The sequence below is a fragment of the Falco punctatus genome (genome assembly GCF_963210335.1).
Source record: "Falco punctatus genome assembly, chromosome: 3".
Lineage (NCBI taxonomy): Eukaryota > Metazoa > Chordata > Aves > Falconiformes > Falconidae > Falco > Falco punctatus.
Window position 1 is genome coordinate 21,282,204 of NC_137582.1, and position 144,179 is coordinate 21,426,382.

General features: G+C 39.9%; 2 protein-coding genes across 2 annotated transcripts; one reads left to right on the forward strand and one right to left on the reverse strand.

Moving 5' to 3' along the window:
- Nucleotides 1–5,159: 5,159 nt before the first annotated feature.
- Nucleotides 5,160–8,759, reverse strand: UTP23 (UTP23 small subunit processome component). Its single transcript, XM_080378910.1, has 3 exons — nucleotides 8,474–8,759; nucleotides 6,489–6,663; nucleotides 5,160–5,616 (listed from the first exon to the last, which is right to left on the reverse strand). Exons 1-3 carry the CDS (start codon nucleotides 8,659–8,661, stop codon nucleotides 5,233–5,235), a joined length of 747 nt encoding a protein of 248 aa, XP_080235036.1. The 5' UTR covers nucleotides 8,662–8,759; the 3' UTR covers nucleotides 5,160–5,232.
- Nucleotides 8,760–21,109: 12,350 nt separating this feature from the next.
- Nucleotides 21,110–109,870, forward strand: EIF3H (eukaryotic translation initiation factor 3 subunit H). The gene is made up of 8 exons (XM_080378909.1): nucleotides 21,110–21,270; nucleotides 44,086–44,242; nucleotides 92,614–92,781; nucleotides 94,308–94,407; nucleotides 95,840–95,989; nucleotides 104,321–104,441; nucleotides 107,021–107,153; nucleotides 109,607–109,870. The coding sequence occupies exons 1-8, from the start codon at nucleotides 21,151–21,153 to the stop codon at nucleotides 109,702–109,704; spliced, it is 1,047 nt and encodes a 348-aa protein (XP_080235035.1). The 5' UTR covers nucleotides 21,110–21,150; the 3' UTR covers nucleotides 109,705–109,870.
- Nucleotides 109,871–144,179: the final 34,309 nt, after the last annotated feature.

The following is a 144,179-nucleotide window of genomic DNA, read 5'->3' on the forward strand; positions in this document are numbered from 1 at the left end:
TGGGTCATAATTTCCACAGCCAGAAGAGCCTCTGTCTATCCCAGGCTATTGCTGCGAGTACCTTCAGGAGCAATTAACTACATGGATTCACCCTACCAGTAATGGCATGAGTTAAGGTTGCTCCCGGATGTAATATCTGCGTGCTGGGCGGTGAGCCACGCGCAGTGTCAGGCAAGCTCTACAGAAGAGGGATTTGGCTGCAAACCTGTCAGTGCTGCACAGCGTGTAATATTGAAAAACCATAAAGACAAGAAGTGTTTGGCATCATGAGACCTACATTCTGTGGGAACTCTTGGGTTATCAATGCAGTCTAATGTCAGGCCAGCTCCTGATCTTGAAAAGGCAGAAACTGAGTTAGAAAAGGCAATGAAGTTTTGTTAAGGGAACTAGAAGGTTTTTAAAAAATCTGTTTATGATTCACTGATTTATTATTCTGTTCCCTAATTGACCGCTAAGCCATTTCTGGTTCACCTTTGCTACTGACCAATTCTTTCCTCCAGTTAACATCCAGAAACCCTCATGTATATTTTTTCTCTCTTCCTTGTTTTTTTTTTAAAATCCCAGTGACTAATCTACTGTCTCTTTTCTTCCTCCCAGCTCTTGGCTCTGGGTTGTTTTTAATTGGACCCTTGTTAACAGCTCTGTTGTTTCCCCGTATCCATACACAAAGCACAGCTGCATGCTCTCCCTCTCAGCCACAGGAGAAGAAATCAGAAAGTAAAGTCCCCCCCGAGAGAGCCCAGTCTGTCTCTTCTCTAACAAGCCATAGCAACTTTTGCAAAATGACTGCCTCCGTGGGCAGACAGCTGAGTTCTCCGAGACAAATTTTGGGCTTGGAGTGCACAGACATAATAATTACCAGAAATACATCACAAGCCCCTCTCCTGGCATTAGACAGGCCATTCCTAAATCACAAGGTGCACTCTCCCTCTAACTCCTGGCTCTCTGGGTACAAAAACTTTTGCTTTCTGTCATTCTCTCTTGGAACACTGCAATCTTTCTCTGTGAAATTGTAAATCACAGATGATAACACCTGCTGGGGCTCTTATTTGTTCATTCCCCGTATCTCCGGCTGTTCCCTGTGTGAGATATTACGCCCACACAGAGGTATGAAATATACAGTAGCTGCTTGTGAAACTTCTATATGAAGGATGCAATGAGTATAAATAATGGTATTGTTCTGATGTTCTTCATCTTGTATCTGACAGAACATGTTCAAGAAACTCCAGGAACACTCTAAAGCTGATGGAGAAGTCATTCACACCGCATCAGTGTAGCTGAAAACAAATGAGCAGAACTGCTCTGGACATCCTATTTTCCTTTCACCACCAGAATGTATTTATTCTTCAAGTCATACCATATTCATATTTACTTTAATGATTCATAAACATCCCAGGTTCCAGAAGCTTCTAATTAACTCATCTATTTAGTGTTGTTAACAGATGCTCATGGAGTGATTTATTGTACGATACCGGATCACACCAACGTATAAATCCAGCCAATTGAATTGGCAGGCAGTCCAGGTAAACGTCTTCTGCTGCTGGTAGATGAGACTCTGTCCTAAATTCAGCATTAATGCACTGCAGACTGTGGCTGAAGCATTAATGTTTTCCTCTTCTATTACTCTGCACACGTAGCATACATCATCCTGTATGACACCGGTTATTTCCCTCTTTTTAAAAAAGATTTAGTGAGGCACTGCCAAGGATTGAGGACATAGATATTTACCCTGAGAAAAGCGGAAATCAAATGCCCTAAAGAAGTTTTTGCTCAAGCTCCTTTTAATTTACCTCTGCTTTCTGTAGTTTCAAAACCAAAACCAGTTCCTCTGACATGTTACAGCAAAACAATCTTTACCATAAACTTTATTAGAAAAATCACATCGGGAACCCTGTCTATACTACAGAAGTGGCCAGCTCTCCAGACCATTTAATGATAAATAAGGGTATGGGACTGGCCACCACGGCTTTGGGCAGAACACGGAGCTGAACACCTACAACAGCCAGGTTAGTTCTACAGGCAATTCCACAGCGGTGTGCTACACAACGCCTACGGATGCTCCCAGGGACTTACGCTGCTGAATTATTAGAGGGACTCCGGCACGGCTTCTAGCCTGGGCCAGCTAAACCTCCACCAAATCCTGGCAGGCAGAGGCAGCCCTGCCAGAGAGCATCTGCACGGGGCCATTCACAGGCAGCCATGCCAGCGCACACCACGAGAGCCAGGCCTGGACAGAGCCAGCGCACGCCAGCTGGGCTTGGCGCTACAGGCTGCTCTTAGCGTTACTGATCTCGTGATACAAATGCAGCCTGTCAGCTTTGGTCTGGTGGATTTGTTTTACTTGGAAACTAGGGTGGTGGGGTTTTTTTCCGGATTTCAAAATGGTACCACCACCTGGCCTGATAGCCTCTGCTTGCTGCCTGGGCAGGAGCTCTCCTCCAAAACTGAAAGGCAAGTTATTTTACCTTGCTGGAGGAGATCTGCAGCTATGCTGCAGACTAATTTTACAGCTTTTCTCTGAAGAGTTCACTCCCCTTTCATTCCAGTTCTTCCCAATGGCAACACCATGACCCTGTGTTAACAAAATACTAAAGAAACATAGATATTGTTTTAAATTCCTTAAGGTGGGAGTCATTAGAGGACTGTTAAAATATTCCTCTTTTTGCAGTAATTATGTTTTTGTCTGTCTATAAGCTTCAAAAAAGGTGTATTTAAGGTCTAACAGCACTGAAAGGGACTATTGTAAACAACTAGGGGGTGTTTTGTGCTCAGTTTTTACAAACAGTATTTTTAGTAAAGTTACTGGATTTTAATATACTTTTGACTCAGAATGAGATTTTGAAGATTAACCATCTCTGCTGTCTGCTCCAAGCTTTACTTATAGTAGTGGTTTCTGTGGGTGGGTTTGGGAAGGGAGAAGAAATACAAGCAATATTTAAGGGAGAATGGGAAGCAAAGCTACATTAACATGGCACTGTGCCCAAGTAGGTAAGGGAGAAGGAAATATGACAGTTTGAGAAAAGTGATATACATTAAACAAATACGCTGCATTAAAGAATTTCTAGGAGTTACTGTATTTCTCCTCAGAACGATTAGCTCTCAGTGTAGGAACAATACCACGATGAGTGTGACCATTTAAAATTTTAATTAAACCTTGAGCACAGCATCCTTCCTTGCTGCTTCCATCTCTTGCAGCCAGTTCCCAAGGTGCATGTGGTCTCTCATATGGAACAATAAAGGCACAGCCCACTCCCCACAGCTGCGCTGTGAGGAATGGCTTCAACCTGGGGCTATGTCAGCACGTGCAGTGCTGCAAGCACAGAACACGCTGATGTACCTCTCCGGCACTGGCTGGAGAGAAGTATCTGCAGGATCTAGGGAACAACCCTGCAGTTTCCATTAAGACTGGCCAACTCCCGTCACTCAAGCCGGTTTCTCAAACTCCATGAAACAACTGTGTAATTCCAAAAGCCAACAAAAAGCATCACACATTATAGCTGTGTGCTCCCGACGTGCAAGAACCTGTGCAGATAATGCACATATGAGAACTACCTTGCAAGAGTATGAAACATAGATTGAAGGATTATTGAAAAAATGTGACTTGAACTCATGTTGGTGAAGAAACAAAGTTTTCCTTTTAAGGATTATATTTCAGTGAAGTAGAAATGCACCAAGACAAGTTAAAAATACGGGAAAATGTGACTGGGAACACTGTTACAGCATACCTACACCACGGCATGTACTATACTGCATACCCCTCTATCAGGTTGTCTCAGTCACACACTTCTGCCTCCTAATGCCACCAAACATGCAAGGTACAGGAAATAGCTGCTAAAGAAAATCATGTACTTTAAATGGTTTTGGCAGCTCCCTCTTTGTGTTCGTTTTAGCTGGGACAGAGTTAGTCTTCTTCATAGTAGCTGGTATGGGGCTGTGTTTTGGATTTGTGCTGAAAACAGTGTTGATAATTCAGGGATGTTTTTGTTACTGCTGAGCTGCGCTTACGCAGAGCCAAGGCCTTTTCTGCTTCTCCCACCACCGCACCGGTGGGAGGGGACACAGCTGGGACAGCTGACCCTGACTGACCAAAGGGACATTCCATACCATAGGATGGCATGCTCAGCATATCAAGCTGGGGGAAGAAAAAGGGGGGATGTTTGGAGTGATGGCATTCATCTTCCACAGTAACTGTTATGCATGATGGAGCCCCGCTTTCCTGGCAATGGCTGAACACCTGCCTGCCCACAGGAAGTGGTGAATGAATTCCTTGTTTTGCTTTGCTTGTGTGCATGGCTTTTGCTTTACCCATTAAACTGTATTTATCTCAACCCACAAGTTTTCTCACTTTTACACTTCTGATTCTCTTCCCCCATCCCACCAGCAGGCAGTGTGTGAGTGGCTGTATGATATGGCTTAGTTGCCAGCTGGGGTTAAACCACAACACTCCTTCAACCCAGTTCTGTTCTGTTGGTAACCTTACAGAACAGTGAAACATGTATCAGGGTCCAAGTCCCATCACATCACCAGCAGCTGGCTTTACTTCAGGGCCCCTCCACAGCTGCTGCACTGTGATGGCATCAGATGTTAGCCAGTGCTTTGATTCAGCATTTTCAAGCTTCATTCTTCCTATTTAAAAATGAAGAATAAACTAGATGCACTAGAGGTGCTGTTATAATGTCACAAATATCAACACAATCACATACCCTCCAGGATCTTCTTAATAAAGACAATGAACAACAGACATATCAGTTCACATGGAGTTTAGAGTAATTTAGGCTGGAATGGATGTCTTGAGGGCATGTCGTCACTTTGCAAGAGTTAACTTTTATACTCAAACAATAAACAAGAAACTATGTTCTTTTAGGTCAATTCAACATTCTGTAACAGAACAACCATCAAAACTAGTTTTAGTAAGAACAGCAACCTAGATTTTGAAAGAAATCCAGCATCTCACCAAAACCCATATGAAATCTAAGCAGTGTTTCTAAAAAGCTGCCACCCATCATGCGAACTTTCTGGCAGGGATTAAGATTCTGGGGAAAATAATAAAACCTGAGGGTTCCTAAATATTTTGTTACAAATCCAATTCCTAAACAACAGAATAAATTATTAGGACAACAATGTGCAAATGTTGAAATGTACTAATAAGCAGTACCACCTCATAAAAATAAGTTTTAATATTAACAACTTGATTTCACGTGTTCAAGTCCTGCATTGCTTACAAAGATGGGTTTATTCTTTTTCATTCTTCTGCACTGACTGCACACCCTCTGTTTTTACCCTATTTCGCTTTCTTTTTCTTCTTTTCTTCTTTTCAGCAGAAGGCTCCTGACCCTCCTGTGTTTTCTTTTTCTTCTTCAGACAGCTGAGAGGATTGGGACCACCTGCCCTTTTACGTTTTCTTCTCTTTTCACCTTCTTGCTTTGCTAGTCCTTCTTTTTCTTTAAGCTGCACAATAGTTTGTTTTTGGTGCTCTGGAACAAGCTGATTTGTCTGCAACTTTTGAACAAATACCACAGATTTAGGAGAAGGTTTGTCTAGCACCATAGTGTTCTGAATAATAAAGAGGAGAGGAACACCAGCCTTCTTTTTCACTTTGTTTGCTAAATCCTGGTCCTGTAAAGTTAAATACTTCAGTCAACATTTTGGGATTAAATGATCTTTGCAATTCAAATGTACCTACTTTTAATACAAAACTATGCAGATAAATTACATTATGAAAAAGATAAGAAACTTAATCTAGCAGATACACGTGACAGGGCCTTTCACAGCAATTTCAATTTCTCTCCTGATGAGCTGATGGAAAAATTACTAATATTTCCTTTTTTCATGCATGTATGAGCATACATGCATTTTTTGAGGAAAAAGCCCCAGTTCATTGGTATGTAGTCCACCACAAGTAATAACATAATTTCTTTTACAACAACTCATTTTAAACATCTTGTATCTTATGCAGGTATAGAGAATTCTACTGTAAACCATGTTATATGTAGTATATTATTTATACATACAGCCCCAATAACAGCCCTAAGAAAAAATTTGCCTTTCTTATGTGTATCCAAGTTTATTCTTTAGTTAAAACCTCCAAAAATTCTTAAAATTGAAGTGATATGGTGGTTGTAACACTTGATTTCATTTTTCAGACTACTGTGCAAAACAGCTTGGGGCAGGGGATGCATACGCAGGGAATATGTAAATTAACATTCATCAGTTGTTTTCTTATATGTCAATAGGTAGTCAGTACGTTTTCTACACTTTCTGCTAAACTAAACAATATCCTTCTAGGGTAAAAAGATCTAGTTGTTCAAGTAAGACAAAAGTTTCCCTGCTTCACACAAATACATTTAAGGGCAAGTAAGGCTTTACAAGATGAACTCCCACAAGCTGTTTAAAAATCTGGTAATTGAGGTTTCTGTAGGTTTCCTTGTCCTTAGGTGTCAAAGAATCACTTCAAATGAAACTGAGTTACGTTTCCCATTAGCATTTACCTGTGTAGCGATAAAGAAGTGATGAGGGTTGCCTTCTTCAATCATAGAGAGTAAACAGGCCAAACCACTCACAGGATCCTTCTGGTGAGAACACTTTCGAACTTGAAATCTTTGGGCGATTAATTTTGCTCCATACAGCGCTTTCCCCAATGATTCCAGCTCTTTTAGAACACATCTGAAAACCAAAAGCAATGATGATTTCTAAGTGAGAAGATACCTACACATTTTCTACAACAGCAAAAGGTTGATGTGAGTTAATTAGGAATGAGCAATGCCCAGTTATTCAGGCTCTATGATTTGTAAATGGCACCCAGTAATATTAAAGGAGTAGCCCATCTGAAGACATCAGCAAGATGTCCCTGGTTTTGAACAAGAATAACCAGCAACAACATTAAGTTTATTAAATGATTTAAAAATATTTCATATCAGTGACAATGCTAAGTCCTCATATTTATGTTCGGATACCATCTAGCATATGAACTACTACTTAACAAATAAAATCACTTGAATTAGCACAAACTGATTCATCACTGCATGCAAGTTAAACTCTGTATTAGTGTCCACCACCTTGCTATCAGAACCCAACTGACTCAAGCAGCAGCAGAAAAAAAGACTGTTCCATATGATTAAAAATCTGGAAGTTTATGGCTCCACAACATTCCAACTAGACAATACAATGCAAACCTGAAACCCTCCTCTTAGCAGGACTCAGAGCAGACATACACACAGGACAATCTCGCAGTCTTATGAGGATGCTAGCTTGGATACTCAGAAATGAACATGAGATGAATGAAGCCTTACTTCAGCCACTGAGTCTTACTATTAAATGTGGCCAGTGGTAGGAATGTAGAGCCTTGAAATACAGCTTCAAAGATATGACAGCAACTATTTCTCTTTCCAGAGATGAAAGTTTAGCCTTTGAGGACAGGCTTTGTGGAGACCTGAGCCTGTTCCTTTTGCAAAGTCTCTCACAAGCCAGCTCATTTCCTCAGGGAAGATCTGGTTATGTCACAGAGTTGCTGTTTCACCAACTTCACACTCTGAAAGCAGAGAAAATGAGTCCACTTGGCTGTCCTAAGTGGAAACAGGTAAAAAAAAGACCAACAGACATTGCTGAAAGAAGGAAGCCAGAAGTGACATTTAGATATGACTGGAATACAGTTTGGATCAAAGTGATTCCTGAACCTTTCACAGTTAAGGTCATGACTCGATACTTTCTACTGTTTAAATTCTGTGTGCTTTGCAAAAGGGCTCAGTGTTTCATTTTTGTCACCCAGAGGATACATCTTCCTGGTATTTTCAGTATTAGTCTCCGTGATGTGCAGTTGGCTATTTCATTATTGTAGTGATGGGAATTTTATCATCCACAATATATGAAGTCAAGTAAAAACGAAGGCAGTTTCAAGGCAATTCTGATTATTTAGTGTGCATGCTTCACTTCCACGCCTTTGCCTAGCACATCCTTGTTCTCCCTTGAGAACAACGGCTTTGGCAACAATCCCTTACTGGCAGGCCACAACTCCAGGCAAGCGGCAATCCCCTCCCTGCCCAAGAGACGTGAGCTTCTCCCGGGTGTTCTCACTTCGTGGGACTGGGAGGAGGCCCACGCGGGCCTCCCTCACACCCCGGGGTCACCCCTCGCCCCAGCTCATCCCTCAACAGCTTCCGCCATCTTGGAAAAACCAGCCGCCACCGAAAGCGGCTCCCATCCTTCTGCAAGCCCGCTACAGCCCACGGCGCCACCTCCTCGCCGCAGCTACCGCCCCCGGCCCCACAAACACGGGAGCCCAGAGCCGCACGGCGCCCACCTCCGCCGCCGGGGTGGCTGAAGCGAGCCGGAGGAGCCACGGCCACCACGCGCACCCCCCCGCCTTCAACACCCCCCGCGCATGCGCACTGCGGCTCCCGCCCCGCCGCGGCCTCCAGCCCCCCGCCCCGGGCATGCGCACCGGGGCCGCCCGGCGGGACCACCGCCCCGGCCCTACCGGGTGGTGCACAGCTGCGTGGCGCCGTCCAGGTAGCCGGGCAGCTGCTCCCGGATCTGGATCTTGTTGCGGAGCGCGGCCTGGCAAAAGGTGCCGTCCAGCAGCACCTGGAAGGGCTCGCGAAAGTGGAAGTTGTGCTTGTAGAAGCCCATTATCTTCTTGGCGTGCTTCTGCCGCGTCAGCTTCATGGCGCCCGCCCGCCCGCCGCTGCCGCCCGCTCCCCCGGAAGCTGCGCCGGGCCCGGCCGCCGCCGCGGAGCGCAGGGGGCGGGGCCTCCCGCGCCTGCCCCGGGGCCTGGGGCGCTGCAACCGCCGGGTGTCGGGGCCGCCTGCGCGGCGCGGAGGGCTCTGGGGTTACGCGCCCGCTGGGGAAGGCGCCAGGCTCAGCCTGCGCCCGGCCCAGTGCGCCTGGCCCAGTGCGCCTAGTCGGCCGGGCGGGGGCTGGGGCCCTGCGGGCGGAGTGGGCCGCTGCCTGCCCGCCCTGCTTGGGGCCTGCGGGGGCCTCCATCACCAGCTAGTACCTCATACTGATTACCTGAAGACTATCATGGAATGGTCTGGGTTGGAAGGGACCTAAAAGATGACCTAGTTCCAACCCCCCTGCCATGGGCAGGGACACCTTCCACTAGGCCAGGTTGCCTAAAGCCCCATCGAGCCTGGCCTTGAACACTTGCAGGGACGGGGCACCCACAGCTTCTCTGGGCAACCTGTGCCAGTGCCTCACCAGCCTTAGCATAAAAAACATCTTGTATCTACTCTAATCCTGCCCTCTCTAGTTTAAATCCATCACGCCTTGTCCTGTTGCTATAGGCCCTGCTAAAAAGTCTGCCTCTATTCTTGTAAGTCCCCTTCAAGTATCGAAAGGCCTCTACAAGATCTCCCCAGAGCTTCTCTCCCCCAGGCTGAACAATCCCAAATCTCCCAGCCTGTCACAGGAGAGGTGCTCCAGCCCCTGATCACCTTGGTGGCCCTTCCGTGGACTTGCTTCAACAGGTCCATGTCCTTCTTACGCTGGGGGCCCTGGAGCTGGATGCAGTACAGACTGCTGGACTGTTGGTTGTGCTTCTTTTGATGCAGCCCAGGATATGGTTGGCTTTCTGGGCTGCAAGAGCACATTGCTGGGTCATGTTGAGCTTCTTGTCAGCCAACACCCCCAAGTCCTTGTCCTCAGGGCTGCTCTCAATCTGTTCTTTGCCCAGCCTGCATTGATGCTGTTGTTGCCCTGACCCAGCTTCAGGAACTTGCTCTTGGCCTTGTTGAACTTCATAAAGTTTTGCATGGGCCCACTTGTCAAGCCTGCCAAAGTCCTTCTGGATGGCATCCCTTCCCTCCAGCATGCTCACTGCACCACACAGCTTGGTGTTGTCAGCAAAACTGCTGAAGGTGCATTCCATCCCAGTGTCCATGTCACCGACAAAGGCGTTGAACAGTACTGGTCCCAGCATGTACCCCTATGGAACAGCATTTGTCACTCTTCTCCACTGGGACATTGAGCTGTTGACTAAAACTCTTTTGAGTGCAACCATCCAGCCAAATCCTTATCCACCGAGTGGTCCACCTGTCAAATCCACGTGTCTCCAGTTTAGAGATGAGGACGTTGTGTGGGACAGTGTCAAAAGCTTTGCACATATCCAGGTAGATGATGTCAGTTGCTCTTCCCTCATCCATCAGCGCTGTAACCCTGTTGTAGAAGGCCATCAGATTTGTCAGGCACAATTTACCCTTGGTGAAACCATGTTGGCTGTCACAACCACTTATTTTCCATGTGCCTTAGTATAGTTTCCAGGAGGATCTGCTCCATGACCTTGCTGGGCACTGAGGTGAGACTGACCAGCCTGCTCAGTTAACTAGTTCATTACCCTGTGTTTTGTGGTGCTATGCGAGCTCCTGCTGTTTGCTAAGATCAGAAATGCACATGATTTTCTTTTTTCTAATTCATATAATGATTAAATCACAACTGCTGTCCCAGAGACTGTAGTTTAATCGTGCATCGGCATACTTTCCTTAGGAAGGCTTATTCAATGCCTGCTTATATTGTTTGCCTGTATTGGCTACATCAATGCAAGCTCTGTGTGCACAAAATTGAAGTTGAAAAGCGTATATTCTACATTTTAATACTACTACATTTTTCCATGATAAATAGAAAATTTAATTTCAGTATAGTCTGGGGAAATGGCTGTCATTCAGAAAGCTAGATTGCACAAACTCCCTTTCCAACAAAACATGAGCACACAAGACATTTGGCAGTTAAGAAACGGAAGTTAATGCCTGTATTTTAGGCAAGCAAAGGGATACAATAGCTTAATACCATCAAAATGATAATTGGAGACATCTGTCTTGCTATACAGGTAAAACGGGGGACATTTTCTGCCAAGGACAACTGTATTGCAAGCAAAAAATTGCAGGTACCTGCCAGTTAGCTGTAATCAGTCAGACTGCTCTTAAGGTCATTTAAGCAAATACCCACCTGCTATACTGGTCTTTCTGCTAGCAAATAAACACAGAAAACATCTGTTTCCAGGCAGGTTAGTTAGTGCTAAGAGAAATTGAAAAATAATACATTTGATTACTATTTTAGAAATTCAAACGTTTAAATGGGAAGATATTTTAAGTACTTACAGGATGAAAAGTATGAAGAGCAGGTGATTGAGAGTGTTTTCCATGGGATCTGATTGTGCTGTTGGCAGTATTTTTCTGTCATTAAATCCTTCTTTCCAGCTGTCTTCAGGAGACAGTTGCATGTTCACGAGTATCATGGACATATGTGGATACATGCCTTACTCTATGAGTGATAATGTTGAATTCATTGGTCTTTATTAAACTTCAGTCCTGTGGCCGATGTATTCCCACACTGGCATGGTGTCCCAGTTCTTCTAACTGCATAGTTTCATTATTTACAAAATTAGACAAAAGCATTCAGCAAGACTCCAAAGAAAACCTTACTAGATGAATTATTTTTTCTTTAAGCAGTTTTTTCTTTTTCTTTTTTTGGGGGGTGTGGGGGATGATGATGATGGCTAATTAACTGCTCAAAGACAGGCAGTTGTTCCTTATTAAGAACACTTTCCACATCTCAGAGCTAGATAGCAATGATAATAGCTGCTATTGCAGAATGGAGATAAAAAAGAGAAACAAGTAATTGACAACGTGAACTAGTCATCATTTTGAACTGAATGCAAAGTAAGATATATCCCAGAATAGGGCGTTAAATACCATTGTGATGAGATACTCTTTGCCTGTTCAGTTGGTAAATAACATCATCACAGACAAGTTGTAATGCAATTGGTATGGTAAAATATGTTCTGAAGACTGTCTAGCAGGCAAAACAACACAGATTTCTCCTTCATTGTGCAGAAGATAGCATTAATTGTATGATAAACTGCTTGCAGTACCATTCTGTGAACTGCATTTCACTTTTATGCAATTCTTCTAAAGCTTCTTGTTAATAAATTTTAAATGTTAAAAGTAATGTCTTTGACAATACTCTAACAGTGCAGAGAAGTACATTTTTTTCAGCATTTTCTTTGATTATTTTGGTAGTATGGGTAATCTTTTGTGTATAACAAAATTCACCATATTTCTTTCAAGTTAAATTCTTTTACTATTCCTGTGATCCATCTGTACAGTGGACTTTTTAAAAATAAGCCAAAGGATTTTACAGGAGCTGCTGAATCCAGTGGTCGCTGGGACCTGGGGATTGCTGCTTCTGGCCGCTAAAGTCCACCTATGTACAGTTTTTGGACCCAGAAGGGTTCTTAGGCTCACACATCCTGGACAAGTGTATGCATGCACGCACACACAGAGAAAACACTAATACAGCCAGCCATGCCATGCAGGCTCAGACAGCACATATAACTCTATCAGAAATCATATATAACATAAGTACAGATAGTGAAGTCCTGCTCCCTCTCTCCAGCTGATCAGGACTGAAATTCCAAAGTGACCACTCACACCCTCAATCCCTGTACTCACCAGCACACCCACATTCACAGGTCTGTCAAATTTTATCGTGGCCCCTTGGTCCATCTAATATCCATGTCTGAACCTTGGGTTCCCTAACCTGTCTGCATGTATGCACATCTCCTACTCACTGGCTAGTCTGCCTGGAACCTGCTAGCACATTACACATCCATGGGATGAGATTAACTGATTAACTGGGGAAAGGTAACTAGTTAAGAAAGGGGCATAATAAGAAGATAGGATAGGCAGCTGTCATCAGGCAGAGCTCAAAGCGTACTGAGCACTGCTGGCACATATTTGAGCCACCCTCCACCCCATTTGCCTGCAAATCCTCCTAGATCCACCCTAATCCTTCCTTTCCCTGCTTTTGGCAAGTTCTGTAAACATCCCATAGGAAGTTGTGCCTAATCCCACAAGCCTCTGCTGATATCCCAGAAAAAGCTTTGCACAGTCCCATACACCCTATCAAATATTTTGTGATCCTCACAATAATCATATTTCTCTCTTCTTAGCAGAGACAAAACACAGACTAACCTCCCTCATAGTGGCTGCCTGGGCAGATCCTTTAATAGCCTGAAGAGTTCTGCTGTTCATTAACATCTTTGTTACCACCTGCTTCTTTGGCAATTTTTGTGCATCTGTGTGTGTTTAATCTATCACTTTCCTTTTGTTTCTTATTGTCATACTGAATAGGTCTTAACCAGATGACTTAACCAAATGCTTTCCCATTCCACATGCCCTTACAGAAACTGTCTATAGAACTGTAAAGCTTGTCATGAAGCTCAGAGGAAGACACCTTCTTGAAATTATTTGCTATTATACTTTTACTTGAGGAGTTTCATCAATTATCTGGCTGTACCACTAAAAGACTTTGAGGTTTGGATTGTTTGGGGTTTTTTTCTTTTTCTTTTTATGTGAGCATTTTTTTGAAGAGCTAAGAAACCGCTTGCATTATCAGCAGACTGCCTACCAGCAGTATTATTGTAGAAGTGAGCATAAGGAGGAGAGTGGAAGGTGTTGAAGCACTACCTTTGTTAATGTGACTTGTTTTTTCCAAAGACAGGAAACAGAATTTGAAATATGGAACTTCTTTTTCTGAAACACAAGTCCTTGATCACTGCTGGACAGGATACAGATCTAGGGTACAGTTCTGATCTAACAAAACCGTCCCTGTGACTTTATCAATAATACTAATTCCTTGTGGGTGAATATACAGTATTATGAAAGGAAGGTATCACTGAAGAAGGAGACCTTCTATATATCCAAAGTGGGAGGAGACCTTCATTCTGAACTTCCCAACCTGTGCAATGATGAGCCAGGCATTGTAGGAAACCAGGCTTCCCCAGTCGCACCACACACAAAATTTGCTCCAGCGGAGTATTAGCTCTTTGCAGAGAAGACTATCTCTTGGCATATATGGGTTGAGCTCTGGTTTTGAGGCACTAAGTAATCCAGTAGTAGAATTAAATAACATAAAATTGTTATGACATGGATTACTCGAAGTGAAAACTGTTCTTTATCAAAAGAGCTTTGATGTAGGCCTAGTAACAAAGGTTCCCCTTAATAGCTGGCACTTGGCAAATGCTTGGAGCTTGGCGAGAAAAACATCTCAGATCCTGATTCTCCCAAACTTGTCCTGTGTCAGACTTCTTTAATTGGAATGTTGCTTTTGGGCAAGTGTTACGCTTTTTGGTTATCTGCAGTGAGTCTTAGCACCAGACATGCTTACATACGAAAAATGAACTGATTTACAAAAAAGAAAAGGGCAGGGTTTTCAACGACAACATTTGGAAACAAAACTGTAGTAAACACAGGACAGTAAAACATTGTTGCAGTGTGGCTGAAAATACTTTCCTAGGTGTATTTTTGAGTTTTTCCTGAGGTATATGTAGGCCACAGAAAAAGATTCAGCAGCACTTAGCGTGCTAAATTATATTTGCCAGAATATTTATTATTCATTGTTGGCCCCTCCTTTCATTGCCTTGGGGCTGGTTTTGAGCTTTTGAACTTTAGCCTTCATCATGTACATTCATCTTTTACAGTACTTATTTTTCTGTTATCTCATGGGAATGCAGCATCTGGATTTATAATAAACATGGCTGTGACAAGCTCTGTTTTTTCTTCACAGATTGGTACAAACTCAGCAGATGAAAGTTTTGCATGTGATAAAGCTTTCTGCACCTTTCTGGCTTTACTGTTACCATACTCCTTAGTTAGAAAATTACTTCTGGTTTAAATACTGTAACTGCCCATCACAGTATGTCCCACATTAACTGTCTTTTCAATTGTTTATAATAAGATGCACATAATTAATGTAGAGGTTAGGGTGTTTAGTTTCACTACACACTGGTGGCTTCCATGGGTAAGAAATAGAATAGCAGATATCTATACAGGCTTTTAAGTGACTGCTTATAGTAGCAAGTACTTTGAGAATTCTCTGGAAAGTAAGGATTTTGCAGGCAACTTTAACTTTCTTACTACAGCTGAAAGAAATTATAGGCCTGAAAATAATCTGTGGGATTCTTGACAGCTTCTCAAATGTTACACCTCTCTTTTTTGACCTTGAGCTAAGTTTGCATGAATGATGAACAAAATCAGATCTTATCTAATTTCACTAAATCTTTTGTTGTTCTGAATAGATACACATCACTGATAGGCATAATTTAGTTTATGCAGAATTTTTGGTTGATGCAGCTCTTTAAGATGTACATGTTAGACAACTGGTTTCATGCTGCTGTAGGACACCCAAGGGCATCCTTTTGGAGCAGCTCTTCCTCCCTGCACTCTTCACTGAGATCTGCAGTAGTTAGGTGCCATTCTGCACCACGTGTTACATGCTGCAGTACTGCTCTCTCTATAGTCACAGAGCTTGTAGAAGCACTTGAGTGATGTAAAAGTGCCATAACCTAGACAAATAGGAAGTTTTTGTGGAGTACCCAGGACTGGAACTGTAACTTCAATTTGGGGAGCAGGAAGAACGCAGAAGACAGGAAGATATCTTGCTAAACACTGATTATGTGATAGCTGATGTGCTAGGTAGACAGAGGGAAAGAACGGAGTGATGCTTTACATCTTGTCTCCTATTGTGCCTATGAAAGTATCCATTGCTGCATTTTGAGCAGAGCATCCCTCTCTCTTTGTTAATATTTGATAAAAAGTAAATATATCAGGTACATTTTAGTTCTTTTAAACACCTACGTGGTTTTACTTTGGAGATTACAGGAAGCTGGAAGACCTAAAACATTTCTAATTTTTGGCATGCTTGCTGCCATTTGTTTTCTCATTTTTTGTTCTCCTTAGAGAAGGTTGTTATATTCAGCATGTAATGGCTTGTGTGTCATCAAGAATCAGAAGGTGCATTAGTTGATTATGAAGATAAGGCTGAACAAATTGACATCAAAAGAGAAATTATGTGGGAAGCCTATTTCCAACAAGGAATTAACTTTATGGCCCAAATTCTGATTTGTGCAAGAGAATTCAGTTCAATTGCCTGAGATATTATATGTGTCTTTTCACCTTTTAATTGATTTCAGGGAGAAATCAGTTAACTGGGAATAAAGAAATAGAATCTTTACATTGTGGTGGTAAATGATATATACCCTCTATGTTTACATAATTTTCTAAGTTGATACTTTAGGAAGAGTCTGGCTTTTCTTAGAAACATAAAATAACTTTGTGCAAATAACTTTTGGTTTAAAGGTGAAAATTAGCACTTAAAATGTCTCAGTCTTTTTTATTGAGTTCATTTTCAATTAGATGGTTTTATTGTTAATTCCTATGTAATTCCTGCTAGTTGTATGCTAAAAGTTTTGAGGTGCTATAGTAAATGATCCATTAATAATAAAAAATAGCTATAAACACTTGGAATGTAAAAAAAGTGATAAGAATAGAAGGTAACTAAAACCACTTATTAGAAAACAGTTAGTGAAAAAAGCAGAGAAAAAGTTGAGTGAAAAAAACTCACCAACTTTCCCAAGAAAAGAGCTTTCGTTTTTAAATATTTCCTTCATGTGTAGAAATACTTTATTATGCTACTGTACAGGATAGTTGCTCCATTCTTTTTTAATATAATGCTTTTACATTTAGTCAAGCAAATGCTGAAACGTTGCCTGTCTAAGAGCATGGCTGAAATCACACAAGGCCTCTGAAACCTCCATTCTTACAGAAAACAAACTGGATTTTCAAAGCTCATATTTTGGTCCTGTAGTCCCTTTGCTGTATTTGTTGTTTGTCCCTGGGGGTTTCTATGCTGTTGCAGCTCCCACCCGTATCATTTTTCTATCACTCTTGCACCCTGTTACTTTCCATTTCCTATTTAAAATAGAAAATCCAATAAACCTATTTCTTCACTTTGATTCTGTTGAAGAAAATTAGGAAAAAAATGTGGAATGGACTTCAGTATTGGTACCAATAACTTCTAAAATCACAATTAGCCTTATGAGAAATACTAGTGCTTAAAAATTCTTTGGCACAAAATGCCATACAGTTATGTAGGCTAATGTTAAATTTTCACATTGAGCTCCTCTGTGGAAAGTAGTAGTAAGCACTGGATGAACATCTGACACTTCAGAAGATTATTATTTGTAAGTGAAACAGTATGTTGTTGATGCTGTAGAAATGAGTACGCAAAGGGCCTGACTTCAGTAACTTGCATTTGGTGAAGTGATCAGTGATATTTGAATAAAGTGGGTGTAGAATGCTACCTTATTTATGAAGTACAACCTTTGTTAGCATGGATTGATAGGCCAGGGGATATTTAATTTGCTTTAGACTTAAAATGCTATGGTCAGCAGAACACAAATGGCTGAAAGCCCTGAATTACACAAGGCTTATTTGCAACGTTGCTTCCTGAAGCTTGTAGTTGGTATTTGGAATTGCCTGCACATGGCACACAGCGCTACTGACTATAACTGCAGTTATACAGTTATATATAGTTATACAAGCATGCACTTGACAAAAGTGTATCTACTGGAGACCTGAGGGTCCCTGTTACATTTTCTTCTGGTCCCCCCCCGCCCCCCCCCCCCCTTTTTTTTAAACAAAGGAAAGACAACAATGAGCATTTAAGACATCTTGTCTCTCCCATGGCATGGCTTCTAAAATATGATTCACAAGTCGTCTTGGCATCCTTCTGCTCTCTCTCAATCCTGTGGGAGGAGGGTGAGTGAGAGGCTGAGTGGGTGTTTGCCTGTTGGCCAGGGTCAACCCACCGCAGATGCCTTCACAGATACATGGAGGGACCTTCTTGTCATCAGGATGTTCACTCTCCCTATGGGATATGAGAACGGTAGATAAGCAAGAGGCTACTGTCAAAAGGCATCCTGTGAATAAGAAGGGGATTTCAAAAGGAGAAAAGAGGCCATGCCATGTGTAGAATTATGTAGAACAAGTTTTTTACTTGAATGTGGGGATTAAGTACAACTTTATATTCACTATTGTTCTCCCAAATACAAGCCTTACTTTACACAGAAAAGATTCTTACTTAATTTTTAAGCAATACATCTGCCTGCTGAGGCACAGTAGAATGGAACTAGTTACATAGAATGGCACACTGGAAAAGGTCAGCAAAATATTCATATGGAGATAGGCCACTTGCCTGTGTTTCTTGACGTTTGAAAGTTTAAGCCTGAATACCTCATCTCTTTGAGAAAACTGAGCTTTTTTGAACTTGAAACTTCTTTAAGGGTGCAAGTTACTACAAGGCAATTATAAGTTTGTGTTAGGATAATCTGTAGCCACTGAGTTTTGAAGATTATTTTACTGGAAACAATTTCTTTTTGTAGATAATTAACATTGTTTTAGGCACTTGTAGTTACTAGCGCAACTTTGTATTTGGGGTGGTGGTGTGTCTCAGTGCAAGTACAGACTGCTATATGTGTATCATGATTCTTCCCTATTCCTCTACACTTTGTGATAATGAAATTAAGGTATTCGTTATGCTTAGAAATATTTGGAATTGCTGAGAGGGTAGGGAACAAAAACACAGAATTCAAACACGACCCATTCACCAAGTGGTAACAAGTCATTGCAGGTTGGCCCTTCTCTGTTAACTATTCATGTGCATGGTCTTAGCCTGCAGCAGACACAAATGAAATTCGGGTTGGTTTAGCCCTTAAGGTAAAGTTAGTCTGGAAGTTTGGAAGGGATTACAGCTCTGAACCCTTAATCAGGTAATTTCCATTTAGCAACACTAGCTCTGCTCATAGCACTGATACGGTGCAGTGATGCTGTGGAGGGAAATGACAAGTCTCAGTTACACTAAAGTTTTTACTTAAGCAGGACTGGGGAATAAAAGGGTTTTGTTTGGTTCCAGCTGTGTTTTGATTTAAGAGTATCATTTAAAATTATTAATGGAGTTTGTGCACTACTTGAATTTTCTGAAGTATTTTGTGATGGAAGTCTTATGTTTTGTGGTTTTCCCAAGCAGCTTAGGCAATGTTACTAAAATTCTTCAGTCTGACATCCTTTATATGGACTCCTTTTCAAGAATTCAGGATTTTCAGTGGTGGAATTTTCTATTGCCTCTTGCCTCCAGTAATTTGGTGAGTTCTGAAAAGTGGAAAGTTGATATTTCTGTTTCACTTTTCATGTTAATCTTAATTAGCCAAACTGACTGAATTATCCTGGCAGTGCATCAAGTAATGTGAGCCCTATGCCAGTCCCTCAAATAGGGCTATTTTGGGTGCTCACAGCAACCTCTTTGAACATGCTGATGTTCTGTGCTGTAGTTACTTGTTGGTTTGGGGTTTTTAGTTTGTTGAGTTTCTTTCTTGTTTTTTTTTTCTCCTTTATAAATTACATGGAGTTTCTTTCAAAAACTGATAGGCAGGAATAATGTACCACATTTGTTTTATCCCAGGAGTTTTCCTTCCTTTTCAGATCCCTAAGAATTTGCCAGTGGTAAAACACTGTGCATTTACTGACAGAAGGTATGTTTATCCTATTTAAATACCTTTCAACAACATATTTAAAGTAGCCCACAGATCTCCAGCAGTCCATGTACTGGAGTTGAAAACCACTATATTGCCATAATACTGTTTCCTAATTCTAGTTTTCTTTAATTAAACCTATTTGATCATATTTGCAAATTAAAACTGGATATGCATATGTATATCACAGCAAATCAAATCATTAATATTGAATCAAGCAACTTCTCTAGAAAAAAAAAGTTCTCTAGAAAAACTTCAAAAGGCAATGCTAGTGGGAGTGCAACATTTGGTCATGGAGCCTGCTAAGTGTAGGAGTCAAATTTGCAACACCTACATAATGGTTGAGCTCATTGGCCACAGCATACTGCCTTGAAACTCGGTGTTGTTATTGCATCAGCCTCTCTACAAACCTATGTTTTAGTCCCACTGCACATGCACACTTCAGCCTTTTTGGGGAACAAGGCACATTTGACCTCAGTGGTGCTGCAATTCTAAACTTCCCCTTCAATCTCCCTTGAACAGTTTTTTTCCTAATGGAAAATGAAAAATGGAATTTGTCTCACCCAATATTAGACATCTATTGCAAAGTGTTCTTAGCTAAGCTGGGTATCCAGGTTTCTTGTTGAGAGTCAAGGCAGGTCTAGTCAGTAATATCAGTGGCATTTAGGATATGATTTGCCAGGTGGGGTTGATTATTATACTAGGTTATTTGCTAGAATTTGTTCCAGCTCCAATGCAGGCAGCTGGCAGGGAATATTCTAAGTGATGTTAAAGTCATTTTATAGCAACAGGCAAATGCTGGGTCTGTGTCTGCTGGAAAATGCAGATACATCTTGGTATTGGTGTTGGTAGATAAGTTCCCCTCCCTTAGGTAGAAATTAGTATCAACTGTTTTAAAAAGGCAAGTTTTTATGAGATCATATACCTGGCATAGTGTCTGGACAGCTTTGGAGTGTTTGGTATGTCTACCTTTCACAGCCTGTTTCATTTTTCAGAAGAATGTGTAGGGCTTGAAAGACTTAAAAAAAAAAAAACCAAAACACTAAAACCGAAAGAAAAAAAGAGCAGCAAAGCAAACCCTAATATACAACACTTAAACCTTGTCCTGACAATAACACCAGTGGTTAATAGTTCAGGGTTTTCTTTGTATCTAATGTTAAGATTTTGTATCCCCTCTCAGTGCACTGATGCCTTGTTACTCATGCTCAACAGATATTCACGTAACTCCATACCAGCTGGCATTTTTAAAGAGTAAAATCTAAAGCCTTCAAGCCTGTTATCTCTTGGAAGCACTTCCCCCTCAACATCAAACTGGCTTATCAAGTGTCCCCACGGGAAGAGCCTCCCTCAGTCCCGCTGGGGAGCCCTCACCGCAGCCCGCTGGCCAACATGACCATAAGCACCAGACTGGCCCAAGGAAGCCACGGAAATGCACAGCGGGAGGTTCTCCGGTTGCCATAAACGGTTTGCAAGGGGCCAACAGGCATGTGGAGAGGAGGAAGGCCTTAGAAGGCCTCCTTGGCCCCTCTTCCGTCCCAGGCGGGGCGAGTTGGGATGGCCCCAGGCTTCCTGCACTGAGGCACAGGGTTTCTCCTTCTCCAGGCGCACCTGAGACTACCGTGTTGGCTGGCGAGGCCAGGCGAGGGCCGCCCCTCGCGGAGAGCGCCGGGGCCCTGAGGGAAGGCTCTGCGCGTGTTTCCGCCCGGAGCCGTTTCCCTGCGCGCCGCCGCGGCCTCGCTGTCGCTTCCGGTGTTTCACTTTTCTCTTTCCGGCCGGTGCGAGGGGAAAGATGGCGTCGCGCAAGGAAGGCTCCGGGGGTGCCGGCAGCAGCTTCGGCGCCTCGAAAGGCAAAGGCAAGGCCGCCGCCACGGGCGACTCGGCCGTCAAGCAAGTGCAGATCGACGGGCTGGTGAGCAGAGGGGTCGGGGCCGCCGCTGGCGGAGGGATGGGCGGGACGGCGCGGCCGCGTGGAGCCGCCGGCGGGGCCGGTCCCGTCCGTGGGGCGGTGCTGCGGCTGGGGGACAGGCCGTCCCGGGGCCGCCGCGGCGACCCGAGGGGCGCGGGTGGTTTAGCCTTCCCGCCGAGCTTCCTCACCCGTGGCCAGCCCCCGCCTCTGCTCACCCGTGGGGAGCGGAGCGGCGCCCTCCCTTGGGTAAGCGAGGACGGGGACAGGGCAGAAATTAATGTTTTTTAAATACGCCCTTTCATCCTTCAGCTCCTCTGCCCCGGTGCCCGGGTTTTGTGTTTCCACCTTTCATACCTCAGACAGTTGAAAGCTTCGCAGGTGTAAGAGGTGGCAAGCACGGTGGGTTTTCCTCTTCTCTGTTAGGGCTGCCAGCACCTACTGCGTTTTCTTCATAAGAAATCCCATGAAGTGACAGACTGAAGGGACTTAGCACAGTATGGAGCCATCCTAATAGAGGCAATCCGTGAGACCTGAAGTGGAAGAGCGTCCACTGAAGTTGGTTCTTGGCTTTGCTGCTGGCTATTTTTGTGTCAGTTCATGTCTCATATGGTTGATAATAACTCTTAATGATACAGTTTGGGGAAAAAATACTCACTTAAACTTTTTAAGGGTAGAAGCATTGTTTGTTACTTCCTATATTTGCCAAGTGTCACCAGAACACTTTACAGCTGAAGCGTGAAGGAGAATGGATATACCAGTAATGAGAAGGAAGACATAATTTTGAGGCAAGCTTTGGAGCCTACTTGGCATTTATTAGCGATAGTCCCCAGCCATTATCCTGGAGTTATATGGTGTAATAAATACCTGGGAAGAGGAAGAATAACTTATTTGTGTATAGTGATTCTTATGAAATAGAAAATTTTAACAGAAGTATTTCTGCAATATTCAGTTCATCTGTCTGATTATCTGGTGGTTTGGTACATATAGCATTTTCAAGGAGTGGTGAAAAATGGCCAGTTGTGAAACATAACCCTGAAAATATAGCAGCTGACAGCAGACTGCTGCGGTTGCAAGTAGGCTACTGCCAGACGGACAGTGTGCTGTGTGGGTATTTTTATTAGGAAGTTTGGGGGAACAATGAAAAGGAATAGTGAAGAGCAGGGTACAGGTTGGCACCTTTAATTGAGTTTCTGTGGGTGTAAAAGCTGTTTGGTCAGTTTTGGACTTAGTAACAACTGTTACATTTGATTTCTTTTGTTCCTGCTTTAATGAAATATAGAGATCAGATGTTTCAAAACTGTTCTCTATCAGATGTGTAATCTGCTTTGTGAACTACTGCTCATTCAAATCAATTGTGAGTGGCCCTCATGGTCTGCTTCTGAAACTCCAACAAATGCCTGTGATTACTTTTTGTTTTATGCTTTTCCCCCTTCTTGTGTATTATTCCGGTACAGCACAGTGGTGCCTTTTGCATGGAGTCTGTACAGAGGGAGCTGACTTACTGAAAACAGTTGAAGGCTTGCACCTTTTCACCTGCTGAAGATGTCTCCCAGTGGGCCTTACATAAAGTGTTCTTGGGACACTAAGTGTGGTTCACAAACTTCCGTGACACCTGTGGTGAACAGAGGCAGAGGCATTGGCATAAATTTGCTTGCTTTGTAAGGTGACTCCTATTGCAAGTCCTTTGAAGTCTTACTCAAATTCTGCTAAAATGTTTCTCATATCTTATTTGAAAGTGTCACCTGTGCTGTCACAAAGTAATGAGACTTTGTCAGTCTTCTTGGTGATGACTGGGGTGATTACATGCCAAAACTAGGGATGAATTTTAGTGGGCATCATGGAAGTTGGCGATCTCTTTCTCTCTGCTGGTGCCTCATCTCTTGGCAGTGTCATAAGTAATCCTTTCAAATGGGACTGCTTTGAAAGGAAAGGTATGGTATGTAGGTTGCTTTTGGGTCTGTGTATCCAAAATAGAAGATGCATGAGACTGTGAGAATGTGAAGGTATTTTTAGAAAGCTTGTTATTTCAGAGGAAAAGTAAAGTAAAAGAAAATATTGTTAGTAATGCAGAGAAGTTCTAAGCGTCATTATGTTACCTTAAAACATAATACATAATGATGCACCAATACCTGCTTTGCTGGCTGCCTCCTTAAATCTAGTGCAAGTAGAGCATCCTATAGTTAAACCCTTTCTTATGTTAACCTGAATAATTCCTTATTTTATTATGTAATGGTATAATTTGGATTTAGATCAAGTGCAATTTTGTTTCAGGTAACAGCAATAAATTAAAAAGCACTGCCATGGCAGAAGTAAAAGCTAACAATGAAACCCTAGCTAATAAGAGAGGCTAAATTCACATAACTTTTAAAAGTGTTCATACTATTGGAGTATTTTGCATGTATAATAGCACCAAAATTTAGGAGGACAGAGAGAACTGTCACATTGTAGACACTTCATAACTTGAAGTACCTGAATGCTTGTTTATAAAATGCTCCTGAAATTAAATGTGAATGTAGATTTCCAGTCTTCATATTTTGAGAAAAAGGACAGGAAAAATACAAGTTTGTACCCTTTTTTTGTTAGCTTTTCTGCTAGATAGTTAAGGTCTCAGTCATCAAATGGTACATATGGCTAGTTACTGTATCATTTTTGTGTGTAATGCATTCTATTTTTGATAGCTTGAACATGGTTTTATTTTCTGATTCATTTTTGAGACATTTGTAGCAGACAAAACTATATGTGTACAGTGATACTGACAGTTTTGAATGGGGAATGCCTTTTGTAAGGTGTGATAAGCAGAAGTGGATGGTATTCTTCATCTAGCTCAGGAATGTGAGGAATGACTGCAGTATCAAAAAAAAATTGACTTTATACAGTTGTTTTTACAATATAGAAAAAGACGCTGATTGCATGTGGGTTCAGAGCCATTGATGCTGAGGAGGTTTGTTAAATAAGGCATCTTTGAGGTGTTTGGAACTGGTCATCTTCTGAATTACTGAGCTGTATGGGTATTGCAGCTTAAGCAAAGTGGTGAATAGAAATACAAGATTTCTGTTACCCCTTTTAAGACAATATTGTGACTACTTTGTGTTTATTGAGTAATAAAGATCAGTAGTGGCAGCCTGTGCTTGTTGTACAGATCACTGTGCTTAACTCATTCCTAGTGAGGAGGGACGTTTAAGCTATATAAGTATGTGTGTAATTGTAAAGAATAATGTGTGTTTAGTTGCATATTATGGGAAGTCCTAATATGTCACTGGTTGATGCCATCATGAAGTGCTTGGGTGGATTCAGCTTGTATTGGTTCAACAAACAAAGTATCCAATGTGTTTCAGGTTTTATATTGAGCTTTTGTTGATGTAGCAGCATGTCAGAAAACTTGTTTGCTTAAGGAATAAACCTATAGTGAAAGCAGTTTCCAGTGCAAGTGGTCAGTCTTTCTAAGAAATTAGGAATTGCAGGGTAAAAAATAACTCCAGAAACTTACAGTTATAATGTGCTTTTTCTTTCAGATGAGATGTAAGATTTTGTATATTTGTTTTTGGCCATCCTGAAAAAAAGATCAGAAGGAGTGCAATACATCACATTTTGTTGTCTTTGCTTGCTGTTGTAGAAATTTGGATAGAGATTCCATTATGTTCATTCCACTCAAGTAGCCCAAAGAAAACTTGCTTTCACAGTACTGGTGATCACATGTATAGGATATTTCTGTCTGCAACCTTCTCATGTTTCTGCTTTTTTGAGAGGGTAGCACTTGCCCAGTAACTCAAATTTGTGATGATTATGACTGCAAGGAGCTTTATGAAGACTCTTCAAAGCCTTCTGGACTTCTTAGAAACAGTAATTGTAAATTTTATAGCAAGTGTCCATCTGCAATAATCATAGGGGAGCAAATGATGATTTTAATACAAGAACGGGGGGGGGTGGTGGTGGAGCAAAAGCATGACTGGGTTTTTACAGTAGGCTTTTGGACGTATTTAGTTCACACCTTCTTAAAGTTTTGTCCATTTGGAGTACACAATTTTTTTTACCTTCTGTGGATAGCTTTCTAAAGGCATTTTTAGAAGGTGAGTGAGCTTATTCTTCAGATAGTCTCTTTACGCAGCTGTCTGTTTGCATGGAGTCCATAGGAAGGAGAGCACTCTTGAAGAAGTAAATTTAGTTTCCTAATAATGAAATCAGTAGCAGCTTTGGAAGTATAGGATGAACATGACATCATGTAGTGGATTGACCTTGGCTGGATGCCAGGTGCCGCCAAGCTGCTTTATCGCTCCTCAGCAGAATGGGGGTGAGAAAATAAGATGGAAAAAAACCCTTGTGGGTCATGATAAGGGCAGTTTAAAGAAGCAATAGCAAAAGTCACGCACCTGGAAGTGGAGGAAGACAAAAGATGTTATTCTCTACTTCCCATCAGCAGGCGGATTGGCCACTTCTCAGGAAGCAGGGCTTCAGTATGCATAGTGATTGCCCTGGAAGATAAATGTCATAATGAATGCCCCGCCTTCCTCCTCGTTTCTCTTAGCTTTTATATTTCAGCAGATGTCATATGGTATGGAATGTCCCATTGGTCACTTCAGCCGGAGAGCTGACCCATGTCCCCTGCCAAGATCTTGCCGACCCCCAGCCTGCTGGTGGTGATGGGGCAGGTTGGAGAAGCAGCCTTGGTGCTGTGTGAGCACTGCTTAGCACCGGTCAAAACACTGGTGTGTTGTCACCCTGTTTCTAGCTACCAATACAAGCACAGCACTATGTGGGCTGCAGTGGGGCTCAGCCAGGCCCAATTCACATTATATAAGTTTCCCTTCCATAGGGAACTAGACTAATAAGTCTACTGACTCAGTGTCTTGGTATTATTGGAACGTGTGTAGCTGATGTGGTCACCTCAAAGTGTTTTGTAGTTGTGCTTTAAAAGAAGTACAGAGTTAAGATCACCTTATGATCATCTCTTGCCATTTGAGAACATTAATTTAAACAGAATTCAGACACAAGAAGACTAAAAATTACTTTGGTTTAGTATTAGTGCTGAGGCTTCTGAGTACTCTGACCTGCCTGGTAGTAGATCAGGGCAGCTAGTTCCAGATGTACCAGCTGCATTCACAGTTGATTGCAGCTGTATTTAATTGCAGGCATGCCACTCAGAGATTGGAGATGTTGTGGCTGTGACCAGACATCCAGGAGTCTCTTGCAGATAATTAAATTTTGTCTCTGTTCACTTTTTCATTGAAAGAAAGGATATATAACATATGCTTTTTCTAAGCTTCACGTATCGAAGAGAAAGAATAGCACAGCCGTGGGGGGAGTGCGTGTGTGAGGAGTGCAAGGAAGGACAGAACATAGGTTTTCTTCCCAGTTACTGGTGTGCAGTGGATTGTCTGATCCCTTTTTCCTGTTGAATGGAGAAGTAGCAAAAGATAGAACAAATGTTGTAATTTGTGGCTTTTACTACACTTGCTGGAGGCCATTCTGATTTTTTCTGTAGCTAGTGTGGTCCAGGTATAAGAACTGTATTATAGCTTGAACACTTATATATTTCTGACAGAATTCATGGATGTAGTTTGGACTAGATTATGCATGACTTTGTGAGCCATTCCTTCAATGCTTACAAGCTTGCTAGATTTTCAGTATCAGTTTTGTGACCCTTCAAAGCAAAGGACTCAAAAACCAGTCTCAGGATCTTCCTTAAAGGGTTAATGATTATCACATGCTATCTGAAATAAATGTAAAACAATGCCATAATTTTCTTACCTTTTTTTTTGGCAAGAGGTGTTGATGGACTCTTTGTTGTATTTCTAGAAATTCTTTAGTAGGGGCTGATTTTTTTGGAATTCAGCTGCTGAAGTTAATCAGATTTGGTTCACTGACCTTATTCTTTTCCTTTAGTAAGGTGCAATAAATTTCAAACTCTAAGCTGATGGATTTTAGAACATAAGCAGTAGCTATTCCTTTGCATGGAAAGAAATTTTCAGGTTTGCTGAATAGGCCTAGCAGTTTTCTTCTGTGAGTACCTACCTGTGCAGTCAAGTGACCTTCAGTGTTAATCTACGAAAAGGAAATATATTTGTGCATTCCTGTTTCTTGCAAGAAAGCAAGGGAGGAGGTTAGGTTACCAAATGATTGCTTTTAGTGATGTCAAAATGCAGAATAAAGTCCATAAATTTGTTGGAACTTTTACAAGACTCTTGTACTTAAAATTAGTCTGAGTGATCTGAATTTGTAAATTTGGGTGTAAATTTTAGTTTTTCTTATTTCTACAAAACTGGTCTTAAATCTGAAGTTAAACTTCAATTGCATACTTAAAACTTTTGTAGCTGTCCCTAAATATCCCATATTTTCTGGGAGTGCGGGCAGTGGGACTGTATTGTTGATTTATACAGAGAGCTGTATTGAAAATATCCTTTTCATGGAATCACATGAACATCTGCTTCAGGGTTTGTTTGTTTGTGGGTTTTTTTTTTTGTTTTTTTTTTTTTTTTTGTGACTTGGTGTTTGTTTCCTTAAAGGTAACAAACATCATCTTTCCCCTTTTTCATTCTTCTCCCTATACCTATTTGGGATCTGCATTATACCACAGAGATAATGTAACAAAAAAATGTCTGTTTTTGTTTGATGTTATGGCTGTGTCATTAAACACTACTCTGTTGTACAGGGTTTCAGATGTAAACCCACTTGTGGAAAATTGCTGCTGTTTCCAGAATGCTGCTGTTTACTTGTTTTCCAGTGGAAAATTTGAAATGAGAGAGGGTAAAAGGGAAATACAGTGTTAATTTTGTGCTTCCTGGATGAGTGGTAAAGGTACTTGGATTTCTTGCACCTGCAGTTTTAAAGAAGAACCATTATAATTGTAGAAGAGAGTGTAATGAACAAGTCTGATCAGCTGCATATCATATTTATTATCTCTTAATTCCCCCCCCCCCCCCCCCCCTTACTGTTCTGCTGGTGCAATTTTTATTTGGCCTCTTAAATATGCATTGGATTATAGCCTTTAACTGTATAGGTGCCAGCTGTTTGCTCTGTAGTATCTTTGCATCCTTTTTCTCATGCAGCAAAGTGAGTAAATGAGGCAAAGAGGACAGAGAAACTCAGGTACTAAAGCAACTATGCTGTGACCATGAGAGCAAGTGGAGCGAGCTGGGTTTGTCATTAAGAAGTCTTGTCTTCCCATTTGCTGCCTAATTACATTGGAAGTTTGCAGGGTAACCTTGTTTCATGTTTGTAGTGATTCTTCAGCATTTGCTTTTGCAAGATTAGTGTCCTTTTCAACAAAGTAATCACAGGTATGATAACATTATTTAGGGTCAGTATTACATTGCTTTACTGGAAGTAGTAGGTTGATAGCTGTAGGGTGTTGTGAGGCTTTGGTGGGTTTTCTTAATTTGCAGGCTTGTTTCCTGTAGCCTAATCTTGCAAACTTGTACTCTTAGATAAGCTTATTCCTGGGATACCAGAAAGCTGAGCTTTGTATAAGGGAGCAGCATGCAGACTCTCCAGTTTTTATGTAGTCTACTGTTGGAAGTACTGGGAAATGGTGTAGTCCTAATAAGAGATTCTGAATTTCCATCAAAGCTTGGAGACTTTTCTGGAATGCTTTTTTAGTAAAACTTCTAACCCTACTCAGCTGTCTAAAATTGCATTTACCAAGGGCTTCCTTGACATATTTCTGCAGTTCTCACAATTTTAGAAGTTGTATCAGGCAAGATATAAAACTGTGAAAGCGGAGATGAACTGGTATATCACACTCGGAGATGTAAGATCAGGCAAGATATTTTTACTAGATGAGCACGAAAGCTTTTGTAATACAGAAACTGAACTGATATTCAAAACCAGAATTACTCCATGTGGTGGGTTGTGGGTCATGGCTGACCAGTAGTATGTAGGTAATGGATATATGGAAACTTTCCTCTAGCAAGATAACAGCTCTGCGTTGGGAGATGGGGATCTTTTAGCAAGGCAAAGCTGGCTGCTAGGCCAAATAAGTGTTTTTTATTGATCAAGCTTGCCTTCAGAGTAGTCACAAGGAAGTATGTTGTTACTGGGAAGCGTTTGCACTGCACAACTTGTGCATGAGGTTATTCTAGGAAGGCAGAGTAAAAGTAAAGTAATTCCTCATATGACTAAATTCTTAAGCACCAATGTATGACTTTTTTTCTTTTTTAAATCCTAACCTCTTGAATTTATGCATGCATTCAGAAAACTATATCCAGTAATGCTTTTGGAGAACAGTGTGACTGACTAAGGTTTTCTTATATATTGCTCTTGCATAACAACATGCTAAAGCATATGTGCATTGCTCTTATTTCATTAATGGGGATGATGTTTCCTTTTTTATTAAACCACTATGTATGAATTATTTTTACACTTATGCCCATTGCACACATTTTACATATTGTAGAAAATAGCAAAAGTTATGTAGGCTTCTCAAAATGGCTATAGGTTTCTATTCCTTTGTCTTCATAGCTGCTGATGTGGAAAGCCTTAATATTAGTAACAAATTGCCATTCTGTAGTTAATTAAATATTGCTAGAGCTTTTAACAGAAGCCTTCATGGATAGCAGTGAGTGAGGGATACCTGAATCTTTAAATCATCAGACTCTGAAATAAGGATTGGAGGCCATGTTAATACTCAAGATTACCTTCTAATGCCAAGTAATACTTGTTCCAGCTACTTAATTCTGAGTCTTTGAATATATATATATTTAGGTGTACTTCTTGAAGTTTGTATAGAACTTAAGCTAAACCTTAAGATATACTTGTCAGTTCATTTATATTGAATAAAAATATACATTGGCTAATGCACAAATATGTCAAGAAGATGGTGAGAAGCTGTAGGCCTTGTCTGCACTTGTATTTGCACCAGTGTGGCTGTAGTGTAGATATTACTCTTGTGTCAGATACGACTGATTTAATCAAAGATTGTTACTTTAAGCATCGTTACATCATCCCTGATTTGGTGATGGTGTCATGTGCCTAATGGTTTGCATTCTCATCTATGGTATGTAGAGTTCTTGTGTGTTGGTTTTTTTTTTTTTTTTTTAACATACTTACATGTTTTTACCTATCTTTTTAAAAACGCCCTAACATTATTGAATTGTTTTTCAGTGATTACTCTGCTCTTAGCTGTGGTATTTAAGTTGCTTGTGCCTTGTTTTCTATTACCAGCCCTTTTTGTCCTCAAGGTGTATGATAGATAGGATTTGTATCCCCAGCTGTTAATAGGGAAAGCCTATTTAGCTTATTGAGTGAGGAGCTCTTTAGGATGACATGTTTGATCATAGTAAATGAAATAATGTACAATGTTTACTGAAAATCAGTTTTTGAGACCCATCTTGCAAATGTTTATTTAAGGACTTTTTAAAATGACAACTTTTGACACTCCTGGAAAGAAAGTGATCAATTTCCATAGTAATGGAGTAATTGGTAATAACAGTGAAGTCTGTATTGAACTGGCTAAAAACCTTTGACATTTCTTCAGTTGTGAAGATAGTGCATTTCCTAGCTTTTCTTGTGGTTTCTTCTCTTATACTTTACCCTTTTTGAAGACTTGGAAAGAATGCCCAGACTCTTGGTGTTCTGCCTGCTGTTCTCTGTAAGGTTCTTGACATTGCAGAGCTATAGAATGGGATTTTAGAATATAATGTCCTTCAGGCTGTATCGTTTTGTGTGTCCTCCAAAGGACTTCAGATAAAATTTCAAGTTGACGTTTAATCTCTTTGACTTTTTCTTGACCTGTTTTCTTAAAAATTTAGATTGGATTATGCTGGCACTGAGAGTTCGTGTGTGAATTGAATACTAACTTGATGTGTTCATGGATACTTTGAACCATGAAGGCAAGCGTTTTGTATGAGTTGGGTAATATGTATATACTTTCTATTAATCTTCAGGTTCAATGAGTTGCTTGAATCTAACCCAGAGGGGAACTTCTGGCATACAGTCTGTGTTTACATTCAGAAGACAAAGCATTGATGTGTACTGGCAAGTTGAAGGGTCAAGGGCCTCCTTAGAATATAACACTTTTCAGGCTTAGTGAAGATTTCTTAACCTGAAATGTGTTAAGTACCCTGATCATGGTGGTCCGAGGATTTAAAATTTCAGTGTATTTTGTCAATGGATAGGAGGTATACTTGCTAACAGAGCAAAACTTTAAATGATTTGTAAGAGTGCATTGGTGCACTCAGCATCTACTGAGTGTCATGTAAGTATACTCTAGTGAGGCATTTAAAACTAGAACATCTGGTATCACTTCATACCATGAAACTAGTATGCTGACAAAAGGAGTTAATCTAAATGTGGAGGTGGCTTAAATGTGTTGAGGAGTTTTACACTTCAAAATTTGAAGGGGAAATACTATTTCAAAACAACCTTTTTTTTTTCTTTTTTCCCGCTGCGTTGCTGCATGCAAGGAGAATTAATGTGTTGCCTTCTACACTACTGTCATTAACAGTTAAACTTCTCATTATGTCTTGTTCCTGTTATGTGCATATTAAACTGGTCTTTTGCCTGGTAATTATGTATGTGTAGCTGTTGAAAACAGTAAATCTTGTGATACTTATTTGGCTGTGTTAAAAGTACCAAGCAAAAGAGTATTTCCACCAAATATCTTTCAAATAAACAACATTTTAATGATTAAAATGTTGCATCAGAAACAAATGAGATGATAAGCACTACCTTTGTGTCTTACTTAGGTGTTAAATTTGACTGGGGTGTTCATTAGTGGGGAAGTGACAATTCCTGGCTTTGCTGAGACAATGTATTATGTCTTCCTGCACACTGAAACATTGTTTAATATTCTGTTTTGGTTTACAGTTTATTGTAACAAAAGTAGACCTTTGCAGCTGACCTGCAGCATGGTATAGTTGAAGGAAGGTTACAAGATAGAGCAGGCACAGATTCTGAAAGGCCCTTTGTGGTATGTAGAAAATATGCATCATTTATGCCCTATTACATCTTAGGACTTTTTCTTCCATCTTTTAAATAAATCTTAGACCTTATGAGAGGCCTTGTAAAAAGAGGATCAAGTCTCTCTTTTTTTTTTTTTCTCCTAGTCTTTGACGAAAGATAATGGATTTTCAACTTACTGTTGCTATAGTCTTTTTTTATTAATCATTTTTTGTCAGAGACATTTTATGGGTATGATTACTTTGTGTGTTATTTTTCCATATTTACCCCAGCAACTCACTGGTGGGATGGTGGGAGAAGCAGGGAGGGCCTTGGCTCTGTGTAAGTGCTGCTCAGCAGTAACAAAAACATCCCTGAATTATCAACACTGTTTTCAGCACAAATGCAAAATGCAGCCCCATACCAGCTACTATGAAGATTAACTCTGTCCCTGTCAAAACCAGCACATTCTCTACCCATTTTTCCATACCATTTATGTCATGCGCAGGTCCCACACTATCCAGTACATCCTCATTTAACCCCCACTCTCTTCCCTTCCTTTGATATAATACGCAGATAGCATTCTCTTAGTCTGTAGACCACCCCTATATAATGTCTGTAAAATGTCCACAGAATGTCCATTGAGTTTATTTAGTTCATGACTTTGGGGTCCATCTGTTATAGTGGTCACTCAGGACAGGAGAGATGGTGTGTTGGGTGGAATTATTGGGCACCGAAGCCAACTCGGGTATGGTCACTGTTGCACTTGTACTGCTACTATAGGGATTGTCCTCCCACTGGTTCAGGTGGTTCCTGCTATAGTAATTCCTATAACATGCAGCTCAAAGCATAGGTTACAACAATTTAAAGGTATTTCCATTACAATCTCCACTCCTGGTCCCTTTAGGTCAAGTTACAGGGTTTAACATTGCAGTGAACCATTCCCCTTGCTCCTAGCCTGGCTAGCAACAAGGAGTTCCTGCTGTAAGTTATTCCTATAACATGCAACTCAAATCCCAGGTTACAACAGTTTAAAGGTATTTCCATTACGGTCTCCACCCCTGGTTCCTTTGGACCAAACCATAGGGTTTAACATTACAATTAACTTCCTCCTCTTGCCCCTGCTCCTGCTTGGATTTATCCACAGACTGCAGTCCCTTAGGGGTGTACCTGCTCCAAGTGGAGCCTTATCATGGCCACATGCTTTGAGGTGCCCCAGCATGACCTTAGGCACAGCCACTGCTGCTTCAAGGTGTACCTGCTGCAGCATGGAGGTATTTAGAGACGCAGATGGTTTGAGGTGTTCCTTCTCCACTGTGGACTTACCCTGGGGAACAATCCTTTCAGAGGTATACCTGCTGCAGCACAGATGTAACCATGGCCATAGATGCTTTGAGATGTACTTGGTCTGGCATGGGCTTATCCATAGCCACAGATGCTTCAAGATGTCCTGCTCCCACGTGGACTCATCCACAGGTCGCAGTCCCTTTGACTCAAGTTCACACAGGAGTCCATTTTCTTATATAAATATTTGGTGTTTTATTGGAAAAGGAGGGTTAGGATGCTGCTTTGAGCGTGTAAGGCTTGTCAGTCTCTGCCTTTGTTTTACTTAAACGTTGTATCCTGCTTTGCAGTCTGTTTGCTGTGCATCCCTGCTATGGAGCCCCTTACCTGTGCAATATGCAGTATACATGCATATTGATTTTAAGCAAGTGTTGTGCCCCTTTGATGTTTAGGATTTTAGTTGGAGATGTAAGTCACTCTTGTCAATATTTGGGTTTTTTTATCCATATCTGAGGAAAATAAGCAATCTCATTGACAAAATTCTTCATTAACATAGGGCTGGGTTTTGAGGACTTAGGAGCACTCAATTATTTTTTTACTATTACATTATTATGAATGCAAAAAACCCACCTAGTTTAAAGCTTTTTAAACTTTAGATGACATGTAGGGTATTTACTGCAGCTATAGTATCACTTTTTGGGAACAATCTGAAAGCTATCCTGCCTTAGCCATTGGCACTCCCAATGATAATATTAGAATGGTTGTTTTTAATCTCACTGTCACAGTAGCTGTTACTGGAAATGGAGTTGTTCTGGAAGTGGTTTTCACATGGCCATGTTCAGATGGTGATACAAAGGCAAGTCTTACTTCTATTGGAAAGGCTGGGAAGCTGAATCTTACCAGCAAGAATTGATTTTCATGTTTCTTCATTAGGTTTATGCTTTAAGTCAGCAGGAAAACTGAGACTCAGTCCAGGCTTGGTTTTCTGGATTGCACTACCTGTTACTACGAGGGTCTGTCACTGTCACAGCTCCTTAGCACAATAACCAAGCATTTGCCAGGAAGGATAAGTGCTTGAATGTGGAAAAAATTGTTGCACAAAAAAGTTATAAATTGTTACAATGATATGGAAGTCGTGTCCAGTAGGGATTTTACTGTTACTTGGAAGCATCTGTTGAATGCATATGGAAGTAATGATTTTAAAATACATTCTAAAATAGCATCCATATTTCAGTTCTGTTGTGCAGGGTGTGGTCTTTGAAAAATATCAGTAGTCTCAGATCAGCCCCCACTCCTTCCTCCCCATCTAGCTCTGCCTTATTTTACTAATTTTTGAAAGCCAAATAGATAAGGGTAACTGTCTTGCAGTTTTTCTTCAGCTTCAAAATGATAACAGTTTGGCACAATCTGATGAAAAAATAGGCTGCTAAATAAAATCTGCTATTGCGACTTTTGGCTGTCATCTCTAAATCTTTCTATAGGAAGCTGCTAGAAGTTGATACTGAAGAGAAAACCTTTTACCTGCAAATACACTAGTAGCTCAGTGAGCACTATAAATATTTGAACAATGGTGATTCACTAATACACAGAACATACGTACTGACTGTATGTTGAAGTGTAAGTGTAAGGCTCTTGTGTATCAAGCGGAAAATATTGAAACTGCTTGCCTTTACTGCTTCTATATAATTTCCATATGTTGTGCTCTAAAGGAGTATATTAATCTACTTTCATTCTTGAAATGATGGTTAGGTATTGAATTCATTAAACATAATAAATATAAATTGTATTGGCAATTTACAAAAATTGCCTAAAGTACTGAATATTTTCAGAAGATTTGAGTTCAGTGAGATTTATGAAATAGGAGGAATGATACACTAAGTAGTCCTGGGGAAATGCTCTATCCCACTTGTAACTAGCAGAATTTCGGATGTTAATCTTATTATAGTCATATCACTGCCTCCTAACAGTGTGCTGATAACATCTAATGCCCTGCTGCTTGCACAATTGAAATCCTGGGGCTGCTTTATGGTTTCTACAAGGAAGTTACTCTGCAGTGCCCGTGGCCCTGATGGTTTCCATGGGAATGAGCATGAATCCATGTACTGTGAAATGTGTTACGAAACTTTGTATTGCAGAGAAATACATTATACTAGTGTGTGAACAGGGCAATGCAGAATTTAAATACACAAATGTAAGGGTGCATTTTTATTTATGTTGAGGCAATACTGAAAGTGTACAGCCACTTGTGAACAACCATGGAGATTGTTGTTAACCAGGACTGTTACACAGTCTTAAAAAAAAAAAAAAGTAAAAAATGTAGTGAGACAAAAATCAGGAAGAGATTTGTCTGTTTAGTAAAACACATCTTGATTAAGATTTGATATTTTCCTGTGTTTCTATGTTTTAATAAACTGCTTTTCTCCACTCTTTAGTGACTTTTTCCTTTGGTGCACTGCAGTTTAACTTTCTCCTTTTGCAAGAACAAGGAGCTTGCTTGGACATAAGTAAATAAATTACTTAAACAGATGTTTCATGGTACCTACAGGATGCTAGCTGTTTAACGTAAGTTCCTGACAGAGTCAAGGAAACCATAGCCTATGAAAACCCAACAGGCCTCTAACCAAAACTCAGTAATCTCCCCTTCTAATGTATTTGTACAGAAACAGGCTTAGTGTCTGTACTATTTCAGTTCTTCAGGCTGAATTCCATGTACCTATTTATGTTGGTATCTAAAATATAAAATGAAAGATTTTGCTATTTACCAGTTTTAGCTCTAGGTATTAAGTAATGGTTTGTTTCATGTTCTGTGTCTGGCTTTATATAAAATCAGTGATTTTTATAATTTGGAGTAACTTTTTTTTTTATGTTTTAAGTTTGGATTTTTTTTTTTTTAAATCCCTACAGCTTTTGAAGTATTCCAGTAACAGAAGAGTGAGAAGCTCAAGTTTACAGCAGCTGGGTGTTCTTCCAGTAAATACAATATATGTGTCAATCACTTGGCAGTGTCCCGTAATGAGCTGGGACTTGCGCTGTGTGAACGACCACCTTTGCTGGAAGACTGACTGTTGGAAGGTGCAGGCGGGCTGTATCGCTGTAGAGGAAGACCCTTCTTGTTATGCTGGGTTTCCCTCTTGCTTGAAGGGAAATTCTAGAGCTCTTGCATTGCAGTGGTTTGGAAGTAGTTCTTAAAAAGCCAAATAACAGAACAACTAAAAGAGCAGATAATTGGGAAGTATTTTGTATGGGGCATTTCCTGGTGGTGGTTTAAGCTTTGCATTCAGTTTGCATTGAATGTGTTGCTGAGATATGGGTAATCTGTGTAACTTGAGTTACATAAAGTGAAAAATGAACTGAATGTCTACTTTTCTAGACTGAGCTTCAGTGTAAGCAAGGTACAGCTTTTCCAGCCATGCCCTGAAGAGTGCACATAACCACTTAATGTTCAGGAAGGAGCAATAAAATGCTTCTTGGCCTGTCGCTGACTTTGAATTGTGCTTTGAGTCACCCACTTACTGAGATAAAATGGCAAAGTTATATCTAGCTTAATGATATGTATGGATGTTATCCCCTTCTTCATCCTGTTGGGGAAAAAAAGATCTACAAGAAAGTGTTGAGTTAGGACTATAAGCACTATATAGGCATGGTATGCATGAGGCAGGAGGTAATATGGAAAACCATCTAGATACCTATAATTACAGGGTAATATAATTCCTAAACCAAGTAGAAGTGACAGAAAATAGTGGGTTTAAATCAATAACCTGTTACCTGCTATGATTTGGGTAGTTTTCTCAGCATAATGTACATGTTTAGAGCTGCACTCCTTTTTGAAGGTTACTGATGTTTCCTTTTGTAGTGAAATCATCTGAAATCTTGGTGTTTACAAACTAAGCAGGTGGTAGGGTACCAACTGATGTAGTAAGTCACCCAGGGAATAATAAGCTTTGGTGCTTCCAAATACTCAGAAGTATTCAAATAGTACAGAAGCATGTAACATCCTGTCCCCACCCCAAGCCCTACAGTTCAAGATGGAATTTTTTCCATTCAATATAATACGGATTTCCAAAATTATTTGGTACTGACAACCTACATGAGACAAAAAGAACAGAATCCTATGATTTATAATTTCTGTGTGAAAATATATGTAGTTTGAGGACCACCTCAGATCGATATGCATCATTCATAATAGTTGAATTCAGGCTCAGCTCCAGGAAACTTCCACTCTCATGTCAGAAGGAGATTTGATAATTTGCACCTGATTGAGATGGTATGAAGCGGCATGCATCATTCTGTTATGCATCCTGTATTATTATTGATTTTATACCCTCAGATTTCTGTCAAGTTCAGAAATAAGACTTTAACATCTGGTGTTTATTAGCTGTTGAATGACATAAAATGTAAGGTTACTATTCCAAGAACTGTATTTTCAAAGGCTTTGTAACTGTTGGTGTTAAGGCTCTAGCCAGTCAAGATAAAGGTAAAATATTGTTGGATGTTTGAGGCCTTCTGTCCAAAGGACAGCTGTTATTCTTGCTAGACAGAACAGTGAGGGCCAAGACTCCTTATTTCTGCACTTGCTGTTCAGAAACAGCATTTTTCTAAATTTACCTTGGTTTTCAGGTCTACTCAGTCTTGTCCTTTTGGCCTTAGATTTTGGACAGTATGTTCAGATTAAGTATCTTTTTGATTACTTGTCAGGGAACTAAATTACTTTTTTTTTGGCCACCAATCATAGTTAGGATTGAAGATACCTGTCAAAGCAATTAGTTTAAGATGTTGTAGGTCTTAATGGAAAACTCTTTATTTATTTATTTATTTTAAATTTCTGAGATAAAATTGGTCTAACAGTGTTAAGAGCTTTAATTCCAGATTGAAGCACGAGGAAGAAAAGAGTAAATGTTTAGACATTGATCATGTCAGAATGGTAAAAAAATCAGCACTGTTGAGTAAGAGAATCTAGAAAAATTCAGAAATCTCTGCAGATGAGCTAGACTGCGCATTTAAGTGAATTCAGTGTTTGATTGTCAGTAGAGTTTGTAATTTCTCGAGATTAGTGTAATGTGGAAAATTCAGTTTCACTTCTCATCCTCAGTTCACTTCATGCCACAGCTTTGTGTGGTGGCAGTCTTATGCCATGAAGCTTCATATCCAACACCTAAAAGACTAGGGTATAAACCTGTTAATTTTGTGCTTTTGATACCTTACTGTCAGACTGTTTTCTAGAACATGTTTTTGTGGACTGCACTGGTTAAGTTGGAATTTTTTGTGTGTGCCTGTAAACATCTATCTCCTTAGTCATCCAGAGCAGATTGTTACATGTATTAGACACATTTTCTTACCCTTAACCATTGCAGTGGTGTCTGTACTTCACTTCAGAGTTCCTTTTCTCCGGGCAGGAAAGTTGAGAGACTTTGCTACTGTCTTAGCAAGTGGTGCTATAGCCAGGAGACAGATCAGTTCAAGGCAAGGTTTTGCCTCGTCAGCTTCTAGAACTTGTCCTTTTAAAGTGTAGGATAAGCACTTACCGGTAGCTTATGGGGGGAAAAACCCTCAAAAACCACCAACACTGCCCTCCCAGCCCGCGTGTCACCGCTTCCCCCCCCCCCCAGAACAACAGACAAACAAACAAAAACAAAACAAAAAAAACAAACCCAAAACACATATCCCACCCCACCCCCATCTGGAACTCTTCAAGTTGGACATGTTTTGTTATATTTTGCTCTAGTTTTCTGGGTTTTTTTTCCCCCTTCCCAAGTCTTTGTTTAAAAACAAAGGCATTCAGTGCTTACCTGAGTATTTCAGAGCTGTTTAATTAAATTTCATTTTTGCATACCTAATTGGATAAGTTTCAGCACAACGCAGGTTGTAGATTTGCTTTTGGTGTAATGTGAGCTGGGGAAGCAGGCAAGACAACTAAATTAGTATAAAATTTGATATGTAAAATTTGGTATGTCATCATCTGGATATTACTAAACAGCTTAAGTAATGCTTTTTCCAGAGGTGATATATATGCATTTTATATGTATCAGGTAGATGTCTTGATTCTAGGCATCCTTGAGTTTAGCTCAATTCAAACTCAATTGCATGAGTCATTGTTTGTAGTGATAGTTGAGATCTATCCGTTTACAAAACTACATCAACAGTTATCGCTTGGTCTTTGTCTACGCTAGGAGTTTAAGTAAAATTACTCATGCTGGAATGCTTAGATATAAAAGTTCTCTGTTTGCATTTTACAAATTCCTGTAGAGTCCATATGTGATACGGATGTATTCAAAGTATTTCAGATGCTATTAGCAGTAAGAGCTTTCAAGACTCTTTTGCCAAACTAAATATTGATCACTGTTTCACTAGTGTTAGGTATTGAGAGGACGTGGGAGTTGTGGCACCTTCCACATTTGATGCCCATGTCTCACTTAGGGTGGGTTTGAAAACAGCTACATAACACAGCCTTATTTATACTGTCTCCCCATCCTCTCCCCAGATGCTGGCAACTGGTGCTGGCTGTGCCGACAGAGCTTTCTTGGGTGGGAAAAATTGCTGAGCATTGAAAAAGATTTAAATGCTTGATTTAAGACTGTAAATTGGCTCATTACATCATGTATCCAGTGGGTTACCAGAACCTCTCTTGTTTGATATTGCATCTGTAAGACACAACACAGGTACTGGAAATCTGGTTTCAACGTCGTGACTTTCAGCCCTCTGGAACACAATCGTAAATGAATCTTAAGTGCTTTGATTTGCTGTTGTCTCTCTTTGGAGAAATACAGAAATGTGTGTCTTGGCATATTCATGACCCCAGGAATCTTCTCAGGACCTCCCAAAGGCTTATGATACTTCAGCTGGTGATTCATGTTATAGGTGTTTCTGTAATGAGATACAAACTTTTGAATTTAACAACTGTGATGTCAGGATGTAGCCAAAATTAAAAACTGGCATTATACTCTTACAGCTGAAATATATATCTTTGAAGATTTTTAATAGTTTCAGAATGGTTCTTTTGTGTAGTATGACTTCATTCTTAATGTTAGAGCAGTGCTTTGAAGATCTGAAGATTAGAAGCATGTTGAACTGCAAACTTTTTTTTTGTTAATTGAGGATTAACAGCCGTTAAAATCTGTCAAGTGGCTACTCCAAGTGATTGAATTGCTTTGGTATTTTGAACACAAAATTTACAAGGCTGGGGGACCTGAGTTTTAGGAGTTATTTGTGTATCCTTTTCTAGAGTTTTTGTATACCTGAATATTTCTTATATCCTAATTCTATTTAATAAAACAAGCTGCATACCATTATTGGTTTGTGTGTTCAGACATGTCAGAATTTAGAAATCTTAAGTTTGTTTGTTTGTTCGTGGTGTGTGTTTTTGGTTTTGTTTTGGTTTTTTTTTTTATTAAAAAAAAAATATTCCTCAAATTACTTGACCCGTTTTCTACTTGAGTACATAGCCTTTCCTGGCTGGCCAACTGCATTACTTAAATAAGTGAGTTGAAATGTGGTTTAGTTATTGTTAATTCCATGTAGCAATTGTACAGCAGTTAAGGGTCTAAGGGTATTTAAAAACAACTACAGTTTGTACAAAGAGGCACTATCTCTTATTAGATGAATAGGAGGATGGGAATTGTAAATAGTGTGTGGAAAGTGAATAATCATTGGATGAAAGATGGGTTATACTGGTGTTCACTTAGCTTTCTTTGGGATATTTTTTTTCTGTGATTTGGAAAAAAATTATTTGTATTTCTCAGTGGGTTGTGTTACTTTTAATATTTATATTAACACTTTATTACATTTATTATCAGACCAGTAAAACTATTCTGATTCTGTTCTGATGCTTCATAAACATTATGTCTTTTTTGGGAAATGTCTAGTACAAGTTAGTGTTTTTCTTTTTTGTTTTGGGTGTCTATGTCGTTTACTCAATATGAAGTATTGGTTTGTGCAGTCAAACAGGGAAATGTCATGGTATTGTCGTTTGTATAGTGATCAGCTCTCCCTGCTGTACCTAGACTAGCAAACAAATGGAAATGTGATTTTTAATGTTTGAAACTGATCTTGTTATCAGTAGAGAAACAGTTCTACTTTATGCTTGAAGGTCTGTTTTTAGTACTGAAACAAAAGCACCAGTGCACGTTTCCTTGTTGGTCATATGGTAGTATTTTGGTGGCAGGTTTTTCAATCCAAGATTAAGAGCCTGCTGTACTAAAGACTTGTGTCTTATGTGCTAAATAAAACTCTCCAGAACAAAGAACAAAAAGAAAACAAGAATCATGTGTCTTTGGATGCATTTCTCAGACTTGTCCATTTATCTTTTTAAAAATTATTTCGGTAGCTAATGTATTTTCCAGTGCAGTCATAAACCTGAACTTCTGCAGCTTGCTAACGGGTGTGAAATTGAGAATAGTGAGTTCATGACCTTCTCTGCTACCTTTCTCAGACTCTGTTAGAAAACAAACTTGCAGGTAGGCCTGAATTGGAGTCTGTATCTCCCTGGATAATATCTGCTGTAGTCTTCAGGCTGGAGGTTGAAATCTGCAGACTTGTATAATAACTTTGTTGTGTATTGGGGTATTTGGTTAGCATTTAAAAGTTTTGAACTCCTAGTTTTATCTCCCTGGAAAATCACCGATACTACATGGCAGCCCATGTTTATTTCATTTGCAGCTGCTTTCTGTAAGCAATTGTAATCAGAAATGCTGCAATAAAATTGTCATCGTATCGCAAATGCTCCTGGAATGGAATCAAACAGGTGAACAGGAATTGCAGTGACAGGGAGAGCTGGTGGGTATAGAAAACTCAGGAGCAAATGAGGAGAAAAATACTGGAAAAGGTGAAGCTTACAAGATTGTAGAGATGTTGAGAATAGCTGCATAGTAGGCAGAGAGCATGCTGTGCTGTAATCTGTCTGGTTAGTTATGGATTCCTTGACCGTGGAGCTTATGGCAAATACATGATAAAGCTTAACTTTATGCTAAATGCAAGTTGAATGCTATTTATGTGCTGGCTCTCTGGTGGTAGACAGCTGTCTTCTGCATCCAGGTGATCTCAAACTGGTATTTGCTGTACTGTTTTCAGCACTGTTAAATTCTCCTTCAGTGCTTCCTGATCTTAATTTCCTTACTGTTTTCCCATGAAATGAGATTTATATAACCGAAGTATCTATTTGTCAGTCTGCTCTGTAGACCTGTTCTAACAAATTGGATAAAAAGGTATGGCTTCAAAGGACTCGAGGGACAGATGTGAATGTATATTGGGGTGAAACAGTATCTACCTGTGATTGAGAAGCTTCAATGCAAGTGTGTCTAGATGCAAGAGAAAGCACAAGTGAGTGATACTGTGAATAAACAAGGCAGCAGTGAGTGTTAGCCCTGTTTGGTACTTAGATCCAACTTGGATGAAAAATGTATTCGTTCTTCATTCCCTGCTCCATCCTTACCTTTCCACCAGGCTGTATATGAGGCTTTTGTTTTCCCATTTAGCCCAAGAAGGCAATGTATTTGTAAAAAATTTATTTTCTACTCTTCCCCACCCCCCCCTTCCATTTAACCTCTACTGTGCTGCTGTAATTCATTAATAGTGTGTTTACAACTGTGACATAAAGATCTGCTGAACAACCAAGGAGAAAGCTAGGGACAAATATATGTTCCTGATGTATAAATATGACCTTAACTTTTTTTTCCTCCCCTGCAGAATGTTCACCAAAAACCAGTATTTGTACAGAATCTGTTCTTGGGGTGGTTGAACTGTAATCTATTGGATGAATCTGTTTGCCAGCAGGCACTGAAGTAGTATTTCTTTAATGACAACACAGCCATTGGACATTTTCTAGTGCGTTTTTGCTGGGTGGATTAGGGTTTAGTGAAATAAACCCCACTTATGCTGGACGAAACATAAGTTCTTTCAAGTCTGTGTTTGTAGGTAATGTCTTGTTCTGGTTCGTGTTGTTAAGTGTAAAGTGTTATGTAGGTTTAAAGTGTTTCTTGCAAATGATTGACTATTTTTGAGGATTTTTTTCATACTGTTCCAATTTACAGTATCATCTCATGAGAATTATTCATTGTAGAGTTCAGATTTAGGGAAGGAAGTGAAAATTATTAAAAACATGATGAGTAATTTTTGCTCCTCTTCCCTTTCTGTTATCATTCATTATTCTTAAGTAGCCTGTGACACACAGTTTACAAAATATAAATTAGACTATCATCTGAAGTAAAACTGCAATGAGATGTAATTTTGAAGGTTAATGCAACTGAAATTTTGTACCTTTCAAAAATTTTCTACCAGTTTCTGCTTAGTTACTTTCAAGGAATTTTGTTAGTTTCTTGTGCAGTGTTTCCCTCAGGAGAGAGCTTATTGCCCCTGTAAGATAGCTTTTAACAGTTATAGTAACAAGGTAAAGTAAAAAAGATCAATATTTCATTTTAGAAGGGTGTTTTAGAAAATTGGTTTAGAACTGCATTTTGACCATACATTTAGTGGTCTTTTTTATTCTCTGGTAATGTTAGGATGGCTGCCTACTTTTCAACCCGTATTAAAACTGCTGTTGTTAAAGCCAGTAGCTCACTTGGTTTGCAGCTCTAATTTATGCAGCACTTCAACCAATTTGAAATTCCAAATGTGTAATTTGAGGACAAAAAAATCCATTGCATATTATGATTTTCTTGTTTTGTGTTCTAGGTTGTGTTAAAGATCATTAAACATTACCAAGAAGAAGGACAGGGGAATGAAGTGGTCCAAGGAGTGCTGCTGGGTCTTGTGGTGGATGACAGACTTGAAATCACAAATTGCTTCCCTTTCCCACAGCATACAGAAGATGACGCTGACTTTGATGAAGGTAATGTTTACTGTTTTGCAAAACTTTAGGTAAAAAAGAAAATCCATATGTGCAAAAAAAGAAGATTTTTTTTTCCCAGTGACCAGAAGCTTGAATGTGATCAGAGAGTGTTTTCATTTGACTTGAGCTATCAGTGGATTACTTGCAATGGCATCCTGAATATCCAACTGAATGCCTGTCTGTATAAGGAAAGTTGTAGGGATAAATACTGTATTACATGGACACAGTTTAGAGTAAGACTGTCTACACAGGAAGTTACATTAGTTTCCAGTCTGTAATTCATGTAGACTTTAAAGCTTTTTATTAAAATGGCTCTGTGTATAGTGTATGTGTGCATAATATATGTGTGTACGTAGTCAGGCATATAGATTGCCTCTGTCTGGGTTTATTTGTATGTGTTAAGTGCTCATTGAAAGCCTGGTGAGCTGAGCTTTGTAACCTTAAGAGGATCTGGTTAACTTGAAATCTGGGTGATCTTTTTGCTTCTCCAGGTGACCTAGTAGTAGCATCAGTGGTTTCTGTCTTGGTGTTTCCTTGCTGGTCCTAGTGATTTTTTGTTATTGCCACTGTAAATCACCATAATTGGCTTGACACAGAATGATATAAAATCTTTAAAATAAACTTGAAGGGCTCACAGTTCTAGTCTTGGTAATACATATGTGTGTGTATTTAATGGTATTAGGGGAAACACTTCTTTATTAGGGCTTAAAGAGAGACCGTTTAACTTCAAGAGTAACTAAAGAGGCAATGTAGTCAAAGTAGTTGGGGTCGGAACCTTGATTCTATCTAATTTTGGTAGTTTGGTTTGAGCAAGATTACTTAATCTTTAAATATAAACTGCTTTTTCTTGCCTATAATGAGATTAGGTATTATTAAATTTATCTTATTACAAAAGAATCATGGACCCTGCCTTTAAAAGAGAGATCATTTCAAGAATCCTTTGCAACTTGGTAATATTTTTTAGTTGTTTATTGCTTCTGTTGTGGGGTTATACACTTTGCTGTATGGAAAAAAAAAGAAAGTGCAAAACACGAGGGACTCTAAATTGTGTTACATTAATATGGTGCTTGAGTCAGAACTATATTTTATTAAAGCCTAAAAGATGCTTTAAAGATTCCTTGTCTTCTAGAGCTCTTCAAAGCACGGGAGTAATCTAAATTTTTAATTGGAGCCCATGCTTCAGTTTTTCCTGTAGAAAATGGCTGAACTATTTCCATGTAGCTGATAGGCAAACAAGGAGTGAAATACATTTCTTAGTTTCAGAGATTAATTAATCTCACTATATGATGATTAGCATGCTGATGCTGTAAGCCTGTGATCTGGTATGCAAGATTAAACTGTTCCTGCTTGGGAGAAACTCCATTCCAAGAAAGTGGTTTTTGTTACCGGTCTGTCTTTTTCCTGTTTTAGAAAGTAGGCAGTAATCCTGGCAATAATTAAGGTGCAAAAGGCGATGCTTGTGGAGCTTCCCTCACCTGGATGCCTTAGCTTGTCAACCTTCTGTTCCCATGCTGCAGGCACAGACAGAAGAGCAAACTCTAGCTGGAGTGGAAAGTGAACCTGTTGCAGTGACGCTGATCCATGCCTCTAGCAGTGCCAGCGAATTTGCAGCCGGGTCAGGGGAGCTTGCCTGTGCTGAATCCTATAAACCAACCTCAAGAGCCATTTTGTGTTGGTTTTCATCTTTCCTAGCCTCTACGATGTGGGTCACAGAGAGGTTCTCCCTGTATTCTTCTCAGTGAAATACATTTAAATAGACTGAACCATTCAGGAAGCGCACAGCGCTCACGTTCATTATGTGTCCCCTTTCCTTAGGGCCTGTTCAGCCCTCTGACCTATGTGGTAGAGGCTAGGGAAGATGAAACCCCAAATGAAATGGCTCTTGACGTTGCCAGCTTGAGCGTTGCCTACCTTTTTAGCCTCTATATAGGGTTGTCTTCTGTCTTGCCAACGTGAAAAACAAAGTTTTATGAATACTCTTTGTTTGTTTTCCCTGGAGCTATGTTTCCCTATGCAAACGTCCTGCCAGATTTTCAAAAGATTTTTTTCTTCTAGATACAGATATTCCAGCAGAGAAATCTTTTGTTGTATGCCAGAACTTTAAAATGCAGGATGCTGAAACCCAAACCAAACAAGGCAACTCCCTTCCCCCAAGACTTCTATGTTACATCAGTATCGTGACTGGCTTTATATATTTGAACAATTCAGGCCCAGAGATGCAGAAGTATGAGGGTCTTGGCACTTCAGTGCCTCCATCACCCAGAATGATACTTAACATTGTTCTCTTTAGTCAGAATAACATTGTAATGTCTTTTCTTCTTCCTTAATTTGTATTTTATTTTGTAAAAATTCCCTGCCCCCCCCCCCCCCCCCCCTTCCCCCCAAATTCTGGAATAGGAACAAGCCTATCGAGATACCAAGTTTCTGGGCCTGCAGAAATTATTTTTTTGTGGACTGTGGTCACACTTGATCTTATGTTAAGGCAGGGATTGTTGACCAGGCTGAGGGGCCACCCTACCCCAGCTGCCCTTCTTCTGAGGGGAGGAAACAAGGAGCAACCATGGTGTGATTATGTGTTGGGAAACTCCTAACCTGCTATGCTGAGAATTGAATGAGTACACCTGTATCATTTTGCAGAAGTTCTAGGAACAGGTCACCTGAAAAATACTCATTTGCCTTGTGGTCTTGAGGTGATCATTGTTAAGAGACTTGAGCTAATGTACAGGAGGGTGATATTTGAGCAAACAAACTGTTGGATAATTGGCAAGACACATTTAAGCTAATATTTTCCTTTTTGAAACTGAACAAATTAATATAAAACATGTTTTTGAGGGTGCTGAGAAAATATCCTTTATTTGAACTTGAAATAGATATGCATGTCATTTAAGAATTGGTTTTATAAAGATTTATTTCTAACTTGTAGCAACAACCATTTCTTCAGATATGCTTAGACATGCTTTTGTTACGGTGCCATTTTGTCTCTTGCTGCTAATTCCTGAGATAATTTTAACTTTTGACTGTTTGCTGCAACAGAATTCCTACAAAAATGAAATTTTTGATTTAAAAAACAACATACCCAAACTTGTTCTTTTAATGCAAGAACATTTTCCAGTGCCGTTTCAATTGGACTATTTCTAGAAACTATTTCTAGAAAAATATAGAAAACATGAGAGGATATTTTGTTAGCTTCAAGTAATTCTTACTACAAATCTGGGAGGATTGTCTACCATTTATGAGTCCACAGGTGTTTTTCATCTTAGTTTCTCCTGCAGTGTTGTCTTCCTACGATTCTTTTTACAAAGTGTAATTTTTTGCTAAGATTTTCCTGTCAGGGAAGTCTTAAACACTTAGGTTGGCCTGCTGCAGCACAAGATCTTTGGAGGGGGTGGGAAGGTTCAGCTCAGCTCTCTGTTAGAAATCTGTAGCTGAAGTTTAGTTGATGATGTGTGAGCTAATGGAGGAAAAGTGCAGAACAGGGGTACGTTGTTGAGTCTTCAGCAAAAGAAGCTTCAACATGAATGTTTGATATTTTGGGGCTGCACTCTGGAGTTCTGGTCAGGCGTTTACTTTTCAGGTAACTGTGTTTCCTTATTACTGGTGCACTTAAATCCTCATAGGTGTTGAAATTATTTCTCAAAACACAGATATTTAAGAAGATACTTCCTGTTGTCTACACATACAACCCCTATTCCTGTGGCCCCCATCCTCCACCTGATGGATTCAACTCATTTATGGAAAATCACATTTCTGCTGTAAGGATTTTTGGCTTAGGCACCTCTGTGAAATGATGCCATACCCCAGCTTGCCTTTGTGAGGGTAGTTTTTTGAGAATTACTTTCACTTTAGGGCACTTGCAAGCTTTTGTCTGAACATAGTTTTGCTTTCTTTCAGTTAAGGTTCAAAAAAAAGGCGTCATGCATGACGTGTATTTTCTTGCTAAGAAATACATGTATTATTCTTGACTATAAATTTTATGTCTAAGTGACATGTTAGGTTCAATGCTTTGCACTTCATTGTTTTTATCTTCAGTGCTATTTATTGAGTAGCTATTCCCCCTGTTTAAAGGAAATTTATATTCCCTTCATGGAAAGCAACAGTTAAAAATGTAGTATACATCTTGTAATTCATTATAGCTCCTGTGAGACATTATTTTGAAATTTATATGCCTTTCATGGAAAGCAACAGTTAAAAATGTAGTATACATCTTGTCATTCGGTATAGATCTTGTGAGACATTATTTTGATAAGGTATTTTGAAACAGATTTTATTTCAACCTGATAGATTTTAGTACCTTACTTGCAAAGCTGAGATAATAAATTAAGTTCTGTGATAATTATGCCAATAGAAACTTCGAGGCAGTTATGTAATACATAACTGTATGTATACATGAAAATAAGTTCTAGAAGGTTTTAGCTTTTTCTTCTTTTATAGCTATGCAGAGTTTCCATTAGATTCCTTCTGAAATGCTACAGATGAAAAGTGATGCTGCCTTCTCCTCTTGCCCTGCCCCTGATGATTTTTACTTTCTTACCTGATGATTAAAGATTCTAATACCTGTATTTTTTTGTGCTGCAGGTTGTGTTTAGTTGTATCATCAGTCAGTAACAACTGGAAATAACATAGTACAGGATTTTCACAAAGACACAGTTTCCTTTAGTCTCAAATGAATGCAGCTGCATATGGAGAAATGTAGCTCCTATATAGTACTTTTTCAGGGTTCTAATTGGCCAGGGGTAGCAGCAATTCTTACTGCTGAGCCTTACCTCCAGTGTTGCATGTACAGCCACCTGTGATATGTGTTCCATGCAGAAGCAGAGTGCTTCAGGTAGCTGAAAAGAACATGCTGACAAAAGTTAATTTAAGATAAAGCAATGAACTAAACGTGTGCTTTTGAACTTTTGCCTGCTGCAGTGAGAATGCTGAATGTGTTGCTGTGTTGAGGCCCCTCCTGTTTTATTGGAGAACTTGTTCTTGAGGTTGCATTTCTTGAAGTAAAGCTTGTGGTCTGCTACACTGGTTTGACGTTACAGGGGCTTCAAGACCAAAATCACAGGAGTTCTTATGCTTTCCAGCATACTGGGTCTCAGTGCATAGGTATGGTGGTGTTTAGTGGACCATTTTGGCTTTTCAAAAAGCATCTTTATAAAGAAAGGCTACTGTCGTTTTTCTTCTTTTACCAAGTTAATAGTGTAGCACCATGAACAGCCTCGTTGAGTACAACTGGAGAGGTAGTATGAACCCCCGAGGTGCCTGAAACCCCTGTATGGTCAAACCATAATCTCCCAGACAGTATGTAGATAGCTATAAGGACCAAATGGACTCTGTGAAGGTTGATTTCTTGTGCTGGTATTGCTGTAGAAGTCCTCATATCATTAAATCACAACCCCCTAGGTGTGTTGATTGGCCTTTCTGTGAAGGCATCTGTCAAGGCTAAGTTTTGTCAGTTTCTCCTGTGAAAGCAACTTCCAGTTATTCCCATTTTAAATCTGCTAGTATTATAACTCAAAGGTTTATCATTGTAGTCTCTTTTATTTCTTTTATGTTGTTGCAGGACAGAACTTGAGCATGCTGTAACTGTTCTGAATAGGCAGATGCAGTTTTAGATGACAGATTTTTTTCCCTTTTTTTTTTTTTTTTTTTTTGTTTAGGTGTATTCTCCTTAGGTAGAAGGTGGCAAAAATAGAGAAGGTCATCTGTGTTGTCTTCTATTGTAAGAGAATGAAGTGCTTATGAAATGCACAAATCTAGTTACATGAAATTTTAGGTTTCATTTCACTAAGGACAGGAACAGATGACCCAAAAGCTCCTAAATCACAGCCCTGGTTCTGGCTCCAGTTGTAGTCCATTTATCTGAATTCCTCAACCGTGTTTTTCTTAAGTTCCAATAGTAATTTAGGAAGAAAGCTATACTATGTAAATGTTGACTTTTCAATTACTAAGTGCTGGCAAAAGTCCATCAGGTTTGTGCATGCATTTATGAAGTTTCACTGTGTGCTCTGTGTAAAAAAGCATATTGAATTTTAAGTTGGATTTTTTTCATTATCATTTGGGTGTAAAGAACTCATGAACTAGTCTGTTGGCTTGGCAAGGATTAATTTATATAAGCAATTCAGATGGTTATGACAAAGGGTGGATGGTCAGTTGTTAAATACTCCAAATGGTCTAATCTAGTCTTCCATATTTCAGTTTTTTTGGTGGGTTGTCAAAGCTGATACTGGAATATAGTGGTTGACAGAGAGATTGGATATTAGGTGTGCTTAATTGCAATGTGATAAGATGTATCACCTAATCAAGGTACTTTAATAAATCTTCTAATCACAACTGAGTTATTTTGTGCTTTACCTGTCACTAGTGCGAGTTCTTGATTTGTTTCCTAAAAGGAGACTAATATTGACACAGCTTGCGTAATTGTAATGGTTCAGTGGAGTGGCAGGCATGCAGCATGTTAAATGCTTTGCGTAAGTTTTCGTACTTTGCAGACTTATCTCTTCTGAAGGTGGTTGTCTTTATTGGGCAAAGAAGAAGAAATTCAGATAAAAGGCTGCTTTTTCAGTGCATAGCCTAAAATGCCGTGTAGGTGCGGATATGTGGACTTACCTGTATCAGATACAGCAATTTACCGCAAAGTATGTTCTTGTAATAAAAATTCCTAAGAAAAAGTGCTTTTAATTACCTTAAATACTCTTCCCCTTTCTCTGCTGTATGTGCGTGTATCTTCATCTCCATTTTAAAGCGCTCTCGGCTCAGACTAGGGGCGGGCAGCAGCGTGAGAGCCGGCGGTCCCGGCGCAGCCCCCGTTAGAGGGCACTCGTGCCCAGCACACTGCCTCCAGGCTGCGCTGCTCTGAGCCAGGGAACCTGGGGCGCGCAGACAAAAGAGGGATAAAAATTATTTTCATCTGATAAGGTTCATACGGTCTTTTATACAAAAAGTGTTAAAAAGTGCATGGAATTAAATACAGCCTCTACTGACTCAAATGTCTCTGCGTTTCTTAAATCAGCCTAAATGTGCTGCATGTTCTAAGGAAGTACATAGATTGGTAGCATTTGATTCAGAGACTTGTGTGTGTGTATATGTATTCTAAGAGCAGAACAGGAGCTTTCTAGTTTTGCAGGTTCCCTTCTTCGCTTCCCAGTTCTACCACACGTAACTAAGAAAGAAGAGATAGCGCTTGTGGTGGAGCTTCCTAGGTTGTTTAAGTGGGTTTATACTACTGGACTGTGCAGACTTAAATGCATATAAACGATTGCTTCTCTGATAGTATTGCACAAAATGCCTGAAATGCTTTGTTTATTGCATTTCTGGATTTTCAAGTTGGTTTTTACTGTAAAGTCAATGCTTTAAAGTGGTAGGTAAACCCTTTTGTTCAATGTCTAATTTTGAGTCAAAGGAGAGAAAACATTTTGCTCTTTAGAGCACCAGGCGTATTAAAGTTTTATTTAAATCCATTTCCATTAAAATTTTGTTGCAAAAAAGTTACTGTCATTTGCTTTTAAAAGGAGGGAAGTTATGCTATATTTTTTCTCTCTTTTAAAAAAAACACTTTTATTTTAAGAAAACCTATTTCATGGCATTTTTCCTTGAATACTTTTTAAACATAAAAACTTTATGGCTGCTTAGATTCTGATAAATCCAGTCATGGTTTGTTTGATATTTTTTTTAATGTAATCCACTATTGCAATGGATATTGTTGTCATATCTAATAAACTCTCACACTTTACTGAAAATTATGCTTAAGAATAATAATTTAGTAATCCTGAAAATGAAGTTAGAGAAACATCTATTTTAAGTGATACTTTGCTGTATGTAACTCTTAGCAGCGTTAGAATGAGCTGGAAGATTGTATCCAGCTCAGTTTTGCATTTAACCATTTCACTATATGGAAGTTTTGAACTTGAAACCAGGAGATTTTTACTTCATAGTTTGTGTTCTATCTTAGCTGTATTTTTTATTAATAATCATTGTATGATCATTTGGTTTGCTATATGGATATTTCATATAGTTTTGTAACTTTCAGAAACTCATTAACTTTTATGTAATCAGTAATATGAAAGCCCAATTTATTTTACCTGCAATTTGGGTAAAATATTACAAGTGAACTATTCTGAATTTGATCTTTCTTGCTAAATGTCAGAGCTATGTCAGCTCAACGGCATAAAAGTGCACAGATGATGATAACCAATTAAATAATAGAAATATATTCAGATGTTTAATATCTGTTCTTTGATTTCAGGCATTAGTCTGAATTTTATGCCTATATTGTAGTTCTGTGATAGTGATTTGGAAACATTAAACTTTACACTTGCTGTTTATTGGGGGATAGAAAATTTACAGGTTATTTACTCCGAGTAATCAAAAGTTCTTAAAATAATTTTTGATTAATTACAAAGAATCTGAAGGTTATTTGATTTTTACAAATCCATTTAGTGTAGTATTTGTTCATTTTTGGGAATAGGAAAGGGCTCTGAAATAAGGAAATATTTTATATTCCCTCACACTTTAGATTGCACAGATGCAGATGACCTCATGTTTGTATTTTATAATTGATTTGTGGAAATATTATGGTAAACAGTATCTAATGTGCTAGTTGCTATTAAAAGCAGAGACTCCTAAGTAATTCTTTTAGCTGTTCTGCTACAGATTAGTGTATGAAAAGGTATTGCTGTGAACATATGGCAAAGATGAAACTTGCTGGCTCCCCCCCCCCCAAGATACGCTCTATCTTTTACTAAACATTTGAATTTTGCTGTACCAAAATTCAGGAAAAAAAAGCGTGGATATAACCATTTGTATTTTAAGGAAACAGTTTTTCAGACAATTGCTAGAATATATAATAGACATCTTGGTAGATCCTGTGTTCATCTTGCCCAGCTGAGGTAGGTGCTGCCTTGGGTGCCTAAAAGTCAGAAAAGCAGTAGCTTTAGGGTACCTCTGTGTTTGGAGCAAGTAAAGCTTCATCCAGAAGGAAATCTAGACCATATAAAGATGATGATGTCAATTCTGCTAAACACTTTCTACTTCTTCATCTTTTATTATGGTTCTTCAGTCTTGGACAACGTGCTACAGGAGTGGACGTTTCCGTTGGACTGCCTGGATCACACTGTGCTTTTTGCGTGTCTTGTTTTGGTCTGTAGCATGTCCTTTCTTAAGAGACCAATTGCTTGTGGTCCCTGTGTTCCCCTGTAGCTTTGGCCAGATATTTTGACTATGCTCATTTGTTCCTTTGGTAACACTTCTCCCAGTGTGACTGGACCAAGAGAAAAGAGTGTTCTTTTAACACCTTCTTATTACCTCTTTCCATTCCCCCTCCTTTCCTTTTTTGCTAATGCAAGTATTTAGCCATTTCCTTCCCTGAAGAATGCTGCAATAAACTTGAGGGAGCTAAAGAAAAGCTCAGCAAAATGAACAAATCCCACGTGCTAATATTTCTTTTTTGGGAGCCAAAATGAAGGAAATGCCAATAGTTCTATTGAACAGCCGTTCAAATCAATACATCTGTGTGAAAAATAATAAAAACTGATTAAAATAAGTAGTAGTAGTAAATTAAGAAGAATATTTTTGGTTCTTGTTTCTCACTGCATAACGTCTTGCGGATTTCTCAACTCCATAATTGGAAAAACTATGTAGCATTATTCTCTTCTAGAAGAAAATGATACATGCTGAAAGTATAGAACACGTTAGACCCAAGTAATCCTTTTTTTGTTTGTTTGTTTGTTTATTTTATTGATGGAAAGACAGAGGCACGTTACCAGCCCAAGGTTCAGTACTGAATATTGAATTGCATACTTCAGTAACAGACTTGAAATCCATTTTGCTAACAGGAAACCTGCTGCAGCAGTGGAGTTGAAGGAATAAGAAATTGATTCACAAAGATTAACAAACAAAAGATTTTCTAGACAAACACTCGTCTTTGGTAGAAAAGAGAAAAAGTCCTTGGTAGAGGTGAAGTTTAGATCTATATTTTAGCATTATTTATTTGTGATTAATATATATTGTTAAATCCAGTGGTGCCATCAAAAATATATGTAGAAACTGAGAAAGCACAAACAGAGCAAATCTTGCATGTCACTGTAGTCTGGTAAGCCAGTGTATAGAAGCTTAATAACAGTAATATTTAAGAAAATAAAAACTTTAAAGCTTTGCTGAAGATGAGCAGGGTATGCATAGCTGCACATGTGATAGTGTATAGTAGCTTAAATTTATACAATTCTTTATCAGCTGTATCTACAAAATGTATTTATTGCAGATAAAGTTGTTCTCACCCATCTAACTTCAAGACTGTATTTTGGTTTGTGGTGTGTTGGTTGAGAAGTTGCTGTAGTACGCAGCTTGTCTTTTGTTTTACTGTTTGCTGAATACACAGTTTGATTTCTTTTATTGGATTACATGCTTCAGTTCAGTGTAAATTCATGCAGTAGAAAAATACACATTAAAATAGATTGTTTACTCTTCAGTAAAATACTCATACGTTTTTGTACATTTAGTGTGATAAAGCCTCGATGCACATATTTATAGCCAACACGCAGCACTGCGGAGTTTTAGTCAATAATAGAAATGGAAAGATTTCTTAAAACTTTTTTAGAAGGCATGTTCTTTGTGTGATATATTTAGGTCGTAAGGGACATCTGCTAAGGATAATTTTTTAACACTTGCTAACAATCCTAATATAATATGGCCTATTCATCAGTCATATTGTTCCTGACTTGGCTAGTGTAGATTTTAGTGATTCCCGATGTGCATCTCCTAATTGCTAGTTTCTTGCTGTTCTATCTTATTGTTTTGTAGGACAATGCATAAGCGGGCACAGAATAATCAAAATGGTTTCCCTGGCCATATTAGGCACCTAACAGAGATATATTTGCTGTGCAATATGTGCATGGTTTTGCAAGTGGAAGTCTCATTGAAATAAAATAAATCTTAGTGGGGAAGTAATTCAAAATTTGAAGATGCTATTCAATATGTATCTGTGTGAAAATATATATTGATATATGTGCATATACATATATATTTATATATGAAAAACTAATCTGTATGATGTATCTTGGAACTTTTATAGCATGCATTTATGCAGCAGAGAAATTAGAGGGTTGAGTTAGGGAGGCACTACAGTGAACATCAGGATTTTAGAGTTCTCGATAAAGTGCTAAATTGTGCTAGTTTTGTGCCTTTGGTTGGGAAAGAAAAGCTGGTTCAGAGATATTTGCAGTGTAACTGAGATCTAATCTTTCACATTCCCATGAACTCGGAATTTCACTCAGCTGTAAGGCGCTTGACTCCTGAAGAGGTGCACGGAATGTTCCTTGAACTAGCACATGTGAGGCAGGTAGTGAGATGGGCAATGCAAAGCTTCATTATTTGAGAGGAGAGAGGTTATGGTGGGTGTTAGGTTTTGATTTTGATAGTAGTGAAACAGGAAAACTGACCAGCTGAAGTCTGGCAAAATACTGAAAGGGGTGTTAGTGATTTGACTCCCACGTGTATATGGAAATAGACAACCCCCTCCCTGCCCCAGCATGTTCTTTTTTGTTTTTTCTTTTTAGCAGTTTGTATTGCTCCATACTGTGTTCTTGCTTACGTATAGAGTAATAGCTGTTTAATGTTTTAGGATAATCATTCTAATCATTGAGTGTTTTATCTTAATCCAGTTTGTGCAACTCTGAACTGTTTGTGATAGTGAAAGAAAAAAAAAAAGAGAAGTTGTAGCTTTTGCAGAAGGTTGGGGGAAGCTTTTTTATAGCTTACTCCAGGTGTTAAATCTTGTTCAAATCTAAGTCTTATCCCTCTGACCAATTTTGGGAGGAAACTTTTATTTGCTAGATTTGCTTGTCTCATTTTTACTCGGTTGTCTTAGCCAAGCACAATAGATGATCTTTAAAGTCCTGTGTAACTGCAAAACGTGAAATAGATTCTAACACACACACACCCCCACCCACCCACCATTTTTTAAGTTGATTTTTAGATCTGCCCTAACAAAGTATGTTTAGAGAAACTGGTTTGGGCTATTAAAGCAATACCAGTGATCAGGAATAAATCAGCTTATAGCTGTGAAGTCTGTTGTTGAGTACAGTTGAAAGACCATAGTCTGCACAAATGTTGATTCCATTCAGAGTTTAAATCTGTAGCAGTATAGCTTAATTGAAGTATTTTATTGGACCTGGTAGTTGTTCTCTACATTAAATAATGGAAAATATGATTCATCTGTGCACTGTTGATTAAAAGTTTGGCAAAATTTTTATGTAAACTGCTTTACTTAAAGTGTACTTTATGAAATGTACAGTTTAAACATAGAGCTGCTGATTTTCTGTGGCTGCAGCCTGGGAGAAAGGAATGAGGGAAGACCGTTTGAGAAGGAAACTGAAGACGCTGTTGTAAGGATGCAGTTTGGACACTGGGTGCCACTCCTGGTACACACTGAGGCTCGAAAGCTGTTTTCACACAGTAGAACAAGAAGTATTCTTAAAAATGGAGGTCTTTGTTTCTGGGGAAATTCTGAAGATCTTCATCCCCTGAGCCTAATGGTTCTTCTAGTTGAAAAACATAATCCTGAGTCCTACAAAAAGTAACTACAGATACAAGGGCAGTTTTTTGGTTTGTTTTTTGTTTTTTTTTTTTTTTTAAGATTATTTTACTTCTATTGAGGATGATTTTCTAGACTTGATGTGTTGCTCTCTAGTTACATAGCTCCCATCATTTGCAAGAAAGACAAGGTTGCAGCACCAGGTATTCAGGAACTAGACCAAACGTGGCAATTCTCCTCTGGAATAGGAAGAAGTAATTTCAAAACAAAAAAAAGGAGTGAAAGGTCTCCCTGGAAATACATCTTTTTTTTTCTTTTCTTTTTCTATCATGTGCTTGTTGTTTCTTAGAATGGTACAGTGTCAAAATCATTGTGTGGTGTGTTCCTGATGGAAGATTAGAGGAAAGGACAGTTGAGGACTGCTTTGGGGTTGATCAATTTACACACAGTAGAACTGGAGGCATATAGTAGTTGTTTCCAATAGGCACCAAGTGCTGAAGATAAGAGGAATGCTGAGGAGATGGAGTGAGGAGTGGGAATAAGAAATGTTTAGATGTAAATTGGAGCAAGGTTAGTGCTCCATCCTGCCTCTCAAAGTAGGAAGCGCAACCTGATTTATGCTTTACTGTGCTCATGCCCAGAGGCGTCAGCTAGCTCTGGGTGTCCTAAACATTCTACAAACACATACTTGCTCAAACATTTTAGAAACAGCACAGGATTTTAGGTGTCCAGGTCTTAATGGCTTTCAGTGGAATATTGGCATCTCTACCTGGCTAATTTGGAAACAAATTTCAGTTATAACTGAAAGGCAAATGGGGATTTAGAAGGCTAAATGCCACAGCATTTAAAAAATGTTAGACTTCTAAACCTGATTTCTATGCAAACTTTTTTTTCTCTTTTGCTTGAAAATGAATTGAAATAGTAGGTCAGAAATTAAAATGTGCTTGGGGGGGTTGGTTTGCAGAGGGGAGGGGAGCAAGACGCTACTTGAAATAATGAGTAGCAGGGTGAGGCATGAGGGGGTTCCTTGTAAAATTTTACTTTGATATAATGATGTAGAATTAAAAACAAAAAGTCCCTTCGTCCTCAAATATAGAAATTTGAGCCCTTGGTTTTACTTTTTAAAAATGATATTTGAAAGCGGGTTCCTCTTATTCACTGTGCTCCATTCTGTGTCATTTGACTGAATCTTCCAAGACACTTTTCTTACAATTAATTTTTCACTTGAAACATCATTATATTTGACAAATAAATGTCAAATAATCTTTTTTTTTGTGTCTGCTTGCTGTCAGAGCTTATACTCCTTTTAAAGGTAAAGACTTTCAAAAGTAGTTAAAAATATTGACTGTGTTTTTAGTTGAAACTTGCAAGTTAAGTCTCTTAAAGCTGCCATTAAATTTTTTGGACTTTCAAGGACAAACACACAGAAAACTATGGCAAACATGAGTCATTCGGTGTCTCCTTTGTAATTATTTTAGCTTTATGTAGATAGCAAATAATACAAAGCCACACTGGTTTCTGTGGTTTTGCCAACTGTGGCAGAAAACATGACTCTTAAGTTTTAACTTTTCTTTTTTAATTAGACTTTCTTATCAAAAGGCACCAGATACATAAGCAGAGCCAGAAATGAAATAACTGGCAACAAACCTTTTTTTGACACCTGGAAATCTATTAAATGGGCCACTTGGAATAATGAGTATGGCATACGATAAGCTAGAGCCACCTGGGTTTTATTAGGCTACTTAATGCTTTGATCACAACTTTATTTAAAGAGGTGTCTGTTTATAGTGTCAATGTTCCTTGTCATCGCTGTGCTTTAGATTTTAATCTACCACAATACCAAGAGGGACTGCAAAAACCAAGACAGTACTCAAATCAGAAATTGGTATGGGAGCGATGCTAGTTCAATGTGTCAACCTTGGAACAAAAGCACCTGTTAAATGGCATCTGTAATCTGGAAGAGCATTAGGTGATTTTCAGCAGATCTGGGACACATCTGCATCGTGCCGTGGAGAGCAATGGTAATAACTTGTGCTTGCTGGGGTCAGACAGAGAAGTTCACATGGAGCGGTGCACTGCCATCTTGGGTGGAGGGAGGAAGGTGGTTATCGATAAGGATGTGTGTGTGTTAGCTTGCTGCAGCCATGTCCCTTAGGAGCCGGTGTCATGAGTAAGCATGGCTGTAGGCCATCTGCACAGTTCTACATTGCATTGTGAAACAGCTGGGTTCTGGTCTAGTTTCAGGTTCCCAGCACTGCCCTCTGTATGATGCAGAAATGCTCCTTACGATTTTCCTTTGATTTCCCTTCATGCATTTGAGTGGTACTTTAACATGAAAGAGGGAACATTTAGGTCCATCCTCTGATCCTACTTATTCTTGCTAATAAATTAATAAAATCTGACCCGTCTTACCTTGAATATGGGAAATACCTGTCTTTGTTCTTTCTCTTAATAAATTTTTGATGCAGTTTCGCAGTCGTGAAATAAAACCATCACAATGCCTAGGTTGTAACTTTTTGAGGCTTTGCTGATTGACAGAGCTAGGAGAACTGCTTGTTTGATAGCATCAGTATATTTGGTTTGGTTGTGGATACTTAAGCGTATTATTCAACCTCTAAAAATACTACTTTTCTTGCTGAGTTTATCTGCTACTGAAAATTCCCTCCCCTTACTTTTTTTTTTCCTTTGTATATAAAACAGTAAAAGCTAGTGTTTAATAATAAGGATGGCAATAGCTCTTAATTAGGATTGACTTTGTTTCTATTAGCGTTTTTTGCCTCTTCAGAGTCGATAGGGTGAAGGGACATTTGATAAAGTCTCCATTAAGAAAGAAGTTTCTTGAAGAGTAAAATTTTTTTCCTGTGTACAAGATGCAGTGGGTTTACCTTTTATCACGGGTGAGTCACGAGGAGAAGCACTGTAAGGGTATTGCTACACTACCACAGGTTGAGGGGAAGTCTGGGAAGGTCTCAAAGGATACATTAGTGTGCCACAAACAGTATAGAATAGGAGGAAAGGGCTATCAAATGACTTTTAACTTTGTCCCTATGATTTTGATATCCTATTTATCCTGAATTTGAAAGAGACTTCTAAATTACTAAAATCTATGCATTTCAACTTCTGTAATTTGATCAACTTGTTTGGTAATATTTTCCATATATACCTCTACATGTGGAAGTCTTCATTTGTGCAGGGGTTGATGTGAAAGTGGTTTGATTTCACTGAAACTATTTAGGGTTCTGAAATTGAAAACTGGGGTTTGTATGAAAACATCTCAAACATTGTAGTTCAACTATCTCTCAATAGGATAAAAAGATAGTTTTACTTTTCATTATTTAACATTTTACTCAATTGTATATTTGGCAGTATTTTCCCTTTAACAGAGAAAGGTAGTTGATATGAACATGGTAAACACAGCGTAGTGTTCGTATGATTTTGAGATGTACTAGGTTATAAAATGAGAACACATCATTTGGAGAAGTTTCTTGGGGATTGAGGGGGAAGTAGGGTGAATACTCCCCACTTTGAAATGTTTGATTTTGTTGGTTGGTTTTTTTCTGTTTCCAGGTTACAAACAAAAGGTAGTTTCCTTATATATATATATATATATATATATATATACATATTACTGAAAATCTAACTTTTCTTGATATTTTTTAGCAATTTTGAGTGTAAAATCTAATGTTCATTAAATATATGCAAACAACTGTTTCATTAATCCACCTTTTCTCTTTCAGAACAAATAAAGTTTAATAATCCAGCTAAATTTTTAATTAATTTTACTGTTCACTTTTTTTGCATTGAAGGAAATTTTATAATCTTAGTTTAAGTACCAGTAAGTCTGTATTTTCAGGTCGTGCGCATGCACTGTATATATAACCTTCTTGCGTATTTCACTTTCTCCTTTCTTCAGAAGTTCTCTTTGTGTCACTGTACTTTTAACTTGGTTCAAAGCTTAAATGAACCTCTTTAAACACGTGTCCACAGGAGCTGCTGGACTGACTTGTATGGACCTAAGTCCTGTAGTTCCTTGTAGTTGTGCTTCTGCAATTAGCAAGGGCTCTGGCTGGTTTGCAGTTAGTGCTGCTGCGTGGTCCTGGGTGGGCAGGGGCCCTGATTGCATGGTTTGCTGAGCAGTTATTCCAGCAAGACCTGTAGCCGAGCCCTCGCTTGTACAGCCATGAACTGGAAAATGCCATGTAAATGGGAATAGATCTGTGACTGTCTGTGGTTATCTGGACCTAGCCCGTGTATTTTAAGAGACTTCCAAATATCTTTCACAATGAGTCTATTTCTGTTGGGATCAGCTCTCAAATACGGTACCCTGCTTAACATTAAAAAGGTGTTGGCCAAACGAAGTAAATGTTAGCGGTCAATTTTTATGTTCAAGTGTCAAAGCGTAATATTTATGTGCACTCCCAATCCCCATTAACTCTTTTTAAAGTTAGCTGAAACACTGACTCAGCTTCCACTATGCTTACTCTTTCTGTCAAATGTGTTTGTGTAGGTATGGAAACTAGTTGATCAAATGCTTTGTTTATCATAAACTAGGACAAAAGTAGTGGTAGTTACTTTTCACAACAGGCTTTTGTATAAGCTGTTGTTAGGAAAATGTGCTGCTAAATTCCAGGTCTTCAGCTCAGGCAGGCTTTCTTGTTTTCATTTCCTGGTAGGGTCTTGCAGGTCTTTGGCTCCTCCCTAATTTTTAAAAAAATTACAGGAAACTCTTAGGGGAATAAGTTCTTCCACTCTCATGAAAGATCACGATCATATCTTGATAAGAACAAGATCACCATTCCAGTTTTATCAAGAAATGGCTAGAAGTGTTGAGAATTGTAGATGTGGTTGAATAAGTAAAGCTTTAATTAAATTTATTTAATAATACTAAATGTATTTCGCCTATAAATCCATTCAAACTCTTAGAAGTTAACACCACCCCCACCCCCACCCCCCATTTTTTAATGTAGGAATTGAGCTAATATATCATGACATGGACAATGTAATTGATCAGGTGTTTTTAAACACTTCAGTGGTCTTTTAAATTAAAAATTATTAAATATTTAGAAGTGCCATTGGTATTTTTCTTCCTAGAATACTTTTCTTCTCCAGTCAGAACCTCTGTAAATGTATATGCATGCTTCTTTTTGTCTCTGTATAGCAGAAAGGTGTATAGCGCACTGTATATCTATAAAACGCTGTTGCTGTTGGCTCTGTGGAAAGGGAAAAGTACTCAAAAGAGACTTGGAAGAAAAGAATGGAAAGGGACCTTGGTTTCAGGCCTGGGGAACTGCAAAGCACTTTTGAGCTGCTGGAAAGAAAAAAAAAAAAAAAAAAGGCTTTGTTTATACTAGTAAATCATAACTATAAACTACAGTGAACCTACAACTAAAGTGGATTTAGCCAGTGTTGTGTAACTTTGATCATCATTATGGTTTGTTTTGCATTTCCTTCATACTGTCCCACCAGGCTGTCTTTGAATCAGCTTTGTTGTCATCATGTCATCCACACGCGCAGGCTCCAAAACCGCTGTTCTTCCATCCTATCTGGGACCTCGCAAATGCTCTATTTTCTTTAACTTTCTAAAGTGTTTCACTTTTTGTTTCATCTTTTTGTATGGAATATCACTATATGGTAAATTAATTTTTACTGTCACCTCTTTTCTAAAGTCTCTCCCATCTCCCATCCAGATTATGGCATTAAGGGCAACAGTTGATTTACAACTATTTTCATTTCCCTCCTTGATCTTTCTCTTTCCTTCCCCCAGCTTGTCCTGTTAACATAGAGCAGATCTGCCCTTGCTTGCACTGCTGCTCTTTCCCCTGCACTTCCTGCTTTGAAATTTTTTCTCTACTTGATCTTGTGACCTGCAGACCAGGCTGATAAAAGCACTATCTCTTTGTCACACCGTCCTTTCTGCTGCCTCTGCTGGATCTGTATCACGGGTGAATCATGACTCCGAATTTTCCAGTGTTTATGTTAATGCCTGCTCCAAGCTTAAGATTGTTTTATTTATTTAGAAGGAAGTCTTTAGCTAATATTTAAATAACATTATGATGAATGAAGTGGAAGCGTTCTGACTGGTTATAGAACTATTGCACATTTTGAAAAGTATACAATTAAAAGTTAAACTTGAAAAGATGGCCGGTGGTCTTTTTGCTCCTTCTACGCTACAGTTTTTATGCAACTTAGATGGTATCTGGCAACGTATGTTACATGCAGTGACAGAAGTCTCATGGATCTTGTAGTATGGCAGCCAAAACCTCGGTGCCTGCGTGCAGCTCACAGGCTGTGTGTTCGGGCAGTCTACCTGAAGCTGCAGATGTCTTGAACCAAATGCCCTGCTTTATGCAGGAAAGTGTAGGTAGCTGAACCACAAAAGTGCACTGTGTCTAAGATGTCTGCTGTGGGGAGCCCAGCCAATGTTATGTAGTAGAGAGTTTAAATGGTTGTAAAGCTGCCAACACTAGGTAGAAGGTGGGATAAGAGAATGATTTGTACCTAGAGTGTGAGATTAATACCCTGCACTTGCATAGCACCTTTCATTTGAGGATCTTGGCACGCTTTATGATCAGTTAATTGCCTCATAACCTCTCTGTGAGGTAAACTATCACTGGTTTACAGTTAAAGAAACTGATGCATAGAAGAATTTCAGTAACTTCTTTGGGATGCCTGGGTAGTTGTGGGAGAAACGTGTGAGGTTTGTCCTGAGCTAATTTTGGAATGTCTAACATCGCAATGCTTAATTTCCTTAAACAAAAGGCGATAATGGATTCTTGTTCTTCCTTGCTTCTCCAGCTCTTCGGTTGTGTGCGTTCCTTTCCTGTGGTTTTTTTCCCCTGTGGTTGTTTGAACTGTGGTCTTACAGGTGGGAGCTGTAGGGAACTGTCGGAAAGGGAAACGAAGTGCTCTTGTAACTGAGTTATAAGCACTGCAACTTGTCCATCTTTTTTAAATGCTGAAGATCAGAGTTTTATCATTAAAAGAATTGAAGTCTTTTGACTTGCTCTCTTAAAGCTTCTCTCTGTGTTCCCTATTGTTCTTGTCACTTAGAGGAATCATAAACCAGTAATCCTGTAGTGCCTGAAGTTTTACTGTGCTTGTTCGCTAAATGTGTGTGCTGCTGGTGACAGTCTAGCAATGCTAGGTGAGCTAGACACTACTAGCTGGTAATTGCTTATGTTAAGGCACGGCTTTGTTGCTGTTAGAAACATTAAATAAAATTGCATTTCTGTTTTAGTGTATGAGTGCACCTCTCTGTGGCCCAAAGAAAACTTTCACAGTTAGTTTATTCCTAATTGGCCTTTTTTTCATGTTAGGAATAACAAAATCAGAGCTATCTTTTTAATTGTTTTAACGATGCGTGTATAAAATTCCTGCTTGTCTATACTAATTATACATAAAGGCAGGAGTTAGCAGGAGTTAATATGTGCCGGGAAAAGGATACATTGGGTGTTCAGCTGAAGAGGTGTTAGAATATGAAAACTAAATTTATCTTTTAGGGAAACAGTGTCACAGGCTATATCCTTCATAGTATCTTTAGAAAGGCAACAGAGTATTCTTAAGATAGAAAAGTGCTTCAAAAATTTTTTGGAACTATGACAATTCATATTCTGGTTCAAAGTATGCAAGGATAAAAATGGACACTGCATGCACACCCACAACTTCATGAAATGTGATTTCCTCATTACATGCACCAGTTCTTGTGTAGTAGTGACTTTCTTCTGGTTTTAAGACACTGGACAGTGAGAGGTGGTGGAAGAAGGCTGGCATTAGCCATGTGCTCAATAAGCAAAACATGTTTTTTGACCTTGGCCTTGGAGAAAAAAAAAACAAAAAAAACCCCACAGGATTTTCCCTTAAGATACTGCAGACTTGACAAGACTGATAATTGGTTTTAATCTTTCATTTCAGCTGCTGTTGCCTCACAAGAAAAAGTATTTTTTCTTCTGCTTCTTAGTAGGCAATAATGCATCTCATGCTGCAAGGCAAAATCATAAGGTCAAGTATTCAGGATAGACAAAATTGTTATTTGCATATTTCTTTATCTCAAACCTGCTGTTTAATTGTTCTGCTTTTGTGATATGCATCTCATTTAGCAAAGCTATATGCTACCTCTTCCTTAAAATAAGAGCAACTAGAGCTGAACATAATTTAAGTAATTCCTTAAAGAGAGATCTTTTGAAACATTTGTACAGAGCTTGTCTTTCTTACAGGAGACAATTTTAGAAACTTTAGATAGCACAAGAATGACTTGTGATGGGAAAGGTAATGGATTGTCTCCAGCAAGAAAACTTACCAGCTTTAAGTTCAGAAAACAAGTTTGAATGGTTTTGAGCTGAATGCATCTGCTGATGCTGTTTTTAAAATTGATGCTTTTACTCCTGTAATGTATTGTGTATGTGTAATGTTAACCAGCTCACTCTAGCTTATCTTCTGATCTCCAAGAAAGTTAATTAGGGTCGTATTAGTTATGTTAGAAATTTCAGAGGTTCATACTGGTAAGTGTTCAAACTTGCATGATAGATAGCTGTGGGGAATTAATCCCTTGTCTTGTAAGTATACCTGCTGCAAACCTTCTGACCATGGCTATTTTCTTTTTGTGTTTAATGGTACCTGTTGGGATGTAATTAAAGAGCAGGCATTATTGGAGTACCTGTTGCTGTAGCCTCAATAAAGTTATGGTTGTCTTGAAGAAAACCAAATACTTCTGGTTGGTTTTCTCTTCTGTGTAGTACAAAATGTATGATGTTGTGGGGGTTTCTTTCATTTATGTGCTCCTTCTGTGTGGGGTTCCTCTCCCGGCTAACTTGCATGTGTTTTTCATTGTTGAAATGGTACTGATGCATCACCCATTTTCAGTGCTCAGTTAATTTGTCACACAGAAGATAACTGACTCCACTGGCCATAAAATTTGTTTTATTGCCAATACATTTAAACACTTCTGATTAACTTTTATTGAGGTCATTTTATTAAATTTGATGCCTGCAAGTATCATGCTGAGGTAAAGATTGCTACTTCAGATGCCACAAATTTTATTAAATTGTTATCTGAGAGCATGGTGGTTCTTTGTTCCTGGCCTGGCCATCAAGTTGATTTGGAATCTGGCAAAAGAGCATGTTGTTTTCTTTTAAGTTGGTATCATGCCAAGTAGTAGGGCCTCTCAAATGTTTTACACAATTATTTTTAAAAGATGCAGAAAACCCCAGAAATATGAAGTGACTTCTTTTAAAAGCTTGGATTGCTCATTTGAAGGACAGATTTGTTTGCTTTGCCTCTTCTACAGAAAACTTCACAGAATAATAATGCTCAAGAAAACGTACCTCTTTGCAGGTAATTTTATCGTCTTTACAGAAAATAATCCAGCTGACCTATTTGAAACACATACTTGCTGTTTCCCTTCACAGTGGGCTGGAAATGAAGTTTTTAGTATTTAATGATTCAGCCCTGGAGGAGATTTTTTTTTTTTTTTTTTTTAACTGAACTGGCTACTTTTAGTGCAAGTTAATTAGATTTCACTCAAGAAGAGTAACATGGTAGTAGTCTCACTGCAGCTCAATATTGATTTGAAGATTACATTTTATTAATTTATACTTAATAAATAAATATGTTTTTTAAGAAACATTGCTGTTAAAGTAGATGTTCTCATTTTTATTGACAATAAATAATTTTAATGTAACATAATGGAAGTTACATGGTTCTGTATCATGAAGACTTTACATAGTAATTAATTGATATCATAGCAGTCAAATAGTGCTACAAGTCCATTTTTCTGAGGAATAGATACGTGCCAAACAGTTTCATACTGGGACTGGAACAAACCAAATAGGCTATTAATTTTAAGTAGGAAATGCTTACCTACAATTTGTACTGGGGAAAAAGAATGTCCTTAATAGGCTTTTGGAGAAAATTTTAGATGGATAAGCCCCAGGCCCCAGCAGCAAATTGAAAGACAAAGAAAGATTGGCAAAACATATCAGAGTTATGCTTAAGAGAAATGCAGATGATGATAGGATACCACTTTTATGTTTACAGGGTGATGGTCTACTACTTTTGTCTTTACTTGGTGAGAGTTGCATAAAAGTAAACAGGCAAAATTTAAGCAGCAGGGACAATGGAAAGAAATATGGGCGTTAAATTGACTAAGAAAGAGACCACAGAAAAAGTGGAGAGAAAAGAGGGGAATTTATACATCAAGAAATAATGTATTTGCTGTGGTGTGAATTGTAATTTGGTGTTATTGGGCATGAAATGGTGATGGGAAGTAGAAGTTATAAGCAATGTATTAAACCAAAAAATTATTTTTGACCATAGTCTCTCTTTTCATAAAGATAAGGCTGAAATGGGTAAGTTTATTTCCTACATTGTAAAAATGGAAGGATTTGATTCAGTGCATATAAAACTAGCATTTGAGAAATTTGATGAACTGTGTGTTAAGTGATTATTTTACCTCCATGAGAGACCCTGAGGACCTGTGAGTTTTTGACACTGAGGGAAATGTGTAATTCTTTAAAATAACTCCTGCTGCTAACCTAAGTAAAGAGAGAACTTTTGTATGGAAACCTAATATGTGTGTTCCCTTAGCCATGCCAGAAATGCAGTTATGGTGTTTCATGTAGGCTTTTCTGTGGCTCTCAGTAACACAATTGCTGAACATCTGACAGCAGTGAATGTATTTCACCATAAATTGGTAATAATCTGTATTTTGGATGAGATGAGGATAGCAGTCTTTTGCCTTGTGTCATCTAATCTGATTTTCAGTTCTTCAGTTACATAAACACTACAAAATCAAGATGTGGGCATCTGTTCTAGAACATTTGGTGATTTCTTTTTTAATAGTGTTTTCTATTTTCAGTTTGTGTCTTCTGTTAAAAAAGATTTTAATTTCCCCCCACCCCCCTCAGGCTTTCATGGACTAATCCTTTCTCTTCATATTAAACTATGGCTTTTCTTTTCTGAAAATGAAGGAAATAGCTGTGAGATGTCAAATTTCTTGAGCATTAAGTAGTTCTTCATGTGAAGAGCTAAAGCATACCAGCTCCCTCCCTTTTTTCAGAGGAACATCCTTTTTGTGCTTTTAAAAAATTACTAGATATACTTCATCCTTGTGTGCTTCATCATGGTAGACAGTATATCATGATAAACACATGTAAGGTACGGATTGCAAAATCTTAGTGTACTGCATAGATGTTATGGAAAGTGATCTGTCTACATACTCGGAAAGGTGTTTGCTTCTAGTCAACAAAACCATATTATTTTCTTAAGCAAGAGAGCTGTTCATGCAAAATATTGTCACTTCAGAATACATATGAAAGTAATAATTAAATTAATCTGTTTGAGGTGCCATCAGGTGGTGGTATGCATTTTTGGCACACTATACTTACTAGTATTCCAGTGTTTCAGGCCAGAATTTATTTTAAACATAATTTATCTGAAAACTGGGCATATAAATGGTGCGCTCTACTCCTCCTTTAGTTGAAACATGCTTTTTAAAAATATTGTCTGAGATGTTTAACTATGTTGTTGTAAAACCAACTGGAGAACAAGACCCAAACAGGTATGAGAGTCACAGTATTTGAAGTTTGCTCCATCTGCTGTTTTTTGTAGGAATTTTTTCTCTTTACAAGTAAGAAGAAAATAAATTGCCATAAATTACTATAGCTGGATGGCCTTCATGGAAGTTGAAAAAGAAGGAAAAACAGCTGACTTGCTAATAGATTGTATAATTTGTACTGAAAAAGAGTATACTTCACAGCTATTGGAAGACAGTGGACAATATTATAACAAGCTAGAGGAAAATGGGTTGTAAGTCATTCCAAAATAAATAAAGCTTGTGGTTCTTACTGTGATACTGAAGGGGGGTGGGGGAAGTAAGAGCTTTAGAAATATTTTAACATGTTGTTTTTCTAAGTATAATTAATTAATGACTCCTTAGTTTTTTTCCATGTAATTTGTATAAGTCAATTACAACTAATGGGGAAAAAAAACCCCAAGTCTTCCAGTTATTTTGTATAAAATTCCACAAAAGATGATTAATGGTCTGGTAACTGCACTGTTCCTTGCAGTGGGCAGATTGAAACAGGATTTTAAAGTATTTCTTTAGAATAAGACGGCTACCTACCCAGTTCTGAAAATTTTACTAGTGTCAGATAACGGAGGGAAAGGACACTGACAAATTGAGTTGACCCTAATCTAGTCACACTCAACACTGTGGACAGAAGAAATCCTGCTGTTTTTCAGACTCCTTTTTCGACTTTCTTAAATTACATGAAACGTGAAAGTCTTTATGGTACTGAGAGTCTTTTGAGGGTCTTGGAAGTGGTGGGCAACTGCGAAGGGAGCAGTTTACAGAGGTGGGAGAAAGATTGGGTGGTAGCTTGTGAATGTTTCTTGACAATATCTCGGAGGCCAAATTTGTTCTATCTAGACAGATCTTCTTAGACTTGCTTTTCATTTATGAGAGGGGGAAGCCCACAGAGAGTAGCTAATTTGGTGGCGGGGAAGATCTCAACTGACATTTCACCCCAGGATGGGAAAGTTATCTGTGATCTAGGCATAATAAAGGCATATCACTGAATGGAGTTAACCACAAATGATAAAAATAAAAGCTTAAAGCAGTGCATAACTAACCTGTTAAATACTGAAAGTATGTACTGAAGGAGATGATAATTTTTTCATTCCAGGTTTAAAAGGCAGTACTATGTTACACCCTCACAGAAATATGCAAGTGAAGAGAGAATAAGGGGAGATACTTTGTATTGTACTAGAGACAGGAATTGCTTTTCAATTTATGAGAAACTTTCTGTGTAACACCATGTATTTTAAAATAAGGTACTAGCTTTTAATCAAGTCTTTCTTGTGCTTTAGCGGATACATTTTGATTTTTTGCAAAACTCCTCATGAGTTCATTAAGCACTGTAATTGCACTTAACAGCCCCCTCCATCTCACCAGAATGTGTCTGTGAGTGTTTTTTGTTTATTTATATACTGAAACAGTTTTTTACGAATATTCTACTGTTTGTGTCCTTATGGTACCTCAGCCTTCCTAGTATCAAGTTTAATGAACTGTCTCTGTTCAAATACAAGCATGTTTTCTCTGCTGTTTCTTACTTGCCTAAAAGCTCTGTCTCTCAGAGGATTTTTTAGAGTCATTCATAAACTGCTGACTGAGTTTTCATGGAATTCAGTCTTTTTCCCATAAATTACATTTCAGTGACTCAGAAGTTGTAAATGGGTCCTTCAGTTCCTAAGTGCATAGGAAAGTGTCTTCCTCCCTGCAACATCCGTTGGGTGGTGTAGCGGTTAAAACCTGTATTAGAAAGGTGGGCCCGAAGGGGTTGCTATACATTTGTTTATTCACGTTAAGATATTTGTCAAACCAAAATGCGATCATGTTGCATTTGTGCAATGCACCAACTGCCATATTTCCCTGCTTGTAAGTGTAAGCAACTTGAGCATGGGTATTAAAATAGACCTGATAGATTAATAGACTTCTATCAAGCTTTCTTAAGCATCCTGACAGAGGAGTGGCTTCTCAAAAGAATGCAAAGGATTTGCAGCAGGTTTTGGACAGCTCTTCATGAGCATAAAGGGCAGGTTTTGCGCTTTTCTTAGTAAGTTTAGTTGAAATACTGCAAAAAGGTAATGGGGATGGGATGTAGTAATAGCAAAAAGTAAATAAGCTTTCTTTCAGTAATGAGAATTTACACGCAGAAAATGGAAAGGCAGACAAAAGCCTTAAAATTGGAGAGATAAGTTAATTTGTTCTAACTATAACACCTCTTCCCTTCTGCTCCAGTCATCTTTATACTGTAGTACAGTGCATTGAAGTGGTTGTGTTGGAGAACTATCTGTATTAGCTTTGTGAATTGATATGAAGAAATTATCAGTATACTGGTCAAAGTCAAAGGAAAGCAGGTGTCAGATTTAGAAGCAAGAAAATATCAAGAGACTGGGTCATTTGATTGCCCATTTGTTGTTCCTGTACATAGGAATGGCTGTGTTTTAAGTTGTGATTGGGTTCTCTTAAGGATGGGTCTAGCATAGAACTTGAGAGAATCCCCAGGTGCCGCTTGCAAGCAGTATATTTAGTGAGCTTTACTTATCAATAAAAGCAGATGTATTTCAAGGTGGTATTTTTCATGTAAAGTAAAGTTTGCTTGGATTGACAAGAAAATGAGCCGTAGATAATGTCAAACTAAGGAAGGAGGCCAACGGGGAAGAATAAGAAAATATGCTGGCTAGTTTTCATCAGCTGTCCAATTTAGTGAGGAAATTGAGAAGTTTTGAAAAATGGGGAAAAGGTGCTTCAGACTATTGAAATAAAGCCTGAGCTGGTGAATTAGTGTTCATTCAGTAGGAGGACGCTCAAAGATGCCACTTCTCCAGAAAGGGCATGGAAGCGTTAGCTGGTGCTGTGGGAAGATTCATACTTTTGTGATCTGATCTGAAGGATCAAACTCAGTCTGGGGACTTGATCCTGCATTTGCTGCAAAATTAAACATATGGTTCAATCCTTTTAATAGTTCTGCTATTTTCCCAGTCTCCCAGGCACAGAAATCTCTTTCTTTCTCACAAGAAATGCAATTCATGGTTGGAGTTTGAATAACAGTCTTTGTGATTAGTCTTGTCCGTACAGAGTTCTGCAGAGGGGAAGGCATTTTCTTTGATGGTTCCTGTCTTGACTTATTTCATGCAGTTGTTAGTTGGTCACAGAGTGCAATATAATGTGTACCATTATTTCCTCTGCATAATTCGACCTGCCGACAGCACCACAAAGCTATGTATGTGGGGGGACTGGTTTTCATGCACTGCAGGGTGGCGAGAAGAATGCAGAATGACTTAAAGACATGTCAACATTTCCAAGCCTTGCAGCTCTGCTTGGCAATATAACTTTTCAGAGAGTATTTCCAATAATTTAATTTTATATTAAAATACTCAGATCAGTAATTTTAACTCCAAGCAGCCAGGAGACCTTGAGTATTAACACAGTCTTCTATTGCTTGTTTTTCTACTTCAAACTGTCTTGGAGCTTTCCATTATCATTAGAGTACTTTCTGTATTTATACATATAACCCCCCAAATACCTCTTTCAGTTGACAAAACAAATGCTTACCCTTCACATAGCTTTATACATGGAAGACCTTTTTTTTTTTTTTTTTTTAAAGAAAATATTTTTTCTTTTGGAATTCTGACACTTCTTTTTAATCATTTGCTGTGTAAATCTCATATCCATACATAGGGCACTCTGAGTGTGGATTTGTCCTCCTCCACATTCTAAACTTTAGTTAATTAGTTTCCAGTTAGTGTTGCAGAGCTCTTGCTTTGAGTTTTACAGTGTTTTTTTCAGTTTCTCATATGTGAATAACAAAGTAAGGCCGTACATATGTATTATTTGATAAATTCCTTAAGTTCTGGATGACTTTAAGTCATTTTAATGCTATTTAAGTTTCTTTCTTTTGATTCTCCTAATTAGTTATAGCTCTTGTTAGGGCATGCATTACTAGGAGCAGACCATTTCATTGCACTGCCATTTCTGAAGCAAATGATCATTGTTACAGGGAGACCCTTGTAGGTAGTGTTTAATTTAAATATGTTCTTACAGCAGTCTCTTGGCTGTTAAATTTTGTAATTCAAGCATCTGTCATTGAGCTCACTCCCTGGCAAAGCGAATCTTAGGTAACAGAGGCATTTATATTGTGGCCTGGAAGCAACAGTGTATTGATTAAGTTGGATGGTTTTGAGAATGGTAAATTAACTGTAATGTATAATTTAGCCCTTCGTTGTTATTTTATTAGGACAGGGTTTTTGAATGATATATAACAAAAAAAAATATTGATTGGGTGTTTCTAGTTACAGTGCTGTTCACTCTAGAAGGAGTGATTTGTTGTCTGCAGGTGAACTGTAATATATGTAATCTAATCTAATAGCCAAGGGATGGGAGGGGTCCCAACTGTTCCTCAGTGTGCTTGGCTGAATGCTCCTGCCTCCTCCCTTGAGTAGAATCTAGCGATTGCATGACCACAAAGTCAGATTTGTTGTTCTGCTGGAGAGTGAATCCAACAAGTTGCTGCAGCCCACGTAGCAGGAGGAAGAGGAGGACTGAGTAGGGACCACTCATTTCTGCAGCAGTTTGGGGTAAAGGAATGAGTGTAACATGAAACAGTGTAATTTTTGTTCCCATCATACATGCTTTGTTGTCTTGTTAACACAGTGGAGACTTTATTTTATCATAAAATGATCAAGAGCTGTAAATGTTGTGGGAGGTGACTTGTTTTACTCTTAGCTTAAATATCTAGATAATGTGTCAGATACAGCAATTCTGAAATAAGCCTGAGCAAAGTATTATCTGTATCACAGCTGTAGACTTATTTGTCAAATGGTGTAGAAAAGCTGAGCAACTGTTGTGTTTCATTAAGGGAAGAACTAAATTTGAGCTCACAAAAACAGGTTAGTTGGGTATTTATCTTTAAATGATACTTAGCTTGAGATTCCTCCAAACCGCTGTACATGGAGAGGGTAGTATAAAGAGATAATGATTTATAGACCCTAGCATATAAGTTTCACAGGGCTATCCATGTCAGAATAACATTTTGGTCATTTGTACTGGTTTTATTTTGGGTTTGGGGTCGTGTCATCCCTGCCTCCCAGCTCATTTGAATTACGAGAAGCTTTTGCATTGCACTTGTCTTCAGGGTATTCGAAGTTACATTGCAAGGTAGACTGTTTGCAACAGTTATTTGGAACAGAAGTTGAAGCTTGCTTGCTTTTCCTTAAAACTGAACAAACGCGAGTGCCCCCTCTGCCTCTTTGTTTTCATTATGTCAGAGGTGGTCCCTTTCTTTATCCATTCTTCTCCTGGAACCTTTCATCACTTTTCTGCAGGGTGTCAAGGAGCAGGACACAAGCCTATCGACACCTAATAATTTGGTATGCTTGGTATCACAATTCTATTTCTGTGTGATAGATTCTTGGTATCGTGCATGATTTATATCATGACACTATTCGCTTAACCATGTTTTCCATGGCCAGTTCTTAATCTCTGTTTTCCCTAGTTGACCACATTACATTCATCTGTTCCCTGTTATTGTCTCATGTCTCGCATTAAGTACATGTAAAATTTTTTTTATTGTTGTAATAAAGGCTATTATGCAAAGGTGAGTGGGAGAAAAGGTCCCTGTACTGGAAGAGTTCTCTGCGATGTATTTTGTGTAAACGTGTGGTCTATTCAGTGGAAAAGTTTCAGTGTTCCTGTGATGGCATTAAACATTTTAATCGCTTTCAGTTCTGCTGTGAAATTTTTATCCAAGAAAAATAAGTGTGGGTCTGGATATCACTTCTTCATCTTCTAAGTCTGACTAACCAAATGCCCATAGGGTATTTATTCTTCTGATTTTTGTCCCAGGTTTGATGTTGGAATTGTTTAGTGACCAATTCTGTTTGGTCACTAAAGAATGTTTAGTGACTAGTTCTGTTTCCACTGTCAGTAATGTTCCTACCATTTATAACACTGTGTAAAATCCAGTCTCTCTTTCATCAGCACTAATGGAAGTGAATGATAGTATGAGGTGATGGAAACATTTTATTTCCTAAACACTTCTCAGTTTGTCGTTGATTTCGGTTACTCTGGAGGACTGATCTTTCACAGCTGTTGCAAAATGTAAGTGGCTTTTTTCCCTGCTGTGCAGATATCTGCCTTTTTCTAAACTCTGTGGCGCAAAAGGGTCTTTTTAAAATGTCACAAATACAAAGCAATTTATGTTGACATTAAATGTAAACATTTTGCTGTCATTGTTTATGGAAGAAATTGAAAGTTTAGGAGTGAATGGGTAAAAAAAGATAAATATTAAGCAACCTTCATATAGAAACAGGAATGCTAGTTGCACATAGTTTATTCCTTAGAAAGCATCTTACATTCAGTTTTATCAGTTACTACTTGAGAATACTTAGGGCTTCACTTTTGTATAATTAACAGTAACTATGTCTTTTACTGTCTACTCTTGTTTTTTACAAATAAGTTTTGTCAAATGTAATGACATATGTGTGAATTAATTGTAAGTTTGCTTGTGGTCTAAGGCTAGTGAAAACTATATCTATCTGTCTATATGTATGTATGTCTAGTTTTATCGAGAGAGAGAGATATATGTGTATGTATATAAATATGCCGAGATAAGTAGTTGCATATGCATAAAACTGCCTAACAACCCCCCCCCCCCCCCCCCCCAATATAAAATAATAGGATAGGTTTTAAATGAGAACTTTACTTTAAGAAATTATTTTCCACTGAGGGTTAGTGCTGGACATGAATGCATACATATGGAAGCACAATGTTGATTCAGATGGAAGAGGAAATATCCATTTAGATTGAGAAATGTGTTCCCTATAATCCTCCCTGTTCTCAGTTATTCTTATAGAGCTTTGCATAGAGCTTGTAGCTATGGTGCGGGAATACTAACTTCAGTAGCAGATGTGAGCCTGAAGCTTATTACATGTTTCACCAGATGTTTCATTTATCTTTAGGGCAACCTTCTGGTTTGTTTTTATATCAAACACTGTGAAAAATAAAATTCAGAATGTATTTTAAACATGTTATGGGTATTTGGAGATAAAGGAACCCTTTTATAACCTGAAGAAGCATTGTAATGTCTCATAGTAAATGTATTTTTCTTTTAAACTGTATTTCAACAAGATACTTTATAATTTCATGTATTGATCCAATTTGATTTCTACTGAGCTTGCTTGTAAAGATAACGTAACCCTAAACTCTCCAGGTTTTATTTATTTAAGCTCATTTACCTACTTTTGTATGTGTTCATTATTAACTCATGCAATTTAATATCTTGCATAGATGCTGTTAAAATTTTAGCAGCTCAAAATAATCTTTCAGTTGAAGAAACCTCAGTATTTTCAGTAATAATTATGACTTTCAAGAAGAGATCCCTTAGAGTGATGCAGTTGGTAGCTGTGGAAGGAAATTGATCTTTGGGACACTTCTGTGGCTCACGGTCTTTGTCTTTGCACAGCAGCCATCACCTCTGTGCAGGTTCGGAGGTCAGAAATTCAGCTTCTGTGTTCCTGCACCTGCTCACGTGCATAAAACAGTGTGCTATCCCTGCCGTGTTTGAGTTACAGGGCTGTTCTAAAGCTGATGTGTGTTTGGTGCCTGTTAACGAAAATTTTAGTACTTGTGATTTGTGGTTTAGGAGTATAACAAAACCACATTTTGGAAAGTTTTACCAGTGAAAATTGTAGGGGACAGCGAGTAAAATGTCTATAAAGTCTGCTTAGTGTGACTTTTTGTTTCTCAAGTACATTTAATGGTGTTGCTCATCAGCCACTGTCTCTGCCTTCTGTCTTTTCTTTCATCACTTGTATTGGCTCCATGAAAAAGAAATATCCCATTCTCAAAATTCACGAAAAACCCAGAGTGGGTTGTTAGTCAGCTTCAACTACAAGGTAAGTAGGAACCGAGTAAACACTTAAATCTGACTGTTCTGTAGATCTGAATATTACACTTGAGTTCTGGAGAAAAAAACAGTCAGACTGCAAAATCAAGCAAAGATCAAGTGCAGTTCTTGCACTTGAAATGCAGCATTGGAAAACAAGTTCTTTATTGCTTTTGTCCTTGAAAGGAGAAGTAAAGAGATAGTCATGTTAAAAACACTTTAGATCAAGAGTCTGTGAACGCTTGTGTAACATGGAGCAGGCCTTGACAAAGACTATTCTGTATACACGCTCTTCCGTTTGTGGATCTCTCCTTTGTGGCTGTGCAAACGTCTCTCCCCTTTGGGACTTAATTACATAGCCTCCTTGTAACAGCTACAATTGCTTACATAGAAAAGTAATATCAGGGGAGTATTTCATGTATTTATAGCTATCTTTTAAAACGACAGCTGGCTACCAGAGCCAGTGTGATGTGATCAGCAATTGCTCTCCAAAACAGAATTTGGAAGTCTATTTTAAAAGCTAATTGGCATATCTTTAAGTCCTGGGTAGTATTTCTGTTCCTCCTCGTGCTTCCAAAGTAATGCCTGAGAAAGGAGGCCTGGAAGATAGACTTTCATTGCCACATGGCCTTGTGGTAATAGAGGAGTTGAGGAGAACAGCATGGGCTCCACTGCTCCTTTAAAAAAAAAAAGTTGAACAGGCAAAGTTTCAGTTGTGTTGGAGTGATCATGTAGCTGATAGCCAGTTGCCTAAAAATCTCACTGAAGGGTTGTCCATTGCAGAAATGGTATAGTTTACCATGGACTGGGTTATGCTGACTTCCCTAGTGGAAAGTCTGGATTTGTGAAACTGTTGTGGATTCAACTCTCCCATGCTGAGGTTTTGATAGTGCAATTGTCAGTTTGTCGAGTGTTTCTAACTCACAGGACTCTGGCAAGGCCATTTTCCATGTGGCTGTTCCACCTGCCAAAGGAGTGGGACATGGTTTCCAAGACCCATCAACTCAGAGTGTAAAAACTCAAGATGATTTGTAGAAAAAGTGTATTAGACTCTTAAGCTAAACAGTAACTGAAATGATTTACTGCACAGAAAAAAAATCTTTATTATGCTACCAACCAACACAATCTAGTTGGTGTTTTATGGCTAAGGACTCTGTGCACATGCCCCACAAGCTCTGTGTCTATGTGGATGCATTAATGCTCTCTGATCAGCAGTGCTGTGGCTCACAGTCTTCCTACAGAAGGAAGAATTTATTGTTTTCTTTTTCTTTTTTTTCCAGTCCCCTTGAGTATATTCTTATGATAAAATATGGAGGAGGTGTTGGAAACACAAATTGCAGTTTTTAAGTAGTTGTTTGGAGACTCTGAGAGTAGTATAAACATCTTTCTTCTGAGGAAGAGAAAAGGTTTGCAGTATTTCCTGCTGGCACCTGGTGCTATGAATGCGATACATAAAAATAAAATAATCTGGAAAGCTTAAAATAATGATTTAATTTATATAATAATTAAGTAAACAGAAATGGAGCTTATTCTTTCTGAGTTATCACCTTTCCAGATACCTCAAAGTTGCCATTGTTCAGATTATCAAACTTGTATTGTTCTGATATGAGTGTGTAACTGTGGCACATGTAGATTTTGGTTTTCTGTGAAATACTTCAGAAAACAGGATTCTTTGTAATATGTTGCAGAGAAGGATTCTTCAGCAGTTCATCTAGATTTTATTCTGGTTATGTTATTATTCAAGAGAATTTACTGACTTTGCTGTTGATGGCTGCAATAGTATTTCTCAATTTTCTTGATTTAAGTGCAGCTTTAAATGGAGGAGATCATGGTCACTGTGCTAAGATGCTTTTTAATTTGTATTTCATTCTGCCATGTTTCCCCATCTGTTGAACAAAATGAATTCTCTAAGCCTCTCTTTTTCAAGTCTTCTTGAACTTGCAGTTCAGTGTTATTCAGTCCTTGGCTTTGTTTGCTTTCTGTCCTTTTGACAGTTCTGTATTTTCATGTTTGCTTACCATATTGAACTGCAGTCCCAAAACTAAGCACAGTTTGGGAAACAAAATATTTTCGGACTGGCTTACCCATGTTAATTTTTTGAAACTGTTTCTGTTAGATTTTTGACATTCAGTGAGAATGGCTAAAATAAATATAGTCTGTGACTGTTAACCAAAGATTTTGTACCTATTGTGACTAGTGTCTTGTTTGCATTTGAAAAAGTATTTAGGCTGAATCCTTTGAGGATTATATAGTGCTCTGCATAATTGCTTTTAACGTTTTCAATAACTAACAAAAAGATGAATGCAGAATGAAAATAACTACTTTTAAAACGACAAAAACTTATCTTTGCTGAAATTTCACACTATGGTTGGTTGTTTCTAAAAGCCTGTATTTTACTCAAACCGAACTTGGTTTACTTGGATTGCCATAATTTTTCTTAACGATGTAGCAGAACGTTTGTGATCTTGGCCCCATTTAAAAAAAAAATAAAAAATCAAGCAATGATTTTATGTGACTTGAATTAAGATTTGTTGGGGTTTTTTTCTTTTTCTTTGTTTCTTTTTTTTTTTTTTTTTCTTCACTGTGTTCTAACTTACTAAACCATTTTTTCCAGTCATAGGTTTGTTGAATAGCTGAGGTTGGAAGGATGTCTAGAGGTCTCTGGTCCAATCCCTCTGCTCAGAGCAGGTTGAGATAGGACAGATGTCTCTCCTATACTGGGGAGCCCAGCACTAGACACAGCACCCCACATGTGTCTTACCAGTGCTGAGCAAAAGGAAGGGTCACCTCCCTTAAACTGCTGGCAATGCTCTGCCTAATGTAGCTCAGGATGCAAAATGGCCTCCTTTGCTGCAAGGGCAGGCTGCTGGCTCATGGTCAGCTCTGTGTCCACCAGGACCCCCAGGATCTTTTCTGCAGAGTTTCCTTCTAGCCCATCACCCCCAGCATGTGCTGAAGCCTGGGGTTATTCCTCCCCAGGGGCAGGACTTTGCATTTCCGTTTGCAGAAGTTTGATATTCCTGTCAGCCCATTTCTCCAGCCTGTTGAAGTCCCTCTGGATGTCAGCACAAACCTCTGGTGTATCAGCCACTCCTCCCAGTTCTGTATAATTACAAACCTGAGGAGAGTGCACTCTGTTGTATCATCCAGGTCATTAATGAAGAAGACAGAAGAGTATTGGACCCAGTATGGACTCCTGGGGCACACCACTAGTGACTTTGTGCTGCTGATCACAACCCTGCATGCCTCATCATCACCATGTCTTTTATCTGAAGTCTGTTTGGGTAGTATTAATCTTGATGAACTTTTTTTGCCTTCAGCTATATTTTAGGTTGTAAATATAATTTAGCTACAAAGGCATTTTGGCAGTCAGTGAAATATAGGTACCACCAAGTGATTCGATGATTCATCTTTTCCTCAAACAAGGAAGCTGTTTTGCTTTGGGGTGAATGCTGTCCCAAGGGTTTATAATCTTCAGAGAAGAAGCAGGAATGGAAAGAATTGACTTGGCCAGCCCCCATCAGGGAGTCCTTCAGCTGAGCGAGCGGTGGAAGTGCAGCCTCCTCCCTCCAGCTCTGATGTACTGCACATTACACTGTGCTTTTACTAGTTGGAGAATTGATTACCGTGGATTTGTCCCTCTGCTTCCCAACTTGTTTCCCATGTACAAAACCTACTTTAAGTTTATAACTTCCTCCTTGGCACAGAGCACTTTTCTGCCTGTTTAAACAGGGTGTGAGTTTAGTTCTTGGCTACTTTAAAAGAACAAGCCACATTTAGATATAAAAGTTGCAAGTGCTATATTGCTGAAATATTAGCTTTGGCTTGCAGAATCCTGCTGTATGATGTTAGAAGCCTTAGAAAGGGGAGAAATTCACCCTAACCACCCTAACTTTGTCTTGTGTAGCATGATCTAAAAGCCATGAGCTTTATTTTCTAAATCTAATATTCTTAAACTGTTGGCCATTTTAGTTCAAATTATTTGATTTTTTTTTTTTTACATTTGAACATAGTGCATGATTTCAAGTTGTTAGATGCCAAAGGCTGCTTGTGAGAAGGCATGGCTGTCTTTCACCTCAAATATCTAACCACTCCTGTTTTTATTGTTCCTCTTGCTGTGCTATGGAAAAGGCTTTGTGAGGCTGGCCTGAATTCATTGTTTCTTTGAGAACACATTGAAGAAATTATACCAATGACAGGCGTCGCTGGTGTTAGCCTGGGCTTTAGAAACTCTACTGAGTAATACCAATGGTACTGCCATTCAGCAGATACCGCTCAGTGTTACAGCTCCGAACTGCAGCACTAATGCACAACGAGATGGGGATTTTTGTTCTGAGTTACCTTGGTCTGAATTCCCTAACTGTCAGGTTATTATCTGGGCAGTGGTGTGAAATCATAAGCTGTATTTTTTTTTTCTTTTTTTTTGTTTTGGCGGGGGTGGGGGGGAGTGGGATAGAAATGAGCCTTGTAATACTGCGAACAAGCACATGCTGTCAGGTTTCTGTCTTGTTCATTGCTGAGAAGTTGTTTTTCCTTTGATTACTGTTGAACTTGCTTTACAACATCCTTTTTCCATGTATATAAAAGTATGGCCATGTGTGTTACATTTACCATGTTCTGTCCACCTTGATTCTTGGTTAATTGCACATTTAAATACAGGCAGGGTTCTGTATATTCTTGCCCACCCCTCCCACCCCCCCATGCGTGTGTATACACATATGTATACATACATCAGTGAGAACAAGGAAGCAATAAGTGATGATGTGAAATCTGATTTCCTTGGGAAGAAAATGGGACCTGTAATAGCTAACCATTCAGTTGTCCAAGACAAGGTGGAAGTCTGATACAGAAATAGTTATGGGATTTGGAGAATGCTAATGCATCAGCACAGTTGGGCTGGATCTGTCTTGGCCAGTTAAAATGTCATTTAGTTGTACCAGGTTTTACTTTCTTCAGGTCTGTATGGAAAGCCTCTAAAGATTAAACAGTGCTTGTTTAGGTACCTCAGTAGATTCTTGCGTCTTAAAACAAGGACTGGTGATGGCAGCCCCCACCCTGGAAGTGTGGCATGCTAAATAGTATTTTTCTTCCCCAGATTAAGGAGTGAGCGTTCTGGTAGAAGGGTAGTGGGAACTGGGGAAAAAAAAAAAATACTTCCATGGTTCTTGTGTCAAAATTGTGTAGTTGGTGCCAGTGAGTCTTTCAAAACTGTCTGGTGGCTTTCCATGGCACCTGTGGTGTCAGTTGCTAACTCTGTCTTGAAGCATCATATTGGAGTTATTTAAGAAATCTGTATGTTTATGCCTGAAACTACACTTTTAAACTGTTAAGTACCTTAATACTGTTTAACTAATTAAATGTTGCACATGCTACTTAATCGATAGCTGTTGCAGCAGCAGTCATGTGAGGAAACAGTACAACGATGTGAGTGATGTTCTTTAACATCTTTGTGTTGGAATTGGCATAAAAACAAGGTTTCACCTAATGAGGCATGACATACTTCCTCAATTGATTTAGCTGCAAAATTCTTAACACATTGTTTTTTCTTCTAACAGCGGTGCTTAATTGTATGGGATGAGATGTGTTGAAAATTTGGATGCTATAAGTTGTGGATGATGATTTTCTGATCAGCAAGTCACGTGTCTCATCGCTGTAAGCTTTTGCTAGCATCTATGGCCACTAAATAACTCTGCATCTCCAATACCCTGCTAATGCTGTTGCCTGTCATGTTGACATTTACATAGTGTTATTTGGCTTCAGGAATTGAAGGAGGCAGGTTTTCACATGCAGAAAGGGACTGTCTATCAGAATTTGATTTAACCTGCTGTTTCTTGGTGCAGCTGGCAGCTCTCAAAATGATTGTGCCATGACCATTGGCAGGGAGGATTTAATAAAAAGGCATAAGTTTTCATGAGATGTGAAAATGTCTTGTCATATAATTGCAATAATGTAGGACTCTTTTAGGCAAATTCTTTCACAAGGTTTGAACCACTGGTACTACTTTTCCTCTAAAACCAAGTATTTTTCTTCAGGCTCCCCAGAAAATGTTAATCCGGATCTTCTATTCTTGAGCTCACCTACAGTCAGTTTCCTTCATATTATTTCACAAACCCTAAACTATCCTAAGAGAGAATTGAGAACAGCTTTTGGTAACCAACATGCTACAATAAAATACTAGTGTTAACATGTATCCCTGATGAATATGTTCATGTATTAAAAAAAAGGCAGTTATTTCAGATACTCAGTTCTGGCTCTCATTACACATCAGCTAAGTATGGATCTACAGCCTCCACATGTGCAACACAAGCCTTTCACTTCATCTATAGAAATGTTTAGATGGAAGCATTGTTCAGTTATCCTTTCAGAAACATGCATGTTAAGAATTTTTTGTGCTAGCACTAGGATAGTAAAAATTGCTGCTTTTTAGGTTTTTTCCCCCCTCTTCCCAGTGATAAGAAGTGATGTTGAATGTCTGTCTCCTGTGTAGTGGTTGGATCTGTAGCTCGCGAACTTAAATCAGCAGGGAACCCCTCACTCTCAGATCTTTCTGTCTGCAAGCAAAAGAAGGGCAAAGATTTTTATCTTGGCAGGGATTGCAAGTGAGAAGTCATTTTATCTAGAAGTCAGTGCTTGGTAAAGTGAAGAGCTGTCCCCTGGATCTTGTAATGGAGAGATGTTTTCTCATCTATCTACTGGGTAGTACTGCCTGGATTTGGACTTACTCATACCTTATGTGAATTTTTATTACTTATGGCTTGAGGACTTGACTGATGAGGAGTGTGCATAGATGGTAGTACAACAGAGATCCAAACGAAGCTACTCTCGGTTGGAGCTTTCATATAGTTTAATCATTGCTCTCTAAGCTAGTTGAATGGGATGTCTCCATTTTCCTTTGTGTTGTGGACAGTTAAATGGCTACCTGCTCAACGGGATGTGTTACAAAGGGGTGTTAGATGGTGTTTTAAGAGTGTTGTAAGAGGTATACTGAAATGTCCTTGTGACATTGTGTTCATCTAGGTATTATACAAAGCTCCCGGTTGTTGCTTTAAATGAGAGATGAGAGTTAAGTGCTGTTCTTAGTAGAAAGAAAGAAGTTAATATGATGCCTTTGATTAGCCAGTAACAGCAGCTGGGCTAGATAAAAGCGGTAGATTTTGTAAAACTAATGTGAATTTTGGGGATTGTGTGGGGGACCTCCTTTCTTCCTTAAAGGAGCAGCAGCTGTTAACCGCCTCAAGCCTTGCTGGTGCACAGGGAGATCTTGCTCTGCACATGTAGACTCCCAGCAGAAGAAGCTGTAAGCCTGAGGCTGAAGGCATGCTCATCGGGGTTTTTTTTTTCTTTCTTTTCCCCCCCAAGAGCACTTAACACATTTGAAAGCTAGATACCTGTGTAATTTTGACTCAAAATGCATGTGTTTAACAGGGTAGTTACAGTTTTGCCAAAAATTGGAATTTTTCCTGACTAATTCTCCCTTCCAAATGTTTAACAGCGTTGTCCCTACATGATGGGTGGATAGAGGTCATAGAAAACAAATAGCTTGTGTAAATTTCAGTTGGAGAAACAGTCTGTAGCAATGATTTTTCTTTTAATGAATCCTGATTTACTAGAAGAACAAGTCAGGAAAAACGTACGAGGGCTGTGTCTGCTTCAGTGTTCAGACCATGTTTTGTGAGCTTGTAACTTAAGAACAGTGTGAGAGAGTCTTCAAAACAGACGTGTGGATATTTAATACCAAGGCATCAGAAAACCACTTGCTTTGTTGTATCTGGTAAGGCAAGATGGGTGTTTTGGCTTCATGTAAGCTGTTGAAGATGTCTCCTCTTCCCCCTGCCCTTTGAATTTTTGCGATGGAAATACTAGGAGCGGTACAAGATAGTCAAACTTTGAAGCTTTACTTTACAAAAAAGAAAAATAGTTTTCTGCCATTCAAGGGGAGGTGGGGGATTTAAAAGCCCCCAAACCTCTTATGTGAAGTCATTATTGTTTTTCTTCATTTATTGAAAACTTATTAATAAAATGAGACTGACTTTCTTGTGGTCTGTACTGTATGACAGTACTGATTTTGAAACTGCAGCGATTACTAAGTTGTTTCCATTTCAGTGTTGTCCCCAGTCTGCTTTCAAATTGTTGAATGTGAAAACTTTGGGTTAAATTAAAAAAGTAAAAATGACTGTGTAATTCATTGATCTATAAACTTTTCCATTTTTTCCCCAGATAATTTAATAACCTCTCTGATCATTTATGTAATACCAAATTTCATAAAAATACATTAATCTGACTGATTGACATTTATGTAGGAAAGGAATTAGATTTTCACCACATTTTTCTGTTATTGTGTGCTTAATTGCTTTGTAACTTTAGCACTAAGGTAGGTATGTTGAAAATATTTTATAAAGAAAGAGCTTTAATCTGTTAGTGTAGCCTCACTAGAGTAAACAAGCAAAAATCAATGTCTAGTAAAGAAACTTAAGGAAATTTTACTACATTTTAATTTTTTTTTTTTTTTAAAGTTATTCGTGTGAGTTTGTTCTAACATACAGTTGGGTTTTGACCATGCTGATCCCTTTCATGCCTTTAATCCTACTTTGCATTTTAGTGGCTAGAATGGGACCCATTGGACAAAAACTGTCAAGTGAAAGCTTCAAGGTGCTGGAGTTTATGGGAATGCATTCCTAATAGAAAACATTCAAGGCTTTCATTACGCATTTGAAGTTATTAGGAAATGAGATAGCATCTTCTTGCTCTTTTACAAGGAAAGCAAGAATTAAGCTGCCCAGATGGCATTTTTAGTAGTATAATTTACTGCTGTCATGGCAATGTAGGCTGACTGGAATTTTTTTCTTGATAAAGATTTTAATCTTCTATCAAATCCATGTTCGGTCAACATAAAAATAGTAGTGTAGTAAGCCAAATGGATGCTTAGGTATGGATGTTTACCTGCCGTATAAGAGAAGATTGAGGATTAAGTGGTAAATGTTTGTAAGATACTGTGAAGGTATCCATATAAATGCCAAGAAAACTACTCTGGATACATGGCAGAAAACCTTCAAAATATGTTGAATTTTCTTCTGGCAGTCTTCTTAAAGATCATTGTCAACGAAATAGGGAAATTATATTGCTTGATTTCAACTTTAATTTCAAGGTGCTAGTTTAAAATGAATTTTTGAATTAAAAGATGCTTTTAGAAGACTCAAGTGGTTTAGTATTTCTGGAAGATGGTATTATAATGCTTTTATCCTTTGGTATAATGTTGAATACCTTAGAAGACAATTTTTCAAGTTATCTTGACAGGTCTACCCATGTTCTTTAGACTATTCTTGAGGCTTGGGTGTTTATTTTAACACAGTACAAGTTAATATTACCTTGAGTTGTGTAGAGAATTGGGTGGTCAGTGAGATTTATTTAGTTTGTCCAAGGGTTTATCTAAGTGTTTCCTCATGTGTTAATCAGATAATATGATAGCTTGATCGGTTTGATTGCCTCCTAATTCAGTGGTTATGTGCTCAGACCAGAGCCCCAAGCTGGCTCTCAGAGAACGCTGGGTGAGTGCCAGCACATGTGCAGGAAGTGGTGTGCTTCCATTTGCTGCTTTCCCGTTGTGCCGTCACGCACATCCCCGTGCTCCCCATTCCCTTGTTTTACAGCTTTTCTCTGAAAACTTGTCCTTACCCTCCTTTATTCCCACCAGCAACAGAGCTACCCTCCCCTACCTTGCCCTGCTTTGGTAGGTAGTATGTCCTTGTGCTGGCCAGTGTCTTGGAACCACCTCTGTAAAGCAACAAGGTAGTGATGGGCAGTTACTGCTGCATTGGTGTGGTGTCCCAGACTCCAGGACAGTTACCTCTGCCCATACTGCCAAGTCATCAGCTCTGGTGGAATCTATGCATGGGCAACTGCTGGCTAAACTGGTAGTAAATAAGTCTGGAGACACATGCTTGCTTACATCTTGGGTAAGTATCTCCAGACAGAAGCACTCCAAACGCTGTTTTATTTCTATTATGTTCCAGCTACTTTTCACTGTTCACCTACTGAGACCTTCTCTGGGTGTCCCGCACGTTTTTCTGTAAAGCACAATTAATATCACACAGTGCTGTAGTAAAACTAACACTGAATTGTGATGAAGGTTAAAAATGAATGAGTTCACTGCGCATACACAATGAACAGTTACTTTAGTTTTCCCTCTTCTGTTTCTCGCCTTTCTCATAAAGTGAAGGACTTTCTGCTTTAGAAAGCATTAAGGCACTAGCAAAGCCTCAGTTGCTGTTATGAGCATCTGCTCATGGAAGACGATTGAGCTTCCTCTGACTAGAGCAGTAGCATCAGTAGCATAGGTGGAGGCAATTGCTATAAAGAAAATGCAGATTTGTAAGGCATGCTTTTCAAATGGTGTGCAGTTCTTCCACCACAGTTGCTAACTTACTTAAATATGACAATTCCTCAAAACAAATTTAATCCACTTTGGACGAATATGTTCTGCCCTGTTCTTCATCCTTGAATTTAGCAATTAAAATAGAGTTGAATTAAGTCTTCTGACTCACATTTGTTTTTGTGGTCTTGTGATTGACTATGACTCTTGGACTTTTGCCTATTTTCAGGTGATTTTTTTTTTTTTTTTTTTCCCCATCCAGCTACTTACAGGCCCTGGTCTGCTTAGCTTCCAAGTTTAGAGGAGATCAGGTGCTTTCAGCCCAGTATAGCAAAAGTGCATAAAATAAGAGTACTGTTTTGTAACCCTGACTTGATATTTTGGAGGAGGAAATGAATATTATTGAGGAAGGCAATATTTACTTTTAATTTTTCTCTGCCTGAATAGGAGAATTGTTGAGTTACTGAGCTTGTGCATTTGTCTTGGGAGAAGTGTTGGATATAGATAAAAATCTGCAAATATATGCATGCATATGTGTTGCACACTTAAGCTTAAGAAATATATTTCAGCAGTATCTAAAGGCTTTTTCAGATAAAGCAATGCCTTTGCCAGAATTAACTGTGAATTCTTGTTTTCTCTTTGCCCATCCTTTTAATTTGCATTTTTTTTAACCAGAGTAAGTTAGTTGTGGTACTAATTATATTTGTATCTTCACAATTGGAATTGTTATCAATAGATGCAGCCATTGTGATTCATAGTTTTTTAGACAAATAATTGAGATTGTGTGTGTGGAGGGAAAATGAATTAATCTGTTGTCTCCATAATTCTTCATGCTTAATTAAATCAAATAAATCAATTTTCCTTCTTTTCAAATGCATACGCTGGTTCCTTGAACTAGCATCTGCTAACTTGTTTTAGTCATTGAAGATACTGTCTGAAGCATACATGTGGTTTGGCAAAGCTTAATATGTATAGAAAAAACAGAATTTTTTGTGCTGCTAAGTGTATAGCACTTGTTCAGTACGCATGCTACCACATGGTAGCACTTCAAAAGAGACAAGTAATTGCCTTAAAAATACTATCCACATTAGTAGTAGTGTTATGAAAGGAATATTTTAGCTATTTTCGTATATAGTTTGACCAGAATACCCAAAATTTGCCATGTTCATGTTGCCAGTTAAATTCAGAGAAGTGTTAGCGCAGAGGCTGGATGCTGTTTCTTCTGATGGACTTTCATGTCCCTTGGAAGGCATGCTCAGTCTTGAAGTTCTAGTTAGTGGCAACCCTAGGTTTTAGTTCATCTGTCTTCTGCATGCCCAAGATTCTGCAAGGAAACTATTCATCCTCAGATACTCCAGAGTCTTTTGAGGAGGCTGTTGTAGGTGAGGGAGCAGCGACCTGCCCTCATGAAGATGTGTAACTTCTGCTGTTTGGGTTCACACTTTAAGGACAAATTTGGGAAACTTGAGTCAAGACAAACACTTCATTGTGAAACCCAGACTGAAGGCTATGCAGATATTAGTGGTTCATGGCACAGGGTTAGTTGTTACCTCCTTTGGTAATGCTGCTTGTGTCCAGCATGCGCTGCAGCGAGCTGGTGGGCAGCAGTGTAAAAACTGGTCTGTGGCACCTGGCACTGGGTACAAAGTTCTTCCACTTTGGTGGGTCTTGGCTTTTTAGACTCGTTGGTTACTGCTCTGAAAACCATATCTCTTAAGGTGTATCAACTTAAAATACATTTCAGAAATTAGGACCTTAAGCATCTGAGGTACCATTAAAAGTTTTGCCTTCAGGCCATCTTTGATCAGGGTTTCACATGTCACAATGTTTACCAGCAGTCTGAATGTAGCCAGGCTGCAATGCATCTCATCTGATGGTAACGGTAACTATTGAAGGAATAAATTTTGGCAACATGTGCATTGTCATGTGACCTCCTGAAAGCTGGATTTTAATGAGTTGTTTATAAAGAAATAAAAATAATATGGTTTTAGTGATAAATGAACTTGCATCATGTATCAAGTTGTTGCAAGAACACTTGTTTTGGAATCGTTTAGAAATAAGCTGTTATTGCAAGAAGGATGTGAATTTGTCTGTTGTTTGTAAACTCTGGTGTCAGACTTGTTTGTGTTTAAAAATCATCACATGGCCATTTTTTCCTTTTTTAAAGTGCCTCAGTTGAGAGAGTACGTGGCTGGGTTGTCCCAGTGTTGAATGGGTCATCACATTAGTGTTCAGTTCTTGGCCTTGCCTCTGATTTATTATGTAATTTTGGGTATGTTATTTTTTTATCGGTAAGGTAGGGTGTATACCTCCTCTATGTTAAAGCCCAGATAAAATTTCTAATTTTGCCAGTACTTTTTAGAAAAAGAAAAAGTGTTTACGTAATTTTAGTATTTTCTTTAATCTTTTACAAGTTTGTGAAAACGTAGTTGAATTCAGGGGAAATAATACCCACCACACAACTGTAATAGGATTTACTGTTTTCAGTCAGTGAATTTTGTTAGTAGAAATTCACAGAAATCAGTCATATTCAAGCAAAACACCGAAATTGTATTGTTTTGCACTCCTGCTTCCAGACAAGTTATAGTAACACTTTCTAGCTGCATTAATGCCCCTTCCACCGCAATTTGCAAACTAACCAAAAAATGGGCTTTTTAGGGGAATGTTGGTGGGGTTTTTTTTGTTTGTTCATTTGTTTTTTAATACAAGCAAAAAAGAGAATCTTCTTTCAAAAAAAAAAAATAATCCACTGCACAGAGGTGTTTGGGAGACGGGGGCTGTGCATTCTCTACGCGAGAAGCACACTGAGAAGTGCAAGCATGACTGTTGGCTGTCCTCATCATAAGGACACTCCTGAACAAATAATTTGCTTGAAAATATAGGTGGACTGTTTAAATATGCAGGAGAGGGGGGAAGCATCCTGGTCTGGCTGTTCCTCTGCCCTTTTCCTTGCTCACCTTGATTCTGGGCTCTCTCAGACTTGGTGGCACTTTTTAGTGGCACCTTTGTGGCATGGGTCCTTGGGAAGGACTATGACTTGGAACAGTGAACTGTTGTGCATGACTGTCCCATCTCCTAGCAGACAGAGGATTGGGACAGTCTCACGCCTAGTCTGTGCTAAACTCCTAGGTAAAAAGTTGATCTGTAGATTGGACAAAAGATACAAAGAAACTGTGGTAACTATACCAACAAAAGCAGCTTGGGGGCTGTTATCCATTTGTGCAAGTTGGCAGCTTGTTGGAGCTATCTAGCTGCTAATACATGTTATAAAATATATATATATGTTTGGTTAAAAGAGTTTCCATTTCTCCCTGGTGGGGACTGCATCATGTTTTAATTTCTGCAGTTGTTTTCCCAAGGCAGATATGTTAGCTATTGATGCTTTATTGGTTCTTTCAGATTTTTCCGCTATTGCCTTCATTATCATCTAACTGCTTACAGTCGTGAGAGGAGGAATTGCTGACTTGAAATCTGGGTGGTTTTCAGTGAGTCCTTTTTCTTCTGGATGATATCGCTTACACTTATGTTCAGTTACATATTGCTGGTTACACTGTGCTTAAGAAAAGGAGTTGTCCTGGAACTTGTTTACTGGTTACCTCTCAGATGAAAACTTTTAAGAGCATGATATGCCTTTATTCAAGTTTGTAAAAGATCTGGATGTTTTCTTAGGGTATTCCCTCTCTTTGACATTACACCTCTCAAGGGAGAAATGGGTCAACCACGTGATTTCATAGGAATCTATATAAAAGTATCTTTTTCCTATCATTACATGACCACCTCTACTTTGACAGTGTCCTCAATTACAAGAGAAGTGTCACTGCAAGAAGCAGTCTGGCTCAGCTCTCTGAAAATCTGCATTTAACTTCATTCTCAAAAATCTTGTATGTCTTTTAGCTGCTTTTAAAAATATCATTCTAGTTTCTCCTTTTCATGACTTCATTTGGCTAGAAAGGATCTAACCATAATTTCATCTTTTAGCTTGTTGTAGCACGTCATGTCAAAAGCAAGTCTTATTTGCTTTCCACACAGATATATCTTTGAAAAGCTTCTTTTAACCGAAATAGTTTATTCTAGCTACATTTAATACACAGATCGTGTGGCTCTTCAATTGAAAATCATGGTAACAGCAAGGTCTTTTTTAGTTTGTTCTGAGGGAGGTCTGTGTTCTTTATGTTTTAATTTTAAAATTTGGAAACTTAACATCTTCCCCCCCAAAAACCTGAACAAAATCTTTAAGTTGAGCTTTTTTGACAAGCTAGATCGTAGCTTTGGTTTTGTGAGAAGCATTGAGAGACTATCCACTAAAACATTGCGGCTGCTCTTGAAGGAATATGCCCCAAACTGGCCACTCTTTCTGGAAGTTGTGCAATGGAAGTGGGATTAAAATTTATTTTGATTGTGCCAGGGGGAAGGTTTTCATACTGACTTTAAAATAGCTGTTTGATCAGTTCTACTGTCTGTCCTGAAGAGTGTAGATTTTCAGATTTGCCTTGGTTTAGAGACAGCCAAATGGTATGGGCCTTTGCTTTGCTTGCAGCATATTATGGGATTTCAGGCTGTATCCCAGATGGTTCTGCTGTATTAGTTTTGGAGTGCTCTGTTATCATGGTGTCCTGGATGAAACACAATTTGCAAGTCATTTCTATTAAGATATTATGAAATAGAATGCAAGCACCAACATACGCTGATGGAAAAAGTCTGCAAAGGTTTATGTAAGTGTATGTAGATTACTTTAAAAATACCGTCAGTAAGATATGGCAATTTAATGAAAAGGGCCAGCAGACTGCAGAATGTAGTTTGTGCTGTAAGTGTGATAAGTTGGAAAAACATTTGTCCAATCTTGAAAAATGTCTCCTCGTATCTTTAAAGAATATGGTTGGATTTTCTTTTTCTCTTGAAAGGATATGAAGTGGGATCTGAAAATGTACATTGCGTTTTCTAATTTGTATTGCTTTCTTTAATAGTGAATATCATATTTTCATCTGCACAAGGAGAACTCTTGAAAAAATTAACAAAAATGAATGCATAGGAGGGAGTTGTTTTTTATCTTTGTAAATTTTGCAGCTGCAGACAAAACTGAAGGGTTGTGTAGCGTTGTTACATTTGATTTCCTATTAGTTGGCTGTGAGTGTTAGTTCATCCGTTAATCACACTGAAATGTTTCCTTAAATTTAACCAGCAGGCACAGTGTCTGTCTGTTTAAAAGGTCTGATAAGTGATAAGGTGTGTTGATCTGCTCAATGGGATTATGTTAAACATTCCTGAATAGAATTCTGTTCTGTCAAGGCAATCTGAGCGAAGCATTTCGTAGAAATGGAATTTATGCGTTGGTACAATGAAACATTACAGCTGTTAGTGTAAAAAGCCTGATGAAAAATGTTCTCTACTGTCAAAAGTAACTTATTGTATATAAATACGTATGTGTATTGTGTATTATATATACATACATGCATACTTATGCATTTATAGACATCTAAAAAGAAGAAAGTGTAGAAAAATTGAAGATAAATGCAATCAAAACTGACAGCTATAGCTGATCCCCTAAACTCTAATACTGAAAATGTAGTTTTACATTGTGAAAAAGACATACTTTATTTTCTATCTCATATACTCTTTAAATAATTTTCCCATTTGATTCCAAATGTTATCTAACTCCAGACAGTATTACAACTTAAATCACAGTATTTCTCTGTTATTAAACAGTAAAATGTTCCTGCTTAATGAAACCCAGTATCAGAATTTTTTTCTTTTTATGAATGACCAAGGTAATACACACTGTAAATGATGTGTAATGGTTTGTTGATCACTTTAGCAATTAACTGCAGCTGAAAAAAGTCTGCTTACTCAGGCTAGTCTTACTCGCGTTCTGTGAGGAAGCTCTGGATTTTGGCAAAGACAGTCTGGTAGTGAATAAACAAATTTCAATACAGTTGCAAAAATGAAAATAAAATAAAATGCAATTTACTCATGTAATGTCAAGGTCTCTCTAAATCATGCAGATTGTGTAAGTTTACTTTTTAAACATACTTTTCATTTAATCTAGTTCAATACCAGATGGAAATGATGCGAAGCCTTCGCCACGTAAACATTGATCATCTTCACGTTGGCTGGTACCAGTCCACGTACTATGGCTCTTTTGTCACTCGTGCCCTCCTGGACTCCCAGTTCAGTTACCAGCATGCAATTGAGGAGTCTGTAGTTCTCATTTACGGTTAGTATGAGGTTTCCTTTATTATTCTTTTCCCCTCTTAATATTATTACTACTATTTTTGTATTCTGTCTTTTGCCTGTAAGAGTAGCCTGGCAGGCCTTTTCGAGTAAATACCAACCCTGTGTCTACGGCAGCCTCAGCAGCAGCTAAGTCTAGACAGGGTTTCCTTCTTTCTGTTTATTTTTCTTGCTATCAGAGCCCTGATGTGTACGTTTTGGAATGCTGGAGTAGCTGCTTCATTTTTATTCCTTCATCTCCCCTCCCTCGTGGAAGGGGCTGGTGGAACCCGACCAGATGTCTAACAAACCCTGCTTGCTAGCGTGTCTGGCTCTGTACGTGACTGACCAATCATCGCACGAATTGCCAAGTTTTTTTTTTTATACCTCTGACAGAAGCATACAAAACCTGGACTGTTTCTTAGCACAAAGATTTTTTTCTTTTCTGCCTATTTAATGGTGTTTCCTCAAGCTCTCCAGACCAGATGTTCTGTGCTGTATCAGAACCGTAGGCAATTTAACAGCTTTATAGCCTCCCCCTCCCCAAACACTCACAGTTTGCCATATCTGGCAGACTTGCATATAGTTTCCAGCTGAGAAGTAAATGTAACGTCCTGAGTATCTGTCAGAAAAAATACTAATGAATACGATCAATCTTATGAGCTGCCCCAAAATTGTTTCAGTATGTTAACAATTGGATTACAGTAAAGAACAAGTTGTTAAAGTATACTTATATTGGCTGGAAACATTGCATCATCAGACCTTGATGAATTTTCCACTTGTTTCAGTCCATTTTGGTTTTCATTTTATCACCGATTGCTAAAAGTTTTACTGTGTTAAGTTTCAGACAACATGAATGTTAACACAGCTTTTATTGTCATGTTGGCATGCTTCAGCCGTTATCATGCTACAAGTGTTAAGCTTCTTTGTCCTAGGAATGTAACAGTTTGTTTAGAAAATTTACCCCTAAATTCAGTGGAGTATGTCAAGGCAGAACTAGTCTGTTTATATACCAGTTACATTGTTGTGCGTGAAGCAGCAGGGCATCTTCATCTGAATTAGCTTATTACTACTGTAAATTACTTTTTTGGGTCTAAAATGTAGTTTAATTAATATTTTAATTTACTGCATAGTGACTGGAGGGAAAAATCTTTGCTTAAATGCAGTAGCTCTTACATAAGCTCTGTGGATAGTTCATAGGAAAGAAAAGAAACGTGTATTAGACCTTTAATGAGGAAATAATGTGAGTAGAATGAGTCTAGATCCCCCCATGTTCTCCAAGTTAAGTTTATTAATTAGCTTCACTCTATATAGTTGGATGTATTTTACATTTCAGTACAACAGGTTTACTTCTGCTATAGTGTCTTTTCTGTGTTGGTTGTCTTAATTTTTTTAATAGGACTACCTAGTTATTTTCCTATTGTTTATATCATTCACATATTAAAAAAAAAACAAAACAAAACAAAAAAACCCACAAAAAAAGGCAGTCTGGGGTTAGTAATAATGTGCATCCTCCATTTTTAATTATAGATCCCATTAAGACTGCCCAAGGATCTTTGTCACTGAAGGCATATAGGCTGACTCCCAAACTGATGGAAGTTTGCAAAGAAAAAGACTTCTCTCCAGAAGCGTAAGTAACTTAAAAGAATGTTTTCTCATTGATTTTGCTGGATTATTTGGGAGGCACAAGAGTAGATGGGATAATGAAATACTGTATTTTAAAATTTCATGTAACTGTGTGCTGGCAAAGCTGGATAGATATATATAGGTAGCGATAGGCGTGCACTGATACAGTGGGCTGAGAATGCATGAAAGTCTGTCTTTGGGCATCTGAGTAAAGGTTGAAATGGTGGAACTTGAACCATTGTGGAGATGGTCAGCAGGCTGGCTGTAAGGACTGTGGTGAAGATAGCTGTATCTGGGAACAGAGTCAAAAAATATAAAAAAAGAAATGGAGAAGGGGAAATAACTGGTCTGTCATAAAGCTCTTTTTTTCCAGAAGGAAAATTGAACAGGTATTCTGGAATAGCTGTTCTTCTGTATTTATTCCAAATTAACTCCCCCGTGTGGACACAATCTTTTGGAGTAAAGTAGGATAATTATTCTGTTTCGGAAGATTAGCTGCTTGTAATAGATGTAGGCCTTAGCTGTCATCTTTTTCCACAAACAGCTTGGTGTTCAACAACAAAGCACAAGCACTTGTTAAACTGTCTGCATTGAGGAAAAACAGAGTAATTTCATGGCTTGGTGTCTAAATGTAACATTTCCATGATGAACAAACAAATCTGTGCTTAGTCAAAAAAAAAATAAAAGGGTGGGGGGGTCTAACAAGGCAAAAAGCAAAAGACTTATTCCAAAATCCAGTATGCATACTAAGAAGTTAAGGATATATTTCCTTAGAAACTTCTACATCATGGCTTTATTTCCTCATTTTATGACAAGTATTACTGCCTACTTGATTATAAACCTATGACAATAGTTTTTATACCTATATTGTAAAAAAAAAAACACCCCAACAAAACAACTCTGGAGATTTGTATTTGAATATCCATCACGGAATTTAATTACTCCAAAACACACACTATTTTATCAATCTAATTTTTGGTCAGTAAAAATTTTAATTATTCAGCTATTCAGGAAATTGTTTTTTCATTGTAGTATTTATGATTTTAAAGTTATTTCAGTGTCGATTGGTAACTAACTGTTCGCTTCTATTTAAGAAATCCTGATGGCAGGGAAATGAGAAAAATATTTTGGAAGGGGCAGAGTTAATCCTGTCAGTACAGTCTTTTGCTGGAGGCTTTTTCATGTAAGTAATGTACTAGCAAGCAGAGCGGCCGCTTGACTTCTGAGAGTTTTTTCCTAGAGCAGCTTTTCCTAGTCTTTGTAAACGTGAGGTTTTGCTATACAAATGCTCTCTTACCAAAACGTGACTCTTTTGTTTGATTGTGGAACTACAAGAATTTTTACCAAATTGCCAGTTGTTGGAGCAACAATTCAACAAAAAGAACAAGAGAATTACTGGTTATATTAAATAAATACTTTTAAACTTTTTTTCACAGCTTGAAAAAAGCAAATATTGCTTATGAAAACATGTTTGAAGAAGTGCCCATTGTAATTAAGAATTCATACCTGATCAATGTGATGTTGTGGGAACTGGAAAAGAAATCCGCAGTAGCCGATAGACATGAATTGCTCAGTCTGGCTAGCAGGTAAGTACTTGTTACAATAATGGATGTATTTTTATTCGCTTTCCCAAACCACAGTTTAACACCTTGGGTGAAATCCCAGTCTCATTACAGTCCATGGAAGCTTTGCCTTGACTTTTAATGGGGTTAAGACTTTACCCTTCATGTTCTTTTGCTGAAGGAAAAACTGCGTGGTAAAACTATAGCATTAGATGCAAGGACTAAATTTAGTCTGTAATCTGCATATACCTATACTGCTTGAAAGTGTATAATCTTTTCAGTAGTATATATTTCTTCAAGAAAATATTAACGTTCAGAAAACTCAGGCAAATAGATCTGGAAATAAAAATTGGTTTTGTTAAATATTTCTCAAGTAATTGTATAGATTATTTTAGCAAAAAAAACCCCTGCATTTGTTCTGCTTTGGTAGCAGGGTGCACTTGAAACTAAAACAAAATAATAAAGCCTCTACCTGAGAAATACTCAAAGGGTACAAATGATCAAATCGATTGGCATGACAGCCACCATTCATGATGTCAGAAATTGTTTAAGAGTTTCTAGAATGATCTCATAATTTTTTGTTCTCATAGCACTTTGCCCTAAAATACATTTATGATCACAAAGTAGGTACGACTTCTAGCAATATGATTTGGTGATGCTTAGATCTTACACATCTCAGTACAGTTAATTGGATTATTATTGGGCTGACCAAACTAACCAGGTACACAGAACGATGCAGTATCTTGTTCCATGTTGAAACTGCAATGTATTCACTAATAGGCTTTTGGGATGTAACACTTCTTTTTACCTCAAGGTGTTGCCTGCCAGATTCTGATCCACTCTGACACCAAGTTTTCTGAATACTAGTGGTGTCTGTCTTTCTTTTCCCATTTTTCTGCGCCCCCATCATGTAAGGTTGTTGTTAATGGATCCGTATTGCCTAGTGGTCCTTATGTTGCCTGAGTGAGCAGAAATTTTCCACTCTGTTTTCTTGAGCTTATTAGGATCTATTGAGTGATCTGATAGCTTTTAGAGAAATTGGTCGAGAGTGAAAAGGTGTAGGGTTGAACTCTGCCATGGAATTTACAAGAGGTTTCCCAAGAGATACTTGGTCTGTAATTTTGTTGTGACTTTGCACCTTGGAATTAAAGAATTGAAGAATTTTTGCCAAGATGTTCAGCCTGCTTGACTTTGCAGTCTTTCTGTCAGGCTCTTCCCTTGCTGAAAGATCACGAAGCTGTTACCGTCTGAGGAGAGGGTGGGCACTGGGTGTAGGAAATGACAATGATTTGATTCCTCATGAGCTCTACCACTTAACTGTGAAAGGGAGGACTGTGCTGAGGATAGAGCAGGTTTCCGGGTGACCTGACAGCATTGCCCTTGACTGTTTCTATGGATTTGCTCCTGTAAAAAGGGTTGGGATTATCCAACACCCTGGATCCTAGCACAGGCTGCTGCTAGTCACTTGATACAATTCTGGAAATGGAAATGAATTTGAACAGATCACAAACCACAGTTGAAGTTTCTCATCAGCTTTACATCTTATGTAGTAACTGGTACCGTACCACTGACCTGACTCAAGATGAAAAATAAGAACTGTACAAAAGAATTTCTTTTCTGGAATGACAGTGTTAATAGCCTGGTGTAAGACAGGCTTTTGTGTTGGTCCTCTTTATCAGTAAATGAGATGAGAAGTGAACAATAAAAACAAGGAAGCATCATCATTTGTGTTTTGGAATCCATTACAACAAGAAAAAGAACAAGATAACTTTTTCCTCAGTGAATCAAATTTTCTTTTCAATGGGTGTTTTCTTGGAGCAGTGCAGTGCTGCTCATAACGATGACACAAGTGGAACTGGATTCATGATAAACCTGGTTAAAAGTGCCTTTTCAATTAAGTTTGAACTTCAATTAAGTTACTATCCTGTATACTGGCAGCAATTTCTTGAGCTTATTGAAGTCTAGAATTTCCCACTCATAGAGAATTAATTCAACAGATTCATCAGTTTTTAGAGATATTTCTGAATTACATCTCCTGAGCTGACTTTCCTGGCAGCTTTCTTCTGGTTTACCTTGTCTATTTGAGGAACTTAAGGTGCTTAGTTTTGTTTGATGGGGATTAAGTTTTGGAAGTTACCCCAGTAGGTTTATTTGGAGATTTTTGTATGTGTCCTTTAAATTTATTTATTTTAATATTTGATAGCTACTTTTGCTTACCAAGCAGGTTACATTCAGTAATATCTTAAATTGGTATAACTCAGCAGCTGGCAAATTAAAACATTTTAAAGCTCGTTTATTCAAGGTAGGGTGACTTGTACTGCCTGCTGAAATATTTAACTAGTTTTTACTTGAATTCAGATATGAAGATTTCTGACAAATAATATATTGCCTGAAGTAAGGGAGTTCAAACCCCCACTATTCTGGAGTTTTATTTTCACTTTGCATTTCCTTATTTTGTCTTTGAACAGTTGTGGCTAAAACATTTCAGATGTCAACTTTAAATTTTGGTGCATATCCTCCTCATTTAAGTTTGCTCTTGTAGAATTAGTTGGCAGTAACTTTAAGGCTACTTTTTTCTTTTTTTTTTTTTCTTTTCATTTTGGGTGGATTGGGGGTTGATTGGGCTTTTGGGGTTTTTTTTCTGGTCCTTCGGGAGCATCCTTGAATTTTTTTTTTATCTTCTGAAGCGATGGTTTTGGCAATGAAATTATTTACCCATAGCTGTTCTTCTCTGTAGAGTTTGTTTCATCAAGATTCTCACATGTTCAGCCACCCACTGTGTCTGAGTTTGAAGCTGTACCTATTTGAGGTACTTTGTCTACACCTTAATATCTTTCTCCTTTTGAAGTACATTTGTGATAATTGTATAAAGCAGTTTACTTTTTTGGGGTATAAATTTTTGTTTCTCTTGTGAAATCTGAATTGACTGGAATATTCTAGGGAAAAAAGTTGAAGGCAGAACAGCACAAGGCTCGCAAGTAATAGCAAGTAAAGGCCTTTTGCTCAAACTGTTATCCTCCTGCTACCCTTAAGGACCAAAATGTCTTGAAGACCTTGGAGTATTGCCAGTCTTTTGATAGAGACTCAAAAATTAAAATCCTGTCAGATAATGTTCCAGATCTTCAGAGAAATAATTACAACCAACTTTCCCATTCTCATCCATCTCTTCCCTATTCTATCGATGATCTAGTTTAAATTAAAAAAAGCTTTTTTGTGGTCTAGCTTCATAATAGGGTTGTTCTATAATATCTCAATTTGTCTCAAGCAATTTTTCTAATAGTGTGCGTCAGTAGAAGCAAACATGTGCTGAACATTTACTGCAGTAACATCTACTTGGCAGATATTTTTCAAACATCAGATGCAGTATTTTTGCAAAAGTGACATAAGGAGGGTTACTTTGGCTTTTGAAAACAATATTAACCTTTATACATGGTACTGCTTATTCAGAAATCTCAATGTGCTTAACGGATTATTAAGATAATTATGAAAATCTCTAATTTGCAGATGGGGGAAGCTGACACAGAGAGGGTAAATGTGTTGCCCAAAGGCACACATCAAAGTCTGAGTAGAAAAGGGAACAGAGCTCAAGACTCCTGACTTACATATCTCATTCAAACAAAATCCTCTTAAAAAGAGCACAGGTTGAACTCGGGCTAAAATGCTGAGATGTAAACAAGTTCTGCTAAGCGGTGGGAATGTTCCTTAGAAATATTTAATCAAAAAGATGTGCTTTGCCCAGCAGTACCTCTCTAATCCACCCAAAGCTGTTCCCACCAGGAGGAGAAGTGCTGTACCAGGGTGGCACCTTTCCCAAAAAACAGTGACTCTGAGAGGGGCCTCGGTAGAGCTGATGGAAACTGGAAAAACCGAGCAGCAAACGCAGCATTTTCTTATGCTTTCTGTTGCTGCTCCCTGATCTCATCTTCCTTAACCAGGATGCAAGCAAAATTAAATTAAATTAAATATTTAATATTAATATTAAATATTAATAATTCAGACCTCAGAGGCTAGGAGACTCTACTCCCTCCCGGGCCACCACAGGTAGGTGGACTTCTCCAAAAGGCCCACATGCTGTGTGTAGATACGGTTAAAAGTAATGAGCAGGACACGGGAAGCTGAGAACAACATGAATTACTGCCTTTCTTCAGAGCTTTGGTGCTGCATTTTGCTGTGTTTCAGACCTTTAGTGAGTGTGTGTGGAGTCCTTTCCTGATTAAAGATGCTAAAGTAAATGTGGGCTTCATGTGTAGTTTCCCCGTTATGAATCCTACAGAAGCAGAGCCAGTTTGAGGTTCTGGCCCCAGCTGCTTGCATCATTCCTCCCTGCTACCCCCATTTCATCTTTACACCCCTCCCACCCTCAAAGATTTTTATTCCCTCATCTGCTTCACAATATGGCTGTACAAATAGCTTTGTGGAATAGTCTGGTGGAAAAAGTCAGGCTCCCACTCTTCCTTTCCAGCCTTTCCCTCAGCCTCCCTAAAAAAAAAAAACCACCAAAAACCAAAAAACCCAACTGAGGGAAGAAACCCCAACTGAGGGTGTTTTTGCATTTACAGTAGACTGTTTGACTGAAAGTCTGAAGTGTGCCCACGCAAACAGCTGAATCCATACAGCTTAGAGTGCTAAATCCTTGGGCAAAGAGGGAGGGAGAGACTGGAAGATGCTGATGCTGGGACCTCTTAAACTGGCTTTGTGCACCTTTGCTGCTCTTAAAATATATCTGCAAAGGGAGGTTCAGGTGGTACAAGGATTCCCTCAGGAAGAGGGAGGCTTGCATTGAGGTCTCTTAGCCAGATCTGTACCCTAACAGGCTGCTCTCTTGTATTGAGTGATCTGTGAGTTCTGTCAGCGTATAGTTATTGCTTTCTCCTTCTGTGGGTGCTAGACCATACCACCAGCAAACAGAAGGGTCACCAGGAGGACGAACAAGGCAGAAAGTGCCATGACTGTTATCTGCAGATTAGGCTACTTAGTGAACAGGTTTCTGCTTCTCACCCTCTGAACATTTTGACCTTTGGATGCGATAATTGTTAAACAAGGAATCAGAAGTAATCCATGAATCCAGGTCTTGATTTCATATCTGCCCTTTTGGGTGAAGGATTGTACCCTGTCAAGTGTAAGGCTGTTACAGCAAAAATGCACAGCACAAGAAATTGCTTCGGAGGCCAAACTTTCTAGTTAGTTTGTTGGTTTTTTTTTTTCTAAACAGACTTTGACAGTTTCCCTTCGACAGTTTGTATGTGTGTGTCCTTTTTTGGCAGTTTTTTATTGTCATCCAAGCTACACAGCTAAGTCTCAAATGATAAAATTCTGGAAGTTTTAAAGGTCACTCACTACAGGTGAATGATCCTAATAACAATTCCGTTGAAGAAGTGTTCTCAGATTATTTCTTCATTAGATGTGTCAGAATCCACATGATTTTTTTTTTTGTGTGTCTTAACTGCAGAAGTAGCTCCATTCTGGTTTTTTTCCCCTTTTATTATCTATATTTCTCCCCCAAAATGAACACAGTCCCCATGTGTGGACATTCTGATGCTTAGTGTGATAGCAATTCTGCAGCTGATGCTGTTCTCCCACGAAGATTCAACAGTACCTGAGGTGTGGTGATCTCCTGGTGCTATCTTAAGGTGGAACTATGTCTTTTAGTTCCATTCAGGAGTGTGCTCAGTCCGTCACCACTGGGTGATTTCAGACCTGACTTGTTTCAGATGAAACTAAAGTGAAAGTAGGCTTTGGGAGGATACCTACTGTGCTTCAGCTACTAATGGGCTTTCAGATCACTGGACCACATCAGAACTAGTGATAAGAAACCCCCTGAAACACACATAGCATGGACATTGATTTCTCAGGGCCAGCTGTTTTGCTTTATAAATCTGTTCCTGTTCATCTACACTACCTGCTAATCTAATGTAAATTCAATTTAATTGACTCTTTCGCTGAATCAGCTGACTGAAATGCATCCATTGAAAATGCAGTTTATTACCAGTGCCCTCAGAACAGCAAATGCAAGTGCTGAGCTCCACATTGTCTACATTTAATTATCACAGAGCCTTGTAGGAAAGTGAGTCTTGATGGGAATGTAAGCAGCATTTACTGGCACCCCCGCCCCCCAATTTTTTTAGTTGCATTGATGCATAGGGGGCATTCAGGTACCTAGCAGCGTGACCTTTGAGCTCTGCTGCAGGGGTGTGCACAAGGTCAGGAAAAGCCTTTGAGCTAAGTAAATGTATGATGAGTCTTATGGGCCGGAGCAATGCAATTTAACTTCCTAAATCTCACCAGAATAAGTTTCAGCTGAATAAAACCTGCTTAAACATTGTATGTATACATTTTTATAAATTACTTCCTATTGGTCTTTCTTTTTTTGGCTTTTTTTTTTTGTTTTGTTTTAAGAGGTGGAGCAAAAGAGGGTATCAACCACATGAGAACTGAGGAAAAAGCTGGTCCTGTATTTGCAGCATACTTATCACTTCATGTCTAAGTTCACATCTGTTTAAGTTATCTGTTTTTAGCTTTTTGTTTCCCTGGCAATGAGAGAAAACACTATATTACTGCAGCTTCTAACAATAACTCTCTGTTTCTGTATTCTGCTGTACTAAGCTGGTCCCAAAGAGATTCACATAAAATCATTCTTTGTAACCACCTATATTTCATATGGACACTATCTGTAAAATAATTATGTATTCCTTCTGTCCACATACCCTACAAGGCTATTAATATGTACCTACGTAGGCATTTCTGATAATATCCAGTTCAAACACTAACTCTGTATAATATAAACTCTATAAAAACCCGAAAATATTCACACCCCTAGCCATGGCAATATTCCACAGTTCTAAATATCATGCGCTTGAAATGTTCAACAAAAAAAACCCCAGGAAGTTTAAAAATAATTATTATAGTGGCGCCTTTCTTGCTGCTGTGTAACTCAAGTCCTCCGCACCATCTGCCCCTGTACCCAACTGAGATTTCAAAACTCTGGCTTGTAAATAAATTGTGGTCTGAAGTTACAGCCTTTTGTTCAGTGAGCAGGCAGCTCAGCTAGTAAAATAGCTGTCCTAGTACTCGGAGATAAAGGGGGTCTTCAGCTACGTTCTCGGGAGGTATCCTCTTGTGCCTCAGTGTGTTACGCGTTTCCAGCTATGACTTTGATGGATTTGGGGAAGAATTTGCTCTTGAAGAGGGATGTGCATAGTATCACGTATGTGGTTCCCTTTTCACTTCATGCATGTCTTTTCCAGTTAAGAGTTTTTCCAGTCCATAGGCTGTTGGATGGTGGGAATGTGTTGTAAAAGACAGAAAGAACCTCAGATAACGTGGAGGAGCAGTGACAGAAGGGTATGATTCTGAAGTGCACCAAACTTTTTAATTGAAAGAAACTCCCATGAATAGTAGTGCATTTCAGTTGGGGAGGAGAAGGATGGTATTTAGCTTTTTCAGTCATTGATCTTTAGCCAAGTAGGATTGGGTAAGGCTTAGATCAGATCCAACAAACTAGCTTCTGATCAAAAGGATCAATAGAGAGCAGTAAGTATCCTTCTTTTACTGCTCTACCCTGTGAACACAATTTAAGATGAATACTGTCTCCATGGGCACCAACCTAAAAACTTCCAAAACTTTAACTTGGAAGCTATACTTTAAGTTGAATATTCCTACAAAATATTGAATCCTTTACTAAAAATGGTTACAATAAAAGTTGTTTAACAGACTTCATTTGTCTGGCCAAGGCAGTAGATCGCATAACTGGAACTGGACGCGCCCAGCCTAGCTGCTTCCATGTTGCCTATGGTATGGAATGTGGAGCTGGCTGGACTGGATGCAACACTCCCTCTCAACAGCTAAGATCAAGCGATGTCTGCCGAACTTCCAGGCGTGGTTTGATAGACTAGTTAATGAGATGGAGTTCTGAAGAATATTTAACTATCCCTGCAAAGGGATAGTTAAATATTTGTGAAAAAGCTAGCAGTAACTTGAAATCAAACTCTTTGAACACATCTCCTGGAACATTGTTCGGGATTATGTGTCACAAAAGCATCAGACTTTTTCTTTTAAACATTTGACCTGCATCTGTAAATTCACGCAAGGCATTGTTTTTTTGTGACTATGAGGTTCCCTGCGAAGACCAAAAACTTAAGTATGGTATATGCAATGTGGCATAGATGATAGAGGAAGAGATACCATATAAAGTATTGTCAAATAGATATATGAACAAAGATAACCAGGAACTTAAAAACTGCAGACTGTGCCAATAGTGCAGAAATACTGGTCGAGTGACATGAAAAGAATTTAAAAATTTAAGATATTTTTTTTTTAAATAAAATCAGACTTTCATTAATGTTTCTTGTATTTCAGTAATCACCTAGGGAAGAGTCTGCAGCTGCTGATGGACCGAGTGGATGAGATGAGCCAAGACATTGTTAAATACAATACCTACCTGAGGAATGTAAGCAAACAGCAGCAGCAGAAACACCAGGTTGGTAACATGGGAAACCTGAATGAGATTTTTTTGTCCCACAAAATACAGTTTGGGTGGTGTTATCCAAGACAGATGAATCTGGATTTAAGCAAGATGGAATTCTTACAGAAAGATGTCCATTAAGTAGATTTATAAAATGTGCTAATCGGTGAGGAATTATCAAATGGATTCACTTCTGCTGACATTTAATGTGGATTGGTCTTTCTTTGCAATTTTACATGTTTGTTAGTGATATACGATAAACCTAAATCATTGACAAATATGCTGTGGACACAAGGATTAGAGGTGTAGTAAATGAAAGAGCTGAAACTACAAGTGAATTGTTCCAAAACAAACCATGTTTTAATACCATCACACGTAGTCATGCATCTAGAAATAAAGGAACATAGTCCATATTTAAAAAACAGCAGACTGTTCTCTGATCGAAAATTACATTTTAGTCAGTTTTGGTTTAGTGGATAGTGATACCGATCAGGCGATGCTGACTTTTAATTCCTGATGCCAAAGGGCCTCTTTAAAATCCAAAATAGTCTGATTAGAGAATGCTGAGTATGGAGACTGGCTCTAGGTGGCCCTGCTTGAGCAGAGGGTTGGACAAGGTGACCTCCAGAAGTCCCTTCCAACTTCAACCATTCTGTGATTTGGAGACTGTTACTTTATGTTACTTGCTGTAGCTGCATATGATAAAGCAATACTGTGTCTAATTATAGAAGAATGCTGATAAAAAAGCACTATGAGAATGATTTAAAAGCCTGGAAAGCAGTGAATGCAGTACATTTCACGTGAATTAAGTTAGCGAGTGACTTGCTTACTCAAGAAGTACCTGCATGAAAAATAAATTCCAGCTCTCTAATCTGGCAGCAGAGATATGACAAGATTCAGTGTTGGCCAACTGAAAATGGACGAGGCGACTTTAAAGATAAAATATTGCATATTGCTACACAAAGTAGCTAATAATTAAAAAGAGCATCTGTGGTTCATCTGAAATTCTTCATCACTGACTATTTTAAAATCAAAATTGACTTTTTTCACTTAAGTGTAGTTTGAAGAGGGAGTACTTCAGGGAAGCAGCACATGATCAGTGGTCTCTCCTGGGTTTGTAAATTCCTGAGGACATAGAAGCTTCATGCATGTTATCTTCAGAAAATTTATTTTCCTTTGCTGCCTAATTTGAACAGAAAGATGGCATCCACTTCAAATGTTTTTGTTAATAACAAGGGGATCTATTTATTTTGAAAACCAGAGCAAAGTAGGTTCCATGGTGTCTCACTTCATTTCTTTACTAACTATAGCTGCTTTAGTAGTGGCTCATTGCAGCATAGTTAGTGGTCTTAACTTCATTTTTAAAATGGAGCAATTGTGATTAAGAGCAAGCTGTTTCAATAGAGAATAATAGGCAGACTGCTGAGAAGTGAATGGGGTAATGCAAGGAAAGAAGGAACTACATGCAATTCACATACAAATATGGGCATTTAAGATTTTATTTTTAACATTGTCCAAAAACATGTATTTGTCACTACTACTGGAAAAAAAATTACTTCGTTTGAGTATGCCACCAAGTATGAACTGTTTTCAGACTCTTATGCACAGATACATTTAAGTGACAGAAAACACCCTGTACTCTTTGGTCAGTTTATGTTAAAGGGCTTTTTGGTGTTGAATATGAGGGCTTTGATAGACAAACCTTACAGCTAATTCCTGGCTGTGACATACAGTATGAAGTGTCACATACATGTTTTGGAACGTGTGTACTTCTGCAAGAACAAATTTCTATCCAATAGCTAAAGAAATGGTCTGCCTTAATTTTTATAAAGTTTGAGTAATCTACATGGCAAATGGAAGCACTGAAAACAAACCTGACATTTTTTTTTTTCTTTTTTTTCTTTTTTTTTTTTTTGTAATAGCAGAATAATTTATACAAACTGCTACTCTGGTATATCCTCTGGTAACCCACAAAGAAATGGCATCAATGTAGCAGAATATCTAAGTAACTGGAATGGAGAAATGAACCATTATACTTTATTTCAGCTACCACTTTGTTCTCAGTTTACAGTTAATGTTTTTTAGCTTAAAACACCTTGTTTAATCAGGTTCTCTTCCCCTTTCAGATTAATACTGTTTTGACCTTTAACTCACATAAAATTGAGTATTTCTGGTTTGTATAACATTTGAGGTAATGGCTTCTCATACCTACATATTCCAGCCTTGGTTTCTTTTTTTGCATGGGGAAATGGAAGCCTTTATCTACCATGCTGTATTCTTCCCATCAGATACAGTATTCATCTCTCTGAAAAAATCTTAAAAATTAACCCCACTACCTCAGTACCACATCATTTTCCAGTGCCTCATTTACTTAAGGTGACAACTTGGCGGGGGGGGTGGGGCGGAATGCTTATTACCAGTGAATTGAAATAAACTGTGAGTTGTGTTTGTGTTATTTGAAGTAAATTGAATTGCATCGTGTAAGTAAAATTTTTAATACGTACTTGCTGGTTAGGTAAAAAGCATCTGAAAAGAAAACCTTTTTGCTGCTTTCGAAGTCCTGCTGCATTCTGTTCCTGTTGCTTTACTTTCAGTACCAGCAGAGACGTCAACAAGAAAATATACAGCGTCAGAGCCGAGGAGAAGCCCCTCTTCCTGAGGAGGACATCAATAAACTTTTTAAACCACCACAGCCACCTCCAAGAATGGAGTCGCTCCTTATTGCAGGTAGCGTTCTAGCAGCCTCTTCTACTCATCTTTTCATATACGAATGTTAGCTTGAGAAAAAGTGAAGTGGTCGCCTTGGAAGGTATCTTAATTCTTCATTACCTTTGCCATTATTGGCAGTATTCCAGATACTGCCCTTTATTTGGACAAAGGCAGTGGTTTTAACCTGTGATCTGTAGCCCTGTTGTCTGAAGTATTAAAAAAAAAAAAAAGTTGGCTTAGAACAACAACTTAATGCTAGTAGGCAGTCCACGCCTCTGTTAGAAAGTAAGCTTACACACACAGAGGAATTTTAAACCATCTAGGTAAGTCACAGAGGCATGTTACCTATGCAGATACAAACATATGTAATTTTTTGAAAGCAAGCCACTGTGTTTAATCAGAATGCTGCATAAAGCTTTAAACTTGATGTATGGGAGACTTTCTCCCTTTATTTCTTATTTTGCCATGGTACTTAGCTCCTGCTTGACCATCTGTGTCTCCTGGGTTGATGGGAAAGGGCAAGGAGCAGCAGCCAGAGATTCTTCCTGGTGCTCCTTTCTGAGCAGGTGAAATGGGATTTTAAAGGAGAGCTGGAGAAATGCCCCACAGAGCAGGCTTTCTGCACGAATAGGTGTAGCTACTACTGCAGTCAATAAGCTGCTTCCTCAACTCTTCAAGTTAGGGACTGTACAGACAAGAGGCAGGAATAAGCTGTTTGGGCTGGAACTACTGATTCAGAGCAGAGCAGTAGTCTGCAGCCTTCAGTTACTGGTAATATCCCTAGATGTTGAACTGGCTGTTGCAGCAGCTGAGATGATTTTACTTTTAATTTCACACAGAACTGGGGTAATTTCTTTGATTTGTACCGCCGGAGTTTTAGGGAAACTATCGCCATCTTCCTGTACCCCAAGGTGTGAATAAAAATTTAAATGGCAACAAAGCATAGGGACAGGTGCCATGGCCCCCAGTTTCTCCAGTTCACTGGCATGCTGCAGTACATAGCCACAGTTTGGTACCAAAGTCAGTGCCTGTCGTGTGCCTCCTGGAAGGGTAAAAATATCTGGGACCTCAAAATGGCAACATGGAACAGAAGACATAGATGCCCTCGTAAGTAATCTAAATTTGGGAAACGTTATAAGAAAGCAAATTGTTTAACTATAAGGTTTTTTGATCAGTTAGATATCACAGTGTGTTCTACTAAGAGAAAATTAACAAAGTCCTGGTAATTTAGTATGTGGAAAAGAGTGCTTTGGCATTAAAAAAACCCTGAATTTGAACTACCACTCTTAAATTTTGGAGTGACCAAGAGATTATTATTTTAATATTAATACTGTTTCACACTGCTAGTAAGTGCTGCTTTTAGAAGAAATAATGGTCTTGATTTATTATTCCTTCCAGAGTCTTTCAAAAAACTATTGTTTTGATAGCTTTTACCAGTTAATGAATCCTAGCAGCATTAAAGTGTTTAAACATTCAGCTTTAGCATAGCTTAATGCAACAGAAGTGTGCGTGTGTATACATGTGCGTTTTATGAAAGTGATAACTTAAGATGAATCACCTCTTGTAAGAGAGGAGGAATTGAAAACTATTATACTTAAAGGAAAAAACAGTTTTCAGCCAAAGCACTCTCTTCATTTGTTCTTTTACCATAGTCAGGGGAAGAATTGAAAGCATCCACTTCAACTTAGATGAAGTAAAGTTTGGGGATAAAGAATAAAACTTAGCTCTTTTGTCTCTGAGGCATTTAAAAACTTTTCAAATAGAGCATTAAATTGAGAGTTTATTGGCCTTCTAAACAGCCTTAATTTTGATTAAACTGGCTTCATGTTTTGCTATTCCTAGCTAACAAGGGAAATAACTTGTAGCAGTATGTGTATAAAAATGTTTTGATGGGCATGTTTGATTTGTAAAGCACTGACAAGTCTTCATACCCTGATGATTTTTGAAATAGCTAATAAAGTGAAATATTAGGTGGAAGAAAAGGCTAGCAAAATGTCAAACAGAAGTACCACAATTTTCAGTCTGCTACTGAAAAATATTTGTTACAAATATTTTAATAGGTACAGCAGCTGCATAAGAGCAGAACCAAAATTCAGTCCTGTAGTATTTTTAGAGCAATTAAATTGAACAATTAAAGTGACTAAGCTTCCAGTAGAGCAGCAAGAATTATTTATTCTTTCTATTGTCATATGTCTTTTCAGAAATTGTATGTAGTAGAATTGTAGGAAAGTTAAGGGGGTTTTGAGCATACCAGTTTACCTATTCTGCTAGTTTAGTTTCTTCTTCCCAAACCTGTTTGGCGATACTGAAAATGTAAAATTCGTAAATCTGGAACAGTTGAGTTGTTTTAGTTGCTTCTCTGTATAAATCCTGAATGATTCATGCACATTTGGCTTTATAAGAATTATGTTCTAGGATGTCTTTCTGAATTTCAAAACTGACAAGGTTTTACCCTTCTTTCCTATTGACAGGTCAAATTAATACCTACTGCCAGAATATTAAGGAGTTTAATGCACAGAACTTGGGCAAGCTTTTCATGGCTCAGGCTCTCCAAGATTACAATAACTGAAGAAGCTTTGCTGTAGACCTCAGCAGGAGAGAAGTTATTTACAGTTTTATACTGTCCATGATCCTCTTGAAAATTCAGTATATTGGGAAAAGAGTCTTGTGAAACAGTCACCTTGGTTTGTGTAGAATTCTCCTGTAAGAAAAATAAAGGCAAATTTTAATGATAATTTAGTATTTCCTTATTTGTTGGCCCTATTGGACTGGAATTTTCTGTGGTCACTCAGGTTTTCTAAATGTTTGGCAGTTATTCATGTTTAGTCATAGTAAATAATATAGGTTTTATTTGCCTTGGAATCAAATAAAAAGTAATCACTACAAGTGTTTGGTATAGCTGACTTTACAGCAGAAATTTGAAATTTCCCAGTTTTACTTGAGAATTTACAACCATAATGTCCTAGTCAGTTGGAGTGGTTGCTCATCTTTATTTTAATCTGTTTGGACAGTCTGGTGTGATAGACCTTCCATATCACAAATATTTCATAGGCTTCACATTCAGAACATGCAGAACTAATGTTATGTGGAGACTGAACCCCACCACTTTGTGTGAAGCTGTGTTTCCATTTTCTGTTGCTGCTACCAACTGGATGGAAGTCAGAATCTGGAATGAAAACTGGTTATTGGTTGGAGTCAATGATCTTAAAGGTCTTTTCCAACCTAAATGATTCTGATTCTGTGAAATTCAGTGATGCTACTGGAGTCTTCATGACAGAAACTGTAGAAGTAGCTAACCTGGAGGAGCTAGTGTGGTGTAAATGGACAACATACCTACTCTGCATTAACTTTGCCGTCTGGATGTGTCTTTACTCCTGGACTCAGGCTACTTACCTTTTTATCAAGAATGTTAATTTAAAGGGTTAATACGTGGCCAGTCACACATGTAACTATCACTGATTTTTTTTTTTCACCCTCTATCTTTTCTTTTCTTGAGTTCTTTCTTGCATGTAATTGTGTGATGAGTTCTGAGAGCCTGAAATGGCTGAAGGAGCGTGGTTTGGTCTTTTAAAATAAATGACATCCTCTAAATATGGACCTAGCATGGAATATTTCAGCTTCTAAAGTGAATGTTTTGGAGAGTCAGAAGTGTGTGAAAACTGTGGGTTAGACTAATAACTTACTCTTTTTACAGTCTAAAGTCTAGTGATTGCAGTATTTAAATACAGATGCAAATTTGCAGCCGTATGTGATATGTGAGTGCAGCCCTCACATATCTGGCACATTGCCAGCGTGATCTTTTACCGTGGAAACTTCAGGCACCTTTCTGTTAGCTTTCATACAATGAACTTCTCGGAAGTCAAAGATTAGTTCAGTATCCTGCTACAGTGCCACACGATTGAGTTTCGTTTCCTATTACAAGTAATATTCAAACCGTGTTAATTTTCTAGTTTTCTGAAGGACCAAAATAACCACCAGGGAACAGAAGTAGAAGCAGATCGTTAGAATAAGATGAGGCATTTGAGATAGAAAAATCCATCTTCTGGATAACTGGGAATAGAAGACTCTGTAGTGACTGTGTGTACAAGGAAGCAGCACTAACATTTGTACTAGAAGGTCTGCAAAGGAGGTGTTAGCAAGGTAAATGGTTGCCATAGGTTAAAAGCAAGCTGCGTGTTTTGAATTAGTTCTTTAAGATTGAGGATCTAAATGTGGGAAAGAGGGCAGTAATATTCTACTGTGCCAGAGTTTAACAAGATTGTGAATTTTATATAGCTTGATTGAATGTGGTAAATGTTAAAGTCCATGAAAAAATATGGAAGCCTTCAGCAAAGATCTGTGCCTTCTAAAGGCATGGACTTGAGTCAGACCGGGGAATGAGATACAAAAGTAGGTGAGAGGTGTTAAGTAGACTTTGGAGATGATTTGACTATTCTGTTCTGAATCACATTTTGGTCTTCTGTCATGGTGGAAATAATGAGAGGAAGCGCCCCTGAGCGAGGGAGGTAGCATCAGTTGAAGCTGTTGGTCTGTAAATGAGAATCAACAGCTGTGGAGATTAGGAATTAAAAGGGATGGGGCTGTGTCTCCATGCTGGGTTTGGTGTGAGCTTTCCTCTCTATCTCTGTACTGGAACCTCACTTTTACATGTTCTCCTGCTAATGTGAGTGAGCTGACCATTCATGCACAGTAAAACATGTCCTTTTCATTTTTAATTATCATAGCGCTACCTATTTTTTCCCCTTTCTTCCTGTGGAAGGCTTTTCTCTATACTAATTAAAAAAAAAAAAAAAAAAAAAAAAAAGTAGTGACATTAGAGTCCTTAAAAATCACCTCTAAAGAAGTTAGAACTGCTTTTCGATCAGCGAGCCTATTGTCACTGCAGAAGCAAGCAAAGCCTCTGCCCTGTGGTTCTGTCTACATCTTGTGTCCACAGGTAACGTGTGCGCACAGGAGGCAGAACATGCACACAAGGGAATGCCTGCTCTGCAGTCATCAGTTAAACACATAGTCCACATCTTGCCATCGTCACACTCCTAACCGTGCGGATCTGTGTTGAGATAACCATTTTTTAATTGTTTTCTGCTTGTGCAGAACTACAGTCCTTGTAAAAGAAAATGTGACTTTGGAATCCAGCTGTCACTGGCATGAGTCTTACAGGCAGGTCTTCTAAGTCAGTTGTTTTGCACATCTTTCAAAAGTGAGATTTGAAAGTAGAGGAAAGGGGATGATTATTTTACCTTTGATGCTGAAGAAATAACTATTGGTTGAATTGGTCGATACTTGTGATCCTCACCTGTACAGGTCCCGTTTTGCTGTGCCGTTTTCTGCCTCTGTTCCACTGCTGTGTGTAAAATGCTCTAATTGCACTGATAATTTGAGCCTATGTGGCATGTGAAGTGCTATCTCTTTAATTGTAACGCTACTTTAGGTCACGGTGCCATGACTGCCTGCTTACGAGAGGGTGTAGTCCTCTCTCCAAACTCCCTTTTCACGTGTAGACAAAATAGAAGGGCTGTGCTGGTGTAAGGTAGGGTGGATGCAAGTTGGTGTTGCGTAAATAGTTACAAATTTAGTGCTCCTGTAGTTCGAGGTGACGCTTTCCCTGAGGAGTCACAGTAATGGACGGTGCACGCTCTTAGTCCCAACACAGTGTGGAATAGGTTCATCTCTGAGCCTTTGTAATGGCCTGAAATGTGTCTGGTTATACTGGAGCCCTGGGCTTATCTTCAGGACAGGCAACAGGAAAGGATGCTAGACTTTGGACCATCCACTCTGCTTAACTGAAAATACAAGTGTAATTCCTCAGGTACGGTTAACTGCCACAGTTGTTGTCAGACACTAATCCTTAACACTAATATTAAAGGAAAGTGAAACTTAATGGGAGAGCTTTGCTGTAATCCAGACGTACTTGGTGTGCCTTATCTTGGCGTCATGATATGATGATGCACTATTTCCGTTCTCCTTTTGGTGCTCTTAAAGTTGGACCAAACTCTATATAAACTGTAAGCATTCTGCTGCTGACTGCCCACATGGAGGACACCCGGGCTGCTCGCCCCCTTCTACACGGGTTATAATGTCCTTTCTCTTCTCAGCACCACACGATGTTCCCCCAAATACTTAAACATTTTAGAGGCTGAATTTCTACTCCTGCGCATCCTGTCAAAGTTTGGACTGCTGTGCAGAGTGGAACAGTGGGAGTATGAGGTACTGCCAGGTAAGAACAGGTAGCACTTGTGCACATTGTAAACAACTGCACAGAGTACAGAGTAGAGGTCTGGTGAGGTTGCAGATGTCCTTTTTGGTGCTAACAAAGATGTTGGTTTCCACTGCCAATCCCACCCAATAACACTTGTAAAGAACAGAGTCATTCGTTAATTTTCTTGTTGGTCAGCATTGCCTGATGTTTTTGCCTTCTGAGGAGTCTCCGATACGACAAGTCACTGGTGACAATCTGAGATAGCTTTAAGAAGCAAGCACTGTTTAATGGTTCTCACTTGATAGTCAAAGGACTCCTCATGCTCCGTAAGAAGTCATTAGGAGCTGGTGATGCAAATAATACCACCAGCTGAAATAAGAAATACGTGTGATGTGTGCAGTAAGAGGAATTGAATTGCTCTCTGTAGAGCTGCTGCTCAGTTTGCTGGCCCTGGGGTGAGAGATACATCCCTCATGATTTTCCATGCCTGTGCATTTTCTTCCCTTGGATTTTATGCTTCAATTTTCTTCAGATTTTGCCCACAGCTTGTTGATTTTTAAGCAAAAAGAGCATACTGCTCTAAATCCAATGCCTTCTGTCACTCTGTGCTTTACTTTTCCATGAATTCTTCTGGAAATCTTTGTCTGCAGTTGGAAAGGTGCTTTAAATTTTGTGATGGGAACATCAAATTAATGGTGGAAGTTTCAGGTGGCAGGTGTGGTCCTGAGTTCAACTTTTTTATGCCCCTGGTCTTAAGCTGCAGGGGACTGAATGCATTGGCACTGCTCAGGAGATGGTGGTGCAGCTCTGTGGGACTAACTAGTCCAGAGGGAGTGGATCACAAGCTTTTCATACCAACTTCACAACTGGAAGGAGGTTTATACAAAGTTGGGCCTGTGTTTTATTTTTTGACCTTTTAATTGAGAGAACAGATTGCTGTTGACATAACGCATCGTATGCCGAGCAGCCGTGAATTGCACAGAGCTGTAGAGGATGTCTTTAAAAACAACAGCTTTGGCAAAAAGCTCCTTAGTGAGAGAAAAGTTAATGTCTTATTTCAATTAAAGCAAACATACATGTGTGAGGAAAACGGCCAGATCCATTTTACAATGATACTAAAGGGCATTAAGGTGTCAGTAAAATAAACAAGGAAGGGTAGCAATGTATTTATCCAATAGAAACACAGCTAAAGACTTCAAAAGCTTTATGGAATGAAAAGAATGTGTGCAACAAGTTTTCTTTCCAATTTAAATGATTGATATATTAATCTCTCACCATTACTGAGAGGTGGTATTCCTTAAGTATTGTACAATACATCAGTTTGGTCTTTTTTTTTTTTTTTTTTTTTCTTTTCTTTCTTCTGGATTTGAGCAATACAAATTTAGTTTCATATACAAAACTGTGTCCTGCCTTCATCGTTCAGTGTGTGATTTAGTCTCTTAAATATCAATAAAACTGATGGAGAGTCATATCCAACAGGTTAGAAAGTTGAAAGCTGATTGAAATATCCAGGGATCTCATCCCACATGCAGTGTTTGCCTGATTGTGCATCCTGATGTTTGAAAGCAAATCAAAGGATTTAAAGTAGGCTTTGTCTGTCATGGATTTTGTTGATTTTTTTTTTTTTTTGTTCCCAGATCTTTCACTTGGCTTCTTTAACATTAGCAAATGTAGCCATTAGCTTGCAGATTGCATGTAAGGTAGGAAAATGTATTATGTAACAGGAATACACCAGTTGCAACAGACTTGCCTGTTTCAAGATGTGGCAATACATACGCCTTAAAGTGAAGTCTAACTAATAATGACCAATTTATATAGTTCAGGAGAAGTGAGCAAGCAGTATGATGATCAAGGCCAGTTGGTGTTACCACAGACTGTAGCACTTGAGCAGTTTCTGCTTTGCATCACATATGTGACTTCCACACAAATATTTACAATTTTATTTTTTTTTTTAGCAAAAAAGTGTGGTCATATTAATTGCTGTAATATTTAACATAACACAGTAGTCAAGCAAACCTGTTGTTACTAGCTATGAAAAAACTAGTTTCCAAAAGGATTAGCAATTATGATCTTCAGCAATGTTAACTTGTTTACATGGACTACAAGGTTATATTCAATTAAATCAGTTTTGACGTGACTCCTGAAGTCATGTTCTAAGGCTGTCCAGCTTTCTAGTACAATTAGGGGGAAAAAAACAACAGAGTTTATAGAAAAGCGTTTTTTACGGTTATGTATGTGAGCACAAGCAGCCGTGTACTTTGTTTCTTGTGGCTTTTTAGTCTTTTTTAGTTCAACCACAAATAGCTGTTCGCAGTGACCCCTACACACAACAGCCACGTACCTTTCACTCCCTCCAGGAGTTTCTCCCTTTCCCTCTTTGGAGCGTGTGCTGGCCCAGCGCTGTGCCTCAGCTGCCTGGCTCCTGGCGGGTGATGTGGCTGCCTCTCCATCACTGCCTGCTCCAGCTGCTCCAGGGCTGGGTGTTGGGCAGGTCTACTCCAGGACCTCAGAGGCTCAACCCACCGATCTATCATCTCATTGTACCTGGCTGATGAGTTCAGAAGTTACCAGAGTGGAGTTAAGAGACTGCGTAACTGCGTAAGCTCTGATTCTTTAGAAAAGTTCAACATAACCCTTTGTTTATGCTGATATCAACTGTGCCTAGCACGAGGCGGGGGTGTGAGGAGGAAGCAGATCTGGGTTTGCGTGGACCACCAGCATCTGTTCTGGGGTAGATAACGTGGATCACAGTTGAGCAAGCTAAATGGAAATGCAAAACTCTCCCATTCGCTAATTGATTTTTTGTAAGACTTCAATGAATATTTGATGAATCCCCAGTCTCAAAAGTAAAACTCCTGCTTGGGGAGGATACCCAGACATTTTAATTTTGTATATCTGTAGAAGGGGAAATAAGGTGATACATGAGAAGAGAGGCTTCTGAATCGAGCACTAAACCAGTTATGTGGTCATGAAGTAACTGGATTGTGGCTGTCTGCAAATTACACATGATGGCATGAAAATAAAATCCTATAGCATTTGTTGGTGTGAACATTTCTTTTAAGTCACAAGAATTTTCATTGTATCACAAAATTATTAGAAGAGATGCCTTTTTATATACTTACAGTATTTTTCAGCTCTCTTAAATGACTAAAGTGGTTTGAATCAAGCATTTATCTGAAATTTCTCATCCCCTTCGTAGGCGGCTGCTGCTTCCTCTCGTGGGACAACTGAAGCTTTGTTTTTCTCCTACAAAATGTAGGAGGGCTTTCCTGAAGGAGGCAAAAGGGAACCTCAGCTGTATAAGCTGAGCAGTTCCAAAGGAGGGAACCATCATGCCTGGAGAGAAACATGTCCCTGTCTTGTCGCCCACTAGCTACAAACTCTCCTTGCCACCACCTCTGCTGGCCACCCAGGCAATCAATAGCTGTGAACTTGCCACTGCTGTTATTAGAGTGTAAGTAGTGACGTTGGTAGACGTAGGTGAATAATTTCCTTATGTAAAGAGCAGTTATTGATATGAAATATATGAGCTGCTTCATCATTTGCAACTGCCTGGCAATGTAGACATGAGCCTGGCGGGAATCCTGTGTCTAAACCTGGATACAGTAGATCCGGATAAACACCCTGAGCAGGTCCTTGAATGCCGGCGCTTCACTCCTCCAGCGCAATAAGCAGCGATTTTGTCTCTCTTGTGTTTTCGGAGTGTAAGCTCCTTAAGACAGATGCCATGTCTGTCATATGCGTTTGAAGTGCTTCGTGTGCTCAATCCAGCCCATGCTCGGCAGGTCCTTGATATTATTTGGAGAATCTAAGTATAATTGCCCAATTATTACATCTTGTAGAGAAAATAGTACATGATTAGGCCATTAAAAGGTTGTGTGCTGAGTAACTGGATGAAGATTGCACTGACAATTCAAGTTTTTCCTGTCTTGAGGGCTCAGATTTCTGAAGTTTAGTAAAGCAGATTTGATTGTACGAATCTGTGTAGACTGCCATGCCAATTGCATTTTGAGGCTGTATTGGAAGCACAGTTATCCCCTCTCAGAGCTACGAGTGGAAAGCAGCAGCGCAATGCAATTATCTGCCATATGTACCTGACAGTGGAGAGGTGTTAATGGGCTTCTTTGCCATTTGCCAGAGTGCAAAACAGCGTTGAGGCCAAAGTCCGTAGATGTGATGAACCATCCTAGCCTTGAAACCTTCCCAGCCAGACAAGGCTGTTCTGCCTAGCTGCTTCTTAGCACCTGCTTTTAATTTCTTATGTTTCTTAATTCTGTAATTAGCTCATCACGTTATTTATTTTCAGCCATAATCTGTGCTGTTTTTCAGCCTTCATCCCTGGTCATTCTTTGAATTTTCAGCAAGGGTGATGATCAAAACTCTTGTTTCACTTTATGGAAGCACCAGCACTTTTCATGTGAAACTGTAGGGTTTTTTTTCCTTTTTTTTTTTCTTTTTTTTTCCCCCCTTCTCTTTTCTGTAACCTCAGTCTTGGAAATAGCTGAATCCCTTGAGCAAAAGCTTCCCAAAAAAGATCCTATTAGTCAGACAGCTAACATCAGGAATGTTTAGCTGAATTGTTCAAAGTTATCCTGAAGCAGAGTATTACAATGGAAAATGTTAAGTAGCCTCTGCACAAATGCAGCTACTTGTGCTGCCATTAATAACCTTGGCCTTGTAGAGAATGTTCTTGTGCTAGCTAAATTAGATTAACCAGTAAATTTTCTCCATCTCTTAATGTCTATCAGATTTAAGAATTCTGGGCTTAAGCCTGCTGCCACTAAAGATGATGGTAATACTGCTGGATTCTGTGTGAACGCGGACTTTTCAGGAATGATGTCAGATTTTTGTACTGTTGAAATCTGTGAGTATTAAGAACACAAGAATATAGAAATTAAAATGCAAAATTAAAGTGAATAGCTTTCAGATCAAACTTCAGTGTGAACAAGAAACGTGTATGCTGTTTCAGTCAGTTTTAGTATTAGCTTGTAAAAGTCGTTAAGTATATTAAGAACATAGGAGTCCCCCTGGCTTCTGGTAAAATTACATTTTTAATATTGTAAAAAAAAAAATAAATTGTGTGATGAAGAGTTCAATTCCATTTTTCTGAATGCTTCATATATCTGAAGAATTACAACTCTCAGGAGAGCATAAAATAATATCTAAAGTCATATTGGCATTTAATGTTTTATCATTGCAGTTCTGCTTGCAGCCTCCGTACCTTATTCCATCACCCTCAGATATGCTGTGGCGTTACTCAGATTTAAATAGCTTTTACGACTCTCTGGCAAGACAGCCATTCCAAGCATATTGCCTGCACTGATCGCTGAAAAAACTGGTAATATAAGCTGCTGCCCTTTTCAGCTGGTGATCACTGCCTGGTGCCAGTATTAAATACTAGGGAAACAAGCGGTATCCCAGGGTCTCAGCTGGAATATTGTCACTCAGTGGGGTAATATTTGCTCTGCCCCTACGTACAGGTGCGACATATACAGATTTAAAATACAGAACAAAACCCCTCAGTATTTCGTGTGTGCAAGGCAATTGTTGTCCTGTGACAGTCTACAGTATCTTCAATGTTGTTTCATGTTGGTTGTGAGTTCCCAGAGGGTTGGGTTGGTGGGGTTTTTCTGAGCTAAATGCTGCCCTGCCAGGGCAATGGCCAGACGAGGGCTGGCTTTGGCAGCAGGTAGTTCAGTGGGATGAATCGTTGCCTGAGGTAACTCACTGTGCTGGACTCATGTGATATCCCAGCTAGCTGGAGTATTCTTGTACTGCTCTGCTGTACATAGTGTGAACAGCCTTCATTCTTCAGCAAGGACAATATGCTGTGTCGGTGAGCTGAGCCCCTCCACTTAGCCTGTGCTTCGTGCCCCCCAACGTGCCAGGGAGAAGAGAGGGAGGTGGGAGGTTTTGGTACATTTGGGGTGGGAAACGTGTGCCACATCCTCCCCAGTTTAAACACAAAAGGTGATGGTGACCAAAGAGTTTTACTGACCGTTCCTGGAGAGCAGGAGTTTATTCCTGTCAGCAGAGGGCTGATGTCCCATAAAATGTGCAGGGACAGCAGTGACATCTGACCCCTGAAATACAGACTATCCACGGACTCGTGAATACACGGACTCTATGAATACAGAGAATACACAGCAAGTAGCCATGCTGGACCACCTTGCAAAATGATCAGATCAGCTACAAATGAGCATCTCTCAGATTGCTCTGCTGAGCTAAATGGGAGAACCTCTCTGAAGCTTGTTTGTGGATTATTTTAATAGCAGCAGTCTCATCTTGGTGTGTGGGACTTTAATTGTGCACGTCCCATTAGTGCTAATGGAGTTATGCACCTGAAGTCCGGTGGATGGAGATGAGACAATAAATCTAGGGTTACAACCTCATTAAAGTTGTTTATTTCGTGTGTAATAGCCCTTTTGCTACCAGGATACCTTAATTCACTTTATTTGTCCCTTTGAATGAAGTCTCCTCATCTCAAGATCATAGCTGCCTTTTCTGTGCTGTGCCCTGAGATGACCACTCATACTTTTCTCTATCTCTGTTGCTCAGCATGGCAAAAAGAGTGGACCCATCTTCTGAGAGTTACTTATACAGAGAATTTTTTTTTAATCTTTCAGGCCTCACCAATTTCTGTATTGTTTTTCCTTATGAGTGCTGGAAGGTACTGCTAGGCTGTGCCATTTCTTAGCACAATTTTCCATTACTTTTGGGACTCCAGCTGCATCAGCGCTTCCCTACGGGCAGTGAGTGGAAGCAGGGGGCAGCAGCAGTAGCCAGGCTTGCACTGGAGAAGGCATGTGTGGGCATCCAGGAATGAGCTGCTGTGGCACATGGGGTCTGGGGTAAAGGCTCTTGAATAAAAGCAGTGGAAAAAGAGAAGGTGGGAAAGCCAAGAGAGGGCTGGAGCTTGCAGAACCAGAGAGAGCTCACTTCCATGAAGAGCAACTGCCAACAACCATTTATAAAAAAGGGTGGTTTGTGAAGGGATGAAGTGTACTGATGGCAAGCAGCCTAGTAGGGCCACTGGGCAGAGGAGATGTCTGCTCTAGTCCCACAGGAGAAACTTTTGACAAGTAGGCACCTCGTCTTGTATCCATCTTAGGAAGATGGATGCCTTCATCCTCTGCCGTCTTGTACTCTTTTGAATCCTGTTTGTCTCTGAAGAGTGATACATACAGGCATAACAGGGCCTTTTCCAATCCATAGCAAATAGCAGGTGACAAAACAAAACAAAAATTTACTCTAAAGGCCTTTGTTGTGAACTTCTTGTTTTTTCAGCAAAAGTGATTTTGTTTGTGCTGGTCATGAAAAGCTTTGCCAGGCCAAGACTTTCTACAGCAGTTAATAAGTTGGGTTCCTATCACAGTATGTCTTAAAAAGACTGGTTTGCCAAAATTATTATTTGAGATTATGATTATTGGCCTTTTCTGGCATGGAAGGGTTGAAAAACCTGCTTTAGGCCCATGTTTCACAATCTGAATGTTCGTGAGTGTTGTGCTTTTGGCAGGGAGACCCCGAGGTTACAGGGAGGATTGCGGGGAAGTGAGTGCCTGTGCTTTGGCCAGCCCAGTATGTCGGAGGGCAGCAGAGACAGGGGTGTAGGGGCAGCTTGGAAACAAAATGTTTCAAAAACACTGGTAATAGGGTGATAACTAGATAGGCAAAGGGTGGATCATTTAGGAAAGTCTTCATGGGGGGAAAGGAAAGGGGAGGAATTAGGGAGACAAGAGCTATTTACCTGCCCTAGGAAATTAGCTGACTGGAAGTAATGCTCATGTGAGAAAAACATGAAAAGCAGATGCAAAGAGGGATTTTCATATTATTGAGTGGGAAGTGTGCAGCATGGAGGAAGCTGAAACGAGGTAGAAAAATCATGAATGTAAGCAGACTGGAGCCAACAACGAGCAGTCTGCTGCAAGCAGTTGGACAGTGTTGGTGAACTGGGAAGGGAAAGTAGAGATTTGAGTAGAGGTGATGCTAAATGGAAATGAAACTGGTGGAATAGTAAAATTTTTCTCAGGTATTAGCTATTCCCAGATATTTGTTCACAGATGACACTTTCCTGTGGAGAACTGGAATGTGTCCTCAGCAGTTAGGTCTGCAAAAGTGGAGCTCAACTCCTTCACCGAGGCCCCCATGCTAATCACATCTGCCAGCACCATCCTGCGTTGTCTAGTGATTGCCATTTCTGTTGATGTGTGTGAGTCTGTTTTGCAATAAGCTTTAATAAAGTTGCAGAGCTTCCACTTCACTTTTGCATTTGTTTTTCAATATGCGATTCACCCGAGTTAATTTGCATGGGTGGTTATCATGGTTTGAAACACCTCCTTTGCAGATGGATCCAGATGAGACAGCAGCAGGTATTGAACTCGGTGTTATGCATCAAAATAATAACCAAAATGGACCTTCTTTACCTTGTCCTTTTGATTTCCACTTTATTTTCTTATTCATTGAAGTGAGCAATTAAGATAGAGATTGCCCTCAAGTACCTGCTTCACCTGAGCTTGCATGGTACCCTGGGCAACTGGACCTACAGAAGCCACCTTAGAGGTGTTTTAAATTCATTCAAAAACTCATTTATTTGAGACAGCTCTGAGATTTCAGCTGTACTTGAATGTTTTGTCTGCTCTGCTGTGATAAAGGTATGCTTGCCATTGGCACGCTTTCAAGCTACGGCATCACAAACACAGGCAGTATCCAGGCACAGCTCTCCCTCTCCCCATCCATAACTGAGACCATCATTTCTCAGCTATCCATCGGTGCCCTGCTGGCCTGGCAAGCAGCGAAGCTGGCTTTGCAGTCATACAATTTGTGCAAGCCTATGGAGAAAGCGAGGGCTCTTCAGTTAAGGACTCTTCAGTGAAACTGCTGGCTTTACCCCTTTTGTGATAATCACAGACATTTATCTATTAAAAGGAACAAATTCAGACACTTTCTGTACCAACTTCTTGTTCTTCTGTCCTGATCTGGTTTGTTGTTCCAGAGCTGTGCAGTTTTTTGATTGTTTTAAGGGGTTTTTATTTTTGACCAAGTCAGCACAAAGTAGTAGTGGCAGTAAAAATCAGGCCATTTTATTTTAACGTCTGGGTTTGAATCATGTTTGACATTGGTAGGGAATAAATAAAGGCATTCTGTTGTTTCACGGTGAAACAAGATTTATTCCCCACCACCCCCCCAGGCATTTAGGTGTGTACTGTGCTCTGCAGAAAGTGCATCCCATAGTTCCTCACAAAACTTTCCTAATTGTAGGCTGGGTAGGATAAATGTTTAGCAATTGCCTTGGCAGGGGAAGTGCTGCTGAGAGCCACCACCCAGGGAGCATCCCACCACCTACTGCTAGACCAGATCCAGCAGTACTGGTACCACTGAGATCCTGGCTGCTGTGCCACCCGGGTTGCTGGCCCGGGCAAGCCCTTTGATGAGGCCACACGAGCTGGATTTCATCTAGAGGCTGCCATCTGCAATGGGCTCTTGTGTATCACTCACCCACAGCGTTCATCTCAGCTGGCTTCTACTGCCTGTGTTGGACCTGATCTTCTGGGTGCCTCTCAGTGAAGTGTGCAATGATCAGGGGACCAGATATCAGCACCTACTTTGAGATGTTTGTGCCCTGAGCTCTGCTGACTGGAGAGGAAGCACAGGGTTACTTGCTCAGGTGCACACAGCCTCTGATACCTCCAGTGAGATCACATTAGGGTTGAGAGTCCCACCTTGTTTCTCCTGGGTCACCTGTATCTTTTGTACAGCCTTTATATGTAGATGAGATCTGTCTCTTCATTCTGGGCACATGCTACTCTGGATTTTCACCTGGAAATGGGGACAGAGCAAGTCTGCACATGAGGAGTGTCCTTGCCGAGCTGTGCCGCCCTCAGCGGCATCTGCCAGCAGGTGCTTTGCATGTGCACTCCTGCGTGCTCTGAGAATTGAGTCCCCACTGATCATCAGGCTTCAAAATATGGTGCGTGCCTGTCCTAGTGAGACAATCGTGTTGGTTACATGAAGTGTATTGTGTTGCCGGCTTTGTCAATATATTTGTATAGCTACAAATATTTTCTATCGAGTTTTATTAAGTGAGACCCACATACTTCTTCCAGCTGTGACTGTGCGGTCTGTTCCTACATAGCTGTTCATCCCGCCCTTGCTCAGCAACACTTCACAGTCATGCTGTGGTGCAGATGAAGAATTTGGGTTTGAAGCTGGCAATCTGATTCCCATTAAAGCTGTATGGAAATTTGCCACACACCTGCCTAGGAAGCTGGAATAAATAATTCAGTGCTGCACAGTGATACCTAATGGCAAGCAGATAACTTGAATAACCTTGTACTGGGTTAAGCTCCTCAGTGCTCTGTCCTTTCATGACAAGAGAAGGAAAAAAAAACCCCAACAACCCAAGACGGATGTGGAGAGGTTTGAAAGAACTGTGGACTTTTTCGGAATGAACTTTCAGCTTTTCTGAATGGAAGGGACTGACATCTGGTACAGCTGAGGAATGCAGTGAGGGGAGCGAACTGGGAGACCCAGCAACATTCACTGGGGATAGTCAGCAGCAATGAGAACGAGGCCAGGTTAATTGCTACATCTTAATAACCATACAAGGCAAAAAACCCAAAACTCAAACCCAAACAAATGAAAAAAAAAAAACCAAACCAAAAAATCCACACCCCATGTAAATCTTTGTATCTGACTCCCTTCTTTGGAAATACCTTTGGACTTTAGGAGAAAATGTCATAAGTAGGATTTAGGCTCTTCATTGTATGGGTCACTTTTGCAAGGAAGGCCACCTTCATTACATACATCTACTAACCATTAAGACTGGAGCAACCCTTTTACAAGCAGAACTGATTTTCCCTCTCTTGGATGCAGCTACAGGAAGTTATTTTGAAAGCTAGGAATGTGGAGCTGTGGGCAGAAACGTCTAGGTTTAGACTGTGTGCTGCTTAGGAAGTCAGTTGGTCATACTGGTTTCCTAGTGCTTTCTCAATTATTTTTTTTTTTTTTTTTTTTTTTTTTTGCTATCTACATGCCTATAGGCACCTGGTGATTAATATCTGGAGTTAGAGCGCACATCGTCAGATCTAACTGCTGTTGTTTCATTTTACATATTATAGGTCTACCAGGTCAGGCATCTTGCATGCGAGGTGAAGCTATCAAATTTTTCTTTTGGAGTTCACAAGCTAAGCGATGAGAAAATAATCTTAACAAATGCTGGTTTACATTTAAAAAAACTCACACTTGATTTGTATAAAAGCATATTAGCTTTTTGGTTTCAATATTTAAAAATTATAATTATTTCTTATTCTTGAAAGAGAAATAATCCAGGCCTCCAGCTGCTCGTGCTCTGTGAGTTACATTGGAGACCGTATCTGATTCAGCAAGAATGATGCACTAACTCCAATACGTGGTGCAGGCTGTTAAAAAAGAATCTAATCTTGCTAAATATATGAATAGATTAACAAAGTAGCAACGTTAACAATTGAAGTTTGTGGCTCTGGGCTCATGGGCTTCAGTGACAGCTCTCTCCCTCCTACCCTGTTGCCAAGCCCACAACTACATCCAAGGCACAGTAGATTGCTGCTGTTCGTTATCACCAAACCCCAAACCCTATCAGCTCTGCAGAGACACCTGTTCACCCTCTGTAACCCTTTTACCTACGAGCTTGCTGTTGCAGGCCTGATCTTGAATATGGGGGCGGGGGGGGGGGGAATAGATCTTGGACAGGACCAGGTATGTCAACCCCAGCTGAAGAGGTGCCTCCCTGTAGATCTGTTTGCCCTTCAGCAGCAGTGGTGGGCTCCCGTCCCCACTGTGTGGCCCCAGGCCCCTTGTGGGCAGTGATCCCCAGGAGGAAGGGGTTTGTAGCTACAACCACAGCCTTGCTTTCAAAGCAAGCAGCAGAACAGCTGTAGATATAGATAGAGAGAAGATCTGCTGCACGGGAAGGTGTCATTCCTATAGCATTGCTTTCCAGCGCTGTAAACTCTCTGGGCTGACGTAAATACTATCAGTGAATTAAACAGAAGTGGTTTCTACTATTACGTAGTTACTGTAATTATTTCCAAGTTGTATGGCAAAGAGATTTTACCGGCATGTCTGTGCTTGGAGGGAAACTGTAGGTAGGTCTGTGTGCTCAATTTCAGCATTTAATCTTGGGACAAGTAGGTTAACAAGTAGTCTCTCAATGACATTACAGTATATTGTGTTTACGATGTCAAACTAGGGCCATTCTGATTTTTTGACTTCTATAAAACACCCCATATACTGTACTAGGAAATAGTCACTTTTTTACATATGATGTGCCAGGTTGGTATAGCGAGACAGTTTTGGTACATTTCCAAAGAAACTAGACTTCTGGGATTTTTTTATTTCATTCCACCCAATGCAATCTGATCTACTGCTGGTCCCATGTGAAGTTAGTTTATGTACCTTTGGCCACACAACCCCACATGATTACTAACTGACTTTCTTGGCTCTTAGAAAAACTGTCAGACAATTTTTTGATGTCAGCTCCAAACAAGGAGAAACAGGGAGCTTGCTGGTCTTGGTTCTGCACACAAATGATGGGGAAAAAATGCACATCTTTTCTTTAAATATAAGGTAATTAAAAAAAAAAATATATCCCTGAACTACATTTTTCTTCTGCCTGAGCAATTATAAGATGCTGGTTTCTTTATTGGGGAGAAACAACATTCTCATGCCCCTAATTGGAGACTGGAACAGATCTGGAAACAGAAAAATCTGCTTTACTAATAAAATCTGTCAATCTGCTAAATGTGCCTACCCAATAACTCCTAGCAGGTCATGGCAACTGTTCACTGGAAAACTGTGCTATCTGTACTACTTGAAAATATTTTTCATATGTTACTATTTCTCAATCTTTATTTTCATTTGGTGATGTCAGGATGCCAAATTTATAAATAATTGGGTCCTTTCACCTTTTATTTAACTATCGGACAAGATGCATCCCTCTGGTTGCAGCTGTGGTTTAACTCCATTGCACTGGAGACCCTTCAGGGTCAGGTATTTCTTGTCCTGCTCCCGGGCAGGGGGCTGTGGGTGGGTTAATCCCATGGAAGGTAGATAAAGCAGCATTGCTGCTGGAGTGGTAACACTGCTCGCCAGGCATCTCAGCAAGGTGGGGTCCAGTCCTGCCCCCCACTAATGCTGCTGACCAGGGGATTTGGGGGCAGGGTGGGGATGAGTTTTGAGGAAATTTGACTCAAGAGACAGATTTTGCAGCTTGGACCTACTCCTGTTGCTGGCCAGGGTAAATGCTGCCGGTAGTTTCTGCGTGATGGAGGGACAGTGGGGAGGAGGTGGCACGTTCTTGACTGCAGTGTGAGAAGGCGCAGGCTTTGGGAACCAAAGTCACAGCTCTGCTCTGTTTCACAGAAGCTAAATGAGCGTTTCTCAATCTTTTAAAATCAAAAGACCTACAAGCTTTTTGATCTGAGCACCAGCAGCCAGGGAGTGAATGGTGCCTGTGGGCAGGCGCTGACATAAGCGCCTGCCAACTGCGTGGGATGGCGTGTGTGTTTTGGTTTAGTTTCTTAATTATTTTTCTGCATTCGGTTCACGGACCACCTTCTGTTGCCTTATAGATTGCGGGTTGCCCATGGGCCCCACAGAGCAGTGCTGAGCTGGATGACTGTTACTTATGAACTTAGGCTGCACCAGAGGCATTATAGAAGAAGGATTTATGTGCTGTTACATATATTCCCTGAAATAATCACCTCTGTCTCAAGTACTTTGATATTGATAAGTGACGGGTAGAATCTGTGTTCCTATCTAGTCCTACATGCCTTGCTTTTCAATTGCTCGCCTTCATTGGTTTCCTTGCGTAAGCTTCAAATTAGCAATTATTTCTTTGCAATAATTACATTAATTCAGACACTAAATCCAAGGGTTGAATCTAATGTGTGTATTTAATGAGAAATATTAGAAACCTTCTAGCATCTGTAATAATTTTTCTGTATTAAGTGAAGAAATCTTTTTTATTTAATGTTAAAAAAATACACTTAAATAATATAAGCCAACTTCAAAGTGGCTGCAGACAGGAACCTGGAAGGTGGATGCTCTCTTTTTAGCCCATCTGAACATAAAGTTTCACAGGAGTTGGACTTCAAGGCCAGCTCAATGTGGTCTTGTTTTGCTGAGATTGCTGCTTTGCTGGGAACGTGAGGTCCTTCCTGGGGATGGAGGAAACTCTGGCAGGAGACTGGCAAGCATGTTTGCCTTGTGCAGAGCTGTGTGCTGCTGCTACCCTGTGCCCCTGTTAGCTGGGGTCCTTCCAGGGGGACGTTTGTCTCTGTTGCAACAAATCAGTTAGAGCCTGTGGCCTTTGGAGTCAGCAGGTGTTAGTTGGTGGTCACCAGCTTAAACAGAAAATCCTGTCTTCCTCTGAGGAATGGGCAGATGCACCGCGGGTCCAGAGCGAGAGTGCATGGCCAGGGCAGACAGCTGGAAGTACCTGATTTACATCAATGCATTAACTGCTGTTAATTCCTGTTACTTGAGGCCTCAGCCAAACACTAAGAAAAAGCTGGTCTTGCCTCAAAAAGGCATTGTGTACTGGTGTTTAACGCACAGCTCGTGGCTTCAGGCTGAGACCTGGTGGTCCTGCAGCAGTGGTGGGTTCCCGGTCCCTGCATCCACCTACACGTGGCGCAGTTCCCAGAGCAGCAGAGGGTGAAGGTAGCCTAGGAAAGGCAGGTAATGATATGATAATGATAAAGAAAAGGTAAATCAATTATTGTGTGTGAAAAGGGTAATTAGTGAGCAGGGTACTGCTTAGCAGCTGGGCTTTGAATCTGTTTGGTCAGGTCAATTTTTTAGGAATGGCTGATAGGCTGTAGTATTTGATCTCTTGGGTACATACATCTCATTCTGTGGGTAACTGGCTGAAGTGATAAATCCGGCTATGCTGCAGTAGAGCTTAACCCTGCTTATGAACAGCCACTGTAAAAATATTTGGAGCATGTGCTACATTTTAAACACTGATGTGGTGGCTGGTTTTGTTGCTGTTTCAAAAGACTGGAAGAGACAAGGCAGCAGGATTATATAGTTCTCCAGCAATCTTTTGTTTGTTCCTAATCTTAAAGTGATTTTTTTTCAATCATAAATAGCATTCTTTTCATTTTCTTTTAATTTTGTCTGCTGCTTTGGATGTCAGATCCGGTTTATATACTCAGCGTACACACACATTCCTTAAAATAAAGGGATCTTGCTGTTCTGCCTCAGGCACTTTGCAGCCCATTCCTGCTTATAGCAACAGCAAATCTACTCAAAAAGCAATACCATTCTGCCCTGCTGAGTACATGAGTCACAGTGGAGCTGGTGCAGGCAGCATTGGACCTCTGTGGTCTCCTCACACCCTGCCTGTCTGGTGGCTAAGCAAAACTAAATCTTCCCTCCCAGCTGAGCAGTTAGGATTTTTTTGGCCAAAGGAAGGGATGTGGAAAACTCACCTGCCCTGTAGGAACGTGGACTGTCCTGTAGTCTGTTGGAAAAATGATGGTGTAGCAATTTTCTTGCATGGCTCTTGATTATTTTCTTTAAGTGCCATTTCCTGTGAGTGCAGAAGAACCTCAGGTTTCTTTTTGTATTAGAAGAAAGTAATTTTCTAAGTAATGGTTTAACTTTCTTGAAGAAAAGCTTGAGAGAAAAACTTCAACGCTCAAAACCCAAAAGGTGAACAAGAAGAAACCCACAGTTTCTGTTTTATTATTAAGACAGACAAACAAGCTAACCAACTAACCAACCCAACAAATAAAGACCATCTGGCCTGGTTTCTGATTGGGGCTGGCAGTGGTGTGCATGTCTGTCTGTGGTACTGATGTTGTCAATACTCCCTCTATTCCTCCTCTTCCCCCTTGTCTTCTAATTTTGTGGCTGATATTGCTTCTTCTTGGATGTGTTCAGTGTTGGTGAAGGGAGAGATGCTATCACTTGGTCCATCTGGGCTTGGTTGTGTTTTTCCATGCATGTTTCTCACTTGCTGGCCGTGCTGCATGCCTCCCTGATTGCCTCTGTTCTGGGTCAGCGGGTGTCAGTGGCTTGGGAGGGTGCCAGGTCCTTGTAAGGCTGGTCTGCTTCATCGGGACACTTTTACAAATACGCCTTACATCGATCTAATTGTCCTCTGCCCTGACGGAGCTGACAGCCCTCAGACCTCCCAGGATGTCCCCTTCCTTGCTTTGTGGCTTTCCCTCTGTCATTTTCCATACTGTACCTCCTTCACTGCTAGAAGACCTCAAGTCTGATCTGGAAATGGAGGTACTCTGGCTTTATTAGGAGGATCTGGTATTGTTATTTACATTCCCCATGGCTCCTATACTAATGGCCATCACAGATCATGTTTTATTTTAGTCTGACATTTGACAATTCATTTAAGAGTAATGGATGCTTAATTTCAAACTTTGCCTGAAAATATCCATAAGGCTTATGTTAGAAGTTACAAAAAACAGTAGCCCCATAGAAAGGAGGCTGCTGCAGCTCCACATCCCCTGGCCCAGCCAGCAGTGACATGGAGCATGCTCTCCCAGTAGGCACATGAATGCACACATGCACCTATATGCACAGCCTGGAAGTAACACCAAGCAGACAGAAATATGCAAACACAGATAGCACAAATGACCTAATCCTGTCCCCTTGTCTGGTTCAGCAGGATTGAGGTCTGTTGGAAAGAATATATAAATGTGCATATATACAGGGTGGACCCCTCCAGCAGCTGGACTCAGACTGGATCTCAGTCTCCCCAGTTGCTGGCACCTGCACGTGTGACGTCCCAAGACCACAGCCCCACTCCAGCTGCTGCCCTTAGGCCCCCTTGTGCACACGTACAAGAAGAGAGCCCCACATCCATAAAATTGTTAGAAATGGGGTTGTTTAAGAAGATAGGACAGAGTGCTGTATGGCTAGACAAACATATTGACCAGACTCCTTTTTATGTGCAGATAACCCCTTTGATGCTCTTTTCCCTCTATTTTCCCGTATCAGTTCCTCCCCAAACCACACCAGTTCCCCCCTTTCCTAGCCTTTCGTTCCTTCTCTAAACATTGTATAATGTTTCACACATTCCCAGCATGCTACATCCCATAACAAGCCGTGTCCCTCAGGGCAGGGACACCCAGTTTGTGCAGTGCCCCAGAGAGCTGCACTGTGGACTCATGGTGCTGGGTCTCACCCAGCCCATGGGGCTGATGGTTTCCTAGGACAGCCCTGGGGGGGCTGGGACAGCCTCACCTCTATCCCTGGAAAGGTGATGGAACAGCTCATCCTGGAGGCCATCTCAAAGCATGTGGGGCAAAAGAAGGTCATCAAGAACAGTCAACATGGATTCACCAAGGGGAAATCATGCCTGACCAACCTGAGAGCCTTCTATGATGGAATGACTGGCTGGGTAGACAAGGGGAGAGCGGTGCATGTTGTCTACCTTGACTTCAGCAAGGCTTTTGACACTGTCTTCCACAGCATCCTCACAGGTAAGCTTGGGAGGTGTGGACTAGAGGAGCGGACAGTGAGGTGGACTGAGAACTGGCTGAATGGCAGAGCTCAGAGGGTTGTGATCAGCAGCACAGAGCCTGGCTGGAGGCCTGTAGCTCGTGGTGTTCCCCAGGGGTCTGTGCTGGGTCCAGTCCTGTTCAACTTATTCATCAACGACCTGGAAGAAGGGACAGGGCGTACCCTCAGCAGGTTTGGTGATGATACAAAACTGGGAGGAGTGGGTGACACACCAGAGGCTGTGCTGCCATTCAGCCAGGCCTGGATGGGCTGGAGGGCTGGGAGGAACCTCATGAAGTTCAGCAAAGGCAAGTGTAGGGTCCTCACCTGGGGAGGGACAACCCCACACACCAGCACAGGCTGGGGCTGGCCTGCTGGAAGGCAGCTCTGCAGAGAAGGACCTGGGAGTCCTGGTGGCAGCAGGTTGTCCATGGGCCAGCAGGTTGTCCCTGGGGCCAAGAAGGCCAATAGGATGCTGGGGTTCAGTGGGAGACGCGAGGCCAGCAGGTCGAGGGAAGTGATCCTGTTGCTCTACCCTGCTCTGGTGAAGCCACATCTGGAGTCCTGTGTCCAGTTCTGGGCTCCCCAGTTCAGAGGGACATGGAACTACTGGACACAGTCCAGCAGAGGGCTGCAAAGATGATGAGGGGACAGGAACATCTCCCTTATGAGGAAAGGCTGAGAGAGCTGGGCCTTTTTAGCCTGGAGGAGACCAAGGGGGGGATCTTATCAATGTCTACAAACATCTTAAGGGTGGGTGTCAGGAGAATGGAGCCAGGCTCTTTTCAGTAGTGCCAAGTGACAGGACAAGGGGCAGCAGGCACAAAATGAAACACAAGAAGTCCCACCTGAATATGAGGAAGAAGTTATTTACTTTGAAGTTGACAGAGCCCTGGAACAGGCATCCCAGACAGGCTGTGGAGTCTCCTTCCCTGGAGACATTCAAAACCTGTCTGGATGCAACTCTGTGCAACCTGCTCTATGAGAACCTGCTTTAGCAGGGGTTTGGATTAGATGATCTCCAGAGGTCCATCCAGCCCTGGCCATTCTGTGATTCGTGTCTTTGATTGGTTTTTCCCCAGTGCCTCTGTGCTCCTCTGTGTGGGTGAGCCTTTTATCATATAACTTAACAGACAATTTCTGGAACAAGAAATTCCCCAGAAACACTAGAGGTTACCCCCTAGGTCAGCCATGACTCAAGCATGTTCAGAAATGCCTGAGTGACTTAGCAGCCTCATGTCCTTCCTTGAGACTTAGGAACATAAAACTCATCAAAAAATGGTTGCTGTTTATGGACCCAAGTTACTTCCCAACAGGGAGCTGAGGCTATTCTCTGCAATATTTACCCCTGTTCTGACTAGTATTGCACAAGCTATACATTTTGTATTATGAAAACTGCTTCCAACATAAAAAAATTATGTTGAAATTGCAGCACATATTTTAGAAAGATAGAGACTTTGACTCAGGCCTGGGTAAATAATGGGAAATGCATCACACCATTCAGCAACTTGTTCCAATAGCGACTTTGTTCTAACAGATAGTGATTTGTCAAAATCCACTGTCTGAAACCTAATTGAAGTGGGTTGCGCTGATTGACAGACTTGTAGTCAACAACGTTCAATGTAGAAATAGGAGGATATTTTCTTCCCTGTGTGCTTGTTAGATTAAAGAGCTCTCAAGGATCAGAAGACGTGTCTCTGTCTAAGGAACAGAGGCATCTGTGAATGGTAGGGGTGTAATTTCCTAGCCACCTCCAATTACACTCTCTTGTGATCCATCTGTCTGGGAAGCTATCAGGTACTGTGTTTTATAATTACTGCTTGTTAAAAATATCATTTTTGTTGGAAGTTTAAAAAAAAGAAATCTCAAAAGACCCTCAAAAACTGAAAGCAAAGCTACTTTTAGGAAAAAAAAAACCCACTTCTAATGAGAAAGAGATTAAAAATGGGAACACTTGAACACTTTACACAAGGATTTGATTTGAAAAAAAACACCCAGATAACTTATGTAGGGCATTTCAATGATAAGAGGAATGTACATACTTATGGAAATGTTTTTTTTTTCAAGAAAGTGCATTAAAATGTTTAGATGAAGATGTCTCAGTATAATCATAGGATTGCATCGAGATGTCCTTTGCCTGTTCAGGTGCAAGACAACTCTGAGTTTGACCTTCAGGGTAACAGCTGTGTTCAATTCCATTCATCTGGGAGCAAAGTGGTACACATAATTGACAGGAAAGATGGATGAATTTACTAATGGGATCTGGGTCTCCTTAAATAACAGTCCGATTTCCCCATAGAGCTGAATTTAGGCAGGGAGAACAGGTGCATCACAACCCCATCTTTCCCTTCAGCTAGGTGAGAGAGGACACTGCTAGCCCCCTTCCAACCTACATACCTGGATTTCCTGCGCACAGAAAGAAAAGGTTGTGGCTGAGTTACACATCTGGACCTAGGACCTGGAAGTTCTTCCTAGCCCCTCATTATGGATATAGCCAGGACTCACACTGTGGAGGTCTCTGAAGGCACTTCATTTCAATAGCGAATATATGAGGAATTAGGAGAACCATTGCATTAAGCATTAGAGGAGCCTTAACTAAAGGGATTTGATCCCACCTGGACCAATCTTCACCTCAATGCCACTGTGAACTGTTCAAGCAAGAAAGAACTTTATCAGGTAGCAGGGACTGAAAACTCATACATAATCCTAGTGATGGTGATGGCACAACTTGGTATACATGCTGATTTAAAACCAGAATTTGGCCTCTGTTGATGAAATTAAGGCATTTTGGTACATATCCCATTCCTTATCCCCGTTCTGCTATCACCATTTGCTTCTATGCAAAACTGGATGTCCGCAGCCCATCTGAACCATGTATTTGAGAAAACCAATTCAGTTGATGCTCTCTTACTCTTTCCAGTTTATTCCTAGTTGCTTCCTGCTTGCTGTTCTTGGTTCCTAGCCACACAGATTAGGAATCAGTCATCTAGCGCTGCAGAATTACAACATTTGCTTGTGTGCCTCCTGTTACAGAAGATGACCCATCTATACCAATAACAGCTTGAGAGGCCACCTAAATCCAGCTGGACTAGCCCCTTCCTGTGGTGGTACATGCCAATGATGCTTGGTGGGGCCAGCAAGCTCACTCCTCATGTCCAAGTTTATACAGACAGACTGGAAGGTGCTGGCCTGATCTATACTGCAGCAATGCAGGGTCCTGGATTTATGCAACCAAAACTGGAAGACAAGAAAGGGATCAGCCGTGGTTCATGACCATGGACTAATTGTTATTTTGGAACTAAGGGCATAAGCTCTGACGTTGCATATCTTCAGCATGGTACCTTCAGTGAAGCCATGCCAATTTTCATGGGCTGACGGTGTAGATTAGTAATTGTGTGTCTATTCCTTCCTCTTCAGATGGTCAGCATGGAAGGGAGAAAGTGGGGTGGATTTTCAGACCAGAGTTCAAATTGACTGGTCAGCATTAGAAAGAATAACCCTAAGACTACATAAGCAGGGAAAGAGTCAAAAAACAGAATTCCTCTTTGGACATTGAGGGACATGACTTTTACTACATCCCTCTGCCCAGCAAGTATAGTAACAAACTGGGTGGATGAGGATCTCTGTTTGTAGAGACTGAAAATTATGGTATTTGCACAGCAATAAACTGCTGTGGGAATAAAAACAGCTCTCAGATGTTTACTGCTGGCAAACATGGAGATCCTGAAAAAAGGGATCACATAAGGATTTATGTTTTGTGGTGGAGACACTGACAGTAAAATATATTTTTTAAAAAGCCAGTATTCTTACCTGATACCATGGGCAGGCTCTGCTTCTTCATGATTTCACCCTGCTGGATGTTATTTCACACTCTTTGCAGAGGCAGTACACTTTCTTTGCAGAATGAGAGCGTGACAACTTCTCTCTCATCCTCTGCCCTGGAGGCTTGTTAAAAGGAGGAAGAATAAGTGCATCTGGAAAGTGACTGGCTAAATTACCCAGGAGCCAAAGAACTGGGTATGTGGAGGGAGTTCAAGTACAGTTTGTGGGTTACTCTAGCTAATATCTGAAACGGCACATCCCATGAAGTAAAGATGGGGTAACCAGAAGGGTACTTTACTTTTAGTTACAATTCACGTGATGCCTCTGGATAACCCTGTGCACTGAATGGACTGTTTTCCTAAGGAAAGTCCATAATTAAAATACTCTTTAGGCTCTCCTGTATGTACCTTGAGTCCCTGGGGAACCCAGAGCCAAGTGCCCAGCCATAAAACTCCTGGGATTTCCTTCACTGGGCCACACGCGTGTATTTCTTCCAGGGCCATATGTGTTTTTTCTGGTAAAAGTGGTCTGAGCCAGGGCTGTCATGGGGGATGGGATGAGCGGGACGGGCACACTGCCCTGCAGGGATGCTGGGCATGGCATGGCCCATAGCTGCCAAGTCTTTCCAGTGGTCAGGGTGCCCGAGGAGGGGCTGCAAGACCTCCCTGTGGCAGCAGCTGGAAGCAGAGTGGGAATTTCTGTATCCAGAAGGGATCCAGCTTTGCATAAGGAAATAATCTCGTACGACAGTGTGATGAATTTGTGTGCATGTATATCCCCGCTTGCTGCTGGAGGCAGTCCAAGCTACGTGTCTGTGTGCCATAGGCCCTCTGTGGCTCACAGCAAACAGAGGATCCCTTTCAGCCTACGTGGTGGGGAACTGTCCTCCTGGCACGAGGCATTCCTAGGTCATGGGTCATTCCCAAGCTGGGCATTTCAGCTTAACAGTGTTCAGGAAAAAGGCTTTGATTTTTTGCTGTTTTATAGTAATGAAAGCTGTGGAGAAGGAATGGTTGATTTTGTGCTGTCATGCTTAATTTAATTTGGGAATGGCAGAGCTTTACTGGGGAAAGCTGCCTTTTTCTGGTGTAACCCAGAGAACCTGCCTGCGCTGCTCTGCCCCAGCAAGACCCCTCCTCCAGAGGTAAGACCTGATGTGAAGGGGTGCTCAGGATGCGGCTGGTGCCCTCCGCTCTTGCATGGAGGGGTCTGGCAGCTTCACCTATCTGCTTCAGCACAGGAACATGCCGCAATGAGAAATGGGTCGTGGAGCATGCGGGCAACCGTGCTGGCAGCCATTCACAGCAGGAGTGAAGCTGTCCGCCCGGAGCGAGCGGGTGGCAGGAGGAAAGCTGCTCCCTGCCAGCAGAGCCGGTGTGGGGCAGTAGGGCAGACTAAGCCATCTCTGTTCCCCCGCACCACGGCCACCATGGCCTCCCTCTTTCCCAGTACTTACGTCAGAGCCTGTGCACTTTGCCAGTAGGTTTGATACGACTGACTAAAAGCACCATTTTTCTGGTAAAACAAACACAGACTCCTTTTTAAAAACACCTTTTGATACTTTATGAGCGGGGCTGGTATATGTTACCTATCAAGCCCAACATATGGCTTATTATGACATTTAGCTGATTAAAATAGTCTAGACATAAACTTGAGATTTCAGAAATGTTTAAGCTACGACCGAAATACATTTTAATGTACAGTAGATGTATACTGCAATTTGGGCCACCTGTGTCCCTGTAGGAATTATGGAGCAGGAAGTACTTTTGACTCAAGAAGTGTGTCTGAAAATTGAGGCTGTAAATTAACAACAGCTTGTCTATTAGATTATTTCACCCATAAAGGAGTCTGTATATTTCTAAATGCCTTGTGATTTTCAATACCTTGCTGTTGTTACTTTTATTAAAGAAGGAGGTTGGCAACAGTCTGGGCTTCTAGGTCGAGGCACATTTTTAGAAAATCACGGAATAAATAGCAGCAGCCAGCAAGATGGTGGTGAAGCATACCTGTGGCTGCAAGAAGGAAACCCCAGGCTGGCCTGTTAGCAGGCATGATGGTGCTGGTGTCCCCTGGCATGCGGGAGACTCAGCCTGGCTTGCTGCAGACGACGGGTCTCCTGCTTGCTGGCCATTTCAAGGCTGAAGGCAGGGCGCTGTGTGCACATTGCCATTAGCCATCCCTGCAAAAGGCCACATAATTTACCTCTTTGTCAGCTTTCCAGTTGCACCGCATAACTTCACGTCATCATCTTACTCGCCTGCCTTTCTTCTTTATTTTTCCTCCCTTCCAAGAGTTTGGTCTATTTACGGTTGTTCAGCTGTCTCTGGAAAGGCTAGAATGGGAAACTAAGGGGAAAAAAAATAAAAGTGCTGCCACACAATCTGTCCTGAGCTTCCCTGGAGTAGCTCTTGAAGTGGGGGAGCAATGAATCCTGAAAGCTGTGGAGAGGGGGCTGTCTCTGCAGAGTCCTAGCAAGGAGCATGTGAATAAGGTTGAATAGGGGTAAGAGCAGTGGGGGGACAGGGCTGGGGCAGAGTGAGAAATACCTACAGGGAAATTTCCACGAGGAGGAAGTTATTGGACAGAATATGCACCCCAGCCCACATAAATTGCTATATAATTCCCATTTTGCTCAGCAGTTCTGCCACATAAGTTAGGCCTAATGACTTGCACAGAGCATGAGAGAGTGGCCTACATGGGGGTGATTATTTTGGCAAAGAGCTGTGTTATGTTCAGTCTGGTCATTATGGAGAGGGCTAGATACATTACCCCTCTGTGTTTCATCCTCAGGAGAGGTCCGTACCCCCTGCATGGTCACCCTGCTCCTGCTGAATGGAATAACACATTGGCTGAGGTACGGGATCCTGTTACACGGACAAATGTTTGGCCAACAAAAAATATGAAACCATGAGTGACATTGCATGGAAACTCAGTCAGCTTGGAGATCAGGGGGCTGTCGTTTGGTAGCCAGTACTCCCATGGTCTTGCAGCGCTTCATCTGCAAGGTGGGTCGGTAGGCAGCTGCCAGATGAAAGTGGCAGAGGATGTGTCCTTGCTCTGGACCTGGGCTAAGATACAAGTCTCATTTGTCCAGCCAATGGTACCCGATGGTGGAATGGTCTTGTTCTGCCTGCAGAGAGGTCTCCTCATTGCCTTAGAGCTAGTGGCAAGTGTTCAGGCTGCCTGCAGCACAGATGTCCTGTCTAGCAGTCGCAGCCCTTGATATGCAAAAGCACGCTGCGTACAGAGCCCAGCCTATCTGAGGGGGTCCAGACAGAAACTTATCACAAGCTGAATCGAGGCAAACACACACGCACAAAACTGAAAAGTTCTCTGCATCTTCCTTCCTCTTCCCTGGTTTCTTCCTTTTGCAATTCCCATGCCTTGTTGGCTTGGTGGTGCCCCCAGCCCTGCTCTTCCAGCCTTGGTCCATCTGGCACGTCGGTTGCTAAATCACTGGTAGGCGGGCTTGTCAGAGCGCCTGGCTCCGGCCACCCGCCTGAAGGCCTCTTGCTTGCCTTTTAATCCACAAATGAAAGCGAGCCAGGCGGAGAGGAATATTCTGGCTTTGCCATAGGGTGCTTGGTGTGACTGTGTCAAGCGCATAATGTAGTTTCTTCTGCGCACGTGTGGAGTCGGGTTAAGCAGGCTGGTGTGAGCTGCAGCCAGAACCTGCTTGCACCACAGACCCAGTGGGGACAGGGCAGCGAGTAGGGGCCGGTGGGCGGGTGAAGGACCCCCGTGCCGGTGGGTGAAGGACCCCCCCGTGTCAGCAGGTGAGACTGGGGAGCGGGGCTGTGGCGGTGCTGGGGGAGAGGGAGCAGTTGTCACTCTGGATCAGCTTCTCCCATCCCAGAACACAGCATATTAAAGCAATTAAGAAAAGCTCTGCTCAACACGGGGATTTTGAGGGGAAATATGAATGTAAGGATACAGCATTCCTCGATCAGAGGGGAGAAATAGCAGAGGGTAAATTAAACACAGCTGGAATGAACATAAGAAATAGATTAATTCCACGAGAATGTTTTTTTTCTTTCCGTTCTTTACAAATTATAGGAGCTAGGAAAACTAGCACTTCTTAATTCCACTTGGTATGCAACTCTTTAATCCTCCAGCCTGTCAGCCAGCATGCACTGAATTCCAGTGCAAGCCATTCACCACACAAACCCTTAGCTGGGGCACCTCTGCTCTCCCCACACCTCCTGCACATATCCTTCCTACATCCCCTTACGCTGCTGTGAGAACAAATACTGTGGACAAGGGAACATTGGAAAATATATTGGGAAATTATATTTGCCAGTATATTGTGATACTGGTTCAGAGCATTGAACAGTGCTTATTTGCAACAGCAATGTCAGGTTTTCCTCCCGATATGCTTCTCAGAGCAGGGATCATCACTCAGTTCTGAGGCTGTACGGCACCTGACACAAAAGTGTTTTGGTCCATGGCACAATGAGGTCTTGGTCCGTGGCTCAGGTGTTTAGTTTAATGTGATATATATCATAAATAATAGTGCGGTTTGCGGACTGAGGCTCGCAAGCTGCTGCTGTTGTGGCAAGTGCTCAGCTCTTCTTGGTTCTGGGTACCTTATGACAAGGGTGGGCAGGACCTGTGAAATCCTGAGCTTTGCCTGAGTGCTCCTGAGTTACAGGGGAAGAAAGAAATCAGAGCAAACAGGGAAAATATAATTGTGTTAGTGCCAGTATTGCTGTACTTTGCTCTCACTCCTGCTAGATCCTAAGTAAAGTGGCTGGGTAAGTCCATCTGACCATTGCTTCAGGACAGGGATCAGCCTCATGTTAGTGCCTATAGGGCCTGGAGCATATGCTGAGAGAGTAGCTAAGTCCAGGGATCTGAGCCTAGAGATGTCAGGGAGAGGGAGCTGGTGCCCGGAGCTGCCCAAAATCTGCAGGAGTATGAAGCATGCTCCCCTGCTCTCTGCATATGGGTGCAGGCTTCTGCAGAGTCCCACAGCCCAGGGCACTCTCCGTACCAGGACACAGCAGCCCCCTGGCTCAGCCAGCTGCCAGCCCCCATCCTACCCCTCCATCCCTCCATCCCTCCATCTTCCTAGGCTTTGCCTCTCCCAGGAAAGTCTGTCCTTGGGTTTGGGGCTAGGCTGTCAAATACCACCCCTCCACCAAAGGGCTTGGGAGGGCTTAGCCCCACACCTCTCCCTCTGGCACCCTCCTAGGGTGCTTAAAAAAGATGGAAGATAAAAGAATCAGGAAGAAGATACTGCTGGGTGCTTACTGTGGGCACTGTAAAAGCAGGGAAGGGTTTGACAGAACAGATGGAGCCTGTTTCCATAATGTACAAATCGGTACATTAACCAGCGCTGGACAAGAAATGCAAGTTATGGCTGGCACTCGGCTCTTACCTCATATAGCTGTCAGGTAAAAACATAAAGGATAGCCTTGACTTTGAATCTCTTGGCTTCTCTTAACTTGTATTGCAGCCATAATATTAAGAATACATGTTTTCTTCTGGGAAGATATTTTCTTTTTTTTCTTTGTCAATAACAGTGGGGTTTTTGTTTTTTGTGTTTTTTTTTTTTTTTTTTTTTAAATTATTATTATTATTTATTTAATAAAATAACATACGGTCATAAATTGCATATCATTTACCTCAACTACATGGATGACTTTGTTGGAACGTGTCCAATCTTCATTTAAAGATATATTTAAGCAGGTTTAAAACACAGTATGTATTTGCAATGAGGTGAATAATCCCTGAGGCATTTTGAAAATGGTGTTTAAGAAAAGTCTGTTCATGGTATATTTTGGTGTCTTCTCCCCTGCCCCACAGTTAAGTACAATGTCTTCAGTGACGTACTCAGGCTATCATAAATGTTAACCTCAGCCTGTATGTATGGAGTCCCATGCAAGAACACGGGATGGATAAAATACCCTCTGGGAGGTCTGGGAGCCACAGCTGTATTTCCCAGTGTTCTGGGGTGCCTCCTGGGCTCTGCTGGGTTTCTTGAGCAGCATCCTTTGAACTGTGCCAGGGCTTCCAGGCACACTCATGCTCTCCATGCTCCCCTCTCCATACATGTCTCTCCCCTTCCTCATCCTCTGCCCTGGCCTTCCTGTTGCTCTCCTTCCTTCCCTCCAGGGCCACTGCCTTGAGAGGGCCAAAGCCATGACACCATTCCCAAGCCAGCTGGCAAGCTCTTTTATACAGATGATATTTCCTAGCAGAAGGGCTCTGATGCCTTAAAGAGATATTTTTTATTTTTTGTTTTGTTTTGGGGTTTTCTTGGGGTTCTTTTTCAGGGTGTGTGTGTTGGTTTTGTTGTGGGTTTTTTTTTGTTGGTTTTTTTTTTCTTTTTTCTTTTTTTTTTTTGTTCCCATCAGTTGAGCAGTATAAAGGAGCCTTAAAGAAGGAGAAAAATTGAGACTACACATCTGGAGTGAATGGATATAACTGTAATGTAATGTAGTACACATCCCATAGATGCAACTGCTGAATTTTGGCACACCAGACTCTGTCTCTTCCACTTCCCTAAAGAAGCTGATTTTGTTGCTTCCTGTTCAGTACGGCGGATGCCCCAGAAACCTTCCAGGAGCAATCAGAGGAAGATTTTGCAAGACCAGCAGGAAGTTTAAGGGGTGTTCAAAGCATGCATTATAGACTTCAAACAAAGCTGTGCAGATAATTTAGGCTGCAGGACTGTAATTAGATAGAGGAAAATGTATGCTGTGATAAACCCAGCTGCCATTCTCATAGCTTGTGATTGATATAGTGGGCACAAGGCCAGGACCAGAAAAGGTCATAGCTGTGGTTAAAATGCCACCTTCCAAAATGTATCAGATCTGATGCACTTCTTCAGGATGATGAAAAACTGGTTCAGATTCTCCTCTCATCTCACCTGAGGAGGCCAGGGAAGCTCTGCCCCAACACAGATTGCTTGCTCCCCTTGCAAAACTTAGTCAGAGACTTTTCAAGACCATAGGTGACTACAAGCTGTGCAAAATATGGGCAAGGAGAAGAGGTCCTCGTGAGATGACCCATTTGCAACAGCATAAATTCTGCATATTTCATCCAAATGAACATTCTGTGGTGGCTAATATCATTGCACGGATCTTGATCAATGGCACTTCTAAAGCTTGGCTCTTACAACTCCTTCATGATCTTTGTGATTATAAGGAGACCTCCAAAAAGAGGGTATGTCAAATAATTAAGACATTGTATAATCCACACTTTTGTCGAGAACAGGCAAAAACTCCACCCCTGGCAGGATTTTGGTGTAAAATAAGTATAAGAGTCATAGTGAGATCACTGAGAGACATTCAATTTGAAGATCTTGTTTCTCCAGTTAGACTTACAATCATTGCCAGGTTGCAGTAAAAAGATTAAAAAGAAACGCTTGACATCTAACATCAGAACTGAAAATGAAGCAGCCATGCTCTCATCTTATCTCTGACATAGGCTTGCCTTGGCAGACTTGACATGACGTCTAGTGGGTTGATGTCTTAGTTTTGCCACATGTAAAATGGTGATATCTGTTCTGTTTTCTGAAGTGGCATGGAGGACACATGCTTAGCAGCTGATAAATGTAGAATCTGTGTTTGGAAAAAAGTATGCATTTAATTATATAAAAATTCTGTGATATATCAATGAATTAAAAAATCTGATTGCCAGGAAGGCAGGGGCTGAGTGAGACCTGCAGGCCTGTAGGTCAGTGGTGAAATGTGATGGTAGGACTTAATTTCTGGTTTTAAACTTTCCCCCCCCCCCCCCCCACCCCCATCTTCTCTGATACTCTCATTTGTTTTAAAAAAAACCCTAAATTATATCTTAGGGTTTTGAAATAGCATCAAAGCATAGCTGGAATGCTTATAAATAGCTGTATCTTTTCTTGAAGGTGTGGTGTTCAAGTTTATTTCAGGTTTTGAGGTAGGGAAGCGCTACAGGCCACGGGCTGCGGGTGCTGCACGGGCCTGACTCCTTGGCAAGGCCTGTATTTACCCTCCTCTCTCTCTCACAGACCCAGACCCTGCTCCTTCATGGCCACCCCGCTGCTTCTTTTGCCCTGCTGGTAGCCTCTGCTACCTACCCTGGGGGATGCCAACATGTGTGCTCGCTTGTCCCATTGCCGTGGGACCTTTGCCATCCACTATTTGCCTCCCCAAGCCCTCCCCTTCTCCCGCTTCTCACTTGCCCCTCCTCTCTCACCATCCCTTTCTGCTGGTTCTAGACACACGGGCAGAGCACGGTTCCCTCCCGCATGTCTCCTTAGGAAAGACCTAACAACGTGTCCCCTCTCTCTGTGGGGGCCTGAAGGCTCCATAACCACATCCTCCAGCGCTGCCACCCATGGGGCAGCTGCCTCTGTGGCTGGCCGGCACACTGTCTCTGTGCCACCCGCAAGCTTGCAGTGAGCTGTGAGCAGAGGGGAGATGTTGTGTCAGACAGCAGGGCAAAGACTCTCCTTTGAAGAAAAAGCACTGGAGAGCTGTGGATGCTGATCCACAGAAGGGCCTTGGATGCTCCCTGTGGCCCGGGGGAAGGCGGCTCCCCAGGGACGGATGAGGAAGAGCCACGGGATGGCATCTCGTGGTGTGGCAGCACAGGGGACGGGCTGCTGGGAGTAAAACCCAGCATTTCTTGGCTCAGAGTTCACGGAATGAACTGTAACCACCAGCCTATAAATGAGAACATCCAAACAAATAAACAGAAATAAGACCAAATGCCAAAAAAAAAAAAAAAAAAAAAAAAAGAAAGAAAAAAAAAGATCCAGCATGGTGCTGCTTTGACTCTGGGCCCTGTCGTCTTCTAGGACTGATGAAGCGACTGGGTGGTTCTTCAGATTCCTGTGGTCTGAACACACACCCTAGTCATCACTGAGATGAGCTCGGAAAAAAACAGTAATGAAAGAGGGCTCTGATTTATTTCCTGATAAAATAACCTTTGCTCTCAAAGGCTAACATTTCAGCTTCAGCTTGCAGAGAATGATCTTTTATTTCCATCCATCAAAGCCTACATCTTGCTGGATATCCAGAGAGTATTCTTCACACACAGACATGTGTTGGCCAATGAAGGAAAATTACTACCTACAATTTTTATTTTTTTTTTCCTGAGGGAGGAGAAGAAGGAGGGGGGCTCAAGTCTGTATTAAAGACTGGAATAATTACTATCCATTGCAACCCTGTGACTACAGTATGAGGAAAATTGCTTAAAACTAATGTATGAGCCAAAGTTTTTCTTTGCAGTGTAAATAATCTCAGTGTTTTTTGCAGCCTTTTATCTGACTCATCATCCAAATAATTCCTATTTATTTTTGCCCAGGTAGACATCTTGAATGAGTATTCAGAGGCTTTATGCTCGGCCGCTGTGTTAGATCTATACCAGTACATCATGTCTGTGTCCACTAAAGGTGTCATTTTGGTGTCAGGTAAGAGCCTGCAAGCTTGACTGAGACCGACAAGAGTAAAAGTTAAGATTTCCAGTTCATACAGACAATTTCACACCACATCGTGCTGCAAATGGCTATGGGGAACAGTCAGTGT

Bases quoted from the DNA above. Each gene is read 5' to 3' on its own strand.
- UTP23 (XM_080378910.1), bottom strand. From the start codon at position 8,661: ATGAAGCTGACGCGGCAGAAGCACGCCAAGAAGATAATGGGCTTCTAC. The intron at 6,664-8,473 runs GTAGGGCCGGGG...TTTGGTTTTCAG, and splicing joins ACGCAGCTGTGCACCACCCG to ATGTGTTCTAAAAGAGCTGG. The intron at 5,617-6,488 runs GTAAATGCTAAT...TTAACTTTACAG, and splicing joins ACTTCTTTATCGCTACACAG to GACCAGGATTTAGCAAACAA.
- EIF3H (XM_080378909.1), top strand. From the start codon at position 21,151: ATGGCGTCGCGCAAGGAAGGCTCCGGGGGTGCCGGCAGCAGCTTCGGC. The intron at 21,271-44,085 runs GTGAGCAGAGGG...TTTGTGTTCTAG, and splicing joins AAGTGCAGATCGACGGGCTG to GTTGTGTTAAAGATCATTAA. The intron at 104,442-107,020 runs GTTGGTAACATG...CTTTACTTTCAG, and splicing joins AGCAGCAGCAGAAACACCAG to TACCAGCAGAGACGTCAACA.